The sequence below is a fragment of the Papio anubis genome, chromosome 6 (genome assembly GCF_008728515.1).
Source record: "Papio anubis isolate 15944 chromosome 6, Panubis1.0, whole genome shotgun sequence".
NCBI lineage: Eukaryota > Metazoa > Chordata > Mammalia > Primates > Cercopithecidae > Papio > Papio anubis.
In genome coordinates this window covers 155,433,238-155,577,416 of record NC_044981.1, presented here as the reverse complement: position 1 = coordinate 155,577,416, position 144,179 = coordinate 155,433,238, and the positions used below count along the sequence as shown (strand labels likewise).

Below are 144,179 nucleotides of genomic sequence, written 5' to 3'. Positions count from 1 at the left end.
TGCTCCTTCCAACCACACCATCAGCAGAGAAAGGTCATCTTCCCTCAGCCCTAGCTTGCTCCCTCTCCGACGAGTGGTAACCTACCCCATCTACACCCTCCTTGCTTTCTGTTGTGTGTTTTAAGTAGGTTCAATAATCTCCACTTTGAGCAATATATACTTGGTCTGTGAGCCCTTCTGTTCCCTGACCTCTGAGAACGCTTTCCTGATAGTGAAATCGGAGGCCGCCTTTCCCCACAGTGCAGCCTGATTTGGGGGATAGCCAAAGCAGCCTTCAATCTATTTGATGTTTTCATTGTTTTTGGTTCGTTTCGTTTTTGTTAGTTTTAGGCAGCGTCTTGCCCTGTTGCCCAGGATAGAGTGCAGTGGCATGATCTTGGCTTACTACAGCCTTGACCTCCCAGGCTCAAATGATCGTCCCACTTCAGGCTCCCAAAGTGCTGGGATTACAGGCATGAGCTACTGCATCCAGCCCATTTGATGTTTTCAAATGCATATGAGGTGCAAGTAAAGTTATATTCCTGACTTTCCAAACCAAGTAAGTGTTAGTATTCATTCAAGCCCCTTTGTCACATCCCATGCCAGGCAGCATGAGTTCTTATGTGTTACAGGGCAGGGGATAAACCAAAATTTTGTCGGGGGTGGGATAGGATTTAGAGGGAGAGGCACATCCCTCCTTGATTCCTATCCATTCATTGATTCAGTAGACACTTAACAAATCCCACCTTTTTCGTAATTGTGGTTGGGTTAGAGTGTTAAATAAGGTCAAATCCCACCCTCAGGGGGCATGCTTTCTCAAGGAGGCCCCAGATGCATAGCCCCTACACAAACAAGAGAACTAAGTGCAGGAGAGGCGTTACAAAGGGCCATGGGAAAGAGAGGTGTATGTGGATGCATGTCCTCTGGGGTGTGTATGTGTGTGTGTGTGTGTGTGTGTGTGTGTGTGTGTGTGTGTAACAAAAAGCAGACCTCACAGAGGAGGTGTCATTTTAGAAGTCTTGAAGGAGGAAGCTGGGCACCATGGCTCATGCCTGTAATCCCAGCACTTTGGGAGGCTGAGACAGGTGGATCCCCTGAGGTCAGGAGTTCAAGACCAGCCTGACCAACATGGTGAAACCCCATCTCCTCTAAAAATACAAAATTAGGCCTGCATGGTGGCGCATGCCTGTAATCTCAGCTACTCAGGAGGCTGAGGCACGAGAATCGCTTGAGCCGGGGAGGCAGAGGTTGCAGTGAGCTGAGATCACACCATTGCATTCCAGCCTGGGCAACAAGAGTGAAACTCCGTCTTAAAAAACAAAAAAAGTCTTGAAGTAGGAATAGGAGTTTTCCTGGTGGACAAAAAACCACACTTTGGTCATTCAGAAGGAGGGATGATTAGAAGCAAAGACCCAGGCACATGGAAGAATATGAGTGTGAGCTGGGCACAGTGGCACATGCCTGTAGTCTCAGCTATTCAGAAGGCTGAGGCAGGAAGATGGCTTGAGTCTAGGAGTTCAAGGCTGCAGTGAGCCATGATCTTGACACAGCACTCTGGGCTGGGTGACAGAGCAAGACCCTGTCTCTTAAATAAATAAATAAAAAGGCTGGGCGCAGTGGCTCACACCTGTAATCCCAGCACTTTGGGAGGCCAAGGCGGGTGGATCACGAGGTCAGGAGATCGAGACCATCCTGGTTAATATGGGGAAACCCCGTCTCTACCAAAAATACAAAAAATTAGCCGGGCCTTGTGGCAGGCGTCTGTAGTCCCAGCTACTCAGGAGGCTGAGGCAGGAGAATGGCGTGAACCCAGGAGGCAGGGCTTGCAGTGAGCCGAGATCGTGCCGCTGCACTCCAGCCTGGGAGACAGAGTGAGACTCCATCTTGAAATAATAAAATAAATAAATAAATAAATAAATCTGAGTGTGGACCATGGAGGATCTAGGTATGAACAGAGCACAGGTGTAGAAAGGGAGGGGCAGGTGACCACACGGGAAAGGTGAGCCAAATTGAGTACTACAATGAAAAGCCCATAGGAGTCATCTTAAGCTGTCCTTCTAGCTGCTCAAAATCAACAAATAATATTTTAAAACTTGCAGTCACTCTCTTCACTCTTAATTAATCCTTCCCCTTACATCCATTCCGATAGCAAGTTCTGTTTGCTCTACCTTCAAACAATATCCTGCAAGACCCACCTTAATCCAGGTGATGGTCACCTCTCCACTGAGTTGCTGCAATAGCCTCTGAACAGCTCGCCTCACATCTGTTGTTACTTGCCCCTCCCCAGTAGTCTACTCAACCCAACCCAGTAGCCAGAGTGATTTTTTTTTTTTTTTTTTTTGAGACAGGGTCTTGCTCGGTCTCCCAGACTGGAGTGCAGTGGTGTGATCTCAACTCACTGTAAGCTCCACCTCTTGGGTTCAAGGGATTCTTGTGCCTCAGCAGCTGGGACTACAGGTGCACAGTACCAATCCTGGCTAATTTTTGTATTTTTAGTAGAGACAGGATTTCACCACGTTAGCCAAGCTGGTCTCGAACTCCTGACCTCAGGTGATCTGCCCACCTGGGCCTCCCAAAATGCTGGAATAACAGGCATGAGCCACGCACCTGGCCTCATCACCATATTTATGTCTCAGAAAGATCCCTCTCAAGGAGACGAGCTGAAGCAGGGGACAAGAGGTGATAAAGGCCCTGCCACAGAGAAAGGCTAGATTCCAGAGACATTTACAAACCAACAGAGATCAAAGGTGTTTTACAGACTGACTACTGAGATTAGAGTTAGTAATAAAGAGTACATTCAATTTAACCCAGCATGTTAGTAATAAAGAGTACATTCAATTTAACCCAGCACATGTTTGGTGCATATTTGCTAAGGGCAAGGGATCATGGGAAAAAGGGATAAAAGGACAGACCATGCCCCAAGGTGGGTATTAGGTCAGGTGAGTAGGGAGCTGGAGAGAAGTTTGGTGCATGTGCTGGGAGAATGGGGGCAGAAAACGCTCGATATCCAACATGGGGGAGATTTGAGAAGATGCCATAGGGTAGGGCATATCTAAGCTAGGTCCTGGAAGAATTTCAAAGGCAAAGACTGGAAAGAACAGTGTGTGGCAGGACATATTTTGAATTTCATCGTCTCTACCATCTCTCTCAGAACTTTCAATGGAGTTGCTAGTGATTTGAGAAATAATTATTTCCATACCCCATAAAACAAAATAAAATTTTAAAAAGAGGACAAGGTACACAGAAAAGCAGCAAGGAAGAATTAGGATCATTCATCACCAGAATAACTTGGTCCAGAACAAGTGAACCATGTCAATAAGATTTTAAGAAAACACAACAAAATCACTTCCTTGTTCAGATGTGTCACAAAAGGAACAACAACAAAAATCCTCCAAGTGAATAACTTTGCTGACTCCTGGACTTTGACCTGGGAGAACAATTTTCTGCCAGGGTGATATTGTTGTACAGCAAGTTAAGATCCTTGGTAAGCAGGATTCCTACATAAAGGCTGACGGTCATGCCGGCTTGAGGAACTTGCCTACATTTTTAATAAAACTGTCAGATCAAGCCATGCCTGGCTGCAGTCTATTATTAATACAAATTCTTAACTGTCAATTAGTTAACTGGCTAGTAAAAGGAACCTGGCTTACAAGATTGTTGCTAATGAATATAATGCTTTGTTCTCCAGCAAAACATAGGCTTAGGTTGTGTAATTAGAAGAAGGGCCCCCTCCCTCCTTCCCCACAGGGAGATCATGTGCAGCTGAATAAAGGAGCTTATTATACCTGTGAGGGGTCAAAGTCTGTGGATCTGTGGCTTATGGTATTATGACAGATTACAAAATCACTCTATTATGCTAGTCAATCTGTTTCCAAGCACCTAGCAGGGAGCTAGCTGGGCACTAGCCGCTCCAAAACAAGATTCCCATTGGTTTTCTTCCTAAGGTCTCATGACGGGTCAGCTGTTGTTGACATCACCCCACCGCTCACATGTCAGTCAGAGCCTTTTTGTCTGACTTCTGCCTCTGTCACTGCCAACCTGTCCTCTGAGAGTCAGCCCTTGCCTCGGGCCACAACCAGCTCCCAAGGAGAGCTCAGATGAATTTGAAATCCAGGGGCTTTTGTGCTAGTGAAAAGGAAACGGATGTGGTGCACTTAAACCCTGTGTGTCTTTTGTTTCTGACTCCCCTTCCCTCCTGTCCTTCCCCTCTCCCCATCTTTTTCTCTTCCACTATTTCCCTGCCTCCTCATCTCTCTTCTTCCCACCGTGGGCATATGCCTTCTTTTAAAACATATTTATTTTATTTTATTTATTTATTTTGAGACAGAGTCTTGCTCTGTCGCCCAGGCTGGAGTGTGGTGACAGTATCTTAGCTCACTGCAACCTCCACCTCCCGGATTCAAGCAATTCCTCTGCCTCAGCCTCCTGAGTAGCTGGGATTACAGGCACCCATCACCAAACCTAGCTAATTTTTGTATTTTTAGTGGAGACAGGGTTTCACCATGTTGGCAAGACTGGTCTCGAACTCCTAACGTCAAATGATCCACCCGCCTCGGCCTCCCAAAGTGCTGGGATTACAGACATGAGCCACTGCGCCTGGCCTAAACATATTTAGAGAAGAGCGCAGCTAATAGACCTGTCTCCTCCAAAAGCCTTTGTTTTGAAGTCAGTGGTCACTTGCACCTACAAAACCATTTCAAATTCAAGAGGTCGAAAGATATTTGCCTAACACTCCAAAGAAGTGGCTTTACAGAACGTTCGTTTTATTACCTCAGCAGACAAATAAATATTCTCCAGAGTTTTTCTCCCTCAACTCTTCTACATTTCCAGCAGTCTCCTGCCACTGGCTGGATTGTCCCTGTGGGAAGGGACGGGGACAGGGGGTGATTGTCTACATTCCTGCCACCCCCAGCTTCCCTACCTTGTTTCTGCAACTGTCTAAACAGCCCAGAGTTTGCAAAGCAGAAATTCACTGGGGAATGTGACATGTCAAATCATAATATTTATAAGACTTAATGAGTAGGAATAAAACCACAATTTTCCAAGTAGTGATATCTGGAAGAAAAATCATGGAAACCATATCCACAGGGGCTTCAAGCAGAGCTGCTTCCCTGAGGCAGACGAAGAGTCTGGCTCCAGGGGAAAACCAGTGTTCACTGCTGCCCATGTATTGGGGAGTCACAGCGCTTGTAAGACACAGCCACTTTTCATCAGTGAATATTTTGTAGGTGACCATTAAGGACTGAAACTACCTATGGTAGGGCAAAAGATGACAGAAAGCTGGACAGACCTGGGGGAGAAATGGTGTCACCCAAAAGGGCTCTGTAGTTATACATGAGGAAGCAGCAGCTGAGTTCATCAAGGGTCTGTGTCAGTCACATCCGCATTTAATGGTTTAGTGTTACTTTTTCCCCATGTATATTAGTCCATTCTCACACTGCTGTTGTCTGAGGTGTTCTAACCAGAGCGACTCCATCTTGAGTGAGGGCTAGGAAAATGAAGCTGTGACCTGCTGGGCTGCACTCCCAGAAAGGTATTCCTAGTGTTTAGATGTTTACAGTTAATGGAGCAGATTGATAATGTTTACTTAACAGACCCAGACTTGGGAATGTTCTAAAATCCCAATATCTGGAGAACAAAGACATTCCTAATTTTGCTTTAAAGATAATATTCTTTTTTTTTTTTTTGAGACGGAATCTCACTCTGTCACCCAGGCTGGAGTGCAGTGGCCGGACCTCAGCTCACTGCAAGCTCTGCCTCCCAGGTTCACACCGTTCTCCTGCCTCAGCCTCCTGAGTAGCTGGGACTACAGGCGCCCGTCACCACGCACAGCTAACTTTTTTTTTTTTTTTTTTTTTTTTTTGTATTTTTTAGTAGAAACTGGGTTTCACTGTGTTAGCCAGGATGGTCTCAATCTCCTGACCTCGTGATCTGCCTGCCTAGGCCTCCCAAAGTGCTAGGATTACAGGCGTGAGAAAGATAACATCCTTGCAAAATATAGTAATTAAGAAGATTTATCCTTTATCAGAAACCCTTACAGCAGAGCACATCTCCCCATGATCTTTTTTCTTGTTTTTTGTTGTTGTTTTGAGACAGGGTCTTGCTCTGTTGCTTAAGGCGGAGTACTGTAGTGTGATCTCAGCTCACTGCAACCTCAGCCTCCCGAGTAGCTGGGACTACAGGCTCATGCCACCACACCTGGCTAATTTTTGTATTTTTAGTAGAGATGGCCATGTTGGTCAGGCTGGTCTTGAATTCCTGACCTCGAGTGATCCACCTGCCTCGGCCTCCCAAAGTGCTGGGGTTACAGATGTGAGCCACCGCCTGGTGCATGATCTTTTTTTTACCATATATATGTATTCACAAGCATTGTACCTTGGGTGGAAGCATTCCTCCTCTTATTTTTGGGAATGCCCTACTCTGTCTATGGAGTAGCTGTTCCTTCACCACTTTACTTTCTTAATAAACTTGCTTTTGCTGTGCACTGTGGACTCTCCTTGAGTTCTTTCTTGCGAGAGATCCAAGAACCCTCTCTTGGGGTCTAGACTGGGACCACTTTCCTGTAACACTATGAAGAAATATCCAAGACTGGGTAATTTATATTTTAAAAAAAAGAGGTTTAATTGACTCACAGTTCAGTATGATTTGGGTGGTCTCAGGAAACTTACAATCATGGCAGAAGGCACCTCTTAACAGGGTGGCAGGAGACAGAATGAGTCCGAGTGAAGGGGGAAGCCCGTTATGAAACCGTCAGATCTCCTGAGAACTCGCTCACTATCACAAGAACAGCATGGGGAAAATCGCCCCCCGTGATTCAATTATCTCCACCTGGTTCTGCCCTTGACATGTGGGGATTATTACAATTCAAGATGAGATTTGGGTTGGGACACATAGCCAAACCATATCATTCTGCCCTGGCCCCTTTCAAATCTCATGTCCTCACATTTCAAAACACAATCATGCCCTTCCAATAGTTCCCCATAGTCTTAACACATTCCAGCATTAACCCAAAAGTCCAAGTCCGAAGTCTCATCTCAGACAAGACAGTCCCTTCTGCCTATGAGCCTGTAAAATCAAAAGTTTGTTACTTCCTAGATATAATGGGGGTACTGGCATTGGGTAAATACACCCATTACAAATGGGAGAAATTGGTCAAAACAAAGGGGCTACAGGCCCCATGTAAGTCCAAAATCCAATAGGGCGGTCATTAAACATTAAAGTTTGAAAATCATCACCTTTGACTATGTGTCCCACATCCAGGTCACACTGATGCAAGAGGTGGGCTCCCATGGCCTTGGGCAGCTCCGTACCTGTGACTTTCCAGGGTGTAGCCCCTCTCCCAGCTGGTTTCACAGCTGATGTTGACTGTCTGCAGCTTTTCTAGGCACACAGTGTGAGTTGTTGGTGGATCTACCATTCAGGGGTCTGGAGGATGGTGGTCCTCTTTACACAGCCCCACTAGGCAGTGCCACAGTGGGGACTCTGTAGGGGCTCCAACCCCACATTTCCCTTCCACATTGGCCTAACAGAGGTTCTCCATGAGGGCTCTGCCCCTGCAGCAGATATCCAGGCATTTCCATACATCCTCTGAAATCTAGGTAGAGGTTCCCCAACCTCAATTCTTGACTTCTGTGTACCTGCAGGACCAACACCACATGTAAGCCACCAAGGCTTGGGGCTTGCACCCTGTGAAGAAATGGCCCAAGTTATACCTTGGTCCCTTTTAGCCACAGCTGGAGCTGAAACATCTGGGGCATAGGGCACCATGTCCTGAGGCTGTGTAGAGAAGGGGGGCCTAGGCCTGGCCCATGAAACCATTTTTCCCTCCTTGGCCTTTGGACCTACGATGGGAGGGGCTGCTATGAAGTTGTCTGACATGCCCTGGAGACATTTTCCAGATTGTTTTGGTGATTAGTATTTGGCTTCTCATTAATTATATAAATTTCTGCAGCCAGTTTGAATTTCTCCCCAGAAAATGGATTTTTCTTTTCTATTGCATCATCAGGCTGCAAATTTTCCAAACTTTTATGCACTGCTTCCTCTTGGATGGTTTGCTGCCTAGAAATTTCTTCCACCAGATACCCTAAATCATCTCTCTCAAGTTCACAGTTCCACAGATCTCTAGGGGCAGGGGCAAAATCCCACCAGTCTCTTTGCTAAAGCATAGCAAGAGTCACCTTTATTCCAGTTCCCAACAAGTTTCTCATTCCCATCTGAGATCACCTCAGCCTGTATGTCATTGTCCATGTCACTATCAGCATTTTGGTCAAAACCATTAAATCTCTACAAAGTTCCAAACTTTCCCACATTTTCCTGTTTTCTTCTGAGCCATCCAAACTTTTCCAACCTCTGCCTATTACTTAGTTCTAAAGTTCCTTCCACATTTTCAGGTATCCTTATGGCAGCACCCCACTCCTGGTACCAATTTACTGTATTAGTCTGTTCTCACGCTGCTGTGAAGAAATACCTGAGACTGAATAATTTACCAAGAAAGGAGGTTTCATTGACTCACAGTTTCACATGGCTGGGGAAGTCTCAGGAATCTTACAATTAGGACTGCACAGCAGCAGGAGAGAGAATGAGTCCAAGCGAAGAGGGAAGCCTCTTATGAAACTATCAGATCCCATGAGAACTCACTATCATGAGAACAGCATGGGGGATACTGCCCCCCGTGATTCAATTATCTCCACCTGGTCCTTTCCTTGACACATGGGGATTATTACAATTCAAGGTGAGATTTGGGTCAAGACACAGAGCCAAACCATATCACTATGTCTTCTTTGTATTCTTATAACTCCTACAACTTTATATAATGGTCCTATCAGCACAATGTGCCATTGGATGTTCTGTTGTAAAGAAGCCTGTATGTATCTACATAGTTTTTACCTGATGTGTATAAGATGTTCTCTGACTAGAGTAGAGAAGGGAAGTTGGGAAGAGATCCATTGTATGTGAAGAACTGAGGAAGTGGGACCAGTGATACTTGAAACAAGACCCTGTGGTATCATGCAAAGAGCATGGGCTCTGTCATTAGAAACAATTGGATATGATTCATGGCTTACACTTACCACTTGTGTGACCTTGGACAAGTTTCTAAGCCTTTCTGAGTCTGTTTCATCATATGTAAAAGTGAGTATAACATAATCAGAAATATTTTGAGAGAAAACCAATATAAAAAATGCTCATAGCAGGAGCTCAGCAATGGGTAGTTTTTATCACTGTTCATTTTGAAACACTGGACACTTTAGTGGTATCCAAAGTGTCCTAGCTTTTAATGCTGAAGGATTCAGCAACCATTTCAACATCATATGGTACGGAACAACACTGCTGTTACTGCTTCATGTGCTAATAAAAAGCCTGTGTTCCAGGCAATTTGCAAAAAGTAAAGCACCTCGTGTCTTCCCTTACTAGATTGAGGGATTCTTTTCTTTCTTTCTTTTTTTTTTTTTTTTTTTTTTTTGAGACAGTCTCGCTCTGTTGCCCAGGCTAGAGTGCAGTGGTGTGATCTCAGCTCACTGAAACCTTTGCCTCCTGGGTTCAAGCAATTCTCCTGCCTCAGCCTCCTGAGTAGCCGGGATTACAGGCATCCACCACCACACCTGGCTAATTTTTGTATTTTTAGTAGAAACGGGGTTTTGCTATGTTGGCCAGGCTGGTCTCCAACTGCTGACCTCAGGTGATCCACCGGCCTCAGCCTCCCAAAGTGCTGGGATTACAGGTGTGAGCCGCTGCGCCCAGCCCTAGATTATGAGATTCTTTTTTTTTTTTTTTTTTTTTTTGAGGCGGAGTTTTGCTCTTGTTGCCTAGGCTGGAGTGCAATGGCACGATCTCAGCTCACCACAACCTCCACCTCCTGGGTTCAAGGGATTCTCCTACCTCAGCCTCCCAAGTAGCTGGGATTCCAGGCAGGCACCACCACGCCCAGCTAATTTTTTGTATTTTTAGTAGAGACAGGGTTTCTCCATGTTGGTCAGGCTGGTCTCAAACTCCTGACCTCAGGTGATCCACCCACCTTGGCCTCCCAAAGTGCTGGGATTACAGGCGTGAGCCACTGCACCTGGCCATGAGATTCTTAAAGAAAATAATGGTGGCTTATTCATCTCATCAACTTCAGGACTTAGCATCAATAGGCACATCACAGTTCCCAATACTGTATGGGCATTTTCGTTGAAGAACTTAGACTGATGTGTGAAAAAGCCCTAATGATATGCCACATTTGGTTTTTTTTTAGTTTTTAATTTAATTTTTATTTTATTATTATTATTGTTTTGAGACCATGTTGCCCAGGCTGGAGTGCAGAGGCTCAAGAGATCCTCCCACCTCAGAATCCCAAGTAGCTGGGACTACATGTGTGCACCACCGTGCCTGACTAATTTTTTTTATTTTTATTTTTTTGTAGAGACAGGGGTCCCCTTATGTTGCCAAGGCTGGTCTTGAACTCCTGGGCTCAAGCAATCCTCCTGCCTCAGCCTCCTAAAGTGCTGGTATTACAGACATGTGCCACCTTTCAAGATGATGAAAAACACTACGAGGAACTGTCAGAGTGCAGTCCCAGTTTAGGAAGAATTGCTGTTAGAACCAATTGCCTTGGAATGATTGAGGCTATATGTCTTACTGCCCATACTGATGTTCTTGGGAGCTTCATTCCTGGCAGATAATTCCGAATCCAGTCAACATCATAATTGCACAACCCATGGCTATTTGAACAACATCCACAATCCTCCAGCTTGTTTTATTTTATTTTTATTCTTATTTTTGTGTAGAGACAGTGTCATTATGTTGCCCAGGTTGGTCTTGAACTCCTGGCCTTAAGCGATCCTCCTGCCTTGGCCTCTCAAAGTGCTGGGATTACAGGTGTGAGCCACCACACCCAGTCTTTATTTGTTCATTCATATATTCAACAAGTATTTGTCAAGCATCTCCAACATGTCAGGTGCTATCTGAGATGCTGGGAACATGTATGGTGAACCAGACAAGCAAATGTTTATGGAGCTTCAACATCACTAAGCACCAGGGAAATGCATACCAAAACCACAGTGAAATATCATCCTACCCACCAGTCAAAGTTTAAAGCTCCAAAAATGATCTCCTTTGACTTCAGGTCTCACATCCAGGTTACGCTGATGCAAGAGGTTGGTTCTCATGGTCTTGGGCAACTCCACCCCAGTGGTTTTGCAGGGTGCAGGCCCCCTCCTGGCTGCTTTCATGGGGTGGCGTTGAGTATCTGCAGCTTTTCCAGGTGCACAGTGTAAGCTGTCAGTGGATCTACCATTCTGGGGTCTGGAGGACGGCAGCCCTCTTCTCATAGCTCCACTAGGCAGCACCCCACTAGGGACTCTGTGTGGAGACTCCAACCCCACATTTCCCTTTCACACTGCCCCAGCAGAGGTTCTCCATGAGGGCCCCCTGCAGCAAACTTTTGCTTCTATCTTCTTCTGAAATCCATACATTCTCTGAAATCTAGGCAGAGGTCCCCAAACCTCAATTCTTGACTTCTGTGAACAGCAGGCTCAACACCACGTGGAAGCTGCCAAGGTTTGGGGCTTCTACCCTCTGAAGCCACAGCCTCAGCTATACGTTGGCCCCTTTCAGCCACAGCTGGAGTGGCTGGGACACAGGGCACCAAGTCCCTAGGCTCCACACAGCATGGGGAACCTGGTCCCAGCCCACAAAACCACTTTTTCCTCTTGTGCCTCTGGGCCTGTGATCAGAGGGGCTGCCATGAAGGTCCTAAGACGGGCTGGAGACATTTTCCCCATGGTCTTGGGGATTAACATTAGGCTCCTTGCTACTAATGCAAATTTCTGCAGCAAGTTTGAATTTCTCCCCAGAAAATGGGTTTTCTTTTCTATAGCATAGTCAGGCTGCAAATTTTCTGAACTTCTATGCTGTTTCCCTTTTAAAACTGAATGCCTTTAACAGTACCCAAGTCACCTCTTAAATGCTTTGCTGCTTAGAAATTTCTTCCACCAGATACCATAAATCATCTCTCAGGTTCAAAGGTCCACAAATCTCTAGGGCAGTAGCAAAATGCCACCAGTCTCTGTTAAAACACAACAAGAGTCACCTTTGCTCCATTCCCAACAAGTTCCTCATCTCCATCTGAGACCACTTCAGCCTGGATTTTATTGTCCATATCACTATCAGCATTTTGGGCAATGCCAAATGCCAACAAGTCTCTAGGAAGTTCCAAACTTTCCCACATTTTCCTGTCTTCTTCTGAGCCCTTCAAACTGTTCCAATTTCTGCCTGTTACCCAGTTCCAAAGTCACTTCCACATTTTTTGGTATCTTTTCATCAATGCCCCACTCCTGGTACCAATTTACTGTGTTAGTCCGTTTCATGCTGCTGATAAAGACATACCCAAGCCTGGGAAGAAAAAGAGGCTTCATTAGATTTACAGTTCCACGTGACTGGGGAGGCCTCAGAATCATGGCAGGAGGCAAAAGGCACTTCTTACATGGCAGTGGCAAGAGAAAAATGAGGAAGAAGCAAAAGTGGAAACGCCTGATAAACCTATCAAATCTGATGAGACTTATTCACTATCACAAGAATAGCACAGGAAAGACTGGCCCCCATGATTCAATTACCTCCCCCTCCATCCCTCCCACAATATGTGGGAATTCTGGGAACTATGATTCAAGTTGAGATTTGGTGGGGACACAGCCAAACCATATCAATATTTTTGTCTCAAATTTTTTATGGTGCACCAGAGTAAAGAGACACTTGGATAGATACCTTTCAAACACCTGAGAATGCAGAAGGAAAGTAGTTAACCAAATCCATAAAAAGAAAGTAAAAAAATGAGCAAGGCATGCAGAACAGTTCTAAGCCTTCTGAATTAATCCAGAGCTGAGGGTCCCTATTGCTCCATGGAGTTGATTAGGATGTTATCAGACCTTTGTAACTGAGAAATACTGGGCCACTGACTAGCTAACTGGAGGAACAAATTAGGCATCTAATGATTAAACTGATATTAAAAGCATTTTTATTTCCTACTTTAATTGGAATTTCTTTTTTATTCTATCTTACATGAGTTTTGCTCTTTAACTCAGGAAACATATTCTGAAAGCAAAAATGTATCTGTGATATTGCTATTATTTTTTTCCAACAATAGAAAAAAAAGTTCAGCCAGGCACAGTGGTTCACACCTGTAATCTCATCACTTTGGGATCCCAAGGCGGGTGGATGGCTTGAGCTCAGGAGTTCAAGACCAGCCTGGGCAACATAGCAAAACCCCGTATCTACAAGAAATACAAAACAAAATTAGCCAGGCATGGTGGCATATGCCTGTGACCCCAGCTACTCGGTAGGCTGAGGTGGGAGGATGCTTGAGCCAGGGAGGTGGAGGTTGCAGTGAGCTGAAATCATGCCACTGCATTCCAGCCTGGGTGAGAGAGTGAGACCCCATCTCAAAAAAAAAAAAAAAAAAAAAAAAAGGAAAAGAAAAATTTTTCTTCAATGACTGGAGTTTTCCTTCATCTTACAGTTATTTTAGAGAAGCAAGGCAGTGTGACATAGTAGAAATAATTGAGGGCCATGAGTCAAAAGACTTGGTTTCCAGCTGTCATGGGAAATCATTTCATCTCTTTGAGGCTTGGTTTTCCCTAGGAGTTATTAAGCCATATACAGAAGAATTCCTTGGGTCCCTTTTAGCTTTAAGAGTCTGTGATTCTAGAAAGCAAGGAGCTGTTTCTGAGGGAGGATAAGGAAACACACGCCGGGTGCAGTGGCTCAAACCTGTAATTCCAGCACTTTGGGAGGCTGAGGCTGGTGGATCCCTTGAGCTCAGGAGTTCAAGACTGGCCAGTACAACATAGTGAGACCCTGTCTCATTGCTGTTTTAACATTTTTTAATTAAAAAAAAAAAAGAAATATAATGAAAGATGAGGGAGGCAAGAAGAGACAGAATCTAACAAAAACAAAGAAAGCTTTGGAGAGCAAGGTACATTGTACTGTAAAGTCAACATGCTCCCTGTTAACTTCCTTGGAAAAGTGGAATCAACTTTTTGAGCTTTTTATCTTTTCTTCTGTGTCCTGGCTGGTAGAAATACAAATAAGCACTAAACTGGAGAAAAGCAGGGAGCTGGGGGAATAAGGACGAGAAATGGAAGGATGGATCATTTGGACACTGCAATGCCAGCCCCAAGTCTTCTAGAAATGAAGGTGACAATTTGGCCCTAAAGTTCAAAAAGGTTAAAAAGGATTTTTTGTGTGTGTGTCTGCCTGGGCTGCTCCCAATAATCTTAATTCAAGAGGATCCCCATGGTTTAATTTATCCAGAATCTTCTCCTAAACCTTTTGCAGTGTGCATCAGCTGAGATTTCAACAACAGATGGTTGCCCTGAAGGTACTTTGATAGGTGAAATTTAGAAAAGATTCTTGGTCCTAAATGGAATCTAATCTTTTACTGTCTAAACCGATTTGGAGTCATTTCAGACCAACTTATTCTTAGAAATATATTTACAGAGGCTGGGTATGGTGGCTTACACCTGTAATCCCAGCCCTTTGGGAGGCTGAGGCAGGTGGGCCACTTGAGCTCGGGAGTCTGAGACCAGCCTGGGTAACATAGTGAGACCCCCATCTCCACAAAAAATTTAAAAACTAGCTGGGTGTTGTTGGGAGCAAGCCCCCCAAAACCCGGCCATAAGCTGGCCTCAAAATTGGCCATAAACAAAATCTCTGCAGCACTGTAACATGTTCATAATGGCCTTAACGGCCACGCTGGAAGGTTGTGGGTTTATGGGAATGAGGGCAAGGAATACCTGGCCCGCCCAGGGTAAAAAACCACTTAAAGGCATTCTTAAGCTACAAACAATAGCATGAGCAATCTGTGCCTTAAGGGCGTGTTCCTGCTGCAGTTAACTAGCCCAACCTATTCCTTTAATTCAGCCCATCCCTTCGCTTCCCATAAGGGATACTTTTAGTCAATTTAATATCTATAGAAACAATGCTAATGACTGGTTTGCTGTTAATAAATGTGTGGGTAAATCTCTGCTCAGGGCTGTCAGCTCTGAAGACTGTGAGACCTCTGATTTTCCACTTCACATCTCTATATTTCTGTGTGTGTGTCTTTAATTCCTCAAGTGCTGCTGGGTTAGGGTCTCCCCAGCGGAGCTGATCTCGGCAAGTGGCGTCCATCTTGGGGGCTCGAATCCAGGTCGAAGGGTCGCTGGAGCAATGGTAGGAACAGAAAACTAGCTGGAGGATACCCAAATACTCTTAAAGCAATCCCCATGGTGAGTAAGAGGGGGAGCTTAGAAGCATCAGGGTAACAGTGGGACAGATATGGGGTCTGGTTGGTTTCACCTTGGAACTTTTTCACACTGATGACGAGGAGGAACAAGAGTATAGCAAAGTAACAGAGGAGGTTACAGAGCATGTTTATTTGCCAGCTAAAACTAAAGTGGCAAAGGAAGGAGAGGTTCATCTCTACCCTTCTGCACCCCCTCCTTACTATTTTGAAGAAAATGACCCCCCAGATCTTTCTTTTCCGGAGGACACTGTGTGAAAAGTAGTTGCCCCAGTGACTGTTCGAGCAGCACCTCAAGCGACTGCTGTTATTTCTATTCAGGCAGGAATTCAGCAAGCTAGACAAGAGGTGATTTAGAAGCTTGGCAGTTCTCTGTTAGAATACACCCCCCAGATCAACAGGGAAATATTACAGCTGCATCTGAGACTTTTCCTTTTAAATTACTCAAATAATTTAAACAAGCAATAAATCAATACGGACCAGGTTCTCCTTTTGTAATGGGACTGTTAAAGAATGTTGCTGTTTCCAGTCGGATGATTCCTACTGACTGGGACGCTCTTGCTTGAGTTTGGCTGACTCCTGCTCAGTTCTTACAATTTAAAACTTGGTGGGCAGATGAAGCTCCCATTCAGGCTGCTTGCAATGCCCAGGCCCAACCTCAAATTAATATAACTGCAGACCAACTTTTGGGGGTTGGCAGCTGGGCTGGTTTAGATGCACAAGTGGTCATGCAGGATGAGGCCATAGAACAGCTTAGAGGAGTGTGCATTAGAGCTTGGGAAAAAATCACTTCAGGTAGAGAACAATACCCTTCCTTTAGTGCTGTAAAACAGGGACCCAAAGAACCATACGTTGATTTTATAGCTCAGTTACAGGAGTCTCTTAAAAAGATGATTGCAGATTCAGCTGCTCAGGATATAGTGTTGCAGTTATTAGCTTTCGACAATGCTAATCTCGATTGCCAGGCTGCTCTGCGACCTATCAGAGGGAAAGCACATTTAGTTGATTATGTCAAGGCCTGTGATGGTATCGGAGGTAATCTGCATAAAGCTACCTTGCTGGCACAGGCAATGGCAGGACTGAGAGTAGACAAAGGAAATACTCCTTTATCTTGGAGCTTGTTTAACTGTGGGAAGCATGGTCATACTAAAAAAGAATGTAGAAAAAATAAGCAAGTCCAGCCACCAGATAGGGGAAAAAAAGAAAACTGCGGATCCTGAAATATGTCCAAAATGTAAAAAAGGAAAACATTGAGCTAATCAGTGTCACTCTAAGTTTGATAAAAATGGGAACCCAATTTCGGGAAACGCAATGAGGGGCCCGTCCCAGGCCCCATTCTAAACCGGGGCATTTCCAGCTCAGGCCATTCCCTCACCCCTGTACAATGTCTGTCCTCTGCCACAGCCGGTAGTGCCGCAGTAGATTTATGCTGCACAAAAGCTGTGAGCCTTCTGCCTGGGGAACCCCCGCAAAGGCTCCCAACAGGAGTCTGTGGACCCTTGCCAGCAGGGACAATAGGATTACTTTTAGGAAGTTCTAGTTTGAGTTTAAAAGGGGTACAACTGGTGTGATTCCGTCCTGCGGGGCTGTTCCCTGGAGCAGCGTTCGTTTATCTCCATCCGCCTTCTCTCCCACCTAAGTGCATGCAGCCACCTGATGGAAGATTTGATGGACATGAACATGAGCCCCCTGAGGCCCCAGAACTATCTATTCGGTTGTGAACTAAAGGCTGACAAAAATTATCAGTCTAAGGTGGATAATGATGAAAATGAGCACCAGTTATCTTTAACAATGGTCAGTTTAGGGGCTGGTGCAGAGGATGAATTGCACGTTGTTGAAGCAGAGGCAATGAATTACAAAGGCAGTCCAATTAAAGTAACACTGGCAACTTTGAAAATGTCTGTGCAGCCAACGGTTTCCCTTGGGGGCTTTAAAGTAACACCACCAGTGGACTTAAGGTTGAAGTGTGGTTCGGGGCCAGTGCATATTAGTGGACAGCACTTAGTAGCTGTGGAGGAAGATGCAGAGTCAGAAGATGAAGAGGAGGAGGATGTGAAACTCTTAACTGTATCTGGAAAGCGGTCTGCCCCTGGAGGTGGTAGCAAGGTTCCACAGAAAAAAGTAAAACTTGCTGCTGATGAAGATGATGATGAGGATGATGATGATGATGATGAAGATGATGATGATGATTCTGAAGATGAGGAAGCTAAAGAAAAAGGGCCAGTGAAGAAATCTGTACGAGATAGTCCAGCCAAAAATGCACAAAAGTCAAATCAGAATGGAAAAGACTCAAAACCATCATCAACACCAAAATCAAAAGGACAAGAATTCTTCAAAAAACAGGAAAAAACTCCTAAAACACCAAAAGGACCTAGTTCTGTAGAAGACATTAAAGCAAAAATGCAAGCAAGTATAGAAAAAGGTGGTTCTCTTCGCAGAGTGGGAGCCAAGTTCATCAATTATGTGAAGAATTGCTTCTGGATGATTGATCAAGAGGCTATTCAAGATCTCTGGCAGTGGAGGAAGTTTCTTTAAGAAAATAGTTTAAACAATTTGTTAAAAATTTTCCTTCTTATTGTTTGGGTGAAGGAAAAAGGACAAGATGGAGGAAGGTGAACAAGAAGGCACAATCCATGTTGCTTCCGGGTTCTTCCTCACCAACATTCCCGCGCGCGGGAAAATGCAGCCCACCCCGGGAAGATGCAGATCAACCAAGCATGCGCCAGGTGATGTCAATCCGAAGAGATCGAAACTTACCTGGCCACGCCTATGGAGACGCCCCTATCACGCCCTTATCCTGCCCACTGCCCTCCCCCTTCCAGTACCAATGCATAAAAGTCTGCCACTGGCAGGAGCCAGTGTGACTTCTTCGGCCCCCGCATTTGTGGACCGGAGAACCTCACCCGAGAGCGCCGGGTGTGACTTCCCTGGCCCCCCCCACACCTGAGGACCAGAGAACTTTGCCCGAGAGTGTGTGCATATTTGCAATAAAAGACTGTCACTTTCTTACATACTTTGGCCTCATGTTTAATTACTTAGCTCTCCTAAATTAAGTTACATTAAATTAAATTAAAACAGTTGGTGCCGAAACCCGGGATTACATTAAATTAAATTAAAACACTTATTTTATTTCTGTAACAGTTGATATCTGGCTGTCCTTTTTATAATGCAGAGTGAGAACTTTCCCTGCCATGTTTGATAAGTGTTGTCCAGGTTCCATTGCCAAGAATGTGTTGTCCAAAATGCCTGTTTAGTTTTTAAAGATGGAACTCCACCCTTTGCTTGGTTTTCAGTATGTATGGAATGTTATGATAGTACATAGTAGTACCAGTGGTCAGACGTGGAAATGGTGGGGAGACAAAAATATACATGTGAAATAAAACTTAGAATTTTAATAAAGTAAAAAAAAGGGGGGTACAAATACATACAGGAGTCATTGATTCAGATTACAATGGGGAAATTCAAATTGTTATATCTACTTCTATTCCCTGGAAAGCAGAGCCAGGAGAGCACATAGCACAGCTCCTGATTGTGCTGTACGTGGGAATGGGAAAAAGTGAAATTAAACGAACAGGAGGATTTGGAAGCACAAATAAACAAGGCAAAGCAGCTTATTGGGTAAATCAAATTACTGATAAACGTCCTACCTGTAAAATAACTATTCAAGGAAACAAATTTAAAGGTTTGGTAGATACAGGAGCGGACATTTCAATCATTTCTCTACAGCACTGGCCATCCACATGGCCAATTCAACCCTCTCAATTTAACATAGTTGGAGCTGGTAAAGCTGCTGAAGTATATCAAAGTAGTTATATTTTGCATTGTGAGGGGCCTGATGGACGACCTGGGACTATTAAACCAATTATAACTTCTGTACCTATAAATTTATGGGGAAGAGATTTATTACAACAGTGGGGAGCACAAGTTCTAATTCCAGAACAATTGTATAGCCCTCAAAGTCAACATACAATGCGTGAAATGGGGTATGTCGCTGGTATGGGACTAGAGAAAAATTTGCAAACTTTGAAAGAACTACTTCAAGTGGAAAATCAAAGTTCCTGCCAAAGATTAGGAAATAATTTTTGATGGTGGCCATTATTAAGCCTCCAGAACCTATACCTTTAAAATGGTAAACAGATAAGCCAATTTGGATAGAACAATGGCCACTAAGTAACAAAAAACTGGAGGCTTTAGAGAAATTAGTTACTGAACAATTAGAAAATGGGCACAGAGCTCCAACATTTTCTCCTTGGAATCTTCTAGTTTTCATAATTAAGAAAAAATCAGGAAAATGGAGAATGTTAACTGACTTAAGAGCCATCAATTCAGTTATCAACCTATGGGAGCATTACAGCCAGGATTGGCTTCTCCTGCTATCATTCCAGAAAATTGGCCTTTAATAGTAATAGATTTAAAAGATTGTTCCTTTACTATCCCTTCAGCTGAGCAAGACTGTGAACAGTTTGCATTTACAATTCCTCCAGTAAACAACCTGCGGCCAGGTAAGCGTTATCACTGGAAAGTGTTGCCACAGGGCATGTCAAACAGCCCAACAATTTGTCAGATGTATGTGGGGCAAGCAATTGAACCTACTCCTAAAATATTATGTTATCATTGGAAAGTGTTGCCACAGGGCATGTCAAACAGCCCAACAATTTGCCAGACATATGTGGGGCAAACAATTGAACTTACTCATAAAATATTTTCACAGTGTTGCACTATTCACTATATGGATGATATACTTTTTGCTGTCCCCTCTCGAGAAATATTACTCCAATGTTATGATCACTTGCAAAATTCGATTTATCACGCTGGTGTAATTATAGCTCCTGACAAAATTCAGGCTACTACTCCTTACTCTTACTTGGGGACCTTAGTAAATGACACTACCATTGTGCCACAGAAAGTAACCATATGTAGGCCGGGCACGGTGACTCACGCCTGTAATCCCAGCACTTTGGGAGGCTGAGATGGGCGAGTCCCGAGGTCAGGAGATCGAGATCATCCTGGCAAACATGGTGAAACCCCGTCTCTACTAAAAATACAAAAATGAGCAAGGCATGGTGGCGGGCGCCTGTAGTCCCAGCTACTCAGAAGGCTGAGGCAGGAGAATGGCGTGAACCCAGGAGGCGGAGCTTGCAGCGAGCTGAGATTGCGCCACTGCACTCCAGCCTGAGCGACAGAGCAAGACTCTGTCTCAAAAATAAAAAATAAAAAATAAGGTAACCATACATAGGGGTCAACTAAAAACATTAACTGACTCTCAAAAATTACTAGGAGATATTAATTGGATACGACCTGCTCTAGGCATTCCTACCTATGCCATGAGTAATCTATTTTCTATCCTTAGAGGAAATCCTAGTCTCACCAACCCTCAGCAATTGACAAAGGAGGCTGAGGTCAAGTTACAGCTGATTGAAAAGCAAGTCTATAAAGCTCAGATAAATAGAATAAATCCAGAGAAGACTCTAGATTTGCTAATTTTTTCAACTCAGCATTCACCTACTGGTGTTATTGTCCAAGAATAGGACTTAGTAGAGTGACTTTTTCTTCCACATACTAATTCACGGACTCTAACTCCTTATTTAGATCAAATTGCTACTATGATAGGGATTGGGAGAACTCAGATTGTTAAATTACATGGATATGATCCTGGAAAAATTATTGCCCCTCTCACGAAGGCACAAATACAGCCAGGTTGTTTTTTTTTTTTTTTTTTTTTTTGAGATGGAGTCTCGCTCTGTCGCCCAGGCTGGAGCATAGTGGCATGGTCTTGGCTCACTGCAAGCTCCGCCTCCTGGGTTCACGCCATTCTCCTGCCTCAGCCTTATGAGTACCTAGGACTACAGGTGTGTGCCACCACGTCCCGCTCATTTTTTGTATGTTTAGTAGAGATAGGGTTTCACCATGTTAGCCAGGATGGTCTCAATCTCCTGACCTCGTGATCCATCCACCTCGGCCTCCCAAAGTGCTGGGATTACAGGCATGAGCCACCGTGCCCAGCCACAGCAAGCTTTTATAAATAGTCTTACTTGGCAAACCCCTTTAGCTGACTTTGTGGGTATTCTCAATAATCATTTTCCTAAAACGAAGCTATTTGTTTCTGAAATTAACTAATTGGATTCTCCCTAAAATAACTAAATTTAAACCAATTGAAGATGCTGAGAATATTTTTACAGATGGATCTAGTAATGGTAAAGCTTTTTATTCTGGCTCAAAAAGTAAAGTTTTCCAGACATCCTATACTTCAGCTCAAAAAGCGGAGCTTGTAGCTGTAACTGAGGTATTGGCTGCTTTTGATATGCCTATTAATGTGATTTCTGATTCTTCGTATGTGGTTCATTCCACACAGTTTATTTAAAATGCTCAGTTACGATTTCATACAGAGAAACAACTGATGACTTTATTTACCCAATTGCAAACAGCAGTTAGGAGTAGAATGCATCCTTTTTACATCACTCACATTACAGCTCATATACCTCTTCCAGGACCTTTGACTGAAGGGAATCAAATGGCTGATCGCCTAGTTGCTAATGCAATATCTGATGCTAGATATTCACAATTTAACCCATGTTAATGCCTCTGGTCTCAAACGCAGATACGACATTACCTGGAAAGACGCTAAAGCTATTATCCAGCGATGCCCAGCTTGCCAAATGGTGCCTTCCTCATCTTTTACAGGAGGAGTTAATACTCAACGAAGACTGGAACCTAACTCTATTTGGCAAATGGATGTCACACATGTTCCCTCATTTGGGAGACTAGCTTATGTACATGTATGTGTGGACACCTTTTCTCACTTTGTCTGGGCTACATGCCAAACAGGAGAGTCTTCCGCCTGTGTTAAACGTCACCTTTTGCAGTGTTTTGCGGTGATGGGCATTCCAGCTTCTATTAAAACATATAATGCCCCAGGCTATACTAGCCAAGCTCTAGCTACATTTTTCCCTATGTGGAATATTAAACACATTACTGGTATCCCATACAATTCTCAAGGACAAGCCATAGTGGAAAGAATGAATCTCTCCCTAAAACAGCAGTTGCAAAAGCAGAAGGGAGGCAGAGAATATAGATCCCCACAGATGCAACTGAACCTAGCATTATTAACTTTAAATTTTTTGAGCCTGCCCAAAGGCCAGATGTTATCAGCAGTTGAACAGCATCAACAGAAACCAGCTGCAAACACAGAAACAGAACAACTGATTTGGTGGAGAGATCCAATAACAAAAAGTTGGGAAATAGGTAAAATAATAACTTGGGGTAGAAGTTATGCTTGTATTTCTCCAGGCCAAAATCAACAGCCAATTTGGATACCATCAAGACCCCCCGGTTGCAGCCATGTCGATACTGACGCTGAGGAGGACCTCAACTGTCATGAGCAACACCCGTCGAACACAGCCACCCACCTGGGGACTGATCAAGAAGCTGTCACAGATGGTGGAAGAAAACCTGAGGAAAGCAGGACAACCAGTCACAATGAATAATTTAATGGTAGCTATGATAGCGGTTATCACCACTGCCGTGAGTATTCCTTCGATAAGGGCTGGTAATAATGCCTGGATGCAATCACTATGACACAGTCACACATGTTTTCTGATCTCAGTATTTACCATAATAACTCTGCTCCTATAATTGAGGCATACCGCCCTCAAAAACCTATTTGTAAAAGTATGGCAAAAGTTCCTATTACTGGAACCACGGCGGTATAGTGGCACCGCAACCTCAAATGTTTCGGCCCACTCTAGGAGCTTAACATAAGGATTTGTGGAAACTATTAAATGCTCTTAATAAGATCAAAATTTGGGAAAGAATAAAAAAGCATCAAGAAGGACACCCTACAAACTTGTTTTTGGATATTGCAAAATTAAAAGAACAAATATTTAAAGCATCCCAGGTACACCTGACCTTAATGCCAGGAACTGGAGTGCTTAAAGGAGCTGTAGACAAATTAGCAGCTAGTAACCCATTAAAATAGATAAAAACACTCGGAGGCTCTGTGATTTGAATGATGACTGTGCTTTTAATCTATGTTGTTTGTCTTTGTATAGTCTGCAGATGCAGATCCCAACTCCTGTTGAGAAGTAGCTCACCATGACAAAGCTGCCCTTGCTTTTATCTCTTTGCAAATCAGAGAAGGGGGACATGTTGGGAGCAAGCCCCCCAAAATCTGGCCATAAACTGGCCCCCCAAACTGGCCAAAATCTCTGCAGCACTGTAACATGTTCATAATGGCCTTAACGCTCGCACTGGAAGGTTGTGGGTTTATGGGAATGAGGGCAAGGAACACCTGGCCCACCCAGGGCAGAAAACTGCTTAAAGGAATTCTTAAGCCACAAACAATAGCATGAGCGATCTGTGCCTTAAGAGCATGTTCCTGTTGCAGTTAACTAGCCCAACCTGTTCCTTTAATTCAGCCTATCCCTTCGTTTCCCATAAGGGATACTTTTAGTCAATTTAATATCTATACAAACAATGCTAATGACTGGTTTGCTGTTAATAAATATGTGGGTAAATCTCTGTTTGGGGCTTTCAGCTCTGAAGGCTGTGAGACCCCTGATTTCTCACTTCACATCTCTATATTTCTGTGTGTGTCTTTAATTCCTCTAGCACTGCTGGATTAGGGTCTCCCCAACTGAGCTGGTCTCAGCACGTGTGGTGGTGTGAACCTGTGGTCCCAGCTACATGGGAGGCTGAGGCGGGAGGATTGCTTGAGGCTGCAGTGAGCCATGATCATGCCAGCCTGAGCAACAGGGGAAGATCTTGTCTCCAAAAAAAAAGAGAGATGTACATGGAAGAAAAACCTAACAAGAAGGGGTGATAGACAGCATAAGGCATGTAGGAGAAAGGGCATGTTTCAGTTCGAGCAACTGGGTGGGTATTGTTAACTGTTTAGTGAGATGGAAAATCAGGAATTTGGTTTTAGACATGTGATCTTATGAGCTATAACTCCTAAATGAAACTATAACTCCTCCTGGGGAATATGTGCATTTTAAAGAAGAAAGCTCTCAAGGATCAAAAAAGGTGAAACTAGAGTGGTGGATTGGCAAGCAGTTGGGTTGTCATTTTTTAATCAGGGATTCAAAAATGGGCTTGGAGAAATGCCTACGGAGAAGGCTCTCAGGGCATAATGACCACATTGTTATAGAGATGGGCACAGACTCTGGAAGAAAGCCTGGGATATTTCTTCCTCACCTCCTCTAGTCTACATCCCTCCTCTGCCTTTTTCCCTAAGATTTGTTCCAGTGCTTCAAACCTGAGGTTTACTGGAAAATTTCCCCTCAGTTGCTCCTGACTATACTTTGATCCAAAAGGCTGGGTGAGATCTGCCTCACCCTGCAGTCCCTCCCAGAGCAGCCCTCACCTCTAGTTCCCAAGCTCGTCACCCTTGAAGGAGGAAAAAGCTGCCAGACTCTCCCTGGGAAAGGAGACCAATTCATCTGAAAATCAGTGACAGGAAGAAGAAGCTGCAATTGCTGGAACTGAATATTCACACAGAGCAAGAAAGAGAAAGAGAGGCAGGAGCCAGGTTTCCTGAGCTCTGATTCTCAGAGGCCTTGCTCTTCTCCAGAGTTATCCAAGCCCAGCTGTTTCTCCCAAACCCATTCAGAGGAGCCCCTTGGAAAAACAACAATCCTTAGATCAAAAGAATTTGTACCCAGAAATGTTCCTCATAACAAATTCTTGTGTCTCTCCATCTAAATACCTACCACTTGCTTGGCATTTGAAATGTTTCAAGTTATACCAGCTTGAAGAAGCTTCCTATTGATCTCCACTTATTATACTGAAGTTAGACTATGAAGCCATCAAGAAAACTTGGTTTATACTATCTACAAAATCAGTTAATCTAGAGGAAATCCTCATGCTTTTACAAAAGCAACTTTGCTTTTCATGTAAAATTATAATTATTTATTAAAATGGCAAAAGAAACAGTAACCACTCCATTAAAAAGGATATGCAAGTCTGGGCATGGTGGCTCACACCTGTAATCCCAGTACTTTGGGAGGCCGAGGCGGGTGGATCACGAGGTCAGGAGATCAAGACCATCCTGGCTAACACGATGAAACCCCGTCTCTAACAAAAATTAAAAAAAATTAGCCGGGCATGGTGGCGGGCGCCTGTAGTACCAGCTACTCAGGAGGCTGAGGCAGGAGAATGGCGTGAACCCGGGAGGTGGAGCTGGCAGTTAGCCGAGATCGTGCCACACTGCACTCTAGCCTGGGCGACAGAGCGAGACTTGTCTCAAAAAAGAAAATACAAAAATTAGCCGGGCATGGTGGCAGGCGCCTGTAATCCCAGCTACTCAGGAGGCTGAGGCACGAGAATCGCTTGAACTCAGGAGGTGGAGGTTGCAATGAGTTGAGATCACGCCACTGCACTCTTGCCTGGGCAAAAGAGTGAGACTTCATCTCAAAAAAAAAAAAAGGATACTCATTTTAAAGTTGTATACAAAATATAATTGCCTATGTACAATTAAGTTCCATTTTCACTGATTGTTAATGAGTAATCCCTGGTTTCTCACCTGGGATCTGCCTGGGTCCTGTTCTGGGCCCAAGAACCCCCATTGGTAGATTGGTATTGGCATCATCTCAACCTCTGCAAGGTCAGGCCTGCTGCTGTCAGAGTCTCTGCTGCAGTCCCAGTGCCTGGCACACAGCCTGCCTTGTCTTAGGGGACCAGTGATATTTCTTCAAGAATGAATGAGTGGACACAATCCAGCACCAGGACTTCGGGATAAACTGAATCTGGTTGGATTATTTCTGGAGAGGCTGAAAGGAGATAGGATTTAAGGAGTAAATATTAATCCAAACAGAAGAGCTAACACCAGAGGAGTATCGAATATGCTGTGATTCTGTTTTCTCCCCTGAGAGACTTTTCTGAGGACAATGTCAGAGATAAGGTGAAAGTTTGGGCAGAACAGGTCAGGAACTTGGGGTATCAACAGGGAAGTGAAGGGATTCCTAGGCTCGAAACAAAGCGTGGGACCTGGGTGTCGCTATTGCTGGTGCTGGCTTTGTGACATTCGAACAGGTCATCGGCTTCCAGATGAGATCTGATCTCCATGAAACCTTTCTGGAAATCAGACTCCTTCCAGAATGGCTTAAACATTTCAAAACAATTTGACAACATACATCTTTACAATGAGCTATACTGAAATTAAGGAAACTTCAGTTCAAGGCCACATTCTTCAAAGCATGTTTTTAACTTTTTTCTTAATACCTTAATAGGATTTTGTGGAAGAAAAAAGAGTGGGTAAAACCAATGTTAACCTGATTTCTTTATCGTAATTATCAGAGCTCTTTATATATATTATATATAATATATAAAATATATTATATATTATATATAAAATATAAAATATATATATATTATATATTTATATATATAAAATATATATATAATATATAAAATATAAAATATATAATATATAATATATTTATATAAGTATAGTTATATGAAATATATATTTTATAAAATATATCTATATGAAATATAGATATATTTTATTAAATTATATAATTTAATAAAATATAGATTATATTTTATAAAAATATATAATTTATATGAAATATAGATTATATAAAATATATATATATTTTTAGATGGAGCGTTGCTCTGTCACCAGGCTGGAGTGTAATGGCACCATCTCGGCTCACTGCAACCTCCACCTCCCAGGTTCAAGCCAGCACCAGCAATAGCGACATCCATGTCCCACGCTTTGTTTAGAGCCTAGAAATCCTTTCACTTCCCTGTTGATACCCCAAGTTCCTGACCTGTTCTGCCCAAACTTTCCCCTTATCTCTTACATTGTCCTCATAAAAGTCTCTCAGGGGAGAAAACAGAATCATGGCATATTCGATACTCCTCTGGTACTAGCTTTGCCTCAATCTCCTGAGAAGCTGGGACTACAGGCGTGCCACCACACCCAGCTAATTTTTTTATTTTTAGTAGAGATGGGGTTTCGCCATGTTGGCCAGGATGGTCTCAATCTCTTGACCTCATGATCCACCTGCCTCGGCCTCCCAAAACGCTGGGATTACAGGCGTGAGCCACTGTGCCCAGCCTAATATTAATTTACATATATACATTATGAATCGCCAAGATAATGTGTATGTGTGTGTGCGTGATCTCGTAAGACTAGAATTCTGCAGAATCTTTTTTTGGGAAATACTGACTTACTGAGTAATTCTACCTTCCTCTTACGTACTTTTTTGCTGCAGAAAGTGTCAACACCTTTCTCTTCAGTGTCAACATCCATAAAAAAAGTGTCAATACCTTTCTCTTAAGTGTCAACGCCCATAAGTGTCAACACCTTTCTCTTCAGTGTCAACACCCATAAAAAAGTGTCAACACCTTTCTCTTAAGTGTCAACGCCCATAAGTGTCAATACCTTTCTCTTCAGAGGTCTTCATTTTCTTTGTGTGTGGCATGGCAAAAGCCAAAATGAAAGTTTAAAGATCCAATGTGTGTAGATATATATACATATACAGATAGATAGATAGATTTTTTTCTTTTTTTTTTTTGGAGACAAGGTCTTGCTCTGTCACCCAGACTGGAGTGCAGTGGTGTGATCATGGCTCGCTGCAGCCTCAACCTCCTGGGCTCAAGCCATCCTCCCACCTTCGCCTCCCAAATAGCTGGAACTACAGGTGCATGCCACCATACCTAGCTTATTTGTGTATTTTTTGTAGAGATGGGGTTTCGCTATATTGTCCAGGCTGGTCTTGAACTCCTGAGCTCAAGCAATCCACCTGCCTGAGCCTCTCAAAGTTCTGGGATTATAGGCGTAAGCCACCATGCCTGGCCAAATATGCATTTTTAAATAAGAAGGAAGTAAGTTTTTCTTACAAAGTAAGTTTTGTCTTTTTGCCTATTGAAGCCAGGAATTTTATTATTCCTTTTTTTATGTATAAAATAGTCCCTCAGTGACCAACACAAACAGAAAAATATAACAAAACGGCTTTCCAAAAGACGGTGAAGTTAGAAAAACAATTTTACCAAAATATAACTTTAAAAAATATACTTAAATAAAACTACCACAAAACAGAGATATAATGTGATTTTACCACCATATATTTGAAAAGTAGAATGACTCATTATTTTAATATTTCCTAGGAGTATTGTTTTATAATTTGCCCAAGGATTTGATTTGATTTTCTAGTGGCCCCAAAGGTGGCAATATCTGCTTATGAAAGCCTTGATTTGGGCTGTGTAGGCTGCCATAGTTTTTTTCAGACTTTTCTTTTTGTTAAAACGAGATTGCACTATAGGTCAGCAGTGTCACCCATGCTTCCTAGACGCTTATATAATCAGAATTTACTTCTTCTTTTTATTTGCAATAACACATTTTTTCATACTTAATGAGTGTAAAATATTCTCTGAGAGGAATCCACAAATGTTGAAATTTCTTCCTCCTTAGGAAAAGACAGTAGATTGTCTATTTATTTATCCTTCATTTCACTCAAAATATTTTCTTATAAATTCCCTGCAGGCTTTCTCTCTTCCTTCCTTTCTATGGAGATTTGTGAAAAATGTGACACACACACACCTGATAGTAGTGGCATGGGCCTTGGCCCATCCTCGTTTGTCTTTTAAGAGGTGTCCTCAAAAAAAAAAAATTTACAAAAATTAGCTGGGAAGCTGAGGCAGGAGAATCACATGAACCTGAGAGGCAGAGGTTGCAGTGAGCCAAGATCGTGCCACAACACTCCTGCCTGGGCGACAAAGGGAGAATCCATCTCAAGAAAAAAAAAAAAAAGAAGAGGCATCTACAAGAGTTTGAAATTAAATTTTTTATTCCTATTGGTGTAATATTTATAGATTTTTTTTTTTTTTTTGAGTCAGGGTCTCTGTCATCCAGGCTGGAGTACAGTTGCATAATCTTGGCTCAGTGCAGCCTTGACCTCCTGGGCTCAAGATCCTCCCACCTCAGCCTCCTGAGTAGCTGGGATAACAGGAACGTGCCGCCACGCCTGGCTAATTTTTTATATAGACAGGGTTTTGCCATGTTTCCCAGGCTGGTCTTGAACTCCTAGGCTCAGTGATCCTCCCATCTCAGCCTCCCAAAGTGCTGGGATTATAGGTGTAAGCCACTATGCCCAGCCTTATTTATGGATTTTTAAAAAATGAACAACCTGCCATCATCCTCAGCAAACTAACACAGGAACAGAAAATCAACCACCACATGTACTCACTTATAAGTGGGAGTTGAACAATAAGAACATATGGACACAGAGAGGGGAACATCACACAGTGAGGCCTGTCGGTGGGGTGGGGCATGGGGAGGGAGAGTATAAGGAAAAATAGCTAAAGGATGCTGGGCTTAATACCTGGGTGATGGGTTGACCGGTGCAGCAAGCCACCATGGCATACATTTCCCTAGGTAACAAAACCTGCACATCCTGCACATGTACCCTGGAACTTAAAAATAAAAATAAAAATGTCTAATAAACGTAAGACATTTTCAACTTCACTAGTAGTCAAAATTCGGAATGCAAGTTAATAAGTTATCACATATCTAAGAAAGAAAAGGAAAATTAAAATAAATAAATAAAAATAAAAACAACCACACTAAGCCCAAGTAGACCCAAGTAAGAAATATATCTCAGCCAGGCAGGGTGGCTCATGCCTGTAATCTCAGCACTTTGGGAGGCCAAGGCGGGTGGATTTCCTGAAGTCAGGAGCTCAAGACCAACCTAGCCAACATGGTGAAACCTCGTCGCTACTAAAAATACAAAAATTATCCAGGCATGGAGGCAGGTGCCTGTAATTCCAGGCACTCAGGAGGCTGAGGCAGGAGAATTGCTTGAACCCGGGAGGCGGAGGTTGCAGTGAGCCGAGATAGCGCCATTGCACTCCAGCCTGGGTGACAGAGCGAGACTCCATCTCAAACAAAACAAACAAAAAAAATGAAATACATCTTAGTCATTGAAGCAACTCTTATTTGACTATCATATGCTCACTTTTATACTCTGACAGGTGCTTCTCCTCCCTGTAGCATGAAGGAATACAGCAATAAAGGCTGAGGCTGTCCTGAAGGATACCTAGAGAGGCAGCATGGAGGAAAGGTGCACAGTGAGACTCCAGGATGAGCCGCCCATGCAGTGCTGAAGATTCTGGGCTGCCCTCTGAAAGCACGGTAAGAAAGTGGGTGGTCCTGAGGTCAGGAGATTGAGGCCATCCTGGCTAACAAGGTGAAACCCTGTTTCTACTAAAAATACAAAAAATTAGCTGGGCGTGGTGGCGGGCGCCTGTAGTCCCAGCTACTCAGGAGGAGGAGACAGGAGAATGGCATGAACCCGGGAGGCGGAACTCGCAGTGAGCTGAGATCACACCACTGCACTCCAGCCTGGGCGACAGAGCAAGACTCTATGTCAAGAAAAGAAGAAAGAAAGTGTGTGGTCCTGAGCTCTGAGAGCTGCCCCCACTCCAGTGGGGATTTTTCCTCAAGTGAGATTCTTCAGAAAATCCATTTCCTTTTTCTTTTTTTTAAGAGACAGAGTCGCGCTCTATGGCCAAGGCTGCAGTGCAGTGGTGCAATCATAGCTCACTGCAGCGTCAAACTCCTGGGCTCAACTGATCCTCTCACCTCAGCCTCCTGAGTAGCTGGTGTATGTCACCATGTCTGGCTAGTTTTGTTTGTTTGTTTGTTTAGACTGAGTCTGGCTCTGTCACTCCCACTGGAGTGCAGTGGCATGAACTTGGCTCACTGCAAACTCTGCCTCCTGGGTTCAAGCAATTCTCTTGCCTCAGCCTCCTGAGTAGCTGGGATTACAGGCATGCAGCACCATGCCTGGGTAATTTTTTGTATTTTTAGTAGAGACAGGGTTTCACCATGGCCAGGCTGGCCTCAAACACCTGACCTCAAGTGATCCACTTGCCTCAGACTCCCCAAGTGCTGAGATTACAAGCACGAGCCACTGCATGGTTCCATTTGCTGTACAAGTTGGAGTGGTGGCTGGATTACAGAGTTGTTGTGTAGCTCAGAGACAACCGTGCAGGTTATAATTTCTCTACTTGCCTCCTGGATTCATTTTTCATCCTTCCTTGTCCTGCTCTGTGCCCAAGGAGACTGAACCAACCCCTTCAGATCAGAGGGCAAGAGGAGACAGGGGCCAGGCTTTATTCTCTACGCCTTTGCTTAGGAGCTGTGTCTGTTGGTAGCTGTCATGCTCCATACCTATCACTCCCATCAGGTGGCCTGTGTCGCCAGGCTCCAATACCACTTTTCTCTCCCCTTGCTCCTTTAGTCCTAGGGGAAATAATGGTTTCCTGGAGCCAGACTTTGGGTGCCTCATGCCACAGGGTATGGATTTAGCTAGTACCCACGGCAGTTGCCTGACAAGACTATTCTGTTTCTTTGTGGCAACCTCCACAAATCACAGGACTGGATTTATGTGATATTTAAAATCTTAAAGATTTAAAGATTTTCGAGTAGATGAGCACATAAGATCAGATATGTAGTCTAAGAATATTAACCTGGTAGAGTATTAAGTATATGGGAAAGGGAGAGAATGGAGATGACACCAGTGAACAAACACTGCCATGGTCCCTGTCAGTGGTGATGACAGGTGAGATACACAAGGTCAATGGGAAGGTTCCAGATAGACATCTACTCCAAAGGAACCAGAAACAGATTGTCTTCGGGGGACACAGTGGAAGGATGTTTCAAGTAGGAATCTGCCAATGTTGTCTTTTCTGAATTTCCTTTTGTGGGGAACTGCTCCTCTGCTACTCTATGTGATTTTGATGAGGCTGCCAATTGCAGAACTCTGCCCCTCTGACCACAGAGGGGTGTGTGTGTGATAGTGGTAGGGGCAACCAAGAATAGTACCTCAAGCCCAGCCCATCTTAGTGCCTCATTCTCTTGGGCAGAGTGATTGATCTAGGGATGGCCATGTGCCTGAATCTAGGCCAGTCAATGCCTTTTTTGGTGACTTTTCCATTTGGAGCTGAAGGAGAACGGGCCTTACTTTCAGAAATATGTGAATAGGGATGCCACGGCCTCTTTTTTTCCCCCCATAACATGAAGAACAAAGAAAACATAGACAAGTGAGTGGAGGGTGAAGATGGTGACTTCCTTAGGGTTCCTGAGTCTAGTCAAACTGGAAGTGAGATCAATTTCTGGACTTCCCAGTTATGTGATCCAGTAAATCTCCTTTTATGCTTAAGCTAGTTTGAGCTTTGAGTTGGGTTTCTGTCACTTGTAATCGAAACAAGTCTGAACTTCAAAAAAAAAAAAAAAAAAAAAAAGGTGAGGGGGTGTCAGGCACAGTGGCTCACACCTGTAATCCCAGCACTTTGGGAGGCCGAGGCAGGCAGATCACCTGAGGTCACGAGTTTGAGACCAGCTTGGCCAACATGGAGAAACCCTGTCTCTAGTAAAAATGCAAACATTAGCCGGGCGTGGTGGCACATGCCTGTAATTCCAGCTACTCGGGAGGTTGAGCCAGAAGAATTGCTCGAGCCTGGGAGGCAGAGGTTGCAGTGAGCCAAGATAGTGCCACTGCACTCCAGCCTGGGTGACACAGCAAAACTCATCTTAAAAAAAAAAAAAAAAAGTAACATGTTCTTCTTATTAGAAATAGGCTTAAGAAACTTCCATGAGTCCACAGTAAATTCAATGGAATGAATGCTTAAGCAGATATGATCTAAGGAAGTTTTATTAGCAAACTATGGATAAAAGGTGTTTAGGAGAATGTTGGGGAAACTAGTTTTGCTCATTTTCATTCTTTATTTTCCTTCTTATGCCAGTAGTTTCTGCTTTTGAAATTCTAAGAGGAAAAGAAACAGTAAGTGTAGTCAGCCAAGGGAAAAGATATAGACTGGGAAGCAGTAGAGGAAGCCTGGGAACAGAGTGATGGAGAAGGGAATTAGGAGAAACGCCATGGCATATGAGAGAGCTCCAGCCTGGGAGTCAGGACCCACGTACAGTCCTGGCTCTGCCACAAATGTGCCATCTGCTTGCATAAGCTAGTGTGACTAAGTTGTGATTTCTATACCTGAGAAATAAGCAGGCCTGGAATAAAAGATGATTAATATTCCCTTTCAACAGTCTATTATTCCAGTGTGTCCCTATTTTTAGCAGGAACATGAAGGAAGCAAGGGATTAGGGAGCATCACTATTAGATTCATAGCTGTGAAGACAGTTTCCCAGAAGGGTTCCCAGGAGGTCTGGCTTGGAGGGCAGCTGCTCCAATGCCCCCAGACCCAGGCTCAGATCAAACCACAGGCAGCTGAGGCTCTGGCTTTATCCTGACATGGTCAATGAACGGAGGAACCAAGGCAGGTCTCCTTGTTTTGCTAAATAGTTAATGCAATCCCTTAGGCAGGCAGGGTAAAACCAACCTCATTTCCTCCTTCCCTCCTCACCCTTTTCCCACCCAGTGAAGGAATCCTGACTCAACCTAAACCCCACCCACATCAGCATACCTGGAACCCATCCAACCTAGCAAGTGCAGCCTGCCTAGTGGTGACCTGAACAAGCCAATTTCACACCGGAAAAATCAACAGCCTGCTGTTATCACAGCCAGGAAGGCAGGGAAGGAGCAGTTTCATCCTCAGGGCAATTCAAGCAGGAGGAGAGAAGAGTATGGGGAGAAGTCATGAATAAACACACAGGAAAAGGAAGTTCTGCAGAAGTTTGCTCCTGCTCCAAAGTTGGGTTTGAAGGGTAGTGTATAAGAAGAAATGAGTTTTCTTCTAGCTCTTTCAAACTTTCTGCCATTTCTGCCAAAATACCACCAAAGAGTTTCTCAGTTCTCAGATTCCTGAGAAACAAGAGCTGCCACACAGTAGGTGCTTAGTAAATAATAATTGTATTTTATTTTAAATTATTAGTTTAAACATTAAAGTTAAATTGAAATAAATTACTAATTATTAAGCACCTCGCTCTGTCACCCAAGCTGGAGTGCAGTGGTGTGATCATAACTCATTGCAGCCTCAAATTCCTAGGCTCAAGTGATCATCCCATCTCAGCCTCCAGAGTAGCTGGGACTCTAGGTGTGCACCACCACACCTGGCTATTTTTTTTTATTTTTGGTAGAGGTAGGGTCTTGCTCTGTTGCCCAGGCTGGTCTCTAATTTCTGAGCTCAAGTGATCCCTCCACCTCCCAAAGTGTTAGGATTGTAGGCATAAGGCCCAGCAATAAATATTTACTGAGTGGATAATTGAACAAATGGATGGACACATCTGTTGGTCATTATATTGACTCTCTTTGTGGTGCCAGATGTGATGAGCCACCAGAGTAAAATATGCTCCATGAAAGAGAAGGGAGGATCGATCAGGAGAGGCACTCAAGCACACTCAGCTGAAGCTGCTTCCCCACTCTGGACTATCCAGGCAGAGTTTTAATATTGGTCACAGTGCACAGAGGGCATCTCCCTCAGTCAAGGAGCTTCCTATAGGCCCTTCCTATAGGCCCAGGACCATGAAGTTATTTATTAGTCCCTGACTTATAAGAGCTTGCAGTCTAAGTGAAGAGACAGTGTTAGCTCAGAGGGAATAATGATATGATTTGCATAAATCAACAAATAATTGGCCTTAAGTAATGTAGAGAAGTGTATAATTATAATAAGTTCAAAGAAAAGAGAGATGAGTGGGGCTGGAACAGTCCAGAAAGCACCACTGAAGAAGTGGGATTTGACTTTGATGCAGGGAACAGGCAAATGCTCATTCACGTGGGGAATGTGGATTAATTTTCTGAACCCCGATCCCACCTGGGGCATCACAGTGCTGTTTTCCAGATGCATGCCCAAGTCCCCTTTCAATTTTCCATCTCTGATCTGCATGGCAGGCGAGATTTCCATCACCATCAGAGCAGACGGGGCTTCACAAAGAGCAGTGCAATTTGAGTGCTGATGAGGCCAACAGGTTTGATTCAGAAGACTGTTATTGCTGCCAGGCTGTAGCTTAGACATATAAATTTGCGCTTCAAATGTTCCATCAGGAGAATCAGCTGGGGAGCACTAATCCTAAGTGAAACCGTCTTGATTACAAAGGAAGAAACGACAACACCGTATCGTTTAACTGCTGAACCTTACAGTGAAACACAAAGCGGCATTAAAGTTCTCTGCCTGTAATGCCATGGGTTAAGCGGTTAATCTTATTTTAGCTGAATGGCATGTTCATTACAGCAAATAAGTAGGTAATATGTGGGATTACTGAAGAGGGAAGATAAATTAAACCAGTTATGGGCATCATGTTGATTTTTTTAAACTGTCTAATTTAACTTGGTATTTTTCAACAGCCAGATCTAATAAACACTCATTTAGCAGAGATGAAAGAGATGGGACTCTTGCCCAGAAAAGGTGTTATATATGACTTGAGATGCTAGGTTTAAGGGCAGTAATTCATGATGCTCAGCACTTGCTCCAGCCTGGAATTTTCAGTGCTTTAACAGGAGGGGTTCATGAATGGCAAAGCAGTGCTTCTCACTTTCCAGTAAATAGTTACGTTTCTACCATTTATACTTTTCACGGGCAGCTGAAGGACTTTTCTTCAAGGTCTCAAACATTCTTTTCTGTAGACCTGCTACAAAGACACCTTCTAACATCAGACAATGTAGTTCAGGAATGTATTTTGTTATCTTTTCTCAAACAAGCGCTACTCTAACTTCAAAAACCATTCATTGAACTCTGGGTACAAAGGACAGAGGAGATAGTCCTTGAATTGGAAGAGATTACAATGTAGTCTGGAGAGGAGGAATAACAATCACACACAATAAAGAACAATAAAGAAGCTGGTAACAGCATGAGAGGTGCATAAACAAGTGCCAAATTACATAGCCAATTTGTGCAGTGTAGCCCATAAGGAAACAGATGGACAAGTACTTACTGAGCAGCAAGAAATACTCCAAGTTGGGTATTGTGCTGTAGGCTTTTTGTATACTTAATTTGCAAAAATTTTTTTTTCGAGGCGAATATTATGACCTCCCATTTCACAGGTGTAGAAACCGAGGCTCAGAGAACCAAGTTGCTTGCTCAAGTGGGGGAAAGGCCCAGTCTGATTGCAAAGTCCTTGCCTTTCCTTTATGGCAAGTTGTTTCTTTAAGAAATATGAAGAGTCAGGAGAAGAAAAGCAAGTAAGATGTCATGGAAGGAGTGGAATTGGATCTGAGTCTGAATGTACCCTTCAACCCAACTTCAAAGCAGCAAATACCTTGATGCAATTTGTTTGACAATCAATTCTGCTTCCAGGAATTAAGCCTAAAGAAATAATTAAGAAAATGTCCCTTTAGAAAGTTTGTATCCATTTGCACTCACATCGTATGTTATATAAATTCATTGTTCTCATGCCAACACCAGACATGATCACTCCTTTTCAGTATCTGCCGTTCCATTAGATAATATAGTATCACCATGGGGCTACAGTTTGTGTTTCTTCAGTGGGTAGATATGAACACCTATTCATATCTTTGCTGCCTAACTTTGTTTTAGAATTCTCTGTGCCTTTTCCTTTGCTGAGTTTTTTTTTTTTTTTGAGACAAGGTCTCGCTCTGTCTCCCAGACTGGAGTGCAGTGGCATGATCTTGGCTTACTTCAGCCTTGACCTCTTGGGCTCAAGCAATCCTCCCACCTTAGCTTCCCAGGTAGCTGGGACTACAGGCACACACTACCATGCCCAGCTAATTTTTCAAAAAATTGTTTTGTAGAGATGGGGTTTTGCCATGTTACCCAGGCTGATTTTGAACTCCTGAACTCAAGCAATCCTCCCGCCTCAGCCTCCCAAATGCTGGGATTACAGGCATGAGCCACCACGCCATGCTTTGCTTATTTTTCTATGAGATATTTATTTACCTCTAAATAATTTTATTTTAAATTTAATTTTATAAATTAAAATTAATTTTAATTGTCTCATTAATTTAGAACACTTTACATGTTAAGATTTTTTGAACTGTCATATATGCTGCATATTACTTCTAGTTGATTTTTTTTTAAACACAGACAAATCTGAGTCATTTTCTTTATAATTTCTGCAGTAGCATCCTGGAAATACGGTTATAGCAAGAAGTAACCTTCAGAGTAAATAGCTTTCTCGAAATGGTAGCTCAGGAGAATGGATAACCAGGGCAGACTTGTACAACTTCTAAGTATCTGCAAGGACAATCCCAGTTGTGCAGACTCAGGGCTCCAATGAGATTCATAGGTGTTAAAAGGACAGGTAACCCCTGATGGCTATACAACTAAAGGTCGCCTCAGTTACACTGATTTCTTAGTAACTTGAATTCCTAGGATAATCTCTAATTTGTTCAAAGTGTACTACTCTTTTAGCATACTGATAAGTCCACAAATACTATATGTGACATTTTGTCTTAAGATTGATGCAGGATTTTTCTTGGCCCCTTCACTGGACTCCCAACAGGAGGGAATATTTACTCAGCCCACCACATTCAACCCCTTGTGGGTGGGAGCCTGTGAGCAAGTGAGTGCAGGACCCAGGCGGCCACTCCAGGCACCAGCAGAAGCAAGCTCCATGTGGGGCCCATGGCCAAACCAGCCATGAGCCAGTGAGTGTGGGATCTGGCCAGTTGCTCTGGGCACCAGCAGGAGCAGGCTCCATGTGAGGCTCATGGCCAGATCAGGAGTGAGCGAGCGAGTGCAGGATCTGGTTGGCCACTTTGGGCACTGGCGGGAGCAAGCTCTGTGAAGGGCCCATGGCACCACCAAGATGAGGGAGCTTGTGACCCCAAAACCCCAGGGGGAGTTTTACAGTGCTCTCTTAGCGCTGCCATCTGCAGACGGCTGTGTGTTAACAGCTCAGCTGGCCCCTTGTCTCGTCACATGGGGTGGCTGCCCTCTGACAGCAAGGGCAAAGGGCCGGTGTGATAGCCTTTTGGGGTCCCCACACTCCGTGGGCCCTGAGCTCTTGTCCATCCAGCATCCAAGGAGAATGAAGTTGCGTGGACACTTGAAGGATGGTGAGGGTGGAAAATTTAATTGAGCAGTGGAAATGGCTCTTAGCATAGAGGGGAACTGGAGAGGGGATGGGAAAAGCAGATAGTCTTCCCCAAAATCTGGCCCTCTCTTCCCCAAAGTCTGGCCATCTCTCCTTTCTACTGACTGAGTCTGGGATCTTTATAGGCACAGGATGGGGGTGGGGTGGGTCATAGGTAGTTTTGGAAAAGGCAACACTGGATTGGTAAAAAGACATTATTCAGAAAGAACAAATCAAGAGAGACAGAGCAAACAGGAATAGAAGTTCTCACTTTGGGCTGCAGGTTTCAGGCTTTTGGACTTGAAGATGGGGTTTCACCAGGGACTCATCCCTATTTGCCTAGGCATTTGGCTGCCTCCTGCCACTCTCGGTATTTTTGTTTGTTTTGTTTTCACTCTCAATATTTTTTAGTGAGATTTTTTAGTTCATTTTTGTGCTATGTTCATCAGGTTTGACATCAAGATGATGCTGACTTTGTAAAATTAATTGGAACTTCCTTCCTTTCCTCCCTCCCTCCCTCCTTCTTTCCCTCTTCTATTTCATCTACTTACTGATATTTGAGTTTAATATATCATGTTACTATTTGTCCTGTCCTGTGTTCCCGTTTCTCTCTTGATTTCTGCTATACTGATATTTCCCCTTCCTCCCATTAGTTTGGTAGTTACACCTTCTTTTACTTTTTTTTTTTTTTTAGCAGTTACCTTAAAGGTTTCAACATTAATCCTAATCTCCAATGTTACTTGAATTTTTATCTCACTCCCAAATAATGCCACAACCTAAAACATTTTAACTCCAAGAATATTGTGGTGGTTAATTTTATGTGTCAACTTGACTGGGCCACAGGGCGCCCAGACATTTGATCAAACATTATTCTGAGTGTGTTTGTTAGGGTATTTCTGAATAAGCTTAGCATTAGAATCAGTAGACTGAATAAAGTAGATTGTCCTCCCCAATGTTGGTGGACCTCATCGAATTAATTGAACACCTGAATAAAATAAAAAGTCTGATAAGAGGAAACTTCTCCTGCCTGACTTCTGAGCTGGGGCATTAGTCTCCTGCCCTCAGTATTGGAACTACATTGACAGCTTTCCCGTAGCTCCAGCCTGCCAAATGCACATCTCGGGATGTCTCAAGTGCCATAATTACATGAGCCAATTTCTTACAATATGTATGCATGTCATAGAAGACATTTATATGCTATATATATTTAATATATGTCATAGGAGACATATAATACATAGAGAATATATGATATACAGATCATATAACATGTAGTGTATATAGAATGTTATATATGTAGATTATGTGTTTCCTATGACATATATTAAATGTACAACATATATAAAATATCTATCTCCTATGACATACATATTAATTATTAAGTAGTGGCTTATGGCCAGGCATGATGGCTCACACTTGTAATCCCAGCACTTTGGGAGGCTGAGGCAGGCAGATTACCCGAGGTCAGGAGTCCGAGACCAGCCTGGCCAACATGGTGAAACCCCGTCTCTACTAAAAATACAAAAGTTAGCTGGGTGTGGTGGCACATGCCTGTAATCCCAGCTACTTGGGAGGCTGAAGCAGGAGAATCACTTAAACCCAGGAGATGGAGGTTGCAGTGAGCTGAGATTGTGCCACTGCACTCCAGCCTGGGCGATAGGAGTGAGACTCTGTCTCAAAAAATAAAATTAAATTAACAGTGGCTTATGTATTTTCATATATAATATGGCTTATATACCATATATCTCTCTCTCCTCTTGGTTCTGTTTTCCTGGAGAACCCTAATATAAACCACCTCTTGATTTTTCTGTCACTTGTGCATTTTATTCTTTCTCTATGTATGTATATATACATATATATATGTTAACTCCACATGACAATATTGTATACAGTCAATATTTATTTAGATTTATCCATATAGTTACCCTTTACACTAATTTCCTGTTCTTGCACCTGTGAGTTTCCAACTGGGTTTATTTTACTTCTACCTGAAGACATCTTTAGTTTTTTAATGCAGCCTACTTGTGATGAATTCTTTTTGTCCTGAAATGCCTTTATTTCCCTTTTAATTTTGAAGACCATTTTTGCTAGGCATGGAATTCTAGACAATTGGTTACACTCTTTTTTTTTTTTTTTTTTGAAGCAGACTCTCACTCTGTTAACCAGGCTGGAGTGCAGTGGTGCAATCTCAGCCCACTGCAACCTCTGCCTTCTGGGTTCAAGCAATTCTCCTGCCTCAGCCTCCTGAGTAGCTCGGATTACAGGCATGCATTACCACGCCCAACTAATTTTTGTATTGTTAGTAGAGATGGGGTTTCGCCATGTTGGCCAGGCTGGTCTCGAACTCATCTCAAGTGGTCCGCCTGCCTCAGCCTCCCAAAGTGCTGGAATTACAGGCATGAGCCACCACACCTGACCAATCAATTACCTTCTTTCAGCACTTTGAAAATATTATATTTGTCTTCTGGCTTTCATTATTTCTCTGGAGAATCCAGCAGTAAGTCTAGTGGTTGCTCTTTTGATGGTGATGTCTTTTTTTCTCTCGCTATTTAGTAAGATTTTATCTTTGGTTATCAATTACTATGAATGTGCCTGGGTTTTTTGTATATTTTAAAACATTCTGCTTGGGATTTTTAATCTGTGACATGCTTTTCACCAGTTTTGGAAAGTCCTCAGCTATTATCTTTTCAAAAGTTGCTTCTAGGCTGGGTGCAGTAGGTCACGCCTATAATCCCAGCACTTTGGGAGACCGAGGTGGGTGGATCACCTGAGGTCATGAGTTCGAGACCAGTCTGGCCAACATGATGAAACCCTGTCTCTACTAAAAATACAAAAATTAGCTGGGTATGGTGGTAGATGCCTGTAATCCCAGCGGCTCGGGAGGCTGAGGCAGGAGAATCTCTTGAACCTAGGAGGCGGAGGTTGCAGTGAGGTGAGATCACACTATTGCACTCCACTCTGGGCGACAGAGCAAGACTCTGTCTCAAAAAAAAAAAGTTGCTTCTCTCACATTGTCTCTGTTCTCTGCTTTTCAGGGACTCTAAATACATTTATATTAAATCTTCTCATTGTATCCCCTATATCTCTTATCCCCCTTGTCTGTACTTATGACCTTTTCTCACTCCATGTTTCCTTCTGGAAATGTTCTTCTAATATATTCTTAATTATATCTTCAACTATGTCTTATTTGCTATAAAACCTTTCCATTTAGTTCTTAATTTCACCTACTATTTTTCTTTGTTTGGGATTTTGTTCTTTTTATGGTTTCCATAATTATTAATCTTGTTTCTTGTTTTATCTCTTCAAACCTATTAAACACATTTCAGAGCAATTTTCTGTCAAGTAAAACTTGACAACAAAAAAAGCAATCAATAAGTTCCAGTTCCACTTAGGATAGAGAAAGCCAAGAAGCATTGCTCTCACAAACTACTTTGCCTTGGGCAGAGTACAGGATGAAAGATAGCAGCAAATTTAAAAAAAAAAAAAACTGAAATTTTAACAAATGCTTAGAGAGCAAGTGTGGGCTAGTGTGACAGCTTAGAATTCCCAAGAGCCACAGACACAAGGAGAGTTTAGCCCTAGTTACTGGCTCTTTTTCATAGCCTCCACTGGGTGTTCATAAGAAAAACTGGGGACAGAGCAGGAGAACTGAAAGAGACTCCTTTTGGTGACACAGGCATGCAGGTGACAACCAGCTACCACTGGGAGAGAGATATGAAACCCAGGTCCTTCTCTTACATAAAGAAAAAGCCCTCTGCCACCAGGGAAGTGATACGAAACCTCCTATCCCCTAGTTTCAGCCAACGAACTTGGCTGTAGGCAGGGAGGAGTTGAAGCAAAAACCATCTGCTGTTGGACAGGGCAAGGAAACTCACTTGTGACCATGATCCCGCACTGATACAAAGCAGAGGTTTGCCACCAGTGAGAGAGGGACAGGAAACTCACTCTCACCTAAGACTCCCACAATTACAAAGCAGGGTCTGTGTGCCACAGAGAAAGGGTACCAGCCCTGAAGCTCACACACCCATGGTTTGCATGAGACAGAGGCCGGAGGAGGAGAACCGCCTCCTGCCCCAACCATAAGCCTTGCACAAAGTACTAAGCAATAGATTTCTACAGCTGAGGAGGGACACGAGCAGAGAGAAAGAGATATCACTGGTGATATAAGCGTGCAGAGTCTGCTAAAAGCTGAGGGTGGAGCAGGAACACTGAGAAAAACTCTGGCACTCTAGGCCACACACTAAGCCCACGGCAGCAGCAGTCCACCACTGAAGAATTTGAAATCTGTGATATACTGAAAGTAACTATAGCAGCAACAAACTCAAACCCAGATCAACTATTTATTAGAGTTATCTGCCTCTCCCCCAACACTAATGGCCTAATAGAAGGAAAGCTGTGCCCATTTCCAGATATAAATACTATTTACCTCAGTTTCTACTGTTCTTTAACATGCAACATCTGACATTTAATCAACAATTATAAGACATTTTAAAAAGCAAGAAAAAAAATGATCCATTATCAAGAGATAAAGTAGTCAACAGAACCAGATCCAGAGATGACCCAGATACTATCAGATAGAAACTTTAAAACAACTATGATTAAAATGCTAAAGGACCTAGTGGAATGGATGGACACCATGAATAAATAGATTCGGAATTTCAGCAGAGAGATGGAAGCTATTAAAAAAGAGTTAAATAAAAATGCTAGAAATAAAAATATGATATTAAGAGATAAAGAATCTCTTCAACAGGCTTATCAGTGGACTAAACACAGCACAAGAGAAAATCAGTAAGCCTGAAATAGATTAACAGAAATAATCCAAACTGAAACACAAAGAAAAACAGAGTGTATAAAATAAAACAGCACATCCAACAGACCCATGGGACAATATCAAATGGCCTAACATAAATCTAATTGCAGTCTCAGAAGAACATTTGATCATAAGATGGTTGCAAATTTTCTAAAATTAATAAAAAACAACAAACAGATCCCAAGAGGCTTGGAGAATCTCAAGCAAAAGAAATACAAAGAAAAACATACCCAGAGGCTAGGCGCAGTGGTTTATGCTTGTAATCCCAGCACTTGGGGAAGCCAAGGTGAGAGGATTGTTTGATCACAGTTGTTCCAGACCAGCCTGGCAACATGGTGAAACCTCAGCTCTGCAAAAAAAAAAAAAAAAAAGAAAAAGAAAAGAAAAGAAAAGAAAAGAAAAAAAGCTGGGTATGGTGGCACATGCATGTAATTATAGGTACTTAGGGGACTAAGGTGAGAGGATTGCTTGAGCCCAGGAGGCAGAGGTCGCAGAGAGCTGAGGTCACACCACTGCACTCCAGCCAGGGCAACAGAATCGATCTTGTATCAAAAAAAGACACATCATAGTTTAACTGCTGAAAATTTTAAAAAGATATCTAGAAGGCAACAAGGAAAAAAAATTATGTACAGATGACCAAAATTTAGAATTACAGCAGTATTCTCAACAAAAACTTTGCAAGCCAGGAGGCAATGGAGTAATTTCTTTAAAATAATAGAAAACTTAGACTTTACCACAATCTTATCAGGTCACTTGAAATCTTGGTGTTAGTGAGGCTAATCAGGGCTAGAGTTGAGAAGAAAGATGGTGGTACTGTGGGAACAAGAGTAAATGATAGGGCTTAGATGCAAGGTGCTGGGGTGCACCTGAGAGCCAGAATGATATGGGTATGCCTCTTGAAATCAGGCCATCAATAAGCAAGGTCCCCAAACCTAAAATGGGTTTTTCAGAGCCAGACCACATCAGAGACTACATTCTCTAAATAACTTTCAGCACAGTGGAGTTGGCTACAAGCAAAATTGCATAATTGCAGTGCCCACCTAAGTACCTATCCCCCAATATCTCAAAGACATAGAATGAATGGTACAGATTGTGACACTAGCCAAACTACAAAGGATAGTTCCTATGATTTCATCTATTGTGATATCAGGAGACAGGAAGAATAAGGTGAACAAATAATCTGCTAATGCAGAGGTCACAGACCCAGGAGGAACTGAAGTAGCCAAACACCCATGTGCTCCTATTTGAGATATTGAGTTGAAGCAAGGGGTAAGTCCTGAATGGATGGTGGGCCAAATGTGCCAAGTAGTGCAAGGTCAAGCAGAACTTCAATCCTTTCCATAAGCTCCATCATTTCCCAAAAGCTTAAAAATATACAATCTAATTTTACAATTTCTACGCATACACTCTTCAAGACAAGTGACTCCCAACTTCCCTTTTCCGTGTAGACTGCTACCTCTAGTTCCCTCATATACATTCAGGAATCACAGGATGTAGTCACGACTGGGGATAGTGGAAATTCAATCTAGAGATTCTACTTGCTTACTTACCTTCTTTATGCTATCCTTATGATAGTTGTCACAGTAAGAGAGAACATGAGCATGGAGTGGGGAGGGAGGTGGGTGGGTGTTGGATTTTGACTGCTCAGAGTCTCTGGGTTATACAAATTAACATTGTGCCTTATTTAATGGAGGACAGCCAAGATGTAAAGAGGGTTTCAAAAAGTCAAGGCCAAGCAAGCCCTTTGTAGCTCAGCTCCTATTACATTACTGGCAATAGCACTACAAATCAATGTAGAAAATGAGGTACTAGTAGGAGAGAGAGGAAAAGGAAGAAATAGCTGATCCCCTCTGGAAAGAGGGATGGCTGCAAGGCTTTCTGCTGTGGGCCCCTGCCTCTAAAGATACCCAATACAGTGATAGTAGTTTTTTCCTCCCTTCTTTTTATTTTTTGCTGGAGTGCAGTAGTGCCATCTCGGCTCACTGCAAACTCCGCCTCCTGTGATTCTCCTGCCTCAGCCTCCTGAGTATCTGGGATTACAGGCACGCACCACCACGCCTGGCTAATTTTTAGTAGAGATGGGGTTTCACCATGTGGCCAAGATGGTCTCAAACTTCTGACCTCAAATGATCCGCCAGCCTCAGCCTCCTAAAGTGTTGGGATTACAGGCGTGACCTACTGCACCCGGCTCTTCTCTTACCTTTGTGTGACCACTCTTCTGTTTCAGAAGTCAAAACAGGACAAGCAACTAATAATTTTCTTTTTTTTTTTTTTGAGACGGAGTCTCGCTCAGTCGCCCAGGCTGGAGTGCAGTGGCCGGATCTCAGCTCACTGCAAGCTCCGCCTCCCGGGTTTACGCCATTCTCCTGCCTCAGCCTCCCGAGTAGCTGGGACTACAGGCGCCCGCCACCTCGCCCGGCTAGTTTTTTTGTACTTTTTAGTAGAGACGGGGTTTCACCGTGTTAGCCAGGATGGTCTCGATCTCCTGACCTCGTGATCCGCCCATCTCAGCCTCCCAAAGAGCCGGGATTACAGGCTTGAGCCACCGTGCCCGGCCTGCAACTAATAATTATCAATTCTGCCTATCTATACTCTAGTTGTATACAATCGTCTGAGAAATTACAATTGAATTATTTTCCACTTCCAATGCTATTGGGCAAATCTTTCAGACATGATCCTGAGCATTTAAGACAATGGAGGAATTACCACAATTTCTAGCTAAAATGAGCCTATCATTTTAGGTTTTTTTTCTTTTTTACTTTTACTTTTTAATTTTCAAAATATGAGATGGGGGTCTCACTTTGTTGCCCAGGTTGATCTTGAACTCCTGGCCTCAAGCAATCACCCTGCCTCAGCCTCCCAAACTGTTAGGATTACAGGCAGGAGTCACCGTACCCAGCATCATTCATTTTAAAGCTTTGAAATGTTTTGATTGCATTGGGGTACTCAGATGGATTTTTTTTTTTTTTTTTTTTTTTTTTTTTTTGAGACAGCATCTTGTTCTGTAACTCAGCCTAGAGTACAGTGACACAATCTTGGCTCACTGCAACCTCTGCCTCCTAGACTCAAGTGATCCTCCCACCTCAGCCTCCTGAGTAGCTGGGACTACAGGGACACACCATGATGCTCAGCTAGTTTTTTAATTTCTTGTAGACAAGTTCTCACTATATTGCCCTGGCTGGTGTCAAACTCATGGGCTCAAGTGATCCTCCTGCCTCAGCCTCTCAAAGTGCTGGGATTAGAGGTCTGAGTCATTGCACCCAGCATGTTTTTAAACATACCTGTTGATCACAAGAAAAACATATTTAAAAAATCATTATTGAAAAGCTCCACACTATAAGAAGCATGGATCAGTCAAATTATCTTTTAAAAGCCCTCTTTAATTCCAAGGAGACAAAGTAAGTATTGGTCATTAAACATGTTACATGTATGACTAATATTTATTACAGCTAATATAATAGTTTAGAACAAGGAAATTTAGTAGAGTTATAATATTTTGGTGCACATGTATAATTCAGCATAAGCCAAAGCCCTTTTAAAATAACCAATACTATCATTTTATGAAATCTTTATAAAATAAGCACAGTAGTACAATATTTAAGCATCTCAAGTCTCCATTTTAGAGTTGATTATCAAGGAATGCCTGTTATAAATAAAGAGCTCTATGCTGTTCTGCTTCTTTAGTTAATAAGGTAGGGAATTAAGTGACACACTTTTTAGAGGAATCCATGCAGTGGACAGAAAGTCAGATTAGGTAGTCTCTAGGGATCCATCCAGTTCTGGGACTCTATGATCAGATGGCCTCTAAGGTTTCTTCTAGTTCAGAAAATAGAGGTACCTGGAATATAATTTTTTCCATTTTAAATGGTTATATAGGTTAATAGTATTTTTTGCTTTTCAAAATTCATTGCTGGTGATGTCTATTACTTATATGATGTCATGTCTTTGGCCAGGAATGCAATCCTAACTAGTTTTGTTCCAGGAAAACATTTCATTTTATAGGAAGCATATCCCAGAAACATTAGAAAATACTAGTCCCAATATAAGTAACATTTACCAGCTAGACTCTGGGCTACACTTTAAAATATCTGATGTTCAGCCAGGTGTTGTGGCTTATGCTTGTAATCCCAGCACTTTGGGAGGCTGAGGCAGGAAGGTCACTTGAACTCAGGAGTTCAAGGCCAGCTTGGGCAATACAGTGAGACACTGTCTCTCCAAAAAAAAAAAAATTAATTATCAAAAAAAAGAAAAAATATATCTGATGTTATTTCTCTCTCTCAGTTCAACAATAAATAAATAATCCAAAGTACATTTTTATTTGCAGCAAAATTTAAGATAGATGGTACTTTTTTTTTTTTTTGAGACAAGCTCTGGCTCTATCGCCCAGGTTGGAGTACAGTGGTACGATCTCGGCTCATTGCAACCTCCGCCTCCCGGGCTCAAGACATCCTCCCATCTCAGCCTCCCAAGTAGTTGGGACTACAGGCACTCACCACCATACCCAGCTAATTTTTGCATTTTTTGTAGAGACAGGGTTTCGCCATGTTGCCCAGGCTGGTCTCGAACTCATGAGCTCAAGCGATCTGCCTCAGCCTCCCAAAGTGCTGAGATTACAGGTGTGAGACACTGTGTCCAGCTGATGGTACTCGTAAAAGTAGGCATCCAAACTCAACACCCAAAAAACTGAAATGTGATGTTAAATTACATCTGAAAATTTAAAAATGTATTTAAAAATCTAACTAAAGCTTACAATTTCCTTATTTTACTTCCTTTATTTTAACATGTCAAAAAAACACTTAAAGATATTCTTGTGAATACATATAAGCTGCCTCTCAGCATTCAGAACTATGCAAATAATTTTTCAATATGACAAAATGAAAAATGTACATACTTTAGGGTAGCGCTTAATACTCATCTTTGAAATCTACTGCTGATGCTATGTCTAAAGAGCAATGACTCAACCAGAAAAAATAGTAAAGGCTGCCTTTTCCTTTTTAAAGTGCTTATTAGCTTTATATCCAAAAACAATGGTTTTTACAAATACGTAATACTGAAAGGTGCTCAAAAAGTCACCACTTACTTATCTGCATTAATGAAGGTTGCTTCCAATGGCTCTCAATCATATGCTTCAAATCAAGACAGTGCTAAGTTCCAGCAGCATGAACAGTGACAGCAGAACAAACCCCAGCACATTTTCAGTGGATCACAGCAAATCAGAGAAAGTATAACAGCTTTTGAGTATGTTACACATCCAAGAGCCTTATCTTTCGCTCCACATATATGGTAAACATAAAAGAAAAAAGAAACACTTCGTCTCCCTATAGAGCATTTTATAGTATAGGAAGGGATTCAAATTCTCTTATTATTTAACAAAACTCTTGTTTCTATATAGAGGAGATGTTACATTCTTAATGTTTACAACAAAGCCTATTTCCACCAAAAAAGCAAGAAGAAATTAATAAATGAAATCCTGAACTCTAAAAACCTAAGAAATAAAATTGTGAACAATTCTGAAATGAAGTGTTTTTTTTTTAAAGGCTAATACAAACATACCAAAATAGAATTTCTGAGCATGAAATATGTGATTTCATTTCAATCGTATCACTTTCATCTGATTGAAAAATTTAGAAAAAATAAGGATCATCTTAATCTCACTGCTTTCTGTATGAGACTATCATTCCAATTCATGCCCTCAATACACACCACTGTCCAACAGTCTTACAGTCAGCATCCTCTCAGGTCCCTGTCTGCTCGCTGAACCTTAAGCTGATTTTACCCCTCCTTTCTCTCTGCTCCCAAATCCTCTACATATCTCAAGAGAAAAATATTCCTTTAAAAAATGACAATTTAAATACAGTGTGATAATGCTACATTTGATTTAAAGTAGTAATAAATTATAAATTGCCAAATAACTTAATGTAATTCACGATGCAAATCCTTGGTATAAAAATAATCCATATTGCCCTGAATATAATAAAGCAATCCAGTGATTTTTAGTTATGAAATAAAGGCAAAAAATAAGATGTAAAATACTATTTATAAAAGTCAAGTAAGAAACCAGCTACCATAAATCTTTTTACAAAGATAAATGTAATGTGGCTTACTACTTCTAAAAATTGTTAGGGAGGTTTGTAATCAGTGGTTTCAAAAATGACTCCAGGGAAACTAGAGACTGAATTATATATTATTGTGATGTACAACATATTAACTATATATATAATAATAATACTGCAATGGGGAGTAATTAATCTTTGGGCGTGCTACTTCCTGACAAGTACATTTCTTTTTCAAAGTATTTGCTGTAACCAATTAATTTTTAAATGTTAGTTTTCAAAAACGTTTCTACTTGAGATACTTATGTTATTCTTATTAATACCAGAAGTCTAGAATAGTGATAAAATGCCTATAAAATAAAATAATGATTGTTCTTGCATCTTCTGTTATTGTGACAAATACACATTAAAATAGATAACATTGCTACACCTGGAAATTAAAAATATCCAAATCTGTTAGAAAGAAGTGGAAAAGGAAAGAAAAATGGAAAATTCTTATTTAAAAATGGATCTGAAGTCCTTGTATTTCTTAAGAACTTGACTTATCAAATCACAGTTTATCTTCTTTCTGAAATCAAGTTGTGTCTTCCACCATTCATTCATGTGATATGTCAACTCTCCATTTTGTAGGTCTCAGTTTGAATTTTCTTGAATGTTTGCAAAACTGGTACTGGACTTGAGACGTTTGGCTAGACAAATCAAAAGAATTGTGTTTTAACTTAAATTTAATTATCAAACATAATTATTTACTATTTTTATGTAAACTACAGTATTTGTCTATCAATTCTATGTTTGAATCCTAACAGTTCCAGCCTTATAAGAATTAAAACCTAATTAAAACTTTCTTCAAAAAACATAACTTTGTTAGAAATTGCACGACTTTGCTAGAAGCAGTACCAAATAAAACAATATTATTTATATCTTCTTGAACATCACAATCTTAAATATGTAATGTAGGTGAAATAAATGTACTTAGACAATGAAAGTGCTGTAAGGTAGAATAACAAAATTATACATCTAAAAGTCTAAGTTAGAAACCCAAATCTAAATTTCTCTTAAAATAATTCAGTGAAAACTTCCTCAACCTGATAAAGAGCACGTACAAAGATTCTATAGCAATCATTATGCTTAATTGTGAAAGACTGAATGATTTTTTCCCCCCTAAGATCTAGAATAAGACAAAAATACCTGGTCTTGCTCGACATCATGCCACTAATTTATCATCAGTGCAACAAGGCAAGAGAAAGAAAAGGAAAGGTATACATATTGAAAATAAAGAAATACAACTGCTTCTATTTTCAGGTGAAAAAAAATTCAGTGAAAGAACTCTGTAATGGAAAAAAGAAAAAAATTTTAATGACCCTCAAAGAAAAGTGAGTTGTATATTATTATGGAATCCTGCATTATGAAAAAAAATGTTTAAAGATGCTCAAAGAGAAGTGAGTTTTATGTTATATACACACACAAACACATATGGCAGCTAACAAAATACATTACCATGAATTCTGATTTGATGCTAATGGGACTGAGTCATTAGGGTTAATAAAACAAATCATGGCTATTTGGCTTGGTAATATGTTTTGTACTTACAGTTAAACATGAATGTTTCTCATGTTCTAGAAATGAAAACCAATCATGCCCACAGTGAGAGCATTTATACTGAGTAACTAAGAGTGTCCCTACTTCAGAGCTTCACAAAACTTGGGTAGGGGTTATGATTTAGCAGCTCTGCAATGAGACCCTAGTACCTGTACTTTTTTTTAAAGCTCTGCAGATAATTCTGATATGTAGCCAAGGATGAGAACCAGTGTTTCTGCTTATTTTATTTTATTTTATTTTATTTTTATTTTTATTTTTTTTAGACAGAGTCTCGTCTCTGTCACCCAGGCTGGAGTGCAGTGGCTTGATCTCAGCTCACTGCAAGCTCCACCTCCTGGGTTCACACCATTCTCCTGCCTCAGCTTCCTGAATAGCTGGGACTACAGGCACCCACCACCACGCCTGGCTAATTTTTTTTTTTTTTTTTTGTATTTTTAGTAGAGATGGGGTTTCACCATGTTAGCCAGAATGGTCTCGATCTCCTGACCTTGTGATCTGCCCGCCTCGGCCTCCCAAAGTGTTCGGATTACAGGCGTGAGCCACCGCGCCTGGCCTACCAGTGTCTCTGGTTTCTATCAGGGTCCCCCGACCACCACTGTAAGTGGAAAATGACAACATGACTTCCTGGACCAGTGTACTGCTTCAGCTTAAAGTAAAGGGAAAACTTAAACTAAAAACATTGACCTAAACTAAAATCTACTTCTTAAGACTTCAGCAGATTTGGGAGGCAAACCAAATCAATAGTTTGGGTTTTTGAGAATTACTTTGTTAAAAACTACTAGAAGTGATCTAGCTTCTGACTAAATTTCAAATGACTTAATAAACTGGCCAAGTTAAATACGAATGAGTACATACACCTACAACTTCCTTGCCTTTATATTCTCTACCTGATAAATCCCCACATCCTTTAAAATTCTACCCCAGGGATCATCTAATGGTGAATTTCAACACCTCTAATGCAGTCAGCTGCTCCCTCCAGGCAGGGGAGACAAACAAATAGAGAATAAATAAAGAAGATGATTTAAATAACCAATTATTTAATTTAAATTAGCTTAAGTGATTAAGTGCCATTAAAGAAAGACGGCACAGAAAAATGAATGGAGGGGTGGATTCTTAAGACTGGGGAGTCATAAAAGGTCTCTTTGAGCAAGTAACTTTAGAGCTAAGACCTGGCTTGCAAGAAGCCAGGTAAGGAAAGAGGGAAGGGCCTTGGAAAAGCAGCAGTGTGAATGAGCTTGGTAGCAGAGAAGAACAGAAAGGAACCAGACTGTCCACAGCACCATGAGCAATGAGGAGAATGGATGTGACAGGTTTAGAAAGGTGGCTATGGGGCAGGTCATGTACAGCTTGGAGAGCAGACCCTGGAAAGTAAGTTTGGATTTATTCTAGGTACAATGGGAACACATTAAGGATTCCAAGTAGTAGAGAAACATGGTGAATTTGTGTTTAAAAAATTATTTTAGGCCGGGCGCGGTGGCTCAAGCCTGTAATCCCAGCACTTTGGGAGGCCGAGATGGGCGGATCACGAGGTCAGGAGATCGAGACCATCCTGGCTAACACGGTGAAACCCCGTCTCTACTAAAAAATACAAAAAACTAGCCGGGCGAGGTGGCGGGCGCCTGTAGTCCCAGCTACTCAGGAGGCTGAGGCAGGAGAATGGCGTAAACCCGGGAGGCAGAGCTTGCAGTGAGCTGAGATTCGGCCACTGCACTCCAGCCCGGGCGACAGAGCAAGACTCCGTCTCAAAAAAAAAAAAAAAAAAAAAAAAAAAAAAAAATTATTTTAGCCACTTTATGGCATATGGATTTTAGTAGATCAAGAAATGGAAGGAGGGATACCAGTTAAGAGGCTCTTGCATTAGTACAGGTAAAAGATGAAGGGCCGGGCGCGGTGGCTCACGCCTGTAATCCCAGCACTTTGGGAGGCCAAGGTGAGCAGATCACAAGGTCAGGAGTTTGACACCAGCCTGGCCAATATGTTGAAACCCCGTCTCTACTAAAAATACAAAAATTAGCTAGGCGTGGTAGCATGGGCCTATACTCCCAGCTACTCAGGAGAATGAGGCAGGAGAATAGCTTGAAACCAGGAGGCGGGGTTGCAGTGAGCCGAGATCGTGCCACTGCACTCCAGCCTGGGTGACAGAGTGAGACTCTGTAAAAAATAAATAAATAAATAAATAAATAAATAAATAAATAAATAAGAGAGAGATGAAGATGGCTTGGTTTACCAGTGGAGGGAGAGAGAAGACTAACTAAGTAGGACTGGCAGCATACTTGCTAATGAATTAAAAGGGGATGAGGAGGGGAATGTGGGAATGGAAAAATGAAAGAAAGAAAAGAAGTAAGAAATGACTACAAGGTTTGTGGCTTCCATAGCAAATAGTGACACTGGTAGTGACTTTTACTGTGACAACAAACAAAAAATCCTGATCAGAAGCAGTAAATACTTTCCATAAAGTTAAATAGATTTGCAAGGCAAATAAGATGCTAAACTTTAAAAGTATACCAAGCTCTGAAAAATAGTTTCTCAATGGTGAGGTGCCCACAATATTTTGCTGTTATTCTGAATAAGTGCTTCAAGGACCTGAGCTACTACATATTTACAGAATGCTGGCAGCCTTCAAAAAGCTTTACTAAATACACCTGTGACAAAGACTCTCCCCTCTAGTAGCATTTTAAGGTGACAAAACATTACAAATTCAGTTCAAACTCATCTACAGGTAATCTTTTTTTAAAAGTTAGATATATTAGAAGCAAAGTTAGATGAAGCAGTGATCGAAATTTACAGGGAAAAGAATTTTTATACCATACATTCCTAGACTACAAATAGTATTTGAGAGAAAAGAAAGTTAACTTTTTTCCCTAAACAGTTCTCTTTTTTAAAAACTAAAATTATTAAAGCATAAGCCCATACTTTCATTCTGATAATAAACAAGAAACCCATGTGACTTAGAAGCCACTCTTCTTTAGCTGGATGGGATCTCTAGTTAGTGCTTCTTTTGCTCTGGCCTATTTCATAGGGAGAAAGAAAGGGAATGAATATGTATTGAGCATACACTATTATGTCAAGTAATCTCCTTGGAACTACGACTCCAATTTGTTCACAAACTGCCTGTATGTTAGCTATACTTTCTTCCTGCCTGCCACACCTTTAGGTGGTTCTAAGACCCACGACTCCAGTGGATCTAAGAGCTGTCTGTATCTCCCTGCTATTGCCATGTCAGGAGTGCAAAGTCTCTGTTGCTATTCTTCTGTTGTTGCCAACCTTATTCCAGGGGTAATCTAGCATTTTCAATTTAATCATCTGAAAGACACCGTGTTTTAATTTTTTTTTTTTTTTTTTTGAGACAGAGTCTCACTCTGTCGCCCAGGCTGGAGTGCAGTGGCCGGATCTCAGCTCACTGCAAGCTCCGCCTCCCGGGTTTACGCCATTCTCCTGCCTCAGCCTCCTGAGTAGCTGGGACTACAGGTGCCCAGCACCTCACCTGGCTAGTTTTTTGTATTTTTTAGTAGAGACGGTGTTTCACCGTGTTAGCCAGGATGGTCTCGATCTCCTGACCTCGTGATCCGCCCGTCTCGGCCTCCCAAAGTGCTGGGATTACAGGCTTGAGCCACCGCGCCCGGCCAACTTTTTTTTTTTTTTGAGACATTCTCACTCTGCCCCCTAGGCTAGAGTGCAGTGGCGCGATCTCGGTTCACTGCAACCTCCGCCTCCCAAGTTCAAGTGATTCTCTCCCCTCAGCCTGCTGAGTAGCTGGAACTACAGTCATGTGCCACCACACCCAGCTAATTTTTTGTATTTTTAGTAGAGATGGGGTTTCACCGTGTTAGCCAGGTCTCGATCTCCTGCCTTGTGATCCACCCGCCTCAGCCTCCCAAAGTGTCCAAAGTGCTGGGATTACAGGCGTGAGCCACTGCGCCCAGCCCTGTTTTAACTTTATATTGTCTACACTTATAAAATTTTCACAGATCTTTTTCACAGTAAGCATGACTGTAAAATTTAAAGCAGAGAGTCCTTTTAGGCTAATCCACTTTGAGTTCTCAGAGTAGCTATCATTTCTAAAACAGGTCTAAGTTTTTAAAATACAGGCTTTTATTTATAAAATAAATAATTGTAAAAAACTTACGCAGAATGAGTTTGCGTTTCTTTTGCTCTGAGTGAAGAAAGCTACTAAGGTAGAAGACAACAGGTAGAAAGAGAATGAACACAGAAACAGCAATTACAGGCACTGTGTCACTGCAAGGGACTGAACAGTTGAAAGTTCGACTCCAAAGTTTTCGGGTGATGTTCATCTGGAACAAGAACAAACAATATCATTCTACTTTATATTTAACTTGTCTTCAATTTCTTATAATTATTTTGCTAATAACTAAACAGGAACCTAGAATTTAGACTAAATATTCACCTCTAAAAATCTACTGATAGTTGAGGACAACTTCTTCTGCCACGAAAAAAACCTGGTTCACAATCAGTCGTTGTATAAATTTATATCCATACAGAAATTTCATATTCTAAGTCCATAACACTGACCAAAGTATTCTAGAATGTCAACCATTTGTACATTCAAACAGAGAACTTGTATGAAGAGGAATATAGTTAGGCCCTGTTTTATTCATTTACAAAATATTTATTATTTATTGAGAGCCTACTAGAAACCAGGTACTGTTTTAGGCAATAGGAAGGGAGCAGTAAAAACAAACAAAAATCCACACTGTACATTTCATTTTAAGTGCTTTTCAACCATCTCGAATATTATTGGTTCTTAGAGTTCCCTCTGAGCTGCTGTGATAATTCACACTCATTCTCAATTCTTACGCTCATTAATTTTGACCTCAAGTTCTCCACTTTGAGCCAATAATTTCTCAGTTTCCTCTAATGTCCCAATACTCAGGCATCATAGTGCCTAAAAAGGCATGATTGCCATCTAGTGGCACCCTATATAAAGGCAGGCTATAAAATGGAGAAAAAAAATTTTTTTTGACCATTCAATTAATACATGTTTATTAAGCCCATTACATGCTAGACTGTCCTAAATACTGTCCTAAATACTGAATGGTGAAAAAAATACTAAGTTCTTGTCCTCATGTGGCTTATATTTTAGTGAGGAAGACAGACTATAAACAAATATTTTCAGATGGTAACAGATATAAGAAAATAAAACAATGGAATAGGAAGTTATCGAGGAATGGCTTCTAAAACAGGTAGTGAAATCCAGAAACGTCTTTTTTTTTTTTTTTTGAGATGGAGTCTCGCTCTGTCGCCCAGGCTGGAGTGCGGTGGCACGATCTCGGCTCACTGCAACCTCTGCGTCCCGGGTTCAAGTGGTTTTCCTGCCTCAGCCTCCTGAGTAACTGGGATAATAGGCGTGTGCCACTACGCCTGGCTAATTTTTGTATTTTCAGTAGAGATGGGGGTTTCACCACGTTGGTCAGGCTGGTCTTGAACTCCTGACCTCGTGATCTGCCTGCCTCGGCCTCCCAAAGTACTAGGATTACAGGTGTGAGTCACTGCGCCCCACCCAGAAACTTCTTAAATTAGCAATAAGTGCACAAGAAACTGAAATATAAATATATAACAATACCTACACCTCTGCAAATGGACATATTTTCAAATTTAAAAAGATTAAATGTACCAAATCATCAACTCACTTATGAAGTGCCTAATTAATTTCTGTTTTATTTTATTTTTATCCTAACCATGAGACTACTAGGGAAATATCCATTTTGGTTTAACAGACCAGGATATTCTAAAACTTTACTATTTTATAACTAGTTATTTTTGGTTGAAGACAGAATATGCAGATTCCACCGTATCTCCAAAAAGAATAATCACACTGAAGGTACATTCAATAACACTCTAAGATATGTATCACATCAGAAGCAAAGTACTTACTGCATCTTCCACATCAATGCATAAATGTGTTCCAGGTTCAGCCTTATTCTCAAGTTCATTCATTTTTTGCATTTCACTGTACAGACTACTCAGAGTTTTGTATGCTTCACGACAGTTTTTGCACACTTCTGAATAATTTTTTGTCTGTAAAAAACTATGTGCATTCCCCTAAAATGACAAAGGCACATGTAATATATACAATAAACATTATACACAATATCTCTTTAATGTAAGCTATTTGCCCTTCTAGAAGACGGGAAACAATATGGTATGTTAAAGTGCTAAGCTGTGATGTTGGGTAGGTTACTAAATCACTCTGAGTCTCGGTTTTATCATCTATAAAGTAAAACGACCTCTACCTCTATTATAAGTCCAAAGGATTAGAGATCTGGTATGTGAAGCAGATGGCAAACTGTTTGGAACTTTCTAGGTGCCTCTAAATTTTGAAAACTGCTGCATTAGCTAATATTAACTGAGGATAACAATAATTCATATGCCAAATTACTAGTAACTAAATACAAAATTTCCTAAATTATCTCATTACAAACCTGCAGTTATCTATCCTACTCTCACTGAATAAATAAAATAGGTTCCTGCCTATGCTGACTTCAACACCATAGTTTATCTTGCTGAGACAGTACTTTTTAAATGGAAAGGGAAAAGGCACCAAAACTGCATCCCCACTCAATTCTCTTATCACAAGGCTCATAATCCAGGCCTTTCTAGTCAACAAAAAGGGCCAAATACCAAAGAACTGTATAACCTAAAATGAGGAGAGTGGAGGTACATAAAATATTATGCTAGTAATACTGAATTTATTGAGAGTTTTTAGCATGAAGGGCTGCTGAATTTTGTCAAAGGCCTTTTTTGCATCTATTGAGATAATCATGTGGTTTTTATCTTTGGTTCTGTTTATATGCTGGATTACGTTTATTGATTTGCGTATGTTAAACCAGCCTTGCATCCCAGGGATGAAGCCCACTTGATCATGGTGGATAAGCTTTTTGATGTGCTGCTGGATTCGGTTTGCCAGTATTTTATTGAGGATTTTTGCATCGATGTTCATCAGGGATATTGGTCTAAAATTCTCTTTTTTTGTTGTGTCTCTGCCAGGCTTTGGTATCAGGATGATAATAAGAGCTATTTATGACAAACCCACAGCCAATATCATACTGAATGGGCAAAAACTGGAAGCATTCCCTTTGAAAACTGGCACAAGACAGGGATGCCCTCTCTCACCACTCCTATTCAACATAGTGTTGGAAGTTCTGGCTAGGGCAGTCAGGCAAGAGAAAGAAATCAAGGGTATTCAGTTAGGAAAAGAAGAAGTCAAATTGTCCCTGTTTGCAGATGACATGATTATATATTTAGAAAACCCCATCATCTCAGCCCAAAATCTCCTTAAGCTGATAAGCAACTTCAGCAAAGTCTCAGGATACAAAATCAATGTGCAAAAATCACAAGCATTCTTATACACCAGTAACAGACAAACAGAGAGCTAAATCATGAATGAACTCCCATTCACAATAGCTTCAAACAGAATAAAACACCTAGGAATCCAACTTACAAGGGATGTAAAGGACCTCTTCAAGGAGAACTACAAACCACTGCTCAGTGAAATAAAAGAGGACACAAACAAATGGAAGAACATACCATGCTCATGGATAGGAAGAATCAATATCGTGAAAATGGCCATACTGCCCAAGGTAATTTATAGATTCAATGGCATCCCCATTAATCTGTCAATGACTTTCTTCACAGAATTGGAAAAAACTGCTTTAAAGTTCATATGGAACCAAAAAAGACCCTGCATTGCCAAGACAATCCTAAACCAAAAGAACAAAGCTGGAGGCATCACACTACCTGACTTCAAACTATACTACAAGGTTACAGTAACCAAAACAGCATGGTACTGGTACCAAAACAGAGATATAGACCAATGGAACAGAACAGAGTCCTCAGAAATAATACCACACATCTACAGCCATCTGATCTTTGACAAACCTGAGAAAAACAAGAAATAGGGAAAGGATTCCCTATTTAATAAATGGTGCTATGAAAATTGGCTAGCCATAAGTAGAAAGCTGAAACTGGATCCTTTCCTTAACCTTATACGAAAATTAATTCAAGATGGATTAGAGACTTAAATGTAGACCTAATACCATAAAAACCCTAGAAGAAAAACCTAGGTAATACCATTCAGGACATAGACATGGGCAAGGACTTCATGTCTAAAACACCAAAAGCAATGGCAACAAAAGCCAAAATTGACAAATGGGATCTAAGTAAACTAAAGAGCTTCTGCACAGCAAAAGAAACTACCATCAGAGTGAACAGGCAACCTACAGAATGGGAGAAAATTTTTGCAATCTACTCATCTGACAAAGGGCTAATATCCAGAACCTACAAAGAACTCAAACAAATTTACAAGAAAAAAACAAACAACCCCATCCAAAAGTGGGCAAAGGATATGAACAGACATTTCTCAAAAGAAGACATGCATACAGCCAACAGATACATGAAAAAATGCTCGTCATCACTGGCCATCAGAGAAATGCAAATCAAAACCACAATGAGATACCATCTCACACCAGTTAGAATGGCAATCATTAAAAAGTCAGGAAACAACAGGTGCTGGAGAGGATGTGGAGAAATAGGAACACTTTTACACTGTTGGTGGGATTGTAAACTAGTTCAACCATTATGGAAAACAGTATGGCGATTCCTCAAGGATCTAGAACTAGAAGTACCATACAACCCAGTCATCCCATTACTGGGTATACACCCAAAGGATTATAAATCATGCTGCTATAAAGACACATGCACATGTATGTTCACTGCGGCACTATTCACAACAGCAAAGACTTGGAATCAACCCAAATGTCCATCAGTGACAGACTGGATTAAGAAAATGTGGCACATATACACCATAGAATACTATGCAGCCATAAAAAAGGATGAGTTTGTGTCCTTTGTAGGGACACGGATGCAGCTGGAAACCATCATTCTCAGCAAACTATCACAAGAACAGAAAACCAAACACCGCATGTTCTCACTCATAGGTGGGAACTGAACAATGAAATCACTTGGACTCGGGAAGGGGAACATCACACACTGGGGCCTATTATGGGGAGGGAGGATGGGGGAGGGATTGCATTGGGAGTTACACCTGATGTAAATGACGAGTTGATGGGTGCTGACAAGTTGATGGGTGCAGCACACCAACATGGCACAAGTATACATATGTAACAAATCTGCACGTTATGCACATGTACCCTAGAAATTAAAGTATAATAATAAAAAAAATTTAAAAAAATTATGCTAGTAAATCTCAATCTTTTGTACTTCTAGACTGACACTTGTCTTTTCAAGAATAAGTTTGCTAAACAGTCAATTCACACCTTTGCTTTCTTCTTTACCTTCTTCTTTACCTTTCTTCTTTACCTTCTAGTATGAAGAAAGGATACTAACTGAACATTGGGATGAAAGAGAAAAGAGAAAAATCAAACTAATTACACTGATGTAGGCCCAACAATGTGACCCTCACCATCTATTTGACAGAAAAACTAAGTCTCTCCTTAGTCTGCTACAAGAAATAGCCTATTGCTTGTTTTTCGCAGAACAATTGTGCACTTAGCTAAAAATTGAGCACAGGGCTAGGCGCGGTGGCTCACGCCTGTAATCCCAGCACTTTGGGAGGCCGAGGTGGGCGGATCACGAGGTCAGGACATCGAGACCATCCTGGCTAACACAGTGAAACGCCGTCTCTACTAAAAAGACAAAAAATTAGCTGGGCATGGTAGCAGGTGCCTGTAGTCCCAGCTGCTCAGGTGGCTGAGGCAGGAGAATGGTGTGAACCCGGGAGGTGGAGCTTGCAGTGAGCCGAGATCACGCCACTGCACCGCAGCCTGGGTGACAGAGCGAGACTCTGTCTCAAAAAAAAAAAAAAAAATTGAGCACATGATCAATTTAGCTAAAATTGTGCACATAATCTTGATGGGGAGTAATTTAACCTTTTTTTTTTTTTTTTTGCCCAGACTAATTTCAAACTCCTGGGCTCAAATGATCCTCCCACCTTGACCTTCCAAAGTACTGGGATTACAGGCAGGAGCCACCATACCTGGCTGCCATTTTTATTAAAATTTAAAACGCACATATCTTTTGATAATGTGAAAGTTGTAGACATTAGGATGAAATCATCTTTGTCAGACCCAGACAAAATACAGCCAGGAAGGCCCAAAGGAGAGGAGACTCATGCTTACGTGTCTGACATAGCTGTTTCCAAGGACTTTCTAAAAACCCCACAAGAAACCCTTTCACGCCCTTCATGTAACTCCTGCTTTCACATGGTTTACCACTGCCATTTTTTAGGACTGCAGTAATTTGGATAAGATGCGCTCAGAAGAACACTTGCCCAGTAATGGCATCTCCACAAATGAACTCACGACAACTCTGGCTTTGAGCCTCTGGAACCAGTGAACTCAGTTTCTAAGCAGTTTGTGTGAACCTCTCCCTTTCTGCTAGTAAAAGCTTCCCTTTACCCTTCTTCCCTCACTGGATGTACTGGTGGTTTGCCAGTGCATTCCAAATTATGATACTCCTTTCTTATTCCCTAGTACACTCATCATATTTGGAGATAATTTTCTCTACTGTCTTTTTCTCCACTTCTAGAAATCTACCAAGCTCATACAAGTGCTCTAAGTTAAATGAAAAGAAGACTGTTTATGGTATGCAATTTAAAACTTATTGTTTCCAGAATTTTCCATTTACTATTTTTGGGCTGCAGTTGGCCACAGGTAACTGAAACTGTGGAAAGTGAAGCCATAGATAAGAAGGACGACTTTATAGAAAAATTGCTATTTGAGTGTTACAACACACATCAGTCCACTAAAGGTTGTGAAGTCCTATAGTAAAGCATTTCCCAACCTTAATGGAATACTAAACCTTTTCTGATAGGACATCTATTAACATGCTGCAGAACAAATTCTGAGAAATGTTCACCTATTTTATTTATTTTTTTTTTTTTTGAGAAAGAGTCTCACTGCGACGCCCAGGCTGGAGTGCAGTGGTGTGATCTCAATTCACTGCAACCTCTACTTCCCAGGTTCAAGCGATTCTCCTGCCTCAGCCTCCCGAGCACCTGGGACTACAGGCGTGCGCCACCAAGCCTGGCTAATTTTTGTATTTTTAGTAGAGACAGGATTTCACCATATTGGTCAGTTTGGTCTCGAACTCCTGACTTCAAGTGATCCGCCTGCCTCGGCCTCCCAAGGTGCTGGGATTACAGGCATGAGATACTGCACCCGGCCCAATTTTTATTATTCTTAGGGAAATTCATAATTCAGTGTTACCACATTTATTACAGAGAAAATCATACATGCTTATACTGTAAGCATGTGTACATCTACTGTGGGGATTACTTCCTTGTTATGTAAGTTTCAAAACTACATTTTAACCAGAGTTCCAACCTCATCCTTCACCACGACCAGACAAGTTCCAATACCAAAATTCAAGAGTCAGAGATAGAGACGGCAAAAATCTACAAGGTTAAGATTCTTAAAGGCTACCTTTTATTATCATAATTCAATACTCAAAGATACCTTACTAAACAGTGCTTTTTAAGGTAGGTAAAACATATTTAAGCAAATTTCAGGCAAAGAATAAACTTCCTATAGACAGAATCTTACTACACTGCAAAATACCTACCTAAGTCAGATTGAAAACCATTGTGTTTTAATTAAACAATCACACACCTCAATGTTTTCACACTCATTATCTCACCAGGTTCTCATTACAAAATACTTGAAGATAGGCAGGATAGATATTATCTCCATTTTACAAATGAGAGAACTGAAGTTTTCATGATTTGTAAGTAGAAGAACTTACTTAAAGAGCAGAAATCCAGGTCCACTAACTCCTCTACATCATGAATTTAGATAAATATCAATAATTAGTGCTATAAAAACTTGGAACTGCACATTATTCCTTTGTATAAGGCAGCATTTTAATTTTAAATATTATATATAAAATACCTGAAGGTTATGCTCGAAGCAGGTCAGGGTGTGATTAAACAGATTAAGGAAATATACTGTGCTGTTTGATAATTCTTCACTGTTGTTCGTTAAACAATCTGTCAAAAAAATTCAAAAAGTATATTAATATAACTCAAGGAACAATTATATGTTGTCATTTATCTCTTAAGCTATCAGCTTCGTTTCACACTACAGTAATTCTTTATTCAAACAAGCATGAATTTTCCAAATATATGAAGCTCACTCCTTTCATTTTCCAGAAGTTAAAAAAAAGTCATAACCATTTTCATGAACATCTTAAAATAATCACATACTCTCCTCTTTTCATAAAAATATACCAAATAAAATTCAAATTGACTTTTAGGCCGGGCGCGGTGGCTCAAGCCTGTAATCCCAGCACTTTGGGAGGCTGAGGCGGGCGGATCACGAGGTCAGGAGATCGAGACCATCCTGGCTAACACGGTGAAACCCCGTCTCTACTAAGAAATACAAAAAATAGCCGGGCGAGGTGGCAGCGCCTGTGGTCCCAGCTACTCGGGAGGCTGAGGCCGGAGAATGGCGTGAACCCGGGAGGCGGAGCTTGCAGTGAGCTGAGATCACGCCACTGCACTCCAGCCTGGGCGACAGCGCGAGACTCCGTCTCAAAAAAAAAAAAAAAAAAAAAAATTGACTTTTAATGGCACAAGGTCATAATCATGGAATATCAGCTATCAAATGCTGCCTTAATAGTGCTATTTAGGCGTAAGACTGTTTACCCCGCATTCATTTTACCAAAACTCATATGCCTTATCATCATTTTTTGTGTCAAATTTCATAGTTCTCTGCATCTTCCAACTTCACTAATGAGTCATTTATTGTACCTAATGGGGTAACTTTTAAAATTTGCTCTTTCTAATCCATCATGAGTTGGGAGCCCAGAGAAACAAACTGGTGAGAATTTTGCCTAAAATACTGACATGGGGGCTTCAAGTAAAGTCTAGAAACAAAATTGTTTTACATTTTTAAAAATCCTACATAAATGGTATTTCTCTGTAACTGGCTATTCTTGCTTAGAGTTAGCTCAAGTTCACTCATCCCTTTTATTTTCTATGTATGAGTATATCACAATTTATGTATCCATTTTCCCTTCTTCAGGGAATAATCTATTCTTTTTTTTTTTTTTAAGAAACGGGGTCTTGCTCGGTTGCCCAGGCTGGAGTGCAGTGGCACAATTGCAGCTCATTGCAGACTTGAACTCCTGGGCTCAAGTGATGTTCCCACCTCAGCCTTCCAAAGCGCTGGGATTACTTAAAGGCATGAGCCACTGCGCTCAGCCAGGGAACCTAGTCTTTATCCTCAGATAAACTTTTGTCTTTACCTCTCCTTGTGTTCTCAGCCTGCTATCTCCAATCGAGGTTCAACTGCCTGGATCCAGATCTTGGAACTTGTGGTCAGCCGTTTCCATCTCACTCTCCTAGAATCCTTGCCCTCTTTATCTTCCACACACTCACGGCCATTTTCATCCCTGGACAGTCCCCATCTACTTTCTATACTCTCATTCTGGTTATAGAATACTACTACAGAAATTCTGAAATGATAATGAAGGGACTCAATTCAAATTCATGTGTTCTGATCTCAGGGAAACAAAATGATCCTTGTAGATGCCTTACTAATTGCTCTACAAGGGATGTTCCAAATATTTTCTAATCTCTAGTCCCCAACCCTACTCTTGTTCCCCTTAATTTCAACAGATGGCTTTGTATTATGCCCACCTTATTTAGAAATTCAGGGCCATCAGATAGGATCTCTCTCAACTGAAGTGGAGAGACAACATACAAAGCTATTGCAATTACCCAGGAGAAAGGCAGCAGGGCAAGTAGAATTCGTGGAGAAAAGAGAGACTGACTAGGTAGACACTAGGATATGACATACTAAGGGACATCCATATACTCTGATAGACAACAATCACTACAACAAAAGTTAACACTTACTAAATACTTGCTATGTTCTAAGAACTATGCTTACACTGCACTTTAAACACATTTGCCCATTTAATTCTTGCAGTAATTCCAGGAGGCAAAAATTATCATTATCTCCATTTTATAAATAAGGAACAGAGAGAAGTTTAGAGAAATTAAGGAAGTTGCACAAGGTCATAAAACTGGTAAGTAAAAAGCTAGAATCTCTACTCAGACTGATTCTTGAGCCTGCACTCTCAAACACTGCAAAATAAATAACGTATTTATATCTACATTCTAAACTATTAAAAGTTCAAGACTCAGAGTCTACAAATACATGCCACTGCCTACTCCCTCCACTACCCATATATATCTTACACCATACAGGGATTCAGGCAGTCCCCACCAACTGATCAGAGTTAGCAACTGAGATGAAACCTAAACCTGGTAGACAGGGGGCAGACAGTACAGTAAAGCTCCTTTGTGCAAATCAGAAAAAGATACCCGCTCTGGGTGGATAAATTACAAAAGGTCATTCCTGCCTCCAGAAGCTAAGCTGGAGTTCAGCCCCATTCACCTCCTTGCACAGGCCCCTTGTGCAGGGCTCCTTCTGCACCCATTGTACACAGGACCCTCTTGGTAAACCTATTTCTAGAGTTGTCCCCTCTCTGAACTCACATACTCTACATTCTCTGAAGCTTTATCTTCTCAAGAACATGAATCTCTTTCTAACTTCTCACCCTTATCATTTAAAAAATCTGAGGGATCATTACAAATTAGGAAACTAGGCCAGAGAAATCGGTGATATGCTGATGATCATACCACAAGTTAATAAGGCACTGAAATAAAAATAGGCCCAGCATGGTGGTTCACATCTGTAATCCCAGCACTCTGGGAGGCGGGCAGATTGCCTGAGTCCAGGAGTTCGAGACCAGCCTGGGCAACATGGTGAAAACTTGTCTCTACAAATAATACAAAAATTAGCCAGGCATGGTGGCGTGTATCTGTGGTCCCAACTGCTTGGGAGGCTGAGAGGGGAGAATTGCTTCAGTTTGGGGAGGTCAAGGCTGCAATAAGCTGTGACTGCACCACTGCATTCCAACCTGCATGAAAGAGTAAGACCTCGTCTCACAGCTCCTCTTAATGCTAGTTTAATATCATCATGAAGTAGCCTGCAATCCTTTTAGGGATGAGGCAGAGTTGATATCAATAAGAACAACTACATATATGCAGAATATTAGGATATTAGGCTAACAAGACAACAGTTTTCAGTTTTTGTAGTTGATGTATTGCAGGGAAGTTGAGGGAACACAATTTCATTCACAACAATTGTACATCCGTGTTATAATGAGCTATGTCATGACAACTGACATATACAACATAGGGATGAAAGGGGTCCACATACTGCCTACAAAAGTAGTATACAGTACATTATCATGAGAGAGCAATAGCAAATTTCTTTTATGCAAGACACATAATTAAAACAAATAATTTCTTTTTAAAAAGTAATTTATAAAGAAAGCTTCTCTGAAGAACAAAAGAACTTAATGTCTTCTATCTTATTGACAGCCATTTACTTTTTACGTAAAATACTTTGAAAATGAAAAGCCAATATAGACTGGTCATCTTGTTAAGTACTACATTCATGCAGTACCATCAAAACTTTTTCAATGATCATTAGACGGTGGTAACATAAAGCACAAAGGAGTTCATTTATATAATGGGGTTAAAAAGTCTTCATTATTAAAGAGCCGTGACTTTCTGAATCAAAATAACAGATCTCCAGTAAACTCCTTTTTTATCTTTTTGCAGGAATTGGGAGCTTAAGGTTATAAACAATGAAAAGCTATACGGTTTAGAAATTGGTAAGTTAAAGAATATTAATAATAATAAAGCTTCCTTTAAGCACTAAGTGAAGTGGTCATTATGAATTTCCTTCATCTTAATCAATGGAGCCTCATCAAGGACAGATTAGCAGAGTGGCTTTCTCAGAGAAGGCTCAGGCATCAGCTTAAGAGTCATTCTTCTTTTTTTTTTTTTTCTGCGACAGAAGAATCTCACTCTGTCACCCAGGCTGGAGTGCAGTGGCATAATCTCAGCTCATTGCAGCCTCCACTGTGCCCGGCCTCAAGAGGCATTCTTAAGGGTATTAAGGATTCGAGTTAAGACCTCACATAGAAACCTACTAAATTATCATAACAGGAATTATGCATCTTTAAATAAAGCATTTGGCATCTCTTAGGAATTTTACAAAGATCTTTGCTGCTTTTCAAAACTAGTTTTAAGAAAATAGCAGAGATAATCACCAATTTAGGGTAAGTTTCAGAAAATACAAAATAAACTACGGAAACTTTGTACCTAAATGACCTAATTAAGTTTAACAAATATGAACACTAAGATACTTTAAATTATAAGATACAAATAATATGATTATAACGCTTAGTACATTTCCCTCTGGATAAAATACATGAAAGAAAGGTTTTGGTTAATTGACCTTCTGGTTAACCATTAAGTACTACTGTTGTTGCTTTTTAAAGCATCGAGACATATATTTTATGTATTAACTGAAAGTTAATTTGCCTTTGATGAATCAGAATATATATCAGGATTACACAGTGGTTCAATAGCATCATTATGCTCATTAATTATCACCCAGATTACCTGGATCACTAAAGATATAGGTTGCTCATAAAGAAAGAGTTTTCAGTGTGTAAGAACAAATATATGAACTGATAATTTTGAAGCCTATCCTATTACAATAATGCTTCATACTGGATACTGCTTACCAAAGAACCCAAACACTAAAGCAGTCATGAACTCATGAAATCTGGTCATTCTGCTGATTATTTAACTGTTGTATGCACAAAATAAGCAAGAAGGGTCTCAATACAAGGCTATCCCTATGTCAACAATACACAGCTTTAAAATTCTGAGAAACCTTTAATATACTTTCTTTACTTTTTAGCAGTCATTCTCCATAAGAAAGAGCTAGTTTCCATGTTATTTGTGGTATGAGTAGAAACAGTTGCACTCTTAACACTTCTTTTGACCCTCCATCCATTTCCAATAACCAGCTTCCTACCAAGACTAATACCATTCGAAGACACAGGAATTCTGAGGAGAAAAGGGATGGGAGTAGTACATGGATGGCATTCTCTCCTCTTTTGGATTCCTAGCATTCTTTTCATGAATAATAACTGCAGAGACTAGATGCCACCCCTATTTCAAGCTAAATTAAGCAGAACAGAAAGATAGTTTGGGGCAGTATACTCATTTAATAATATTCTTTCTAGAAATATTTTACCTTTTATGTTTTTACATTTTTTCTATTGTTTAATAATATTATTTTACAAAAATTCTAATAGCCCTTGCTATGGTCAGAATGTGTCTCCCAAAATTGATATGTCGAAGCTTGATGGCCAATGTAATAATATCAAGAAGTGGGGCCTTTAGGAAGTGACCAGGTCATGAGGGTTCCTTCTTCACAAATGGGATTTACTCTTCCACTCTTCTGCCACGTAAATGAGATGATGAATGACAATAATTTTTAATGCATAATTCTGGAAAATGAAATAGCTAATCTCTCTAACCACATCTAACATACAAATACTTATCACAGATTTGAACATTCTGTTAAATTTTTAAAATTTCTATATATTTTTGAATAGGTATTAAATGTATATGGCATAAAATCCAAAGGGTACAAATGCAAATACAGTGAAAACTAAATCTTCCTTCCTTTCCTGCCCACGCAGCTACCCAACCACCTTCCTTCAAAATACATACGTATTCTTAGAACACAAAATATCATACTTTTCTGTACCTCGCTTCTTTTACCTGAGACCGTATGTCTGGGCCAAATTAATTTTAACTGGGAAGAGTCTTTTAAGTAAGTCATATCTAATTGCTTAGCATTTTATTTGGTCCTCAGAAGTTCAATGTAAGGAATATTTTCAAGATAGGATGCCTCACAGAGGAACAAAATACCCTAAGAATTTTTTCTAAAGCATTTTATACCTGCCATACTGAGTAAATATGCAGTAAAACGTTTTCTTTTCAACTAACTGAGCAAAAAAGGTCTGTACTTCGAATTAGTGAAATCTTTATTAGAAAATGTCTTTTAAGCCAGGCACAGTGGCTCACACTTTGAATCTCAGCACTTTGGGAGGCCAAGGAAGGAGGCTTGAGTCTAGGAATCTGAGACCAGTCTGGGCAACATGACAAAACCCCATTCTCCATTAAAAACACAAAAATTGGCTAGGCATCCTGGTGCTGCCTGTAGCCCCAGCAGAAGGGGTGGCCTGCCCCTCCACACCTGTGGGCGTTTTTCGTTAGGTGGAACGAGAGACTTGAGAAAAGAAATGAGACACAGAGACAAAGTATAGAGAAAGAAAAAAGTGGGCCCATGGGACTGGCGCTCAGCATACAGAGGACCCACGCCGGCACCGGTCTCTGAGTTCCCTTAGTATTTATTGATAATTATCTTTACCATCTTAAAGATAAGGAAGTGGCAGGACAATAGGATCATTTTAGGGAGAAAATTAGCAGTAAGACATATGGATAAAGATCTCTGTGACATGGGTAAGTTCAAAGGAAAATGCTGTGCCTTAATACGCATATGCAAACATCTCCACAAACCTTTTAGCAGCATTGCGCCAGCAAGTCCCGCCAGCAAGTCCCACCTTATGCCGTAAGGCGGTTTTCTCCTATCTCAGTAAACAGAGCATACAATCGGGTCTCACACCGAGATGTTCCATTGCCCAGGGACGGGCAGGATTTTTAACCAGCAAGCTGCCTTCAGGCACTTGTTTAACAAAGACACATCCTGCACAGCCCAAAACCCATTAAACCTTGAGTCACCACAGCTCGTCTCTTGCAAGGACAAGGTTGGGAGCAGGGTCACAGATTAACAGCATCTCAAATACAGAACAAAATGGAGTCTCTTACGTCTGCTTCTTTCTATATAGACACAGTAACAGACTGATCTCTCTTTCTTTTCCCCACACCCAGCTACTTGGGAGGCTGAGGCTGGAGGACTGCTTGAGCCCTCAAGAGGTGGAGGCTACAGTGAGCTGAGACTGTGCCACTATATTCCAGCCTGGGCAACAGAGCAAGACTGTCTCAAAAATCAAACAAACAAAAACATCTTTTAAAGAAAAAAATGCCTTACCTCTTCTAAGTATATAAATTTAGTCACATCAGTCAAAAGAAGTGAAACCCTGGCTCATCTGAAGGTAGTGAGTTATCTCAATTAATTGTTCACAGTCAGTTACAGATTGAACTCCTTGTTCTACTCTTTCTCCTCTTCTCACTGCTTCACTTGACTAGTCTTAAAAAATTAAATGAATTAAATAAAATTTAAAAATAAAGAAGTGAATCCCAGTACATATCCACTTATTCCAATTAACTGATTTTAAATTATTTATAATTAACATATTTTCTATGTTAATGGATTTTTCTAAAAAGCTTAATACTTAAAAACAGGTTTACATATGTTAAGCAAATGCTCTTCAATCATATTTATACTAGAAAATTTTACTCTGAAAAGTAAAGGATATGCTAAAAAAAAAAAAAAAAAAAGTTGTGTTTGTCAAGCTTCGGAGACAAAATTTTAAAAGTCAATATTCAATATACCATGGTATAATGACAAGGGAAAAAAACTAGCTGGGGCTTCTTATCCCATTTTAGTTTTCCTTCATATGAACTAAACAAAAAGATAAGTCTTTATAAAAGCTAAGCTACTTAATGACTTATAGGGACACAAATTTTTAATCTATCCTTCTATTTCCAAGGCCCCTCCCTACTTCACATTTTCTTTCCTTCTTGCCTAAACTATAGCAGTAAACTTCTTACTGGTCTCTCTTTCTTCCAATGAGGTTCCATGAAAAAAGGATCTTTGCAGTTTGGTTTTTTTTTTTTTTTTAAGGCTTAGAAAGTGCTAGGTTAAATGATGTTTAAAAAACCTTTTTCTTTAAGACAGGGTATTGCTCTGTTGCCTAGGCTGGAGTGCAGTGGCACAATCATAGCTCAATGCGGCCTCCAATTCCTGGGCTCAAGCACTCCTCTCACCTCAGCCTCCCAGGCAGCTGGGACTACAGGCGTTTGGCACCATGCCCAGCTAATTTTTTTCTTTTCCTTTCTTTTCTTTTTTTTGTTGCCTAGGCTGGTCTTGAACTCCTGGGCTCAAGCAATACTACCATCATGTCCTCCCGAAGTGCAGGGATTACAGGTGTGAGCCTCCCCATTGAGCCAAAAACAAAATCCTTTTAAAAAACTCTGTAGGCCGGGCGCGGTGGCTCAAGCCTGTAATCCCAGCACTTTGGGAGGCCGAGACGGGCGGATCACGAGGTCAGGAGATCGAGACCATCCTGGCTAACACGGTGAAACCCTGTCTCTATTAACAAATACAAAAAACTAGCCGGGCGAGGTGGCGGGCGCCTGTAGTCCCAGCTACTCGGGAGGCTGAGGCCGGAGAATGGCGTGAACCTGGGAGGCGGAGCTTGCAGTGAGCTGAGATCCGGCCACTGCACTCCAGCCTGGGTAACAGAGCAAGACTCCGTCTCAAAAAAAAAAAAAAAAAACCCTGTAGTACTACTCAATGCATTTAATATTCAGGTACATTGTAAATCCCAAAGATATTACAACATATAGTAGTCACCTCTTATCTTCAAGGGATACATTCCAAGACCCCCAATGGATGCTTGAAACCTAGTACCAAACCTTCTATATAATATGCTTTTTCTATTTCTATTTTTTTCAAGTATAGTACCAAACCTTCTATATACTATGATTTTATCTTTTTTCTATATCATACCCATGATAAAGTTTAATTTATAAATTAGGCACAGTAAGAGATTAAAAACAAAAACTAATAATTATGTTACTATTATTAAAGAATTAGTAAGTAAACTAAGGGTTACTTGAACACAAGTAGTGCCACACCATGACAGCTGACCTTAAAACCAAGATGCTCCTGAGTGCCTCGCAGGACAGGCAGCATCTACAGCATAGTTATGCTGGACAAAGGGATGATTCCCAGCCCACGCAGATGAAGCAGGATGTCGTGGGATTTCATTATGCTACTCAGAATCATACACAATTTAAGCTTATACATTGTTTACTTCTGAAATTTTCCATTTAATATTTTTGGACTGCAGTTGACTGCAGTAACTGAAACTACAGCAAGTGAAACCATGGCTAACAGAATACTGTATAATCATAATAGGAGAATACTGTATAAGCCTTTCTTTTCTTTTTTTTTTTTTTTTGTTGTTGTTGTTGTTGTAGATAGGGTCTAGGTCTGTTGCCCAGACCGGGGTGCAGTGGCACAATCATGATTGATTGCAGCCTTGACCTCCTAGGCTCAAGTAATCCTCCCACCTCAGCCTCCCAAGTTGCTGGGACTACAGGCACACGCCACCAAATCCAGCTAATTTTTTATTTTTTGTTTAGAGAAGGTTTTGCCATGTTGCCCAAGTTGGTCTTGAACTCCTAGGCTCAAACAATTCTCCCACCTTGGCCTCCCAAACTGCTGGGATTACAGGTATGAGCCACCATGCCTGGTCTATAACTCCTTCTTAACAATATAGTGATATTCTAAGCAGCATAAAAAATGTTGGCCCAAACAGTAAACTACTCTATCAGTCAAGGTCCTACTTTCCCTTGCCAACTTTACCTCCCACTATGCTTCCTGGAACATCTGTTGCCCTTTTATACCTCTGTGCCTCTGCCCATGCCACTACCTGCCATGTCCTTCTCTAATTTCTACTTTTTTTTTTTTTAAAGACAGGGTCTTGCACTGTTGCCCAGGCTGGAATGCAGTGGCACAATCATAGCTCACTGCACCCTTGAACTCCTGGGCTCAAGGTATCCTCCTGCCTTGGCCTCCCAAGTAGCTAGGACTACAGACACACGCCACCACGCCCACCTAATTAAAAAAAAAATTTTTTTTGGTAGAGACGGGGATCTCACTATGTTCCCCAGGCTGGTCTCAAACTCCTGGGCTCAAGCAATTCTGCCTTGGCTTCCCAAAGTGCTGGGATTACAGGCGTGAGCCACCTCACTGGCGTCATCCCTACTTATTGAAATAATGTCCAATAGTACAGGCCTAGGTTCAAAAGGTAGTTCCTCCAGGAAGTCACTTCATATTCTCCCCAGTAAAATTTGTATTCTTCTTCCTCCAAGGACTCTATAACTTTATTAAAGCATTTATGTGTCTGTCCTAGGTTGTATTTGTAAATATATCTTTCTCACTCACTAAATTGAAAAGACTTGAAAAATAAGAACTGCCTGGCACATAGTTGGTATTCAAAACACCATCTGAATTGGAATAGTGATTTTAATTTTTCCAAAGACTATCTAAAAATAGATCTTACTGTATTACACAATTACACACAAACCTGCAAAGAAGGTAGAACAGATGTTATCATCCCACCCCATCCCCTGCCACACACCACTTGACAGATTACTGTAAACATCATAATTATTATTATACTAAACAGTTAACATTTCTTGAACATTAAATATGTGTCAGGCATTAAGCTAAGTGCTTTACACAATTTACTTCATTTAATTCTCAAGGTGACTATATAAGATAGGTTCTATCATTACCACCAATTTACAGATGAAGAAACTGAACTTCCAAGAGGCAAAGTTTTTCTCCCATATCTGACAGCTAGTAGGTTAGGGCTGGTAAGTGGTAGAGCTTAGAATCAAACTCAAGTCTGTCTAAATCCAAAGCGCGTAGTAACTGCTACACTTTTCTGCCTTTCACCATTTGCTCAGTTGCCATTAATAAACTATGGTGTCCATGACAGTTCATTTAAACTTAGCAATAAAAAGTATTATCCAGCTTCAAAGATCCCAAAATTCACTAAAATAAAATCTGACATTTGTACTACTGAACTGTAACTGCAACAAGAAAATGAAAGAATTACTTACTTGCACAATTTGCCTCCTGCCATGTGGTATTAAAAAACTCTGAGAGAATCACAACTATTTGCATTCTATCTGCCATTAAGAGACTTCTGGCACAACTCTGACTCTCTGAAGTATTCTATAACAAAAACAAGAGAGAAAAATACAATCTGAGTATTTTTAGACTTTGCAAACAACTTGAGGCAAAAACCTCACAAAAAATAACATTTATTACAAGCTTTGTAACATTTTGTTTGATATGATCAGATAATGTTAACATTAATAATAATAATGATAATAAAGTAATTAGCAGCTAACATTTATTGGTACTAGGTTCACCTGCAAAGGAAGAAAATCTTTGTACCTAAATAGCTTGTACTCAGATGGAAAAATACGCTTTTGCAGATCATTTTAATAATGAAAGAAACTCATGCTATGCAAATAATAAATCCAAGTTCCCAAATTATTTGATCCTTATCTATTTTCTTTCCCTTGTGCCCCAAGCAAGGAACTAAGTCCTACTGACCCTTAATTCTTTCACAGTTATTTAACTCCTACTATTTACTAGGCACTATAAAAATCCTGAAGTTTTGATGATATAAAAAGTATAAAAGAATGCCATCGATTCTGGGGCTTTGAGAACCTCTCGCAGATACACAGACAAGGAGTTATACAGTGTGACGAATAATAAACGAGAGTGGTAACTCCTGGGAAGCAAATGATCAGCCATGTGGGAGAAGAAATGGAAAAAAGGAGAAAAGGAAGAATCTCTGCTTTAAAATATTTGCTGATGTTCATTTTGGGAAGGTTATCTTCTTTGTAGTTTAGTTTTGTCATACCATTAAAAGGTCCATTTGAATGAGTGCTTGCTTTTAAAATAGTGAATTGAACAAAACATTTTATTTATTATTATTATTATTACTATTATTATTATTGTTATTTGAAACAGAATCTCACTCTGTTACCCAGACTGGAGTGCAGTGGCAAGATCTCAGCTCACTGCAGCCGTTGCCTCCCAGGTTCAAGCGATTCTTGTGCCTCAGTGAGAATCTGGGACTACAGGCGCATGCCACCACACCCAGCTAATTTTTGTATTTTTAGAGCCACTGCACCTGGCCATGAACAAAACATTTTAAAAGACTCCTTTTTAGAATTACCTTCTGAGCAATACCAGTCATAGAAGAAAATTTTCTATTATCACTTTTTTTTTTGAGATGGAGTCTCACTCTATCACCCCGGCTGGAGTTCAGTGGTGCAATCTCAGCTCACTGTACCATCTACCTCCTGGGTTCAAGTGATCCTCCTGCCTTAGCCGCCCGAGCAGCTGGGACTACAGACAACGTGCCACCACACCTGGATAATTTTTATTTTTAGTAGAGACGGGGTTTCACCATGTTGGTCTGACCGGTCTTGAACTCCTGACCTCAGGTGATCCACAAGCCTTGGCCTCCCAAAGTGCTGGGATTACAGGCATGAGCCACCATGCCTGGCCTATTATCTCTTCTTAAGTAGAAGTAATAATAGTGTATTAATACAAGCCTGGGTCACTAGCTAGTGACCTTGGGCAGCTAACCTACCTCTCTAAGGTTCGGTTTCAAAATCAAGGGTCCTACAGTTACTGTATGTATTAAATGAAATAGCATACATTAATCACTCAGCACATTGTCTGGTACACAGTGAATGATATATGCTATTTCACCTAGCTACCATGCTGCCAACATGAAGTGCTCTAAGTAGGTTTAGTTGGATAAGTGTAATTAGTTGCTTAAGTTGAATCTTCATAAGTAGGTGACTGGCCATTTTAAAAATCAATATAGTAAAGCCTGTATGGATGTTCAGTGTGTGGAATAGTTCAGTTGAGGAAGATATCAATGTAGTTTTGAGAAGCTAGGAAAGAGTTCATGAAGGAAGCAGGAGATGAACTAAGCCCTATATTGAGGAAGAGAAAAGGATTCGAAAATAGAAGAATTAAATGATCATGGCATGAAGGTGATAATGATTATGTAGTATTCGGGGAGTATTCGGTAGTCTATGAAAGTAGGGCTATTAAAGGGCTAAGTTAGAACAAGGTTATCTATCCTGGCTAACATGGTGAAACCCCGTCTCTACTAAAAATACAAAAAACTAGCCGGGCGCGGTAGCGGGCGCCTTTAGTCCCAGCTACTTGGGAGGCTGAGGCGGGAGAATGGCGTGAACCCGGGGGGCGGAGCTTGCAGTGAGCCGAGATCGCGCCACTGCACTCTAGCCTGGGAGACACAGTGAGACTCCGTCTCAAAAAAAAAAAAAAAAAAAAAAAAAACAAGGTTATGAGAAGCTTTGAGGGTCATGAGAGTTAGTGAGAAATTCTTGAAGATTTTTGAGGAGGGTGTCATGAAAAGCAGTTTCAGGAATATATGTTTAGGCCGTGATATGTAAGGTAAGGAGGCAGGGAGACTTGCATTACACTACTTCTGTAGCTCAGGTATAATGAAAGGATGATGACGGCAGTGAGGACAGAAAGGAAATGACTAATAATCCAAACGATGATGAGGTACTTATTTAGTACTTCTCAGTTCTAAATGTCCCAACTGCACTTCCTTACTTAATCCTCATAACAACTCTATGAAATAGGTACTGTTAGCTGGGTAGAGGGTAAACTATCAAAGGTGACTGAGAAGGAAGAATTGGAGAGAGAAAGAAAAATAAGGAGAGCACAATGTCCTGTAAATCAAGGAAAAGGGAAGTGGTGGTTGTGTCAAACCCTGCTGAAAGAATTGGAGGTACATCTGTCAACACTGACAGTATTGGTGACACTAACAAGAATGAATTTGATGGTGTCTTTGGGTGTGAAAGTGAGGTCAGAGTGGGTTGAACAGAGAACGGAAGATGAGGATGTGGGAAGAGTGAACCTAGACAACTGCTGAAGAGTTTGGCCTTGATGGGGAGATAAGAAAGAGAGGTCACTAAAGAGCAATGTGGGACCCATGCGTCATTACCCTGATGCATGGTTTCTTAAAGCATGATACCCACCTATTACGTTTAGGTTTCTCTTCTGGACAGACGTCCCTTTAAAATGGAAACTGCCACATCTTGGTATTCACAACACCTCGCCAAGTGACCAAAAAAGCAATGGTCCTTGTTTATACATAGACCTCTTAATACTCAAATCTATCATAACCACTTAGCAGAACCCTAACTATCATGAAGCCAGCCATTTCTTTTGATCATGCCTGCACCCAGGAAGTCAGGAGTTGCTGGCAAAAATATTAACAACACAGATTAATTCCACAGTAAATCCATAATCCTAAACCATATCCCTCACTTTTCTATCTGCTCATTCTCTCCTTTTTACAACTTTTCCACTCTCCCAGAAACTCTGATCCCTCTCCCACTCTTTACTCTCAAGAGAAGATCTAGCCTCCTGGATAACAGAAGCCTTCGAGCTGAAACTCTAACCTGCCTACCTCTACATGTAACCTCTCTTTCTACCCTCCTATTATGGTGGGGAAGGCACCTGTCCCTTTCAAGGCCCATCTCTCTGAAGATGCCCTAGATCCCATCTACCCTGCCTTTTCTGGAAACTGACCTTGTCTGCTTCCCACTCCCTCCTACAGAATCTTCACCTTCTCTAAAGGACCCTTACTATCAACATTTAAACATGTCCAGCTCTCTCCCATCTTGGGCAAGAAAGAAGAGAAGGCAGGACAAAGGAATGGAGGGACAGGGGAATGGAAAGAAATGACAGAAAGTTGGCCTGGCATGGTGGCTCACGCCTATAATCCCAGCACCTTGGGAGGCTGAGGCAGGTGGATCACATGAGGTCAGGAGTTTGAGACCAGTCTGGCCAACATGGTGAAACCCCACCTCTACTAAAAATAAAAAATTAGCCAGGTGTGGTGGTGGACACCTGTAGTCCCAGCTACTCAGGAGGCTGAGGCTGGAGAATCGATTGAACCCAGGAGGTGGAGGCTGCAGTGAGCCGAAATTGTGCCATGCATTCCAGCTTAGCCGACAGAGCAAGCCTCTGTCTAAAAAAAAGACAGAGACAGACAGAAATGAAAGAAAGTCTCTGAGTCCCACATTGCTCTTTAGTGACCTCTCTTTCTTGTCTCCCCATCAAGGTCAAACTCTTCAGCAGTTGTCTAGGTTCACTCTTACCACGTCCTCATCTTCCAGTCCTCATCTTCCAATCCCTGTTCGTTCAACCCAATCTGATCTCACTTTCATACCCAAGGACTCCATCAAATTCACTCTTGCTAGTGTCACTAATACTGCCAGTGTTGACAGATGGACCTCCAATTCTCTCAGCAGGATTTGACAAAAATAACCACCCCTTCCCTTTTCCTTGATTTACAGGACATCATGTTCTCCTCATTCTTCTTTATTTCTCCAATTCTTCCTTCTCAGTCACCTTTGAGAGTTTACCCTTTACTTAATCTTAAATTCTTAGTGTTCCTACTAATTCTTCAGGTATGTTCACCCAAGTCATAATTTCAAATGCCATTTGTATGCCGACACTTCCAAAGGCGTTATCTCCAGTCCAGTCCTCTAGATGTCTATATTCAACCACATAGGCAATATCTCCACTTAGAAAGCTCATAAACACCTCAAAATCAACAAGTTCAAAACTGAGTTAATGATCTTCCCCCACTAAACAGACTCCTCCTGCCAGCTCAGTAAATGACAACCCTATTCACTAAGCTGCTCTTATTAAAACCCTGGAAATCATCACTACCTTTCCTTACTCCCCACTTTCAATTAACCTCCAAGCCTCTAATTTCTGCCTCCTAAGTATCTCTGAAATCTACCCATTTCTCCCCATCATGATGGCCCCCACATAATCTAGCCACTATTGTCTCTCAAACCACTGCAATAGTCTAATTATAATCTTCCCACATATCTTCTTCCCCTACCCTCCCCAGCCCCAACTCCCTCCATTTTCTGTCACATAGCAAAGTACAAATCTGATTATGTCATTCCACAGAATTAAACCTTTCAATAACATCATACCGCTTTAAAATCAAAGTCTAAAATCCTTAACATATCCTACAAGGCCCACATGACCTGCCGCCTGTCTACTTCTTCAGGCTCAGACCATGGGTCTCCTTCTTGCTCACTGCACTGTGTTCTAGACCTCAAATACACCACAAACTCCTTCCCATCTCAGTCTTCATGCCTGCTATTTCTTTACATGTACACCTTCCCTCCCACGCCCCATGTTCTCTCAAATTGTAGATGTCTGCTTTAATCACTGACCATTCTACCTATCCCCCAGTCATACTCAAGATCAGCACTCTTGTCATATGCATTGGTAGCATCTGGGTTTTCTAATCAGCAACACTTACCATACATGAATTAAATAATTATTTGTATAAGGAGATGCTTAATGTCTGTTTTCAGACTACAAGCTCTGCTCATTCACGCTATATCCCTAGTAGCTACCACAACCTGTACATAATAGGTACTCAATAATATTTTTTTGAATGAATTCAGAAGAAATATTACATTTTCTGATCTCTAATGAAAGGCATAGATTATTATACTATGTTCTGGTTTTCTCCCTATAGTCCTAAGAATTTGTTAGTTGATAATCTACAGTAAAAGTATATTGAATACTCACCAAATACATAACCCAAATGACTAGCACTTCACAAAGATATACAGATACATAGATAGATAGAGATAGATAGGTAGATGGATGGATCTATAAATCTAAATTTTAAACACTATCTAAATTTTAAACAAACCAAGTAGAATAGGACAGAGCCTACCAATTCAGAATCTGAGGGGGCAAAAGCATGCTCAGGACCATTCTGATAATGCTGAATCACAATGAAACTATATCCCTATCAGTTTAAACTAAAAGGAGCAAGTATGACTCTAAGGAAGAGAGAACCCCTCAGTTCCATCATTCAGGTTTCAGAAATCACTGTATTTTTTACCTTGAGATAATAAAACTATATGCGATCCCTGTCCCAGAAATTCTAAAAGGAAGTGACAAGAACCTAGGATTCGGCCGGGCGCGGTGGCTCAAGCCTGTAATCCCAGCACTTTGGGAGGCCAAGGCGGGTGGATCACGAGGTCAGGAGATCGAGACCATCCTGGCTAACATGGTGAAACCCCGTCTCTACTAAAAATACAAAAAACTAGCCGGGCGTGGTGGCGGGCACCTGTAGTCCCAGCTACTCGGAGGCTGAGGCAGGAGAATGGCGTGAACCTGGGAGGCGGAGCTTGCAGTGAGCCGAGATCGCGCCACTGCACTCCAGCCTGGGTGACACAGTGCAAGACTCCGTCTCAAAAAAAAAAAAAAAAAAAAAGAACCTAGGATTCTTATCATGGAAATTTATTATAGTTAAACTAATTATATTGCTGTACCACATAAATAGCTTACTAGTTTCTGGCTTTGATTCTTTTTTTCTCCTTGTTATACTCCTCTCCTCTCTCAATCAATCCATGTCCATTCACACTAAAGAAGGGTAGAAAGAATGCCTTGAGATTCAGCTTGTAGGTTTCCTCTGATCAATCAGCCTTGCTCTGTTTCCTCATTTTTTTTTTCTTTTTTTGAGACGGAGTCTCACTCTGTCACCCAGGCTGGAGTGCAGTGGTGCAAACTTGGTTCACTGAAACCTCAGCCTCCCACGTTCAAGTGATTCTCCCACCTCAGCCTCCTGAGTAGCTGAGATTACAGGCACACACCACTACTCCTGGTTAATTTTTTATATTTTTAGTAGAGAAGGGGTTTTGCCATGTTGACCAGGCTGGTCTTAAACTCCTGGCCTCAAGCGATCCACCTGCCTCGGCTTCCCAAAGTGCTGGGATTACAGGCATAAGCCACTGCACTTGGCTCTGTTCCCTCCTTTAACTTGGCATTCCTTTCACTCTTTTGCTCTAAATTGCTATGGTACAATTTATAACACTCACCGATATTTTCCTATTTCTCCATATAAGGTACTTTATTTCCCCTAACTATACTGATAGTTTGAGGCCTGAATCTTACCCTTCTTTTCCTTCTTATCCTTTTACCAGCCCAATATTCAAGAATAGTAGGTGCTTGCTAAAAACTAATTTAAATGAAAGACTGAGTCTGAGTCAAACAAAATACATTACACTGGATAGGCCAGGCGTGATGGCTCATGCCTATAATCCCAGCACTTTGGGAGACCAAGATGGGTGGATCGCCTGAGGTCAGGAGTTCGAGACCAGCCTGGCCAACATAGTGAAATCCTGTCTCTACTAAAAATACAAAAATTAGCCAGGCATGGTGGCAGGCACCTGTAATCCCAGCTACTTGAGAGGCTGAGGCAGGAGAATGGATTGAACCCAGGAGGCGAAGGTTGCAGTGAGCCGAGATCATGCCATTGCACTCCAGCCTGGGTAACAAGAGGGAAACTCCGTCTCAAAAAAAACAGGCTGGGTGCGGTGACTCACACCTGTAATCCCAGCACTTTGGGAGGCCGAGGCGGGCAGATCACAAGGTCAGGAGATCGAGACCATCCTAGCTAACACGGTGAAACCTCGTCTCTACTAAAAATATAAAAAATCAGCCGGGTGTGACAGTGGGCACCTGTAGTCCCAGCTACTCAGGAGGCTGAGGCAGGAGAACGGCACGAACCTGGGAGGTGGAGCTTGCAGTGAGCAGAGATCTCACCACTGCACTCCAGCCTAGGCAACAGAGTGTGACTCCGTCTCAAAAAAGAAAAAAAAACATTACACTGGATAAATAAACCTCCCCAAAAGACAACTAATTCCTTCAAGTTCACTCATGACACATTTTTCCATAGGTTTTTGTTTTGTTTTTTTGCAATGGAGTCTCACTCTGTCCCCTAGGCTGGAGAGTGGTGGCACTATCTTGGCTCACTGTAACCTCCTCCTCCCGGGTTCAAGCAATTCTCCTGCCTCAGCCTCCTGAGTAGCTGCGCACCACCATGCCCGGCTAATTTTTTTTTTTTTTTTTTTTTTTTTTGTATTTTTAGTGGAGACAATTTCACCATGTTGCCCAGGCTGGTCTCGAACTCCTGGCCTCAGGTGATTTGCCTGCCTCAAACTCCCAAAGCACTGGGATTACAGGCATGAGCCACCATGCCTGGCCTCATAAGTTCATTATTATACATGATGGTTCAACTCCCAACCAGTCCGTATAGCCTTTTAAATCTATAAAGTACCTCAGAACTGTAGAAGTCATGTTTTTGAGCTAAAGAATCATATACAGCTCTACTGGGGAAACAAGGGGAGCCGAGACCAAGGCTTAGGATGAGTTGGAGAGAAAATACAAAAAAAGTTTCCCTGACTCTTTTCACCTATTTATCTACTTCCTTTCACATCAGGGTGAGTTGAGCTGGGTACCCAGGTTGCTGGTAGAATCTGAGGGAGAGGAAGGGGGTTTCTACAACTCCCCCACTGGGAAGCCTCCTCTGGGTAGTGGGGAATTCATATAGAAATTCATATGCAGATTGGGTGATGCCTATAATACTGCACACTAGAGTTTGCGGTGCTACTTTTAGCCTCTTTTTAATTCCACAGTACCTACACATATGAGAAAAGCTTTGCTGCCTCCAAAGACCCACACTTTGCATCATGATCCCTGGCCATTCTGCCCACAATAACACTTGTTCTTTAGAGTAAATGGAACTCTAAAACAACTCATCTTAACTGCTCAACACTGAATATGATGCTATATCATATCCTGCTGCAGTTGATAGGGACATGTCTTAGGTACTATGTTTTAAAGTGATAGTAAGATATATATTCCTTGCTATACCCAATGCAAGTGTGCCTCGAAAATACTGCATGTAAGCCTGAATTTATTTACCTTGAAAATACGTCCTTGGCCAGGTGTGGTGGCTCACACCTGTAATCCCAAATCTTTGGGAGGCTGAGGTGGGTGGATTATTTGAGGCCAGGAGTTCGAGACCAGCCTGGCCAACATGGTGAAACCTGTCTCAACTAAAAATAAAAAAATTAGCCAGGTGTGGTGGTGCACACCTGTAGTTCCAGCTACTCAGGAAGCTGAGGCAGGAGAATCACTTGAACCCAGAAGGCAGAGACTGCAGTGAGCCGAGATGACACCACCGCACTCTAGCCTGGGCAACAGAACGAGAACTTGTCTCAAAAAAAAAAAAGAAAAAACAAACAAAAACACATGCTCTTTACAAAAGGGTTGACTACAGAATTTATTTAACGCAATAAATTCCCCATTTATGTAAAATGACAGATTTTTATTTTTACGTATGTATTTATTTATTTTGAGATGGAGTCTCACTCTGTTGCCCAGGCTAGAGTGCAGGGGCGTAATCTCGGCCCACTGCAACCTTGGCCTCCCAGGCTCAAGTGATCTTTCTACCTCAGCTTCCAGAGCAGCTGGGACTACAGGCACATGCCACCACACCCGGATAATTTTTGTATTTTTAGTAGAGACAGGGGTTTCACCATGTTGGTCAGGTTAGTCTCGAACTCCTGACCTCAGGCGATGCCCCTCCTCAGCCTCCCAAAGTGCTGGGATTACAGGCATGAGCCACCACACACAGCCATGACAGATTTATTTTAAATAATAACAGGCTGACTTAAAGCAGGATACAACTAGATACAAATTTATATTTAGTGCAACTATAAACAAGTTTAGACAAGTTTAAATTTATGAAATAATTCCAACCACATTTTCATGAGACTACTTGCTGTCCCCTTAATTCAAGAGGAACTTTCTCATTCTCCAATCCCAGTGTTATTCCTCATGTTTTTCCTTTACCAAACATATCCGGCCCACACCTCGTGACTCCCAACAACCCTGACACTCTAATATTTTCCTAGTCTAAACTTTATAAAGTACTTAAGAGCAGGAATTGTGTCTGTTTTTCTTTTTTAAATTAAGGCCCTCACAGCAGGTACCACACAACTAGAAACACCCTCAAGGTACCAAGAATGAAGTGCAGTCTTACAATTTCTTAACATTTTACCTCCCATTTACTTAGAGGTATTACTATGTGTCAGTTTTCTAATTTGTTGTTGTTGTTGTTTATGTTGTTTGAGACGGAGTCTCGCACTGTCGCCCAGGCTGGAGTTCAGTGGCGCGACCTCGGCTCACTGCAAGCTTCGCCTTCTGGGTTCACACCATTCTCCTGCCTCAGCCTCCCGAGTAGCTGGGACTACAGGCGCCCGTCACTACGCTCGGCTGATTTTTTGTATTTTTTAGTAGAGACGGGGTTTCACTCTGTTAGCCAGGATGGTCTTGATCTCCTGACCTCGTGATCCACCCGCCTCGGCCTCCCAAAGTGCTAGGATTACAGGCGTGAGCCACCGCGCCCGGCCTATCCCCATTTTACAGATTAGTAAACAAGGACAGAGAATGTAAGTAACTTGCCCAGAGTATACCGCTAATAAGCAGAATGGAACTGGACTCCTGGCCGCTAGCTCCAGACTGTCTATATCACAAAGATGAAGTCACAGGCAACATCTCTTTTAATTCTTCCAACAGCCGCATTAGGCAGCTGTTCTTTCCACTTTATAGAGGAGGAAACTAAGGTTCTGAGAAGACAATTACTCCAAGGTTACATAGTTAGAAGGTGGTGGACATGGAACATTTCCGGCTACAAAGCTCAAATTCCTAACCACTACCAGTGTCTCCATCCCACCTGTTTCAGAAAAGGATCCTTCCCGGGAACTCCAGGAGAAGATGACGAGAAGCTATGGTGGAGTGGGCGGAGGAAGAGGAAGAGGGTTGAGGAATCAGGACCCCCAAGAAAACCAATCACACCTATATGAACCAAAGCTGTCCAACAGCATTCATGGAAGCAAAAACCCAAACCCCAAGCCCCATAATGCCACCCCCTTTTTCTGATGTCCCAACTCCACAGACCCAGTCCAACCCCTTTTTCTTACTGTTGGGGAAACTGAGGCCCCCAGCGTTGACCATCATTACATCCTCCTCCTGTCCCAATTCTCCCGCGCCACAGTCCCGGACGTGGTCCTGTACCCACCCCCACGGCTCGGCTGATGTTGTCCATCTTGCTGACGACCAGCTGGAAGAGGGGGTAGCAGGTCTGACAGAGGCGCACGGGCCGGGCGCTGCGCACCAGACACCCTGTCAGCTCTGCGCTGCTGTTGGCAAAGTCCAGCAGGAGCTCCCGGCACTCGGGATCCAGATCCGGCAGGTCCGGGGGCAGCGACAGAGGCCCCAGCCTTCCACCCTGCAGCAGGGACAGGGACAAGTCCTCCACCTCCAACAACTGCTGCTCCGACAGGAGGTCGTGGAAGACCCGGTGCGGACTGCTGCCGAAGGGGAGCGCGCCCAGGGCCAGCCCCGACCACAGCAGCAGCCCCAGCGGCAGCCACGGCGGCAACGAACACCCCCGCCGCGCGGCTGTCGGGCCCGGCTCCATCACGGGGCTCACACACCCCAGGGCGCCCACCACCACCTCTCCGCCCCTAACCGGCACCGCTGACAGCCGCCGCTTCCGGTTTCCGCGAGCGCAGGCCGAGAGCCGGGTCACGAGGAGGGCGCGTCACGGCCCCGCCCCCTGCGCGCGACGCCCCGCCCCATTGGCTGCCGGCTGTCTCCGGGACGCGGGCCTGCGCGCGTGCAGGACGCGCCCACCCTGCGGCCGCGCGCTCCCCGGCCGGCGTCAGATGCGGTGCGCGCGGGAGTGGTGCGCTGGAGGCTCCCGAGCCCAGGCTCGCCAGCGGGTGACTACGAGCGCCCACCGCTTTGGACAGTTGCATCTCAGGAGTCCTGACCCTTGAACGCCCACCCCTCTGGGAGTTCCGGGCGTCCTACAAGTTTCTTACCTCGCTGGACGGACGACGGCCTCCGCTGTGGAAATGACCGTCGGCTGCGTTCACAGAGAAAGCCCGCTGGCCGGTGCCTCGGCAGATTTTCTGCGTGGTGTTCCTTAGCGTAGTTTTTTCCTCATCCCATTTGGAGAGAGTAATAATGCCCGTTGGTTATTATAGGTGGTGGAGCCTAGCGGTTTCCGAGCTTTTTGTTTTTGTTTTTTAAAAAACTCTCAACTGTCTGCCTCAGCGTTGTCAGATCGAACTCTCTGGGATGAGGGAAATATTCTACATCTGCGTTATTAAGGCAGCCACTGGACACATTTATGATGTTGAGCCGGCTGAGGAACTGAATTTTAAATTTTATTTAATTTAGGGCTGGGCGGGGTGGCTCACGCCTGTAATCCCAGCACTTTGGGAGGCCGAGGCAGGCAGAGCGCTTGAAGCCAGGAGTTGGAGGCGAAACCCCGTCTCTACTAAAAATACAAAAATCAGCCGTTGGGCGTGGTGGCGCAAGCCTGTAGTCCTAGGTTGAGCGGGGAGGATGGCTTGAGCCAGGAGGTCGAGGCTGCAGTGAGCCGAGATCGCACCACTGTACTCCAGCCTTCGCGACAGAGTGAGACCCCCATCTCAAAAATAAATAAGTGTTTGACTTAAATGTAAGTAGCCACATCTGTGTAGTGGCGACTGCACTTGCAAGTCTGGTCCGACAGTGGCCAAGAAGCAGGTTTGCTTGGAATTGAAGGAGTACTAGGGACGCAGCGCGTTCAGTGCTAAAACCCAGGAAATCCTGGACAAACTGCTCAACTTCAAACTCCTATCCAGTTTCTGACATGCCCGAGGCAAAAGCAGGGGACACTCGAAAAAGCGTCCTGATACCGTTGCCAGTCTGTAAAAAGAATTTAAGCTCATAATCTGGAAAACAGTTTTCTGACAAGTATCTGACCAACCAGGTTGGTAGAAAATTACTTTCGGGCTTTGTGTCATCCTGCTTTTTAGGGTTGTAATTTTTGCCTTGTAAATTGCAGAGCTGCTGCACTAAATTCTACTTATCTTAGGGTCCTAATTTATGTTTCTGACAGTTCTTCCAAAACTTTGTTGTTGTCGTTGTTGTGTATTTGGTTTGGTTTAGAGATTTAGAGACGTAGTCTCGCTAGACTGCCCAGGAAGGACTCGAACTCCTAGGCTCAAGGGATCGTCAGGAGGCTGCCTCGGCCTGCCGGACAACTGGACTACAGGCACAGGCCGCTGTGCCCAGCCTGCGGGTTCTTACAGTTATTTTTTACCCCGCCTGTTTGATGGTTGTTTTATGTTCCTAAATTTGCTTTGGATAGGTAAATTTTGTTTCATTTTTGTTTGTAAGAAACTGAATAGTAGGAAATTTGATTTGTGTACCAATAAATGTATTTCCAAAAGAGAAAATAAGTTGTCTTAAGTTTTGCAAAAATCATCACGTAACTCTTAGGTCTTTCTATGGGTTAGAATTATCTTTCTTTTAAATGATTTCAAGCACCATTCTGTGTTGTAAGTGGATGTGTAAATTGTTAACTTCTATGGAAGTCAATGTGAAGAATCAACAACACGTGCTCTTTGATGCACCTGCTCTTTGATGCAGCAAGTTCACAACCTTGTCATAGACACTTACTCATTGCAATATTGTTTGTAATGGTAAAAAGGATGGCTTCAAAAAGCATGTTAAGGGGCTGGGCACGGTAACTCATGCCTGTAATCCCCGCACTTTGGGAGACCAAGGCAGGCAGATCACCTGAGGTCAGGAGTTCGAGACCAGCCTGGCCAACATGGTGAAACCCCATCTCTACTGAAAATACAAAAATTAGCCGGATGTGGTGGCGGGTGCCCATAATCCCAGCTGCTCAGGAGGCTAAGGCAGGAGAATCTCTTGAACCTGGGAGGCGGAGGTTGCAGTGAGCCAAGATCATACTACTGTGCTCCAGACTGGGTGACAGAGCAAGACTCCGTCTCAAAAAAAATAAAATAAAATAAAAATGTTAAGGAAATTACACTTTCCCTCTTCCTTTGCTTTCCATTCCTGGAACAATTCAATCTTAAAGGTCAAGTAGAGCAAGAAGGCATCTGTGCTTGGTAGGGATGGGGTGTCAGAGACCCAGAGAGAGGTGTCAGACCACAGGTAAGATGAAGAGGACAGTGGTGTGAGGGAGGGTGGCAGCATCAGCCTGATGCAGAGTATTGGGTTCTGCAGAGGACTGGCAGCGGTGACTGGGAGGTTGCTTACATTCAGAAGGATTGATGGAATCAGTAAATATATTAAGAATAATTGGAGTCCAGTTTCAGACTGTCAGAGAAGAAAGTTACAAATATGAAAAGAGAGAAATGAACTCTAATGTAGGATTAAAATTAGAAATATCAGTGCAAATTCATAGCTTAAAATATATAGTCATCTACTGATACCAGCTGGGGAATGTTTCAAGGCCCCCCACAGATGACAAAATCTTCAGATCCTCAAGTCCCTTACATAAAACGCCATAGTATTTGCATATAACCTACACATTTCCTTCTGTATACTCTTTTTCTTTTTCTTACATTCTGTTAAAGCATCTTCTTTTTTTTTATTTTCTTTTTTTTTGAGACGGAGTCTCGCTGTGTCGCCCAGGCTGGAGTGCGGTGGCGCAATTCGGCTCACTGCGTTCACGCCATTCTCCCGCCTCAGCCTCCGAGTAGCTGGGACTACAGGCGCCCGCCACCTCGCCCGGCTAGTTTTTTGTATTTTTTAGTAGAGACGGGGTTTCACCATGTTAGCCAGGATGGTCTCGATCTCCTGACCTCGTGATCCACCCGCCTCGGCCTCCCAAAGTGCTGGGATTACAGGCTTGAGCCACCGCGCCCGGCCAAAGCATCTTCTTTATACTTTTAAATCATATCTAGATTACTTATAGTACCTAATACCATATACATGGTATGTAAATAGTGGTTATACTATGTTTGGTTTTTAATTTATGTTATTTTTTATTGTTACTTTTTTTCTACTAGGAGATATTAGTTTTTTAAAAATTATGGTAAAATATACGTAACATAAAAGTTACCATTTTTAATGTACTTTCAGTGGCATGTTACTTTTTATTGTGGTTTTATTTTTGAATTGTTTTTCTCTTGTTTTGTAGAGATGGGGTCTTCCTGTGTTGCCCAGACTAGTCTCAGACTCCTGGGCTCAAGTGATCCTCCCACTTCAGCCTCCCAAAGTCCAGGAATTAGCAGTATGAGCCCCTGTACCCAGCCCTCAAGTATTTTAGACCTGCAGTTGGTCAAATCCAAGGATGCAGAACCCATGGATACAGAAGGCCAACTATATATAGTATAGAAATAAATATAGATGTAAATATATATGTATATATATTTTTATGTGTATGTACATATATGAATATATGCTATATGTATACATATATGTGTATTTGTGTGTGTGTGTTTCCTCTGGCTTTGTCCACTTAGAACACTTAGTAGCAAAGGTACCCTAGTGATAATGAGCATGCGTAATGCCCAGATCTTGGATTCTAAGTATCATTCTCCACTAAAAGGAACCAAGGATCCTTGGAGAAATGGCTGATTCAGAAAAAACACAAATTGAGACTGGATCATCTTGTGCCACAAAGTAAGGAAGTGCTCAAAGAATAATGTTGGAAACATGTCAAGGGCATACTGAAACCATCTTAAATAGACTCCCACTGGTCAAATCTGAGTCAATCTCAGCATCAAAATGGTTGACATATATGGTTAACAAATTATAACCCATTACATAAAACCACAAGCTCGCAGGGATCAATTTAAGTAATAGATTGATAAGTACATTTATATATTTTCATAGATTCTCCCCACCAGATACTTATTAATTACAAATGGGGAAAAAGGAGTAAATTTACAGTGGAAAAGCTTGTCCAGTCCTATGTTAATCAAACGATCAACATGAACATCATCATAATGGAACATACAGAAATTGTGTGCACCTGATAGCCTGCAATTAGGAGAATATAGTGTCAGTTCTGTTATATTCCTGCCAAAGATGCATAATCTGATTCCAATCGTGAGGGAGGTGTCAGACAAACCAAATTAAAGTTCATTACATAAAATACCTCGACTGTAATCTTCAAAAGTGTTACAGCTACAAAAGTCAAGGAAAGATTAAGGAACTGCACCTGACAGGACATTACTGGGACAACTAGCAAAATTCAAATAGGGTCTGAGAATTAGATGGTAGTTATGTATATTGCTGAAGAGATTAACTAATGATTATGAGAGAAGATTATATTTATCATGATACAATAGCCCCATAGTGTAAGAATAAGAAGAATAAGAATAAGGAAAGGTCTTGTCTTAAATGTAAACCTAATAAAAAAAAAAAAAAAGTAATGCTATTGCCTAAATTCAGGTCCTTTGCATCTCTTGCCTGCAATATTGTAACAGCAAAAACTAGCAATCAAAGGGAAACGTCTGGAAACCAGAAAAGAGAAAGAGAAATTGACCTACGATGCCACCTCACATTCCTCTTGTAAATTCAAAATGTTAATCAAGACTCTGTGAGACTTTCAAAAAATTTGTTTTCATGGGAAATTGTTATGAAAAATTACCTCAAATTTGGAAATAAAGTAAAAAACAATCAGCATACTGGGGCATATTTTCTTATTTTTTCTTTTTCAGATTAGATTAATTTAAAAACCTTGTCTTTGAGCTCTGAAGTTCTTTCTTCTGCTTGTTTGATTCCATTGCTGAGACTTTGCAGAGCATTTTGCATTTCTGTAAGTGCATCCATTGTTTCCTGAAGTTTTGATTCAGGAATTTGATTGTTTTTTATTTATGCTATCTATTTCACTGACGATTTCTCCCCTCGTTTCTTGTCTCATTTTTTACTTCCTTAAATTGGACTTTGCTTTTCTCTGGTGCCTCCTTGATTTTAGCTTAATAACTGACCTTCTGAATTCTTTTTCAGGTAAATCAGGGATTTCTTCTTGGTTTGGATCCTTTGCTGGTGAGCTAGTGTGATTTTTTTATGGATGTTGAAGAACCTTGTTTTATCGTAGTACCAGAATTGTTTTCTGGTTCCTTCTCAGTTGGGTTGGCTGTGTCAGAGGAAAGGTCTAGGGCTCAAGGCTGCTGTTCAAATTCTTTTGTCCCATGGGATGTTCCCTTGATAAAGTACTCTCCCCCTTTTCCTAGGGATGTGGCTTCCTGAGAGCTGAGCTGTTGTGATTGTTATTTCTCTTCTGGATGTAGCCACCCAGCAGGTCTACCAGGCTCTGGGCTGGTACTGGGGATTGTCTGCACTGGGTTCTGTGATGTGAACAGTCTGCAGGTGTCTCAGCTGTGGATATCAGCACCTGCTCTGGAGGAGGTGGCAGGGGGGTGAAATGAACTCTGTGAGGGTCCTTGGTTTTTGGTTGTTTAATGCACTATTTTTGTGCTGATTGGCCTCCTGCCAGGAGGCAGGTGGCACTTTGAAGAGAGCATCAGCTGTGGTAGTATAGGGAGGATCAGGTGGTGGGCAGAGCCCTAGAACTCAGAGGAGTATATGCCCTTTGTCTTCAGCTACCAGGGTGGGTAGGGAAGGAGACCATCAGGTTGGGGCAGGTTTAGGCCTGTCTGAGCTTAGACTCTCCTTGGGTGGGCCTTGCTCTGACTGCTGTGGGGAATGGGGATGTGGTTCCCAGGTCAATGGAGTTATGTTCCCAGTAGGATTATGGCTGCCTCTGCTGTGTCATGCAGTTAGTCAAGGAAGTGGGAGAGAGCTGGCAGTCACAGGCCTTACCCAGCTCCCAGGCAACCCAAAAGGCTTGTCTCACTCCCATTGTGCACCCCCCAACAGCACCAAGTCAATTTCCAGTCAGTGGGAGAGCAGGGCTGAGAGCTTGCCCCAGGCTACCAGCCTCCCACTGTGAAAGCGGGCTGGGTTTTTGTTCCTCCCAGTCTGCGAAATTGCACACCAGATTCATGCCAGGAGACTTCACATTCAGTTGAGATCCGGTCACTGCACTCCAGCCCGGGCTTATGCCATTCTCCTGCCTCAGCCTCCCAAGTAGCTGGGACTACAGGCGCCCGCCACCTCGCCCGGCTAGTTTTTTGTATTTTTAGTAGAGACGGGGTTTCACGGTGTTAGCCAGGATGGTCTCGATCTCCTGAGCTCATGATCCGCCCGTCTCGGCCTCCCAAAGTGCTGGGATTACAGGCTTGAGCCACCGCGCCCGGCTCAGTTGGAATTGTTACAAAGTTCAGCTAGAGGTTTCCTTCTCCCTGTGGTCTTTTCCCTGGCAGCCCTCCTCAAGGACCCCTGTGAGACAAGGCAGAAATGGCTACCCAGGGACCCAGAGAGCCCACAGGGCTTTTCCTGCTGCTTCCTTTACCCCTGTATTTTGCTCGGCTCTCTAAATTGACTCAGCTCCAGGTAAGGTCAGAATATTCTCCTGTGATCCAGACCTTCAGGTTCCCTAGTGAGGGTATGTGTTCAGGGGTGGACAATTCTAGTTTCCCACTTCCACAGCTTGGGCACTGCCATGCACGTCCGCGTGAAGAGACCACCAAACAGGCTTTGTGTGAGCAATAAAGCTTTTTAATCACCTGGGTGCAGACAGGGAGATAAGGGTGGGGCCGTTTTATAGGATTTGGGTAGGTAAAGGAAAATTACAGTCAAAGGGGGGTTGTTCTCTGGCGGGCAGGAGTGGGAGTCACAAGGTGCTCAGTGGGGGAGCTTTTTGAGCCAGGATGAGCCAGGAAAAGGACTTTCACAAGGTGATGTCATCACTTAAGGCAAGGACCGGCCATTTTCACTTCTTTTATGGTGGAATGTCATCAGTTAAGGCGGGGCAGGGCATTTTCACTTCTTTTGTGATTCTTCAGTTACTTCAGGCCATCTGGGCATGTATGTGCAAGTCACAGGGGATGCGATGGCTTGGCTTGGGCTCAGAGGCCTGACAGGCACTCACAGTATTTGGGGTGTCTACAGGGTCTGGCAGGAGTCATCCACTTTCTTCAGAGGGTCTGTGGGTTTTCTCAGCTTTCCTGGCTTATTCCTACAGTAGTTCTGGAGCAAAAGTTTACAGTGCGAGTCTCCACACACTGCTCTGTCTGTCTGCGTGGGAGCTGCAATCTAGTCCTGCCTCCCGTCCACCATGATCCCCTATGCTGTCCAGCAACCTAATTCTAACATTATTTTTTTCAGTGCCTTCACCCAGTTTGAGAGACATTGAGTTAATATTAATGAGTTAATAAACATTTGACACATTTTCATTCTATATTTGTATGAGTCATGTTTTTAACTTTTTGAAAATTATACTTGGACAATTTTTCCCATTAAAACATGGAATAGTGGGGAAGCAAGAATTTAGGCCAAGAAGGTAGTCAAAGATGACCAGAAAAGGCCCAGGAACCAAGGCCAATAAAACAGTCTCCCTATCCATACTCTTGCTCTCTTATGGATGGTTTATTCTTACTACAGCAGGCAAAGTGATTCCTTCAAAACCTAAGTTGGATCATGTCACTCTTTTTGTTTTGACTCCACCAGAGGCTACAGATATCACCCAAAGTTAAAGCAAAGCTCTTGTTATGCCTTAGAAGAATCTGTGATCTGCTGCTTTTATCAGCATTCTCTTTTTCCCAACCTGCTTTATTTTTTTTCCATAGCACTTAGCACCATATAGAATCCTATACACTTGTTTATTTCTGTCTCCCCGCACTGGAATTTAAGTTCCTTGAGAGTGTTGTCCACTGCTCTCTCAGTGCTTAGAACAGTGGCATAAAATAGATGCTCAATAAATATTTATTGAAATATGATTTCCTTTAGAGAGGGGTAGAATATAAGCAGTTTGAGGCTCGAAAAGAAGGTATGAAATAATTATTCTGGAAAAAAATAAACTTATGAAAAAATAAATTTATTAGGTATATATAATAACATTGCCAGGCAATATTGAATGCCTATTTGAGATCTGTGAGCACAGTTTTAAGGTCTAATCAACAGACCTAATTAGGTGTTCTCTTCAGCAGTGTTTAGTTGTTCAGGTGAAAGTGTAGAGCAGCATAATGGTTGGGCTTAAAATTGTTGGGGCACTGCCTAGGCCAGTATGATGAAAGGAGAGTGTACCATATCACCTTACACATCCCACCTGACCCAGTTTCCAATGCCTTCCCACCTTCCCAAACCATTCTACTGGGTCCTTTGGAACTCATGATCTATCATCTGTAATTTCTGTTTTCTCCAATATCTTCTCTAAACAGTCCCTTTACTCTCTTTGATGAAACAAAAGTTGACTATCTCTTGATGACCTCACTTTTGCTATGCTTCATGGCCTCTAAAGATATTGTGGAGTTTCCTCAGGAGCAGCCCCTAGTTTGAGGGTAAGAGGAGCTCAGTGAGCATTCCAGTCCCTAAGCAGAGCAGCCCACCTTGATCTGCTTTAATTATTGGAATTCCACATAAGATTATTTTCAAGTTTCCCCTACGGAAAAAATAGTTTAGAAACCACTGTTTTGTTACATTTTTGCAGTGGGCTAACGTCTGCTGTGTGTCTCCGGTCCCCATTTCCTAGGTTATACTGATCCCGTTTCATCACTGTGCGTTGGTATATGAGGTGAGAGAGCTTAGCCTTTCAGCTCATAGGTGTCTGGATCTGAAGGAGCCACATTTGAACCTGTTGTAGAAACTGTCCCACATACTACCCAAAGATTCTAGACTTTGAACTTTATCCTATGACATGATCGGACTTTTGGGTTGTCTCCCTTGGAAGAGGTTTATTACCACAGTAAAACCTAGTCACCCAAATACATGTTTGCTGGTTTCTGAGGTTATCCTGATTCCAGACTTTGAGATTCTAGACTGAGCTTTATACTATGACATGGTCAGACTTTTGGGTTGTCTCCCTTGGAAGAGGTTTATTACCACCACAGCAAAAGCTAGTCACCCAAATATATAGTTCTTTGCTGATTTCCTCTCTGCTATTTTCTCTGGTTCACTCTTTTGGACCTTTTTTATTTAGATGTTAAATCTTTTTTCTTTTTTTTGGAGACAGGGTCTCATTCTGTTGCCCAGGCTGGAGTGCAGTGGCAAAATCATAGCTCACAGTAGCCATGAACTCCTGAGCTCAAGGGATCCTCGGCCTTCTAAGTAGCTGGAACTACAGGCACATGCCACCATGCCCAGCTATAATTTTTGTGTTTATTTTTTGTAGAGATGGAGTCTGACTATGTTGCCCAGGCCAGTCTTGAATTCCTGGCCTCAAGCAATCCTCCTACCTCTGCCTTCCAAAGTGCTGGAATTATAGGTGTGAGCCACCAGGCCCAGCCAGATGTTAAACCTTATAGTGGAGATTGCTCGACTTCCTCCAACATCCATTCTCTCCTTCCTTTTAATGATAGAACTCCTGAGATTTAGCTGAACATGGCAAGACTACATGCTCCAACCTCCCTTGCAGTTAAGTGTGAACTGAAGTGCATATATCTTACTGGTCATATCTTTAAGTCATGAATTGTATCCACCCTCTTCCTGTTAGGAAATGTTTTTTGTTTTGTTTTGTTTTTGAGATGGAGTCTTGCTCTGTCACCTAGGCTGGAGTGTAGTGGTGCAATCTCAGCTCACTACAACCTCTGACTCCTGGGTTCAAGCAATTCTCTTGCCTCGGCCTCCCGAGTGGCTGGGATTACAGGTGCATGCCACTGCGCCTGGCTAATTTTTGTATTTTTAGTAGAGACAGGGTTTGGCCGTGTTTGCCAAACTGGTCTCAAACTCCTGACCTCAGGTGATCCACCCGCCTCAGCCTCCCAAAGTGCTGGGATTACAGGTGTGAGCCACTGCACCTGGACAGGAAATGTTCATAACTGAAACAGCAGCCTGGATACAGCGATGGATATGGATGCAACATGTTTAGCATGACGGAGCCAGCTGGTCATAAAGCAGAGTCATCTACCTACTCTAGGCCCCAGACAAAAGAACTTCTGTGCTATGAATGCCACTATATTTTGGACTCCCTGTTACAGCAACTTAAGCTGATCCTAATGCAGTCCGCCTAGATGGTTACTTAAATTTTCTCAACTTCTATGTCCTCCTAGTTTTTCATCTCTTTGTATATTTTTATCGTACTTCCTAGAAATTTCGTTACCTTTGTTCTTCAATGCTTCTACTGAGTATTTTCATTTCTGCTATATTTTTAATTCCCAAATTTTCTTGTTTTGTAGATGCTATATCTTTTTTTTTTTTTTTTTTTTTTGAGATGGAGTCTCGTTCTGCCACCCAGGCTGGTGTGCAGTGACATGATCTGGCTCACTGCAAACTCTCCCAGGTTCAAAAGATTCTCCTCCCCCAGCTTCCTGAGTAGCTGGGATTACAGGCACACACCACCACGCCCAGCTAATTTTTGTATTTTTATTGGTCAGGCTGGCCTCAAACTCCCGACCTCAGGTGATCCGCCCTCCTTGGCATCCTATGTAGATGTTATATCTTTTAAAGTCTTTGTTTTCCTCCTAGTCTGTTTCTTCCAAGTTACTTTTATTTATTTATTTTATTTTATTTTTTGAGATGGAGTCTCACTCTGTCACCCAGGCTGGAGTGCAGTGGCGTGATCTTGGCTCACTGCAACCTCCGCCTCCCGGGTTCAAGCAGTTCTCCTGTCTCAGCCTCCCAAATAGCTGGGACTACAGGCACCCACCACCACACCTGGCTAATTTTTGTATTTTTAGTAGAGACAGGGTTTCATCATATTGGTCAGGCTGGTCTCGAACTCCTGACCTCAGGTGATCCACCCACCTCAGCCTCCCAAAGTGCTGGGATTACAGACGTGAGCTACCGCACCCAGCCAAGTTACTTTTATTCCTGTTTGTTTTTGTCTATACCTTTCTTTAAGTGCCTAGTTAACCTTGGCTTTCTTCTTACATTTAAGAGAGAGGCACTACAAAGCTGAATGGAAACTCTGTGTTCGTGGATAGTTCTTTTTGACTGTGGGTTTCAGTGTAGGCCAATGGTTCTCAATGGGGATAGTTTTGCTCCCCACCCTTGTGGTATATTTAGCAATGTCTGGAAACATTTTTGGTTATCAAAACTGGGAGAAGGGTATGATACTAGCATCTGATGAATGGAGACCAAGAACACTGCAAAACATCTTAAAATGCACAGGATGGTCACCCAAAACAAAGCATTGAAAACATCAGTATTTTAAATTGTTTCTCTTGGGCAGATTATCCTCTTCAGAGAAGACTCTGCCAGCATGCTACCTTGCTGCCAGTAATCTCTGATCCTGGCAGTGCTGGCAACTCAACTTCAGTGAATGAACTTTTACTTAATCCCCCTGTTTTAGCAAAATGTCCCTGCCCTCGAATATGCTTATGTCTCTTGGTCCAGACTCCCTTTGCTTCACTTTCTCCAGATATCAGGATTTTAGTGGTATTCTGTTGGAGTTGGGATGGGACATAGAATAGTAGGGAGGGTATTATAAATAGCCTTTCAATCATCCTGTTTTGGTTCTTCTTTTATCTACATTTTCAGAGGTACCTGATGTCTTTTCACTTCTTGGGCTCTTTGAGGGTTCCATAATATAATTCAGTTGCCTTTTTTTCCTACTATAGGCATACAGATTAGCTTTTCTGCTTGGGTTCTGCTAAGTCAGTTTTTATTAGTCCACCTGCTTTCCAGCTTCCAATATATTTTTGAAGAGATGGGGTCTTGCTATGTTGCCCAGGCTGGACTTAAACTCCTGTGCTCAGCTGGGTGCAGCGGCTCATGCCTGTAATCCCAGCACTTTGGGAGGCCGAGGTGGGTGGATCACGAAGTCAGGAGATCGAGACCATCCTGGCTAACATGGTGAAACCCCATCTCTACTAAAAAATACAAAAAATTAGCCGGACATGGTGGCAAGCATCTGTAGTCCCAGCTAATCAGGAGCTGAGGCAGGAGAAAGGCGTGAACCCGGAAGGCAGAGCTTGCAGTGAGCCAAGATCACGCCACTGCACTCCAGCCTGGGCAACAGAGCAAGACTCCATCTCAAAAAAACAAACAAACAAACAATCAAACAAACAAACTCCTGTGCTCAAGTGATCCTCCTGCCTTAGCCTCCCAAGTAGCTGGGACTACAGGTGTGCATCGCCATCCCAAGCACCAATATTTTTACTTTTTCTTTTCTCTTGTTCTCTATGTTCTTATGTGTCTTTTTAAAAGTCCTTTTACAAATCTTGTGGGATTTCAGGAAGGAACAGATCTAATCATGTGTTCAACTTGCTCTCTTAAATGGCAACCTTTTCTGTGTTTTACCTCACTCTTTATTAAAGTCAGAATGTATATCTTATGTCAACTCCAGCCATGAGATGATTTTATGGAGAATGTGGACTGTGTCCTATTTATATTTGTATACTTAGAAGCACTTAGCCTGATGTCTTGTACAGAGAAGGCACTCAATACATTTGTTACATTGAATTTATGTAACATGAATGCACATCTGCTTTAAGTGCTTTTCAGATTGATACATCAATGGAAACATTTTTATTTTTGTAATTCTTTAATGGACAAAACAATGCTGTAAGTAAATGTCCATAAGCTTTGCATGCCTGAGTAGAACGACCTGAACACATGGGACATGTAAATCATGTTGTTCATTCATGATACTCTGCAAATAGTCTAATCTACTCACTCCAGTGGCCAATCTCATTTCCAGATCTCTCACCTGAAGACAGATTTTTTTTTCACCTGAAGATAGATTATCTTATAGCTTCGGCATTAGAAGATATTTTTAAAACAATGAAGTTGAATCACATTTACTTGACAAACTCTCTGGCTGTAAATGTATATTTCTAATAGATGAATGGTATTAGAACTTTGAGTTTGTATCAACATAATTTTAATAAATATTTGTTCAATTTACAAATGAATGAAAATATACATAAAAAATGTGTGCTTCAGTAGATATATATTGTCAGTGACCAAAGTCTGATCACTGAACCCATTTCCTAATATAACAGAAACTCTCTTGTTAATTAGATGCCTAATATGTGGTACTATTTCTTGGAGAGCCAGCATTCACAAGTAGAAATGAGAATGGCACCACTCACTATTACTCCTAGTGACCCACTAGCAAAATTTTTGCTTCCTGTTCTAATGACTTTATGCCCTGCTGGGCTAGAGGTCCAAAGGAGGAGTGCATCCACCAGGAGATACAAGAATGAGTGAATTGGAATTGAAGATTGCCACCTGGCCACTTTGGGCTCCCTCTAAATCAATGGTTAAAGAAGAGAGTTACTGTGCTGGCTGGGGTGATACCAAGGGGAAATTGGACTACTACTCCACAATGGAAGTAAGGAAGAGTATGTCTGAAATACAGGAGATCCCTTACGGTATTTCTTAGTATTATTATGCCCTACTATTAAGACTGATGGAAAGCTACAACAAGCTAATCTAGGCAGAACTGTGAATGGCCCAGGCAATTCAGGAATGGAGGTTTGGATTACCCTACAGGTGAAGGATCACCACCAGCTGAGGTGCTTGCTGACATCAAAGATAATACAGAATGGGCGATAGAAGGTAGTTATAAATACGAGCTATGACCATGTGACAAGTTATAGAAATTGAGAATATAATTATTATGAATATTTCTCCATATTTTGTTATGAATATGTGTGTGTATATGTACACATATACACATATATATATATACATACACACACACACACACACACACAAAACCCAAATATCTTTATTTTCTTCTCTCTTTTATTCTCTTATAAGTTATATTGACTTTAGGCTGTGTGCAGTGGCTCATGCCTGTAATCCCAGCACTTTGTGAGGCTGAGGTGGGTGGATCACCTGAGGTCAGGAGGTTGAGACCAGCCTGACCAACATGGCAAAACCCCATCTCTACTAAAAATACAAAAAAATTAGCCAGGCATGGTGCTGTGTGCCTGTAATCCCAGCTACTCCAGAGGCTGAGGCATGAGAATCACTTGAACCCAGGAGGCAGAGGTTGCAGTGAGTGAGCCGAGATTGCGCCATTGCACTCCAGCCTGGGCAACAAGAGTGAAACTCCATCTAAAAAAAAAAAAAAGATATGTTGACTTCATATTATCATACTATAATATGTAAGTACTGTTAATTTTATATCATCATATTTAAGTTATAAAATATCAAGGAGAAGAGTTAAACATCACTCAAGGACTTTATCTCCTCTTCTGGAATAGGGGTTAGTCATGTTCAGTTGTATGAAGATAGTGGTATCATACTAGGTATAATTATGATGTTGTTATTGTCTTTATTTGGAGATACATATAGATGCCAGGTTAACAAGGAATGGATTTATGATGGTTAATTTATTTGATCAAATGTCATTCTGGGTGCATCTGTGAGAGCATTTGTGGATGAAATTAACATTTGAATTGGTAGACTGAGTAAAGCAGATTGCCTTTCCTAGTGTGGGTGGGCTTCATTCAGTCAGTCCATTGAAGACCTGAAAAGAATAAAAATGCTGAATAAGAGGGAACTCCTCCTTCCTGACTGTTGGGGGGTGCATTAGTTTTTTCTGCCTTAGGACTCAAACTGAAACATTGACTCTTTTTGAATCTCCAGCCTGCTGGCTTTCAGACTGGAACTACACATTAACTCTCCTGGGTCTCCAGCTTGTGGAATGCAGATGTTGGGACTTCTTAGACTTCTTAGCGTCCATAGTCATGTGAGCCATTTGTTGTAATTAATGTCATTGTCTACCCATATCTAGATATATATGTTTCCCATTGGTTCTGTTTCTCTGGAGAACTCTGACTCATAAAGATATGTTAATTATAAATAGAAAAGTGATTGCACTATTAAAAAATCTTGTTGTTCAGGCTGGGCACAGTGGCTCACACCTGTGATCTCAGCATTTTGGGAGGCCAAGGCAGGTGTATCACCTGAGCCCAGGAGTCCAAGACCAGCCTGGCCAACATGGTGAAACCCCACCTCTACCTAAAATACCAAAAAATACAAAAATTGGCTGGGCGTGGTGGTGCACGCCTGTAGTCCCAGCTGCTTGGGAGGCTGAGGCAGGAGAATCACTTGAACCCCAAGTAGGCAGAGGTTGCAGTGAGCCAGGATCACACCACTGCACTCCAGCCTAGGCAACAAAGCAAGAATCTGTCTCAAAATTAAAAAAAAAACAACAACTTGTTGTTCAGTGCTTATTAATAACCACATATGGATTTTATGTGTCTCTTGACAGTTTTAAAGTATGTTTTATTATTTATTGTTTATTATCCATTTAATTTCCTAAGATACATAGATTACTAGAGAAATCAACAAGATGTTATTTCTATACAGCATGTCTTAAAAAATATATCAACATTTAAATATTCTTTATCAATAAGTTATATTTCATATTCACTGTGTACGTAACAACAGAAGCATAGGAAGTAAATGTTACAGTCAAGATGAAGTGTACGAATGTCCATGTCTCAGAGAAGTGGATGTTCCTGAATTTACCTATGGCAACATTTGGAGCAAGTACCACTTGTTACCATCCTTATGCTATGCTTACTTAAAGACAGGGCCAGCGTTAAAACGTTTGCTTCTTTTACAGCGATTTGATTTTGCTTTCAATTCTAATGTTGCCCAATTGCTCTATTCAGATAAAGTCATTTAATCTCTGCTCTTGGCCGGGCGCAGTGGCTCACGCCTGTAATCCCGGCACTTTGGGAGGCCGAGGCGGGCGGATCACGAGGTCAGGAGATCGAGACCATCCTGGCTAACACGGTGAAACCCCGTCTCTACTAAAAATACAAAAAATTAGCTGGGTGTGGTGGCGGGCGCCTGTAGTCCCAGCTACTTGGGAGGCTGAGGCAGGAGAATGGTGTGAACCCGGGAGGCGGAGCTTGCAGTGAGCCGAGATCGCGCCACTGCACTCCAGCCTGGGCGACTGAGTGAGACTCTGCCTCAAAAAATAATAATAATAATAATAATAATAATAATAATCTCTGCTCTTCTGATTGATATTTTAATTATTCAATCCTTTCCAGCTGCGTCCACCCTAGCTCTTTATGAAGAATGGAGAACTATGCTTTTTATATTTGAATGATAAAACTATTGATAGGGTCATTTTTTCTTCAAAAAAAAAAAAAAAAAGAGAGAGAGAGAGAGAAAGAAATTACCCACCAAAAAGAAAAAAGAAAAAAAACCATTCTGCTGCTCAGAATACCACAGGGAAGATGGTTGCATATCATGCATATCAGTTCCCTTTTAGTGGTCTATTAACATTTTAAAGACTATGACAACTATTTAAAATAATTATTTGGTTTTACAACAAAGAAATATGTATACATTTGTGCATACATATAAATCTTGGATTAATCAGATGTAAGCCAAGATCTCATTTTGATTCTCCTGGGATCCCTTGTTTGTATTCCTAGGTCTTCAGAGACTAGATTCTCTGTGCATCTGAGGATAACTGCTGGCTGATCTAGTAGAGGCAATAATGTGACTCTTGGACTGACGAATAGACTTCCATCAAGACAGCCTATCTGTTGGATCTTTATTGGTTTTGAGAAACAGAAACCAACGCAAGTTAACTTCAGCAAAAAGTGAGAAATTCAAGGATGAAACCAAGACCACGTCTCAGGATGGGATTGGAACTATGCACCAAACACTTGGTCTGTCCTTGTTCTACTCTACATGTCTCTAAGTTGTCCCAGGCTTTGTGGTAGAAAATATAGCTACACAAACTCCGTTATTATTTTTTATATATATATATTTTGAGACAGAGTTTCACTCTTGTCACCCAGGCTGGAGTGCAATGGTGTGATCTCAGCTCACTGCAACCACTGCCTCCCAGGTTCAAGCAATTCTCCTGCCTCAGCCTCCCGAGTAGCTGGGATTACAGGCGCACACCACCACACCCAGTGAAGTTTTGTATTTTTAGTAGAGACGGGGTTTCACCATGTTGGCCAGGCTGGTCTCGAACTCCTGACCTGAGGTGATCCACCCACCTTGGCCTCCCAAAGTGCTGGGATTATAGGTACAAACCACCGTGCCCAGCCCAAACTCCCGTTTTTTGTATATCTTGCATTAAAGATTTCAACCCACACAAAGACCAGACCTCATTCCCAATCCCAATTTTTCCAAGGAATCTCTATTCAGCCCAGATTGTAGCCAACATGATGGTTACGGGCCATATATATGCCTAAGGTGAGCAGCAACTATCTGGGCTGGTGGTGAGGTATGGGATTTGGGGTGGGTAAGAATTTACCAAGACAGTTGTAGGTAAAGAAAGGCAGATTTATTAAAGAAAGTATGAGAATATGTTGCCAGGGAGCAGTGGGCAGAACCAGCAGAAGAGGAGCTGTCTACAAGGAAACAAAGGCTTGCTGGAGATTTTATTGGATGGTTGTTGGGCTGATTGATAATGTGAAGGTAGCAGAAAGCCAACTTGCATTCTTCTGTCAGACAACGTGTTTGATGATGAATTGAAGCATTTGGTGATAAGCAGAAAGTTTGTGAGTTGTGTATGTTATTTGCTCAGAAGGACTATATGTCCTGGGCCATAAAGAGAGACAGACTTATAGCTTATCTGCTTCCTCTTTTCGCTTATACGTCCTGGACCATGAAGAAAGGCAGACCTATAGCTTATTTACTTTATCTCTTTGCTTTCCCTTCATCCTACCAGTCTGACTCCTTTTCCCTAATTAGGACTCCACAATATATAACCATGGCTGCTTGGAAGCCTACCTGTGACCATGTGGATGAGCAGAGAAGGGAGAGGTTTGTAGAAAAGGGGAACTGGGTGCCAAATCTAATAGGTGTCCAGTGCAAGGCCCTCTCTTCCCTCTTAATGGAAAATGAATCTTAAACAGTGCCCTTCTGGAGACCACACTGGGGAAAAGGAAGTAGATGGTATTAAGTAGGTTTGGTAAAGGGAGGAATTTTGAGGCAACTGGACCTTTCCGGGACCCTTCAATTCATACCATACGTATGGTTCTTTACAAAAATATAAAACTCATTATTTGGGCCATTCTTTTTTAAACTTATATTTTATGTTTTATTTTAAAATTTTTATCTATTTACCTATTTTGAGACCAGGTTATGAGACTGGCTGATTTTTGTATTTTTGGTAGAGACAGGGTTTCACCATGTTGCCCAGGCTGGCTCAAACTCCTAGGTTCAAGCGATCCACCTGCTGGGCCTCCCAAAGTGCTAAGATTACAGGAATGAGCCACCACATCCAGCTGCATATTTGGACCATTTTTATACAAAAAGATTTAATTGATTGTGGCAAACATTATTGGATTATGATCCGTCTTCAAATGCAAATATATATTGATTATCTGGATCATCTTTGCCAAGATTCAATTCAGTTACCATAGTGCCTGAAATGACCATAATGTACAAGCAGTGACTCTGTTGTCACCATTCTGTAAATCAATGGGTTTCAGCCTCAGATCCCAGGACATCTAGGGATCTACAAGGAAAAAACTGAAGACCCATAAGGTATTTCTAGTATTTCATAAAGTCTAAAGCAAATAATACACTTACCGGGCACAAAGCTATGATGGATTACCTAAAACATGAAAACATCAAAACCATCAAATTTCTCTGCTTTAAAATGAAATGATATCAACTCAGGACAGCAAGTCTGTTATTCCATGCTGGTCTTAATCTCTGCTTTAGTGCATGCGTGCTTGCGTGCATGCACACGTGTGTTTATGTGTATCCTTGGTTATACATTCTGAGCAAATGAATGCCATTCTGGAAGAAATGTGATTCAATGTCATCCTGAGAGGCATTATATGTGGCCACTACTATTCAGGTTATATTCTAAAAAATGTAGAAAAAGAAATGTAAGGCTCAAGGTTAATAAAGTCATCTTTCCTGGAGATCTTTAAACATGAGATAATTAGCCATCTCTCTAAAATAATTACCTCTAGAAGATCCTTCTACTTCCTTTCAAAATATATTAAAATATCATCTACCCCATTATTAGAAGTTGTACTGATTAGGATAATATATTGTCTTAATGGCTGAGACCTGTGGATAATAAATTGTCTCCAGAGACGTTCTGCATTTAGAGCATAAATTCTGGGCCACCCTCTGAATGTCAAGACTTTGAGTGTTCTGGATTTCCTGCAATTTCTGGTCTCCATAATGTTTGCAAGCACTTGGTTATTTCTCTGCTTCATCCCATGATTAGGCCCTCTGGACTTGGATGTAAAGAACAGGATGGATAGAAAAGGTTTCTATAATACGAGTCTACTTATAGTCCAGGTTATCAGAAACCTTTCAAGCCTTAGGCACTTATACATATAATTTCCAGAAATCCACGCTGGAGCAAAGTCACTCCTCTTTCTTATAGTCAGCTGACATCAATAGGTCATTTTCAGCAGCCTCACCAAGGCTCACAGTTCTACACTAAACTGCTATTCCAACCCACCATTCAGAAAAGCAATTAATCTCAATTCAAATGAGAAGCCTGTTTAGGGTGGTATGGCTGTAGATGCAAATCACCTTTAAATATCCCCTCTGTTTCAGTCTTTGAAATGGTATTTCTAAATTTCAGAAAAGTTAATGATATTTCTAAATTTGAAAAAAGTTAGAAGGCCCAAATTCTAGTAAGTATTAGTTTTTTAAAGCATCATTTAAAGTTACATATTTATTAAAAATCAATTCATATGTGATGGACAAAGCACTTCCTAAACGTGCATCTTTGTGAGGCTATAAAAATTGGGAGAGGACCGGACACGGTGGCTCATGCCTGTAATCCTAGCACTTTGGAAGGCCGAGGCAGGCAGATCACGAGGTCAGGAGTTCAAGACCAGCCTGACCAACATGGTGAAACCCCATCTCTACTAAAAATACAAACATTAGCCAGGCGTGGTGGTATGTGCCTGTAGTCCCAGCTACTCAGGAGGCTGAGGCAGAAGAATTGTTTGAATCCGGGAGGCGGAGGTTGCAGTGAGCCGAGATTGTGCCACTGCATTCCAGCCTGGCTGACAGAGAGAGACTCCATCTCAAAAAAAAGAAAAAGAAAAAGAAAAAAAGTGGGAGAAGTAGGTAGGACATGTATTAAGGAGAGTAAAGTCTTCTCCTCACCCTTGAATGCTTGTACAGGATATTCTTTGTAAAGCACATATGCAGAAAATTCCCCTTTTCTTCCTTGAAGCATCTGTGAGCCTTTCTTTTTTAGATAAAATGAGCTTTTTTGGTGGACACATGACAAGGAAGAGGTTCAATGTAACAAGTGATCATGTTATTTTAAAAAGCTCCGTCTCAAATTAAGTTTACATATGGTAGCCTTTTAAGGCTGTGGGTTGCAACATGTGAACAATTTTAAAGTGTAACATTTCATTTACAGGTTCAGAGTAGCTTTCAATTCTCTTACTAGTGTGCTTCTGATTAAATCTTAATTGTACCATTCATTGTGAAATGAAAGAAATGCTGTTATACTGGGTTTTTGCTAAGGGGAAATCAAGATGGCCCTCAAAAAAACTAAGTCATCCATGGAAAAGGAATAAAACTATGTGGAAATGAGCCATAAAAGAGTAGCTGGGACTACAGGCGTCCGCCATTACGCCCGGCTAATTTTTTGTGTTTTTAGTAGAGACAGGGTTTCACCATGTTAGCCAGGATGGTCTCGATCTCCTGACCTTGTGATCCGCCCACCTCGGCCTCCCAAAGTGCTGAGATTACAGGCATGAGCCACCGCACCCGGCCACCACATACTAATTTAAAAATATATCCTTGTGACTTTTTTTTTTTTTTTTTTTGGAGACAGAGTTTCACTCTTGTTGCCCAGGCTGGAGTGCAACGGCATGATCTCGGCTCACTGCAACCTCCACCTTCTGGGTTCAAGCGATTCTTCTGCCTCAGCCTCTCGAGTAGCTGGAATTACAGGCATGCTCCACCACGCCCGGCTAATTTTGTATTTTTAGTAGAGACAGGGTTTCTCTATGATGGTCAGGCTGGTCTCGAACTTCCGACCTCAGGCGATCCACACGCCTTGGCATCCCAAAGTGCTGGAATTACAGGCGTGAGCCACCACACCCCACCGGCCAATAATTTTTTTTCGAGACAAGGTCTCACTCTGTTGCCCAGGCTGGAGTTCAGTACATGATCGTAGCTCACTGCAATCTGAATCTCCTGTGCTCATGATCCTCCTGCTTCAGCCTCGTGAGTAGCTGGGACTACAGGCGTGTACCAGCATGCCTGGCTAATATTTGTGATTTTTAGTAGAGATGAGGTCTTTCTATGTTGTCCAGGCTAGTCTCCAACTCCTGAGCTCAAGCAATCCTCCCATCTCAGCCTCCCAAAGTGCTGGGATTCCAGCACATGTGACCTTTATTTCATATAATTATCTATATCTGACCTATTCCAATTTTGTGTAGGCAATTTTGTGCCACTCTATCACTGTTTTAATCAATGTCATTAGTATTATTTGTAACTCTCAAATTGAAGTAACCAAGGTGTCCTTCAATAGGCACATAAACTATGGTATATCCACATGATGGCGTATTTTTTGGCAATTAAAAAAAATCAAGCCAAAAAAGAGATGGATAAACCTTAAATGCATATTGCTAAGTGAAAGAAGCCAGTTTAAAAATACTACATGCTGGCCGGGCGTGGTGGCTCACGCCTGTAATCCCAGCACTTTGGGCACTTTGGGAGGCCGAGGCGGGCGGATCACGAGGTCAGGAGATTGAGACCATCCTGGCTAACACAGTGAAACCCCGTCTCTACTAAAAAATAAATTTTAAAAAAATTAGCCGCGCGGTGGTGGGCGCCTGCAGTCCCAGCTACTCGGGAGGCTGAGGCAGGAGAATGGCGTGAACCTGGGAGGCGGAGCTTGCAGTGAGCCGAGATCGCGCTACTGCACTCCAGCCTGGTCGACAGAGTGAGACTCCGTCTCAAAAAAAAAAAAAAAGAAAAAAGAAAATACTACATGCTATATAATTCTAACTATATGGCATTCCTGAAAAGGTAAAACTACAGAGACAGTAAAAAGATTCGTGGTTGTCAGGGGTTTGTGAGGAGAGAGGAGGGCTGAACAAGTGAAGTGCAGGGAATTTGGGGGAATGATGAAACTATTCTGTCTGATGCTCTAATGGTGGCTACCTGATTACTATGCATTTGTGAAAACTGTAGAAGTTTCTAGCAGAAAGGGTGAACTTTAATATAGGCAAATGTAAAAAAAATAGTCATTTAGGATGTTGGAGGATAAGAGGACAAAATGCATACAGTGACAAGAAAATGAAACTGTATTGTAAATGTACAAAACAACCTCACTGAAGAGGGTGGGCAGTAGAGGGAGTTCTGACCTAAGTAACTTTGGAAATGAATAGAATTTGTAAGAGTAAATACATCCTAGTCAACATACTACTGGAAGTCCTAGCCATAGCAATTAGGGAAAAGAAAGAAATAAAAGGCATCCAAATTGGAAAAGAGAAAGTCAAATGATCTCTGTTTATTGACGACATGAAAACCTCAAGACTTCTCCAAAATGCTCCTAGACCTGATAAATGATTTCAGTAAAGTTCCAGGATACACAATCAATGTACAAAAAATGAGTAGCATTTCTATACACCAATAATGATCAAACTGAGAACAAAATAAAGAAGTCACTCCAACTTACAATAGCCATTCACAAAAATAAAATACCTAGGGATACATCTAACCAAGAAGATGAAAGATCTCTTCAAGAAGAACTGTAAAACACTAATGGAAGAAATAATATGACACAAACAAATGGATAAACATGCTCATGGATTGGAAGAATTAATATCACTAAAATGACTATACTGCCCAAAGCAATCTACAGATTCAAAGCATTGCCTATCAAATTACCAATATAACTTTTCACAGAATTAGAAAACCCAATCCTAAAATTTATATGGAACCACACAAAAGCCTGAATAGCCAAAGCAATTCTAAGAAAAAAAAAAAAAAGCTAGGTCAGGTGTGACCCACACCTGTAATCTCAGCAGTTTGTGAGGCTGAGGCAGGATGATTGCTTGAGCTCAGGAGTTTGAGACAAGCCTGGACAACATGGTGAGAACCCATATCTACAAAAATAATAAAAAAAACAGCGGGGCTTGGTGGCACTCACTTGTAGTACAAGCTACTTGGCAGTCTGAGATGGGAGGATCATTTGAGCCTGCGAGATTGAGGCTGCAGTGAGCCAAATCATGCCACTGCACTCCAGCCTGGACAGCAGAGTGAGATCCTATCTCAAAAAAAAAAAAGAATGAAAAAAATATTAACAAGAAACAAAGCTGGAGGCATCACATTACTTGACTTCAAATTATTCTACAGGGGTATAGTAACCAAAACAGCATGGTTCAAAAATAGACACACAGATCAATGGAACAGAAAGAGAATGCAGAAATAAAGCCACATACCTACAACCAACTGATCTTTGACAAAATCAACAAAAATATACAATAGGTAATGGACACCCTATTCAATAAATGGTGCTGGGAAGATTGGAGCGCCATATGCAGAAGAATGTAGCTGGACCCCAACTCTCACCATAAACAAAATGTTTAATTCAAGATGGATTAAATACTTAAATGTACGAAAAATCATAGAAGAAAACCTAGGAAAAACTCTTCTAGACAATGGCCTAGGCAAATAATTTATGACTACGACCTCAAAAGCAAATGCAACAAAATCAAAAACAGACAAATGGGGCTTAAATAAATTTAAAAACTTCTGCACTGCAAAATAAATAGTCAACAGAGTAAACAAACAACCTACAGAATGAGACAAAGTATTTGCAAACTATGTGTCCAACAAAGGACTGATATCCAGAATCTATAAGAAACTCAAATAGCTCAACAAGAAAAAAAAAAAATTAAAAAGACACATGACAAAAGACACGAACAGACATTTTTCTAAAGAAGACATACGCCGGGCGCGGTGGCTCACGCCTGTAATCCCAGCACTTTGGGAGGCCGAGGCGGGCGGATCACAAGGTCAGGAGATCGAGACCACGGTGAAACCTCGTCTCTACTAAAAATACAAAAAATTAGCCGGGCGCGGTTGTGGGTGCCTGTAGTCCCAGCTACTCGGGGAGGCTGAGGCAGGAGAATGGCGGGAACCCGGGAGGCGGAGCTTGCAGTGAGCTGAGATCCGGCCACTGCACTCCAGCCTGGGCAACAGAGCGAGACTCTGTCTCAAAAAAAAAAAAAAAAAAAAGAAGACATACAAGCAGCCAATAAACACACAAAAAAATGCTCAACATTACTAATCATCAGAGAAATGCAAACTAAAACCACAATGAGATATGATCTCAACACCAATCAGAATGGCTATTGTTAAGAAGTCAAAAAATAACAGATGTTGGTGAGCATGTGGAGAAAAGGCAATGCTTATACACTGTTGGTAGGAATATAAATTAGTACATCCTCCATGGAAAACTGTATGACAATTTCTCAAAGAACTAAGAATAAAACTAATATTCAACCCAGCAATCCCACTACTGAATACTTATCCAAAGAAAAAAAATGTTATATCGAAAAGATACCTGCAAAAAAAAAAAAAAAATTGTACAGGATCTGGATTTTATATATAGATATAAAAAAAAGACACCTGCATTCATATGTTTATCGCAGCACTATTCACAATAGCAAAGTCATGGAATCAACCTAAATATCCATCAACAGATGATTGGATTAAAAATATGTAGTGTGTATACATATATATATATGTATATACCATGGAATACTATGCACCCATAAAAAAGAATGAAATTATGTCTTTTGCAGCAACGTGGATGAAGCCAGAGGCTATTATCCTAAGTGAAATAACTCAGAAACAGAAAATCAGGTATCATATGTTTTCACTTTTAAGTGGGAGCTAAACAATGGGTATACATGGACATGCAGAGAAAAATAATAGACACTGTGGACAACAAAATGGGGGAAGATAGGAGAGGGGTGAGGTTCGAACAATTACCTATTGGGTACAATGCTCACTATTCAGGTGATGGGTACACTAGAAGCCCAAACCTCATCATTACATAATATATCCATGTAACAAACTTGCACATGTACCCCTTGAATATATAAAACAAAAATTAAAAATAAAGAAAACTAAATAAATTGCAAAGAAAAAAAGATGAAAGACAAAAGGGATTCTACATGAGCAGTGTACTCTGGTTGATGTCGTTTCCTGCAGGGGCACAGGTTAACAATTCTGATACTATTGTACATGTATGCTGCAATTGAACAATTAAGTAAACAAACCCTACACTGGTGGGAATACGTCAAAGGGACACAGGAGCCAACTGAAAGAGCTCCCAATGGTGAGAGTTGTAACAATTTGAGCAGTAAAATAAAACAGTACAAGTTGAACATGCCTAATCTGAAATGCACCAAGTCCGAAACTTTATGAGTGCTGATGTGATGCCACAAGTAGAAAATTCCACACCTAAGTACTTAACACAAACTTTGTTTCACGCACAAAATTATTTTTAAATATTGTATAAAATTGCCTTCTGGCTATGTGTATAAGGTGTATATGAAACACAAATGAATTTTGTGTTTAGACTTGGGCCCCATCTCCAAGATATCTCATTGTGTATGTGCAAATATTCCAAAATCCAAAATCTAAAATACTTCTTATCCCAAGCAGAATACTCAGCCCACATTGAATTATACCATAAATTATAAACATTCAGGAGTTCATACTGACATAAATGATTGAATAAATAAATGGGGGAGGAGACAAATCTCCCTTGCAGAAAAATTCCAAATAATTTATGTAGATGCTCTGTCCTCAAGAAGGTGGAATACAGCTCCCCAGTCCTTAAGTGTGGAATATGTATACTGGGCGCCTTGCAAAGAGTACATTATGGAAAGGAGGGAGAAAAGAAGAGTAGCTTTATGGTGGAGAAATCTGACAAATACCACGTCAGCCAGGTGATCAAGGTCAACGTCAACAATGGTAGAGTATGTTAATGGTAGGTACCCTTGATATAATGTGATGAAAATGGCACTTTGCCTTTGTGATATTCCCCATAAAAACCCATAACTCCAGTCTAATGATGCACAAAACATCAAACAAATCCCAAGAGATGGACAGCCACAAAATATTTGAGCCATATCCATGAAAACTGTCAAGGCCGTCAAAAATAGGAAAAGTCTGAGAAACTCAAAGTTAAGAGGAACCTAAGGAGACAAGAAAGCCACATGTAATGTGACGTCTTGGACGGGATCCTGTAACAGAAAACAGTATTTCATAGAATGAAGGAAACCTGAGTAAACAGTGGACTTCAATTAATAAGAACGTATAAACAGTGGTGTATGAATAGTAATACATTTATGATACTAATGTAAGATGTTAATAACAGGGGAAATAATATGGGGTATATGGAAACTCTGCACTATCTTCTTGGCTTTGTAAAATCTTTAAAAAAAAATAACTGCTCAGGATATTTCCCTCTTTCACTCTTTTATTTGAAAATAACCTTTAATGTTTTTTCTGAGTTTTTCTTGTAAAAATTTTGTTTTGTCAGGTCACAATCTGATAAGATTGGGAATTATTTGGGGCATATAATAAACCTATACAGTAACTGTAGGGAGGGGCGCAATCAAGCATTCTGTATTACTGATTAATAGGAGACCCAACTGTTCTAGCAACCAGGCATAGAAGAAACTGTATGAAAGGGTAAGGCTTTGCAGGCTTAGCCAAAACTTTTCCCAAACAGATCTATGCCACAAGACAACCATTGAATTTTGAGGTCAGGCGTTTCTATATAAACTGCTTCCGCTATTCAAAAAAGTTCACATTGTTCATGTAGAATGCTTAAGTTTGAGTAGTACAGTTACCCTAAGGATCTTAATAAAGTTCTCCTCTTTAATCGAAATGTTAATCTGATGGATGGAGTTGTTTAAAATTATCCAACTGAGAATAGTGGTTTTCACACTGTGATCTGAAAGTCTTCAAATACTACTATGAGTTGAACTGTGTCCCCTTCCAAATTCATATATTGAAGTCCTAACCCCTAGTACCTCAGAATGTGACCTTATTTGGAGATCGGGCCTTTAAAGATGTAACCAAGTTAAAATGAAGTCAATTAGAGTGGGCTCTAATCCAACATGACTGGTGTCTTTATAAAATGGTGCTGGTTGGACCTGGGGATACATAGAGGAAAGACAAGGTAAGGAGACACAGGGAGAAGGTGGCCATGCGTAAGCCAAGGAGACAAGACTGGCACAGATCCTTCCCTCACAGCCTGCAGAAGGAGCCAGACCTGCTGACACCTTGATCTCAGGCTTCCACCCCCAGAACTGTAAGACAACACATTTGCTGTGTAAGCACCCCACCACCACCCAGTGTGTGCTACTTTGTCATGGCAGCACTAGCATGCTAACACAAATACATTTTAGGCACTTTCTGGAAGAAGGATACAAGTGGAAGCCCAGTTCTCTTTGTATATTGGACTTCTGAATAAGATTTATTTATATAAAGAGCTCCAAACTAATGTTTGAAAAACATTGTTGTTCAAAAATGATTTTGATGTAACTAATTTTGAATTCTTTCTAATCAACAGGTCCAATTGCTTCTTGAGGCCAGGGCATTCCCCAACCCCCTACCACTTTTTTTTTTTTTTTTTTAAAGAGACAGTGTTTTACTTTGTTGCCCAGGCTGGAGTGCAGTAGCACTATCTAGCTCATTGCAGCCTTGAACTCATGGCTTCCTGAGTAGCTGAGAACCTAGGACTACAGGCATGTGATACCATGCCAGGTTAATTTTTTTTTTTCTAATTTTGTTTCTTTGTAGAGATAGGGTTTGCTATGTTGGCCCAGACTGATCTCAAACTCGTGGCCTAAGTGATCCTCCCACCTCGGCCTCCCAAAGTGCTGAGATTAGTGGTGTGAGACATTGCACACAGCCTGAACCCATTCCTTGATAGTAAATGTCTGTCATTGTCTCAACCTAGATGCTTCCAAAAAACAGAGCTTGAACTGAAGACTTGTGCTCAGGCAGTTTATTTAGGAGGTGATTTCAGGGAGTTTCAGGTGCTTCTCCAGTGCTATGCATTCATTATTCTCCTTTTGAATAAACCGTTGCCATCTGTGATGTATTGTTTTTGCTCAATGTTTTTCTTTTTAGATGTTAAAAAGATTTCAAAACAGCATGCATCTAAAGAGTTAAAATTCCACACTAATAAAATTCTGAGAGGAAGCCAAACTAATTTGCAATATATACCATACACATGCTCAAAATTATTCTGGTCTATAAAGCAGATTGTATGAGTTAGGGTCCTCTGGAGAAACAGAACCAATCGGATATATACTGTATATATGAGATGATCTCTATGGAATAAATAAAGGCATTGGCTCACACAGTTACGGCAGCTGGCTAGTCGGAAATTTGTGGGGCAGGCCAGCAGGCCAGAAACTCAGGCAGGAGTTGATGTTGCAGTCTTGAGGCAGAATTTCTTCTCAAGAAACCTGTTTTTGCCCTTAAGTCCTTCACTGATCACTGATTAGATGAGGCCCCCCTACCTATTGAGAGTCATTTCTCTTATGTAAAGTCAACTGATTGTACATGTGAACCACATCTACAAAATACCTTCGTGGCAATATCTAGATTACTATTTGATTAAATACCTGGGTACTGCTATATTTTAGCCAAGTTAATACGTAAAGTTGGCCATCATGCTGGTCAAGAACTAAAAACCTAGAGGCGTGCATCTCCTTCCCTGTGTCACTCTGGGAAAGTCAGAACATCTTCTGGTTCAGTTTCTTTTAAGGAGCAGCCACAGTGACACCATCATTTTAGCCCACCTAAGTAGCATCATAGAAGAAAAGAATAAGGAGTTAGTGAAACAAGTGTATTCTTGTAGGGAAAAAATGCTACCTTAGATAGAAATAATGTTTGTGACTATGATAGAACAATTTATTTCTGCATCATCCCTGAACTATCCCGATAATGTATGAAAATACAGCCAAATAATCTTTAGGCCTACAGGTTATCAGCTCTTCAAATACTGGTCCATTCTGTTTGTTTACAACCAAGAGACAAAGAGGAATTAAGCAACATATAAGTGGAAGACCCAAAAATAGAACCCAGGTGTCCTCAGCCCTAGAGCGCTGTCCATAACACCAAGCTACCTCTGTGGACATAAAGATGAATATCAGTAGCTAGAGAATGGGTTTCTCTACTTAATGTTCATAATTCCATTTGCCCATGAAATGACCATGTGAAGCTTATTTTGTAAAGTAGACGTTAGAGAATATTAGAGAATATTGGCTAATTTTGTCAGGTGTGATAAGGCATTGAGGCTGTGTAGACAAATTGTTCTTAACTTTTAGGGATGTATACTGCATGTATTTTCTTCAAAATACTTTAGTAAAAAAAATTAAGCAAATGAGGCAAAATACTAACAATTGTTACACATAAATGATGGATATATGGGTGTTTATCATATTATGTCCTTACTCTTGGTAATGTTTTAAATTTTTCATAATAAAAAGTAAAAAAAAAAAAAGAAGTTCACTTTCTGTTCATAGGCTTGTAGGCAGCTAATGCCTACATATATCCAAATATATCCATTTTCATACATCCAACATGCATTCTCCTTGCATGGCCACTGAGTCAATAAACCTATATCCACAGACCTGTGCACACCCACTTTTCTAGACTAGGACTTTTTTTTTTTTTTTTGAGACAGAGTTTCTCTCTTGTCACCCAGGCTGGAGTGCAATGGTGTGATCTCGGCTCACTGCAACCTCCACCTCCTGGGTTCAAGCAATCCTCCTGCCTTAGCCTCCTGAGGAGCTGGGATTACAGGCACCCGCCACTATGCCCAGCTAATTTTTGTATTTTTAGTAGAGACAGGGTTTCATCATGTTGGCCAGGCTGGTCTCGAACCCGTGACCTCAGGTGATCCATCTGCCTCGGCATCCTAAACTGCTGGGATTACAGGTGTGAGCCACTGTGCCTGGCCTAGACTAGGAAATCTAATTCCACGGCAGGGGATCCCAAATTGACCCTACCTTGGTGTGTCCATTTCCTCTTAATACTTGTTCTAATATTTTCAAAAAGAAAAATTATCACAACGTGTTTATATCTCTTAAAAAGGCACAAAATCTTTGTATCTTTCCCTTCATAGGTCATCAAATTTTGAAAAAGGAAATTGAAGATTGAGCTAGAGAAAGAATGCTGACAGTGGTCTAGTGGCCTCCTAGCTTTTTTTTTTTTTTTTTGAGACGGAGTCTCATTCTGTCGCCCATGCTGGAGTACAGTGGCGCGATCTCAGCTCACTGCAAGCTCCGCCACCCGGGTTGACGCCATTCTCCCAGACTCCCAAGTAGCTGGGACTACAGGTGCCCACCACCACGCCCGGCTAATTTTTTTTTTTTTTTTTTTTTTTTGTATTTTTAGTAGAGACGGGGTTTCACTGTGTTCACCAGGATAGTCTCGATCTCCTGACCTCGTGATCCGCCTGCCTCAGCCTCCCAAAGTGCTAGGATTACAGGCTTGAGCCACAGCACCGGCCTTTTTTATTTTTTGAGATAGGGTCTCACTCTGTTGCTCCCAGCTTTGCTGCTCAGCATGAAGACAAAGTAGGCGCTCTGGAAAGAGGAAATAGGAGGTAAGAACCTCTTACAGCCTAAACTGGGATCCTGCTCAACCCAGCCAACTCCTCTCTCATGCCTCGGTACTACTACTCAGACGAATTGTGAAAACCATTGATTTGTCTGCCTACCATCCAATTTCCACATCTACAAAGTCAGTTTTGCCTCAAGCGATCCTCCCACCTCAGCCTGAGGAGTAGCTGAGACCACAGTCACTCACAACCACACCCAGCTAATTTTTAAATTTTTTGTAGAGATCAGGTCTCCTTGTGTTGCCCGGGCTGGTGTCAAACTCTTGGGTAAAGCGATCCTCTCCCCTTGGCCTCCCAAAGTGCTGGGATTACAGGTGTGAGCCATGCATGCCAGGCTGATCTCCCAGCATTTTTATTCAGCCTGAAACTGTACGACATACAGTGAAGCTTTTATTAGTAGTACTACTTTGTGTGTAAAAAGATTTGATGGAGAGGATCATGCTATAAAATGTTAGTTATCACCCTCATGATTAAGCATTAATTAAGTACCCACTGTATACCTATGTTAAAAACTAGATTTGGGAGGTCAAGGTGGGTGCATCACTTGAGGTCGGGAGTTCGAGACCAGTCTGACCAACATAGTGAAACCCCATCTCTACCAAATATACAAAATTAGCCACACGTGGTGGTGTATGCCTGTAATCCCAGCTACTTGGGAGGCTGAGGCAGGAGAATCACTTGAACCCAGGAGGTGGAGGTTGCAGTGAGCCGAGATCGCACCATCACACTCCAGCCTGGGCAACAAGAGCAAAACTCTGCCTCAAAGAAAAAAAAAAAAAAAAAAAAAAAAAGAACTAGATTGATTAACATGAGAAAATCTAGGCTTTGGACTCTAAATTACCCAAATGAGCTACCTAAAGGTTCAAATGAAGCAAATAATTACAAATCTCTGCTTCATTGAGTGTTATTTGGTTATAGCCATCTCTGTGTTCCAAAGTCCCACAGCCAGCACTCAGATTCCAGAGACATCTACTAACAGTGCAGTAAACTGCATATAAACTGTATAAGCTAATGAATAAAAATTGCATTGTCTGCTAGAGTAAAATTGGAAGCACTCCATTCCTTTGTGATTATCATTTGCTTGACCTTTAAAGAATTTAAAGATTGTGCTGATGTGGTAAGGGTTGGGAGTGGGAAGAAAATGTTCAAACTGAAATTCAGTTTATTTAACAGCTAAAGCTCAAGATTACTAAAGAATTTTTTACCTCCTCAAATTAGAATATGTACACTAATGCTATACAGATATGTAAATTCCCATTCAGATATTCCACTTTGTAAAAGTTTCACTTAATTTAGTCCTTTGACTAATCGCTGTGACTCTAGTCATTTAATCTCTCTGAGCCTCAGTTTACTTATCAAATAAGAGAGGCAAATTATTTTAAGGCAATCTCAAGATACAACATTCTATTGGTATTATAATTTTTAAATTCGGTGATAATTTAAAACATTTTAAAGGAATGTTGTTGCTTACACACAGTTTTGATGAAGTTCTCAATACTATTTCACGCATTGCTTTTTTCCTTGGTTTTTACATGTGTGGGACTGTATTTTTCAGGCTTAGTATTAACTGTTTCTGAGGACATATAAGATAGCAGAAAAACAGAAAAGCAGTGAAGCAGATGAGGCATACATAACAAAGGCCCCAGCAGACACATAGCAGATGTGGGCACAGGGATTTACACAGGAGCATGGTAAGATCAGGCGGGGGAGGCGGCCCACTGGAGGACTGGAACTTGAGAAACCCAGGGGCTTGATCGGGTAATAATGGCCTCCCAGGGGCAGGGACTTGACATTTGGTTCAAAGACAAAGGGCTAGGTAGAGGAGAGAGATGATTTTGAGCACACCAGGAAGTCTGACATGGACTCCCTTCCCAAGGCCAACCCCCTTCCATTTCTCCTGTTTTGAGCAAAGGGGCTGCAGTGGAACCAGCAGGAACTAAAAGATATTGTTTTGTTTTAAAAATTATACTAAGTTAAGAGGCATCAATATCCCCAGAGGCAATATCAACAACTCTACAGGCAGCATTAGAGACTTGTCACTGATGGGAGAAAGGCCAGCAATGTTCTCTAATGGTGGCATCAGGGGCCTTGCACAGCCAGGCTGTGCACAGAGACTAGAAGTGCTCAGCGTGGGGACTTTGGCAGGGAGCCATGGGATAGGTCACCAGAATGCATCAGAGGAAAAGGGTCAACACCCCAGGATTGCCACAGGACTAGTTCTAGGAACAAGGTACAACTCTCCCTAGGGCTCTCAGAAGCATTGGGCCTGGAGTTCTCATAAAGTCATGCTGACTCTGACTGTTACTGTGATCCTGTTTGGAAAAGATGAGTTATGTTTTTCTGACCCTAGACTTGGCTTTCTGCTCATTTCCACATTTTGTAGTTCTGCCTTACTTCTTTCTTCAGACAATCCTTCCCCACTCAGAGGAGCTAATATTGGTTCTTTTTTTTTTTTTTTTTTTTTTTTTTTTGAGACGGAGTCTCGCTCTGTCGCCCAGGCTGGAGTGCAGTGGCCGGATCTCAGCTCACTACAAGCTCCGCCTCCCGGGTTCACGCCATTCTCCTGCCTCAGCCTCCCGAGTAGCTGGGACTACAGGCGCCCGCCACCTCGGCCGGCTAGTTTTTTGTATTTTATAGTAGAGGCGGGGTTTCACCGGGTTAGCCAGGATGGTCTCGATCTCATGACCTTGTGATCCACCCGTCTCGGCCTCCCAAAGTGCTGGGATTACAGGCTTGAGCCACCGCGCCCGGCCTTAATACTGGTTCTTGTATGGACAATACTTTCCTATTGCACTGGCCCTCTTGCCAGCCCCCAGCTGCGATTCTGTTTCCCTGTTGTGGCTGTGGGGATGGTGTCTTTTATTCTGATATGAATATCCTGCAAGGGTCATAGTCTTGTGAATACACTTCTCAGCTGAAGAGGGAGGTCATTTGGGGAGTCAGTCATGTGAGTAAGTTGTGGGAGATTGGACAGGGACCTAGAACTCTAGCCAGAATCTAAAGAGGCATACCTTCAAAAGATCTCTTTCCCTGGGTTCCCTGAGTAATGGCATGGGTCTTTAATTACAGTACAAGCTGTGTCTGAAAACCGGATTATTAAATCAAGAAAAAACATTTTTTAAGATAAAAACAGAAACTGGATTATCTATGAGCTGTTTGTTTCACTTTTATTATGCCTTTTGCTATTTAGCCTCCAGCAAAGTCTTTGTGTGTTTGTTTGTTTGTTTGTTTGTTTTTGGAGATGGAGTCTGGCTCTGTTGCCTAGGCTGGAGTGCAGTGGCGTGATCTCAGCTCACTGCAACCTCTGCCTCCTGGGTTTAAGTGATTCTCTTGACTCAGCCTCCGAAGTAGCTGGGATTACAGGCACCCACCACCACACCTGGCTAATTTTTGTATTTTTAGTAGAGATGGGGTTTCACCATGTTGTCCAGGTTAGTCTCGAACTCCTGGCCTCAAGTGATCCACCCACCTCAGCCTCTCAAAGTGCTAGGATTACAGGTGTGAGCCACGGTGCCCAGCCCCATTTGTTTAAAATCCTAACTAGAACTCTGCTGTGCTACAGGACACAAAAGGACTGATTTCTTGCTCTTGGTCCCTGGAAGTGAAGAATCTGAACTTTATTTATTTATTAATATTTAAAAAAAATTTTTTTTTGTAGGGATGAGGTCTCCCTGTGTTGCCCAGGCAGATCTCGAACTCCTAGGCTCAAGCAATCCTCTCACCTCGGCCTCCCAAAGTGCTGGGACTACAGACATGAGCTACCGCATCTGGCCTGAACTTTATTTAAATTAAATAATAATGACATTATTTTTCCTATCAGCCCTTTATATTTTGGGAAAAAAAAAAGTTAAGTTTAATTTTCCAGAATGATTTAAATTTTAACATTATTGCTAACTATGATAGAGATTTTGTCCACTGTAAGGGGGAGTTTCAAACATTCAAAAAGCATATGGGTTCAGTGGCTCACACCTGTAATCCCAGCACTTGGGGAGGCCGAGGCAGGCAGATCACAAGGTCAGGAGATTGAGACTGCAGTGAAACTCTGGCTCTACTAAAACTACAAAAAATTAGCCAGGTGCGGTGGCAGACACCTGTAATCACAGTTACTCAGGAGGCTGAGGCAGGAGAATGGCGTGAACCCAGGAGTGGGAGCTTGCAGTGAGCCGAGATTGCGCCACTACACTCTAGCCTGGGCAAAAGAGCTACACTCTGTCTCAAAAAAAAGAAAAAAAAAATCATATGTCAGAGATATTGAACAGAGGCAGCTAGAAATCCTGCTAAAGTGAAAATCTCTTGATGTCAAAGCTGTTTTCTGACTCGTGATACCCTGGCTTCTATTTTGTTTACGGCAAATCTGCCCTGGCGTCTCACTCACTCTCACCCCAACTCCATTCTCATATCATTAATGTCCTCTAATATCCTTAAACCAACATGGAATCGTCAGATGAGTCAAAACCCAACTTGAGGCCAGGTGCAGTGGCTCATGCCTATAATCCTAACACTTTGGGAGGCCAAGGTGGGAGGATCACTTGAGCCCAGGAATTCAATACCAGCCTAAGCAACATAGGGAGACCCCCATCTCTACTAAAAATAAAAATTTAAAAAATTAGCCAGGTGTGGTGGCACATGCCTGTAGTCCCAGCTACTTGAGAGGCTGAGGTAGGAGGATTGCTTGAGCTGGTAGGTCAAGGCTGCAGTGAGCTGAGATTGTGCCACTGCACTCCAGCATGGGTGACAGAGAGAGATCCTGTCTCAAACACACACACACACACACACACACACAACTTTATCTACCTTAGTGTCTCTGTTTGTTTGTGCTTCTATAAGAAAATACCTGAGATAGGGTAATTTAAAAACAATAGAAATTTATTTTCACATAGTTCTAGAGGCTGGGAAGTCCAAGATCAAGGTACTGGCAGGTTTGGAGGCTGATGAAGGCATATTCCTCATAGATGATGCCATCTAGGTATCCTTACATGGTGGAAGGAACAGAAGGGCAAAGAGGGGACAAATGCTGTGTACTCATATGGTGGAAGAGCAGAAGAGAGCAAACCTATTTCCTCAAGCCCCTTTATAAGGGCCCTCATGCCATCCCTGAGGGCTCTGTCCTCATGACATAGTAACCTCCTAAAGGCCCCCACCTCTTAATGCTATCACATTGGCAATTAAGTTTCAACATATGAATTTTGAGGAACACAGTCAGAACACAGTACTTGACATCCAAGGTACTCATGCGCTCCTAGAGGTTGGAGCTAACCTTTGATTACCTTCTGTTTAGTCATTCAAAGGCGTTTATGGACACCCTTATTCCTTTCCATTTGTCCTAAAGAATGTATGGCTAGAAATTTATGAAAGTGTTGGAGACGGTATGTATCAGAGGGCAAAGACGGATAACACTGGTGTAGGGGGATATGCATTTCACTTAAGTCCAACCCGCTTGTCCCTTGCTGGCTCCAATATAGAGGTTTAAAAGCCGAATACTGTTTTCCCAGCCTCTCCAGCAGCTCAGGAGGCCACATGAGCCAGTTCTAACCCAAGAGAATTCTGCTAGGGGGACTTCTGATAAAGCACGTTTTCCTATTAAAAGGGACAGAGGTGGCTGGCACAGCACTTTCCTGCCTTGAAAGCAGACATGGTGGTTGGAGAGGCAGTGGCCTTCTTGAGACCAAGTGGAAAAAGCTAAGAAATAACATGTGTCCTGTCATCACCAAGCCGCTGAAGCAAATCCAGCAACTACTAATTTCTGGCCTTCTTGTGTGAGAAAAATAAAATTCACCTTTAAATGACATTGATGTGTGGAATTTACCTTAAAATACCCTAGCCAAACCAGAAAGGAGGTACGAAACAAGAAGGCAAAATATGGCAGGGCGCGGTGGCTCACGCCTGTAATCTCAGCACTTTGGGAGGCCGAGGCGGGTGGATCACTTGAGTTCAGGAGTTTGAGACCAACCTGACCAACATGGTAAAACCCCGTCTCTACTAAAAATACAAAATTAGCTGGACATGGCGGCGCATGCCTGTAATCCCAGCTACTCGGGAGGCTGAGACATGAGACTTGCTTGAACCAGGGAGGTAGAGGTTGCAGTGAGTTGAGATCGCGCCATTGCACTCCAGCCTGGGGAACAAGAGCAAAACTCCATCTCAAAAAAAAAAGGCAAAATATGATGGTTATTAAAGCTAGGAGATGGATTTACAGGGAGTTATTATACTCTATTTTTGTGTACAGTGGAAGTTTTTCTTTATAAAAGTTATGAAAAAGAAAGATTTTATTAAGTTTTCATACTTTGCATTGAATACTAATTTGTGTTCATTTTTCATTTTATCTTGATATAACATGAGTGGATTTTCAGTTTGTTACCAAAGGGATGATGGAGTCCCAACAAACCATTCAAAGTACTAAGCTTTTCCTCATACACTCTGAGAATACCCAAAAAGTTTCTCCTAAAGAGCAAGCTTCTATCTGTAGTGAATAAAGCAAAGAAAAATGATACCATCATCGGGTGACAGAGAGAGTAGGGTACACAATTCAGGCAATTAAGTGTATATTCAGAGCTAAATCATGCAGTTTGGCTGTCTCAAAACAAAAAGTGCTTTGGGACCGGGTGCGGTGACTCATGCCTGTAATCAGCATTTTGGGAGGCTGAGGCGGGAGGATTGCTTGAGCCCAGGAGTTCAAGACCAGCCTGGGCAATATGGTGAAACCCTGTCTCTACAAAAATTAGTTCGGCTTGGTGACACACACCTGAAGTCCCAGCTACTTGGGAGGCTGAGGTGGGAGGATCGCTTAAGCCTGAGAGGCAGAGGTTGCAGTGAGCCGAGCAGAGATTGAGCCACTGCATTCCAGCCTGGGTGACAGACTGAGACTCTGTATCCAAAGAAAGAAAAAAGAAAAAGAAAACGCTTTGATAATTACACACTCTTCTCTCTGCTTTGTACTGTTTAGATAAAATGAAAAAAGGAATCAGGAAATCACCTTTTAAATCAGCCAGAGCCACCATGGGACATTCAGGCTGTTTTCAGGACAGTGGTTAAAATACCAGGATGAGCTGATGTGTCATGATGCTCTGATGAACAGGAAAGACTGAAAAGGATGCCAGCTAACGAGGGTTTAGGAAAGCCTTAAGATGAGGCAGAGTGGGCTGGGGAGAGTGCCCTGGGCCAAAGTTGGGTCGCTATAGCTCTGCCTCTGGCTCTGATTCATTTGCCAGGGTTCCCTTTGTTGACCTGGTATTTCTCATCTCAAGCCTAAGTCAGGTACTCTGTGTGTCTTGCCCTCTTTCCAGCCCCACTCGTGTTTGGCACTTACATGAGAAAGACACAAGCACAGCATACAGTTATCCTTCCTATAATACTCAGACACAACCTCCAACAGCATCCTCAAATCACACCCATCAGCAAGGGCTGTTCGCAGTTGCCAAGGAGTGACTGTGTTTCACACTAGAGATTCCAGAAAAACCAGCCCCAAACTGCCCTGCTTCTAGCCTGAGTTATAAACTCAAACTCTGAATCTTAGAAAATAGTCAACAAGGCCGGGCACGGTGGCCCGCACCTGTAATCCCAGCACTTTGGGAGGCTGAGGCAGGTGGATCACTTGAGGCCAGGAGTTCAAGGCCAGCCTGGTCAACATGGTGAAACCCTGTCTCTACTTAAAAATACTAAAATTAGCCGGGTGTGGTGGTGCATGCCTGTAGTCTAAACTACTCTGGAGGCTGAGGCAGGAGAATCGTTTGAACCCGGGAGGCGGAGGCTGTAGTGGGCCAAGATCGTGCCACTGCACCCCAACCTGGGCAACAGAGTGAGACTCTGTCTCAAAAATAAATAAATAAAAAGAAAATGGTCAACAATTCAACAAACATTTGCTGAGAACTGATACAGGGCAAGCGCAAAGTCCTAGATTCAGTGCTGTGGGCTACACTAGCTGCAGGTACTTACAAACTAGTAAAAAAAAAAAAAAAAGATGTATACAATTAACTGCCTTATGAGGTAGTTATGATATAAGAAGAAAAATAAAGGAAAAATTAGTTATGATATGAGGAGAGCTTAAAGGTGGAAGAAATGACAAGGAAGTCAATTTTGGAAGAGTGGCATTTGAGCTCTACCTTAAAGATGGGCAAGCCTCTAATAAATGAATGGATTAGGGTGATTTCGAAGAAAAGAAAATGCTTGTGACTTGACATGGATGCAGGAGAAATAGGATGTTTGAAATAAGTCCCTGCAGAATATCAGTACACATAGGAGAGTATGGGAGAGAAGGTAGAAAGATGAGGGAGCAAATACCGGGGCACATAGTGATTGTGGATTCAAGAGAGGCTTTAAAAGCAGCTCAACCACACTAATGCCACCTTTGCTCTTCCTTAACCCAAAGTGCTCACTCCAGGTAGACATTGATACCCTCACCAGTGAGATCTTATCTCTGACGTCACTTTTTCTTTCTTTTTTTCTTTTTAACTGCTTGCTCTGGACATCAGCAGAGGCTTCAAGACAGTGGTTCTTCCTTGTTTTTTGTTTTGTTTTGTTTTTTGTTGTTTTGTGTTGTTTTTTTTTGAGACGGAGTCTCACTCTGTCCCCCAGGCTGGAGTGTAGTGGCGCGATCTCGGCTCACAGAAGCTCCGCCCCCCAGGTTCATGCTATTCTCCGGCCTCAGCCTCCCGAGTAGCTGGGACTACAGGCGCCCGCCACCTCGCCCGGCTAATGTTTTCGTATTTTTAGTAGAGACGGGTTTCACCGTGTTAGCCAGGATAGTCTCTATCTCCTGACCTCGTGATCCGCCCGCCTCGGCCACCCACAGTGCTGGGATTACAGGCGTGAGCTACCGCACCCAGCCTGTTTTTTTGTGTGTGTTTGTTTTTTTGAGACGGAGTCTCACTCTGTCACCCCAGTTGGAATGCAGTGGCACATCTCGGCTCACTGCAGCCTCCACTTCCTGAGTTCAAGAGATTCTCCCGTCTCAGCCTCTCAAGTAGCTGGGACTACAGGTGCTTGCCACCAGGCCCAGCTAATTAAGCTTTTTTTTTTTTTTTTTTTTTTTTGTATTTTTAGCAGAGACAGGGTTTCACCATGTTGGCCAGGCTCGTCTCAAACTCCTGACCTCAGGTAATCCATTCGCCTTGGCTTCCCAAAGTGCTGGGATTACAGGCGTGAGCCACTCACCCAGCCTTTCCTTCACTGTTTTGCTCTGAAATTACTGTGTCTGAAATTCCTCTATCCCTTGGGCTCCAACCTGTGCCCCAGATGTTCCTTATTAAAATTGAATAACAAATAAATACTAGAGAGGAATGGGGCTTATACTCTAGCCATTATAGATTGGAGTTTTGCCTTAGTTGCCATCACCTGTAGAATACTGAGAGTTCAAGATGCTGGGAGGCAGAGGTTTGTTTGGAAAAAAGAGAAGGAAGATTCTGGATGCTCTCTAGGGCAGGCAGACAGTAGCTGCAATGTCCAACAGAATCCTCGATCTGCCCTTTGTAATCACAGAACTTCCAGACTTACACTGGAGAGAAATTGAAAATCAGGTGTCTTTACCTGACCCCTGACACTGGCCAGGCCACAAGGATTAAGGAAACAAGCTTGATCAAGGCATAAAACGTCAGTCTCTCTGAACCTCATTCCTCCCAGCTCTCTCCACCTGAATTCCTTCTGCTATATAGCCTCTCTTGTTCTGCCTCTTCCAATTTTCCTTTTCATCATTTATCCTTTCCTTCCCCTCTACTCCCTCTTTCTTCCCCACTTTGTTGTACAGACGTTTGAGTATGCGATTCCCTCAGACCTTATATTCTTAAGTTTTCTTTTTCTTCCACCAGGGGTCGGCTTTGTTTCTTTTTTCCAAGACTGATGTGGCTCCCATACTGCCAGAGATCTTACTTAGTCCAGAAACAGCCTTTTTTGGGAGGTGTGGGAGATGCCGTGGTCAGGCCAAGGGCGAGATGAGCCTGGGGGTCGGAGTTGCCCGAGTGGAGACTGGGGACTCCACGGGGGAGGCTGGAACCCCCTGTGCCACAAATAAATGCTCATTCTCCACCACATGTGAGGCATTTGAATAGGAACAAGTCTCCCGTGTTGGGAATACCAGGAAGTGCTGGGGGACCGGCGAGGTCACAGCATCCAGGCTGCAATGCAAATGCCTAGGCGGTGCGCACGGCGGCGGTGATCCAAGATCCTGCCCCAAAGAGGGTCCCGCAGTCACCGCCCACTTCCAGGCGAGTTTGGGAGCCGAGGGACTTCGCCTGCTTGGGTCAGAGCCCAGGAGGTGGCGTGGTGGTGGTGGAAGGGCCTGAGCGTCTCAGCCCTGACGCTCTAGGCCAGGTTTATGCGCTGGGGCCAAAACTCAAAGGCCAAGGTCTGTGCCTCCAGCTGTCCCACCAGCCAGCCAATGTACTAGGCACAAGCAACCAAAGCCCACTCCCCTGCGAACCCAGGATGGGACATTCATCTCCAAAAGCCTTTTCTTCCTCTTATTCTGTTTCTTCCCATTTGCATCCCTCTGGCTGCAAACCAAGAGAGGCGCCCAAATATAAAAGTCAAGTCGAATTGAAAGCGTATGGCTTGTGCGCTCCCAACGCCCTCCCCCCTTTTAAAAATTGTGTTTCAAAACAACATGGTGACTTTTGGACAAGATTTTTCTATTTCGCCCACACCACAATAGAGATGCAATGAATGCTGCTGGTGAAATGTTTGGCTGTGTCAAATTCAGTCCCGCAGGCTGGCTTGGGCCAGCACTGGGGCTCCGCTTTGTGTTATGTTCACGGAGAAGATATTAATTAAAAGAAATACATGATTAAAAAGTAATGAGTTGAATAAAAATTATCTCAGCTCATTTTCTGATTATGTTAATTGTTAAAAACCCTTCAATCACGCCGTTGCAGTCAATGGGCTTTAATGTGAAATTAGTGGGCTCTTGATAACTTACAGTCCAGAATAATCCTGGCGGTTTAGTCATCATTCCTAATAACAAGGATGTTGCTAAGAACAGAAATTTTACATGATTTTGATACATTCAGCCCTTCCCCCCACGTCATTAAAAAAAAAAAAAAAAAAAAAAAAAAAAAAAAGGTTTAGCCTGCCTGCGATTTCCAACTTCTCTTTCCATGGATCGACCGCGGCCTTGGCAAGGACTTGAGTCTGCGTTCCAGTCCCTTCCGCTCCCAGCGCGCACGCAGCTTCTCGCCTTTGCGTCGGCGGGTTGCTGGTTGCTGGTACCCGCTCAGGAGCTAGGAGCCTTGGGGAACCCTAGGTCGTAGCTTCCCCGCCTGGCGAGGCCAGAGTGCCAAGTTGCTCACTGGGCTGTGCTGAGGGATGAGGGGAGAAAAGAACGGAATTCGCAGCTACGAGGGCTAGAGGGACGGCGCGGCTGCTTGGGGACGGGTCGCCTAGCGGTGGGCGAATAGGGCTGTGCGTCGTTGTGCGCCCGCGGGGTTGCAGGATGGGGCAGGCCGAGTTGTGACGCGTGTGTGTTTGTGTGTGCTCGCCTCCAGATTGCGCGCTTTCGGGGCTTTGGATGCCAGGGATCTTGAGGACCCATCCAAAGCCCTGAGGGGGCGGAGGCTCAAGCAAGCCAGGGAAAATGTCCCCTAAGCCCCAGAGCCTGGGCTGCGCTCCCGACAAAGTGCCTAATGCAGAGTAGGCTCTTAATAGGTTTGCCTTGGATCTAAACGAAAGCTAGAGAAATTCGTACATAATTCTAATGAAAGATGACGGCCGGGTGTTCTCAGCAGCCCCTGGCCCTCACAAGGCGACCTGAAAGTTCCCACTCTACCCGAAACGAAACTCAGAGCCAAGGTGGGGGCGAAGGCCGGGTAATGCACTGGTGAGGAGGGATGTTTCATGTCCTTTTCCGACATATCTCACGACAAAAGACCTTTCACTCTCTGAGCCAAGGAAAGAAACGTCGCACACCCTCTATTTTGACTTCTTAGGAAACACAATGCCTCTCAAATTGGGCCTGCCAGAAAGGTGTGACCCGGGAGGGTTGTGGAGTCCTCGGACCTTAGGCGGGTGTGGGTGACGGGACTGCCCGCGGCCAGAGGATAGGTTCTAGGTCTCAGTCCGCTTGGTGCTGGACGTCGAGGAACCCAAAACTGTCCACTGGAGGCGCCTTGACGCCGTGGTCAACGAGGGCTGCTTCTGCACACTCGAAGGGACTCAAGCCCCATTTTTCTCCCAAGAGAACTATGTGAGGGAAATTGCATTTCCCGAGGTCTGTCTGAAATTACACATACACATACACAGCCTATAGATACTGGTATGCAGAAAGGTGGGGGCTGAAGGGGTGTGTGTGGGGGTGGGGGGGGGGGGGGGGGGAGAGAGAGAAGGAATGAGTTATTTCCAGAACATGAGGCTCTGTGTCTCAAAATGCCTTCCTCCGAGGCTTCCACCTTTAAGACTACCTGGATGGGGTGGGGGGCTGGTGTTTTAAAAATTGTCTATTTCTCTGGCCCCTTTACAAGACAAATTTCTTTTAAACACTTTTAAATATCTGTATTTTCCACCTTTCCAAGCCCCAACAGTAAGGAGACTTCCCTTGGGATTGGGGGGCAATGGTGTCAGGGGCTGGCTGGGACGAGTCCCAAGGCTAATTCTCCTTGTTCGCCTATTTGCATCCGCTGTTAGGCTGAGGATCATTTTAATAAATAACAATGAACAGGAATGGCATCTAGAGGGCTTGTCGGCAACATTTAAAAGCCAATAGAGTTTATAATTCTACTCTATCATTTCTTATTGATTAGAGTAATCAAGATAAAAAGCTAGCCGGGCTCGGAGAACTTCAGCAGCATATCATTAAAGATAAGAGTCAGTTAATTCTGGAGCTGGGGTAATGTGGCTGAAATGAAGAGTTCATTTGCATGAGATGCTGAGCCCAGTAACAAGGGGACAAAAATCACTAATTAGGATTGCAGAGTGTCGGCCTCTCGGAAAGCACCCTTTCCAGACTGCGGACCAAGCGGAGATTCGCGTTGATGTAAATCTGGGGAGGACTAAAACCTCTCACTGGCTTTGTAGAAGGAGACAATCACTCCCGCCCTCTACCACGGCCTCCCCGGCCCAGGCAGCCCAACTGGGGCGGGGACGGGGTTACTCGGGTCGGATCCCCTTTTCTTCCCTGTCTATCCTACCCCCACTCCCGCGGCCACGAGAAGACGTCCCACCCACCCTCTTAGGGGGCACGTGGGCGAGCGTCTGGTGGCCGGGTGAGTGGAACCCGCCGCCCAGTCCTTGCTGCGGGCTCTAGGTGCGTGAGGATCCCTGGGGAGGTCCCAACTCCGGTGCAGCGTCCGCGGGGTGAAGGGCTCGAGTGCAGTCAGGCCCCAAGGGAAACTCGGGACATCTGCACGGATGAGAATCCCCAAGGAGGACCAGGTCCCAAGGCCAAAGTCCTCGACCCCCACCAGGCTGTCTCCCTCTAGTCCCTCCCCTCGCCTGAGCTGCCATTCGGGACGGAGCCAGTCCGCAGGCAACTAAGGGCTCAAACCGGTACAAAGAGCGTGCGCAGGGGTGCGCCTGGGTGCGCAGGGGTGTGTGTGTGTGTGTGTGTGTGTGTTGTGTGTGTGTGTGTATGCGTATGCAGGTGAGTCCAGCTGTCGTGTAAATAAGCTTGTTGCTGAGTAAATGTGTTTTGTCTTGGTATAGGCACAAGCGTGTATACGTTGGTCTAAATGGTGTGTAGTGTGTGTAATAGTACAGATGTGGTGTGTGTGCGGTGTGTGATGTGCGTGTGATGCGAAGAGGGGAGGTGACAGGCCGGAGAGGTTTCCCCAAAGGAAATCTCTGGAGGGCTTCCGGGATGAGGGTGCCTGGGGGTGAGGCGGGAGCTGGGCACTGCCTCGGAGCCCCCACCTCAGCCCGTTGCCTCCAGAGGCTGAGGCGCGAGGCGGGAGCGGGGCCGCGGGGGGCAGCTGCGTCTCCTGGGCCGGGTGAAGTGGGACCAAGGGAAGAAGGAACCGCCCCCGCGCTTCCCGCGGCCCTGCCCCACCGCCCAGCGGGCGACCGGGAGAAGCCAGCTCACCTCCCGGGGGGCCGGTGGAAGTTCTCTCGACCCATCCCCTGGAAAATGAAAGTACCCCAGAAGCACAAGTTGGCCTGAGGGGCGCGAGAGCGCGGAAAGGCCTCTGACAGCAAGGACCGCGCGTACACCTCGCGGCCCCGGATCCTTCTCAGCCCGAGGAGTTTGGGATTCAGGCCCTCCGCGGCCCTCCCAGACCCGGTGCAAGGAGAGGCTCGGGCTGCCGCCTGCAAGTCCGTGAGCGCCGAAGCAGTTCCCGCCCTCGAAGTTCTTCTCAGGGAGAGAGGGAGAGAGGGAGGGAGAGAAGGAGACAGAGAGGGAGGGAGAGAAGGAGACAGGGAGGGAGGGAGGAAGGAGACAGGGAGGGAGGGAGAGAGGGGCGCGCGGCTTCTGGGGCGACCCCTCCCGGAGATGCGGCGGCCGCGCCCGGAATCCGCTCCGCGACCCGCTCTGCCCGGCCTTCTTAGAACTAACTTTGGCCCTCACTTGGCTGTAGCAGAAGGGAATCGAGGCCCCAGTCCATAATCGCAGGTGTCGGCGTGGAAAGGAGCCACGCATGCACACTCACTGGTCTCACTGCGCGGGCTTCCGCGGCCGGGCGAGCCGCTGCGCCCGCCTTGCCTGCGGCCCACAGAGCCAGTCCGCGCGTGTCCCGCACACCTGCGCCAGCGCAGGACCCAGCCGCCGAGGCCGTGCGCCCGCGGGGCTGCTGGGCCGTGGGCAGGGGGCGCAGGGGGCGGCCAGCGCGGCGGCTGAACCCGGGCGGGCGAGGCCCAGCCGCCTTCGGGGCCTGAAGCGGGAGGTACCGGCGAGGGGCGCGTTTCTTTCGCATCCACACCCCGCCCCCACTCCTCACCCCTCTCTCCAGGGATTTCTTTTTTTTTTTTTTTTTAAATCCAGGCACAGCTGGGGGCTCCCTCACCACCCACCCCTGGCCTCACCCATACAGAATAAAGTCAGTCTGTATTTAATGGTTATGGCGGATGTGAGGGGGATTTGGCAGAGGCAGAAGAGAGGCCTTTCGCTCTCAAATATCGCCCCTTACGTCGTGTGAGTCTACCAACCCACCACGACCTCATATTCTTGTGCGGGTGTCTGACTCGAATGACAAGCGAGCTGATTTTTTCACTACATAGCTGGGAAATGTAGTGAGTGATAATAGAGATTTCTCTTTCATTTTTTACGCTTGACTTGGTTATTGTTGCTTTTCTTTTCCCGTGATTCCTTCTGAGGATTAGCTCTGACTTCCCCACTATTGGCGGTCAAAGTGGCCCCGACTCGGGATGACAATTGACGGGGATCAAGGGATTGCCCATTCTGTGCCTGTAAGAACCGATTCGTGCCAGAGAAACTCATCAAGTGGAGGCGGAGAATAAAGACCGTTCGGGGGTAAATGTATTCATTGAGAAGGGTTCTCCCAAATTGCTTCTAAGTTTTTTTAATGAAAAGTAACGATTGCGGCAATCAGCGGCTTTTTGGCGGATTACAAATCTGGAGGGAGCTGCGGCGCTGCATTGAAAGGTGCCCCCGCCTTCGCACGGGGCAGCCGGTTCACAGGAGCAGCGTGAGGGGCGGGGGTCCGGTCGAGGGACAAAGGCGAGGAGGGGGCGAGCGGAGGAGGGCGGCTCGGGGCTCCCGGGCGCGCATCGGGCAGGAGACGCGGCGGTGCCCACCCCAGCGCAGGCGTGGCAGGGCGCCCCCCCACCGAGGAAGGCTAGGAGCAGGGTGCAGGAAGCGGGCCGAGGGAGGTCGACCCCAGCACCACCAGCACTGGGGAGATTCCGGGCATCTGGAGCGAAGAAGGTGTGCTAGAGGGGTCGAGCCCATCACCGTGGAAGTCCGGGGAATGGGAGGTGCGACTCTGTCCCCAACCTCTACCCGGGGCACGCTGGTGTCTTCTTTTAAAGACCCCTCATTTTGCAGTTGGAACCGAAGCGTGGGCCGGGGTCGGGTCTTCCTGGTGTTACAGGCAGGAGCTGGGAAAACTGAGTCCTTCCTGGGATGGGGCAGGACCCTCACACGGAAGACCCCACTGAGCGCCGGGGCGGATCCCTTCTCCCAAATGCTTCCGAATGGCGCCCTGGTCCCCTCTGCCACACGGACCCTGCGCGCACGCCCTGGCCCTGGCGGCCTCTGGGGACACAGTCTCCAGGCCTGCACGGCGCCCGGGCCTAGGCCGCAACGCCCCCCGCCCAGGGGAGTTGCCTTGGAAGACGGGCAGGAGACACACTAGAGGGCAGAGACAAATCGCTGTTCCCACAGAGGCCGAAATCAGCAGCAGCAGCCTCAGGCAGCCGTATTCAGCCTGACTTTTTATACATTTATTTTTTAAATAGTGCATCTTAGCAGGGAGGTGGGAGGTATGTTTCTTCGCTGCGACTTCTTTAAGGCTCTCTAAAGTAAATAGGGGGTGGGGGGACAGAGAGACAAGGGGAGAGAAGAGGAGAAGAAAAACAAAGACTCTCCCTCTCCTTCCCCCCTCCTCAAGTTTAAGAATAAATCCAGCAGGCAAGTCCGCAGCCCTGAAGGTTTAACTTTTTTTCTTTGCAGCTTGTCAATGCGACCATTGCTTTGATGGGAGGCTCCTCAAGGTGACACATTTCTGAACTTCACCCTCTTTTCAAACTAACTCCCTACCTCCTTGTTAGTGGCCAGCTCTGAACTTCTGCAGAGTGTTTTTGTGTGAGTCAAGGCTCATTCACGGGCGCCTTTGTGGGCCCCTCCTCCTTTCAGGCCTCAGCGTGTTACACCAATTAAAGGGCGACGTGCTGTAAATGTAATGGGCCGCGCAGCGATTGTTTCTGACAAGCAACAAAACACATAGATCCACCCCTTAGATTAGGCCGTTGAAGGGGAGGTTGAGGCCGGTCAGTTTACTGAATAGTTTGTGAACTGTAATTCTGAGGGCTCATGTGAAAAAAAAAAAAAAAAAAAGTCTCTTCCCACCTCCCTTGCCTTGCTCCTCCTTCCCAAAAGCTAAAAAAAAAAAAAAAAAAAGAAGAAGAAGAAGAAAGAAAAGAAAAAAGAAAAAGAAAAAAACAAGTGACATCCATGGGGCAGAATGGGGTCACTAGAGAAAAAAACCTATGTGAGGGGCTTGGTCTCTTACTTGGACAGTCCGGAGAGCCCCTTCAGCTCTTTGCTCTCCCCCTTTACTCTTTGAAAACGTCCAGCCTGGCCCTCAGTTTTACTGACCACAGCAGGCTTCTCCTCTGATGGCAGGCCTGACCCCCGCATGAGGACTTGAGATCAGGGTGGAAATGAAAGTCAGGTTGTCTTGGAGGTTTGACCTGGTCCCGGTGGGACACTGATGAGTCACAGGCTGTGGGCACCCCCACCCATTCCTCCCCTGGAAGTACCCTCACTCTCTGGCTCCCCCTCCAGCCCCCAGTTCTTTCCCGGCCGGGGTGCTGCAGAGGCCTGGGCTGTCTCTAGCCTCTTGGGCTTTCCTCCTCTTTTCCAGCACCTGGCATCCGTCCTGGTTCCTGCAACTCTGTCATCACCTGAGCGTTAAGGAGCACAATTCACCTGGAAAGGAGAGGGTTAGAGATGAGTCTGCTCCATCGTCCTCACAAATTCTGGGGCCCAGAGAAGTGACTGGACAAAGATCACCAAGCCAGGCACTGAGCTACAACTGGAATTCAGCTCTCTCACCTGTCAGGCCATCCCATTCCCACATATCACCACCTTCCCACACCTCACTGTCTGACCCCTGAATTTGCCTGAAGGACCCCCACCCCTGAACTCAAGGATGGCAGCCTTTCAGCCCCCATCGTCTTCGTCCTCAAGTGATTCCAGCTTCTGAGGCATCACACAGGTGTTCCTCCCCCAACTCCCTCAGCTCCCGTCCTTCCAGCCTCTGCCCATCTCCAGCCTTCTCAGCCCAGCTCCATTCAACAAATAGTTACTGACCGTCAGTTATGTACAGTGGGTGTTTTACCTTTTCTATGAAACTTCCCCAGCTACTCTTCCTCAGTATGCCCCTCCCCACTCAGACTTCTCTACCTCCCTTGTCCATCACTTTCTATTTGGAAACCTATGCAAGCCCCTGCTCACATAACGCTTCTGTAAAGCCATGCCAGGGTGGAAAGACCCCGAGGGAGGAAAGTGAGCCTGATGGAGAACTGAGCGAAGTCCAGTGTGGCTGCAGCAGAATGAGGTTGGGGAGAGGGGCAAAGTTCATGTCTCAAACAGCCTTGTGGGCCACACAGGGATCTTGGATTTCACCCTGGAAGCAATGGGAAGTTATTGAACAGGTTTGAGCAGTGACGCCCCCCTTGTCTTGACTGAACTCCTGGAGAATAGAAACTACATGTTTTTCATCTTTGTGTTCTTCTACTCTTGCCAATGTCTGACACGCGACACTCAAGAAACTTTTGCTGAACCAATGAACCCATATCTCATTAAGCACGTACTACCTAGCCCTTCCTTAGCTTTTCATGGTGGCTAACCAGGTTGTAAGTAACCAAGATGGCAGAAACCAAGTTACAGTGTCTCTGAATTCTCAACAGTACCTGATTGATACTGAATTCATGCTAGGAATACAGTACAGTCATCCTTTGGTATCCATAGAGGATTGATTCCAGGACACCACCTCATATCAAAATTTGAGGATGGGCCGGGTACAGTGGCTCACGACTATAATCCCAGGACTTTGGGACGCTGAGGCAGGCAGATCACTTGAGGTCAGGAGTTTGAGACCAGCCTGGCTGGGTGAAACCCCATCTCTGCTAAAAATACAAAAATTAGCCAGGCGTGGTGGTGTGCACCTATAGTTCCAGCTGCTCGGGAGGCCGAGGCAGGAGAATCACTTGAACCCAGGAGGCAGAGGTTGCAGTGAACCGTGATTGCACCACTGCACTCCAGTCTGGGAGACAGAGTGAAACTTCATCTGAAAAAAATAATAATAAATTGAAGATGCTCAAATCCCTGATATAAAATGGCATAGTATTTGCATATAACCTATGTACATCTTCCTGTATACTTCACATCATCTCTAGATTTAATACCTAATGCAATGCCTACACATCAGTTCCAAGGAATTCAATGTAGTACTCAGTGCCACAGATTCAAGCGTGTTTGCTTTTTGAAAACCTTGTGGAAAAAGTTTCCAAATATTGTGGCTTTGCAATTGGTAGAATATACAGATGCAGAACCCACAAATACAGAGGACTGACTGTCCTCTCCTGTCCCTTGACTAAAGGTGTGCGAGGGGAAGAATTCAAAATCAGGAGGCCAGATTCTGAGGACACTTCTTGTCCTTGCCAGTAACTAATGGCCTCACCTTGGGAACACATTGCCTAACTACTCTGAAGCCTTGGTTTCTTCATTAATAAAATGGGGACAATGGCCCTTAACTCATGGATTGTGAGAACTAAATAGCATTCGTATGTGAATGACTTGATTTTGAAGGAATACATTAATGAATGAAATTTAGTGCATGTCCTGGAGCCAGGGTAAGACCAGTGATGACAGCGCCACTTTAAAATGACAAAAGATAGTCCTGGAGCAAGTGGGATCCTTGGAGAACTGCTCTGTCTCTCATAGCAGGCTTCCCCTCTTTTGCAGTTGGCCCGGGACCCAGCTGGTCCCACATCTTCCCCAAGGGCGTGCCACCCCGGCTGACACCCTTCACACTTGGCTGCCTACGCTCCTGCTCTAAGAAGCCTGTTTCAAAGAAGCCCACATTCCCTTGTTGCACGTAGAAGGCTGCACTTGGAGACGGGACAACTAGGTTCTGGGAAGCCATGGCAGAAATCACGCAGACTCTGATTCCCGCCGAGAACCAGGCTAAAGAACCACTCATGGCAAGACAGGGCCCACCGGCCTGCTGGCTCCTCACCAAACTCTACTCCGCACTGACTGTGGGCTCTTGTTCTAGAGGCCCCCGCATCCTCAGGATGAAATGTGAGTACAAGAGCAGAGACTACCGGTGCTGGTGTGTGCGTGTGTATGTGCGTGTGTGTGTGTGCACGTGCGTGTCCACAGCAATTAGCCTCTGATACACATAGTGGGAAAAAAGAATCCCCAAAGAGGAAATAAACAAGTCTTTTTGTTTAAGTTTCTACATCCGAATCAAATTCTTCTTTAAAAACTATCTCTACATTTCCACTCAAGGACAGAAAGGAGAGAGACACTGGCTTCTTACCCTTGTAGCGCCTTCATCTGAAGAGATTTTTAAGCTCAAGGAGCAGATGTAGAAGCTAATGTTTGTAAAACCTGATGAACTGTCAGCGAGCCACCACCCTGCCAGGGAGAGCTCCAGGAGCACAAGGGGGGCACCAGCCCGGGGTGGGGATTGTCTGGCAAGCCTGTCCTCCCTGTGGAGCTGGTTTCCTGTTCCCGGGCTGAGCAGATGCCCAGCCGGAGGCCTGAGGTCTCAGAGGCTATCATGGGAACGAGTGCATCCTTAGAAACCTTTCACTCCAACCTGATGTGGGTACTGCTAAATCCTTTCCTGAGCCCCACACAACAAAAGCTGGGGATTCGCGCTCATGCTTCACAGATCCCTTAGCCACTAGGAATGCAGGTTGCTTCAGCTCAGTGGCAGTTAGTGCAATCCTAAGTGATTTCAGTCAAGAGTTCTAGACTTTTTGTTCACATTTTCTCTCATTCAATTGCTCCCAGAGACGATCTCTTTCTTAGCAAATGGAGTCATTCATTTTCATAGTAGGGTAAACTTTGGTGATTGGGGTACAGAGAGGTGGAGGGGGGAGTTGACAAGTAGATGGGGGAGTACAAACAAGGTCTGGAGGAATTTCTCAGGGGTAGGGGGACAATAGTAGCTGTAGAAGAAAGGACTGAGAGTCTTGGGGATCTCTGGCCAATCCCTGGAGAAGTGGATCCCAACATGGCCTGCAGACTAAACTGTGGGCCCTGTGAGAGCTGAGCCACACTTGTGTTGCCACTGGATGAAAGGTGGAGGAGGCAGAAACCTAAACAAGTGAATTCAATTACATCTGACAAAGAATAGGCTAAATTAGGATTCATTCCTTGGGCCAGTTCCAGGAAATATTTGTGAAAAGTTGGTTGAAAGAATACCACCATCCAAACCCTAATTTTGCTATTATGTAAAAGCCCCGATTCCTTTGCAGTAAAACATGAGAAAATGTTTTCCTCATTTTGTCTTTGCTACTGGTGTGTGATCTCTTAATTTAATTCTGGTTTCTGCTCATATAAACCAATGGCCGTGGAAACTTTTTCCCGTGGTGCAGCAAAGACAGGGGAAAAGTAGAACATCAGTAATTATATTTTGGGCACTTATTTTATTTAATGAGTAGTTATCAAGCACCCTGAATGGTTCCAGTCATAAACTAGGTTTATGTTAGAGGATATCAGCCTGCTTCAGAGATCCTTCATGTGTGTCTCTGAGATGCAGAAAGAAGAAGCATGTTCTTAGGCGAGACATTAGTGAACTGAGGTTAGAATTCATTAGCCTGATACCCTAATAATTTCCTTCTGCCTCTGCTGTGCCCCCAGTTGGAGCCCAATCAGTGATGCCACTGCCCAATTTGCCCAAATAGCCAGCCAGTGGTAGTAAAGGCCCAAACATCTCATATTTTTAAAATTAATTTTTTACCTTTCTGTCACCTGCCTGAGCTGGTAAAAAAAAATGTTTCTCGGGTTTCTTCAATTCATCCTCTCAAGGAGTGCTGTTAACCCTTTGAGGGAACTCACATATCTATGGGAAATGTTATACATTTGGAATGTTTTACATTTGGGAACAGAAACTAACTTAGGCAGAGAGCTCAGATTTAGAATACAGTGCATGCATTTTTTGGTCATGTGCCATTTCGTGGTGGATGGAATTCATGGCTGCAGCTTACAGTTGTATAGGTTCCACACTGCACTGTGCTGGAGGGAAACACTCACACAGACTATGGGTAGACAGAACTGTGTCTTCTGCTCATGGTGGGTAGGAGGTAAGGACAGAGGGGTCACTCCCATCCTTTATTTCAGCAGCTTAAGAAAACTGTGATAGATGTTGAAAGTAGTGTACTTATTTGGGATGAAATAACTACTTTTTTTTTTTTTTTTTTTGAGATGGAGTTTCGTTCTTGTTGCCCAGGTTGGACTGCAATGGTACTACCTTGGCTCACTACAACCTCCGTCTCCCGGGTTCAACTCCTCCTGAGTAGCTGGGATTGCAGGCGCCTGTCACCAAACCTGGCTAATTTTTTGTATTTTTGGTAGAGGAGGGGTTTCACTATGTTGGCCAGGCTGGTCTCAAACTCCTGACCTCAAGTGATCCACCTGCCTTGGCCTCCCAAAGTGCTGGGATTGCAGATGTGAGCTACCGCACCTGGCCTGAAATAATTTTTAAAGTTCGAGACTCAGGCAACTTGGGTTCAAACTGCCTCTGCCATATTGCTTAACCTCTCCATTTCTTATCTATAAAATAATAGATAGATAACATTAAATAATAAGAGTTACCACTCACAGTTTTGTGAGGATTAAATGAGTTGATACATGTAAAGATCTTAGACTAGTGCCTGGCACATAGTAATTGCTCAATTAATATTAGCTATTGTTATCATTATTCTTTGATCTGTTGGAAAAGATGTGCATTTCCTGTTTCTTGTGGGAAGAAACAGGAAAACAAAGTTCCCACTGTTCTGTTTAGAAAAGACTATAGGCCTTGCATGGCTAGGCAGGAAGAGGAAAGGCACTCAAGTAGGACAGAATTGGGTTTATTTCTGTTGTAACCAACTATTGTGATCTTGGTCACATCTTCTACAAACTGCAATTTCTTCAAATGCAGATTGAGAATAGTAATAATATCTGTGTGGCAAAGTTGTTATGAGGATTAATGACAAAATATGGAAAGTGTCCAACACAGTGCCTGACCCTTCACAGATTCTCAAAAAGTATTTATTACTGTCAGATGGAAGTTAAACCAAGACATGGCATTTGGATACTGTTTAAAAAAAAAAAAAAAAAAGGATCACTGAGAATATTCTAGCCTCAGTGACAAAAGAAGAAAAAACAAGCTTTCCAACTCCCAGCCAAGAACAGTGATCTGAAAATCTTGATGTGGGGTTTGTGTTCAGTCCCCAGCCCTTTTCTGGACTGCCGGACCCTCATGTTTGTCCTGCTTCCCCCACTTTCTTCTAGTCCTGGTCAGAAGTGATGTTGGCAGGGACTGAGAAAACCCATCAGGGAGAGGTGAGGCATCTCCCCAGTGCCTTTTTGATGTATGAGGGTGCTTCAATTACCATATTGTCAGCTCCATGAGGGCAGGGACCATGTTTGTTCCTGTTCAACAACATACTCCTTGGTAAATATTTGTTGAATAAGTTTAAAAAATAGAATACATTGTTAATGACTTCATTATATAGTAGCAGCGCAGTTAAACCTGAGCTCAATTAACTGAACCCTCAATTTACTAATTTTTTTCTGCATCTAACTTTGTGAAAGAAAGTGCTAACAGGACAAGCTCATATGAGGAATTCAGTATCAAGAAAACTAATCACAATTTTTCAAAGTATGATCTGGGATTTGTACAGATTCAGCCCAATTTCCTAAGCCTTGTACATGGAGCTCATTAGCACTGTGGAAATCATTCAACAAACATTTATAGAGCTAGTCCTGTGTGCCAGTGGTCCCCAGCCTTTTTGGCACCATGGACCAGTTTCATAGAAGACAATTCTTCCACAGACAGGTGTGGAGGGATGGTTTTGGGATGAAACTGTTCCACCTCAGATCACCAGACATTAGATTCTCATAAGTAGCGTGCAACCTAGATCCCTCGCATATGCAGTTCACAATAGGCTTCGCACTTTTATGAGAATCAAATGCTGACGCTGATCTGACAGGAGGCGGAACTCAGGTGGTAATGCTCACTCACCTGCCGCTCACCTCCTGCCGTGTGGCCCAGTTTCTAACAGGCCATGGACCAGTGCTTGTCCAAGGCCTGGGGGTTGGGGACCCCTGGTATATGCCAAAGACTAAAATAACAACATAATTTTCAATTTATTAATTACTTTCACATATAAATTTAAAGTAATTATCCCTGATGAAAAGGACAAGTATGACCACCTTCATTTTCCCTCCCCATAGTAGGAAAGCAGGACTCGAAAAGGTTCAATGACATGCCTGAGGCTCCTCTCATGTCACCGCTGGGCTGAGGCGTGCTCTGACCCATAAACCCAGTTCTGTTTTAATTTCTTCCTGTGATCCCTTCCATGGGAACTGCTGTTTAAACTCATGACTCACACAGCACCAGGAGAGCACAAATATTGTCACTATGTTTACAAAGAGAGGAAAGTAAACATTTTAGAAACACTTTTGGGTACAGTTGTTTTCTTTTCTTTCTGTCTTTCTTCTTCTTCTTCTTCTTCTTCTTCTCTTCTTTCTTTCTTCTTCTTCTTCTTCTTCTTCTTCTTCTTCTTCTTCTTCTTCTTTTTTAAAAAAAGCATTTTCTGGTTAACTTGAAGGTTTCATCAGAAAATAAAATGAATCAGAATACTTCATTCCCCAGTGTACCCATTAATCCAAATTTGAATCTAGTTATTTAGGATTTAAAATAAAGGTATATTTGGCAGTTTCTAACAATCTGAATAGGAATTTTCAGCAGAAATTTCCTCAATAGATGTTGGTAACTTAAACCCCTTGCCAGGTCCATCGCTGACTGTTGTGGCTGAGAGAGCTGTTCTGCAGAGGGAGTGGGCACAGCTGCCCAGATGGTAAGTTAACACAAGAAGCTACAGGGCCACAGAGAGGAAAGAGAGAGAGGGAGAGAGAAATACCTACAATTTCCCAAAACGCTCTGCTATGTTTCCCGTTTCCACCCAATAACCACCATCCCTTCTCCCAATACATAAGGAAGTTGGAAGGGGTCTCTTACCCCTTGATATGGTTTGGCTGTGTCCCCACCCAAATCTCATCTTGAATTGTAACTCCCACAATTCCCACATGTTGTGGGAAGAACCTGTTGGGAGGTGATTGAATCATGGGGGCGGGTCTTTCCCATGCTGTTCTCATGATAGTGAGTGGGTCTCAAGAGATCTGACGGTTTAAAAATGGGAGTTTCTCTGCGACATGCCTTTCACCTTCCACCATGAGAGTGAGGCTTCCCCAGCCACGTGGAACTGTAAATCCATTAACCCTCTTTCTTTTGTAAATTGTCCAGTCTTGGGTTATGTCTTTATCAGCAGCGGGGAAAAGACTAATACTCCTTTACAATACAATTTGCTCTGATTAGGACAGTTATGATAAAGGTCACCCTCAGGATGACTTGGATGAGAAAGATGGAGGGTTTGTTTGATCAGAAATCCTGGGGGAAATGGCAATGCAGGCCAGGTTTGACTTACATCCTTCAAGCTCCCATTGCCCTCCCTAACCTGCTTCCTAGCCACTTCTTCCGTGGGTATCCCCTACCCACGGAAGGGGATGTTCCTTGCTTGTAACCGCTACACATTTCCTGGGCCTATCCTTTTTGGAAATGGCTCAGGCTTCAAAATTACTGTCACAACCAGCTTTTTAGTTGAGTATTAGCATTATCTGACCAAGTTAACTCACTCTAACATGAATTATCCCCAGAGAAGACACAATTCAAAAGAAGGTCTTATTAACCTAAAGGAAGCTCTAATTTGTGGATTTCATAGGGGGAATGTTTCAGGGGCCCATGGCTGAGGTGGGGGTGAGTTTCCTGGGTCAGGTGCTCGCCTCTGGTCAATAAACTGAGGGTACCAGGAGCATGTGGCCCACAGGGCAGCTGGACCAGTGGGTCAGTGTGGGTTATTTTAGAAGGGGACATGGGTTGGAGCAGTGATTGGTATCACCTTTGTATGATTCTTATATTAGTCTGCTCAGGCTGCCATAACAAAATACCATAGACTAGGTGGGTTAAACAACAGAAATTCATTTTCTCACAGTTCTGAAGTCTGAGAATTACAAAATCAAAGTGCTGTTTGATTCAGTTTCTGGTAAGGGCCCTCTTCCTGGCTTGCAAGTGGCTGCCTTCTCTGTGTCTTCACATGGCAGAGACAGAAAGAGCTCAAGTGTCTCTTCCTCTTCTTTTAAGGGCACCAGTCCTATTGAATTAGGGCCCCACCCTTATGAGCTCATTTAACCTTTATCACCTTCTTACAGACCCTGTCTCCAAATACAGGCACAGGGGGTTTAGGGCTTTAACATGTGAGTTTTGAGGGGACACACATATCCAGTCCATAACATTCTGCCCCCTGGTCCCCCCAAATTCATATCCTTCTCACATGCAAATACATACATTCTACCCCAGTAGCCCCCAAAGTTTTAACTAATTCCAGCATCAACTCAAAGTTTCAGGTTCAAAGTCTCGTCTAAATATCACCTAAATCAGATATGGGTGAGACTCAAGGTATGATTCATCCTGAAGCAAAATTCCTCTTCAGTTATCAACTCGTGAAACCAGAAAAATCATATGCTTCCAAATTGCAATGGTGGGACAGGCATAGGGTTGACATTCCCATTCTAAAAGACAGAAAGAGCAAAGAAGGAAAGGGTGATAGGTCTCAAGCAAGTCCAAAACCTGGAAAGGCAAATTCCATTAAATGGTAAGACTTGAGAATAATTCTTCAGCTCAGAGGGTACCCACCTCTCCAGTTCTTGAGGAAGGCCTTGCACATATGGCTGTCTTCAAGGGCCTCGCCTTCTGAAACTGGGGAGAAAATTGTCTTGCCTCTGGGCTTGCGGTGGGAGTGACAGCCTTGGTAATCTCTGAACTGGCTTCAGGTCACTCTTCTCTTTCTTAAAGGATAACACATGTTCACAGCCTTCCTTCATTCTGGCCAGTTTTCTCCCAGCTGGTGATGTTTTGCTGGTATAATCCTACCTCTATTCCTGGCTTCTGCTGAGATGGTTGATTAGATCATGGTTCATATCCACATTAACCTCATTATTAAATAATCATTCAGCTGCACCCTTAGTGTTCTCTTCAGAAAATGATTCCTCATTTTTTTGCAATATGAATAGGCTAAGAATTTTCCACATCTTCAAGTTCTGATGCCTTTTCGTTTAACAATTCTTTCTTCAATTTATCACTCCCTTTACTATAAGCCATAAGGCAGACCCACGCCTCACTTTCAATACCTTGCTTGGAAATCTCCTCTGCTAAATATCCAATTTTATTGTTCACAAGTTGTACCTTCCACAAAACACTAGAACACAGTCCAGCCAAGTTCGTTTTCCCTTTACAACAAACAGCACCTTTCCTCTAGTTTCCAATAACTGTTCCTCATTTCTGTCTGAGAGGTCTACGTTTCTATCAACATTCTGTTGTTATTTATGTATTCTCTAAGAAAATAAAGGCTTTCTCTCCAGCTCTCTTCTTTTTCTGAGTCCTCACCAGAACTGTCTTTAAAGTCCATATTTTGGCCAGACATGGTGGCTCACGCCTGTAATCCCAGCACTTTGGAAGGCCAAGGCAGGCTGATCATTTGAGACCAGGAGCTGGAGACCAGCCCGGGCAACATGGCGAAACCCCATCTCTACCAAAAATACAAAATATAGCTGGGCGGGTGGTGCACACCTATAGTCCCAGCTACTCAGGAGGCTGAGGCAAGAGAATTGCTTGAACCTGGGAGACGGAGGTTGCCGTGAGCTGAGATCGTCCCACTGCACTCCAGCCTGGGCAACAGAGCAAGACTCTGTCTCAAAAAATAAATAAATAAAGTCTATATTTCTATCAACAACCCCTCCTCAGCAATCTAGACATTTTCTAGCATGCACCTCAAAACTTCTTTAGCCTTGGCAGGGCACAGTGGCTCATACCCAGTAATCCCAGCATTTTGGGAGGTAAGGTGGCAGATCAGTTGAGGGCAGGAGTTGGAGACCAGCCTAGCCAACATGGTGAAACCCTGTCTCTACTAAAAATACAAAAATTAGCTGGGCGCGGTGGTGTGTGCCTGGAGTCCCAGCTACTCAGGAGGCTGAGATGGGAGGATGGCTTGAACCTGGGAGGCAGAAGTTGCAGTGAGCTGAGATCCTCCAGCCTGGGTGATGGAGTGAGACCCTCTCTAAAAAATAAAAAGAAATTAACTAGCAGAGTTCTCAACTTCATAAATCTCAACTACATAAATCACCTTAGATTTAGATTTATAAGTGCACATTGGAATCCCCCGAGGAAGCTTTAATAAACATACTATACTCTAGTTTCCCCCACCAGAAATTATTATGTAATTGGTCTGATGTGCAGCTCAGGTCTTGGGAGTTTTTTAAAGCCCATCAGGTAATTCTAATATGCTGTTTAGGGGGCAGACATGGTACATCAGCAAGCAAAGTTAGAGGGGCAGAGGAGCTAGATGGGGCCACTTTATGTAGCTCAGCCCCAGAGCTACACCAATTGACTACTAACAGTCTCTTAGTTCAATTGGTTGAGGGCTTTTATACTCTTCTAGCTGTACCTGCAAAGGAATATCAAGCAATTTAACAACATAGGTGTGCTAAGTACACATGCAATAAAACTAAAATCAAAGGCACAGAGCTTTCGGGGGAAA

The 144,179-nt window shown here is 42.8% G+C and overlaps 1 protein-coding gene, 1 long non-coding RNA gene and 1 pseudogene across 4 annotated transcripts; 1 reads left to right on the top strand and 2 right to left on the bottom strand.

The window, feature by feature from the left end:
* Positions 1–16,442: 16,442 nt before the first annotated feature.
* LOC101024068 lies at positions 16,443–18,016 on the top strand (annotated as a pseudogene). Its single transcript, XR_004184462.1, has one exon. The product of XR_004184462.1 is annotated as a nucleophosmin pseudogene (transcript).
* Positions 18,017–35,791: 17,775 nt separating this feature from the next.
* Positions 35,792–43,253, bottom strand: LOC116275389. Its single transcript, XR_004184463.1, has 2 exons — positions 43,206–43,253; positions 35,792–36,436 (listed from the first exon to the last, which is right to left on the bottom strand). It is a non-coding gene; the product is annotated as an uncharacterized LOC116275389 (long non-coding RNA).
* Positions 43,254–46,334: 3,081 nt separating this feature from the next.
* On the bottom strand, positions 46,335–84,861 carry OSTM1 (osteoclastogenesis associated transmembrane protein 1). 2 transcript variants are annotated; one of them, XR_646599.2, is made up of 7 exons: positions 84,354–84,861; positions 73,429–73,543; positions 62,552–62,649; positions 56,520–56,687; positions 54,754–54,919; positions 48,056–49,717; positions 46,335–46,813 (listed from the first exon to the last, which is right to left on the bottom strand). XR_646599.2 is itself a non-coding variant. In NM_001168985.1 (6 exons), the coding sequence occupies exons 1-6, from the start codon at positions 84,753–84,755 to the stop codon at positions 49,662–49,664; spliced, it is 1,005 nt and encodes a 334-aa protein (NP_001162456.1). The 2 variants fall into 2 exon arrangements, 1 of the variants encoding a protein (NP_001162456.1); NM_001168985.1 differs by lacking the exon at positions 46,335–46,813 and having other exon boundaries at positions 49,662–49,717; positions 84,354–84,755.
* Positions 84,862–144,179: the final 59,318 nt, after the last annotated feature.

Bases quoted from the DNA above. Each gene is read 5' to 3' on its own strand.
- OSTM1 (NM_001168985.1), bottom strand. From the start codon at position 84,755: ATGGAGCCGGGCCCGACAGCCGCGCGGCGGGGGTGTTCGTTGCCGCCG. The intron at 56,688-62,551 runs GTATTTTATATA...TTGTCATTTTAG, and splicing joins GCTTCGAGCATAACCTTCAG to GGGAATGCACATAGTTTTTT. The intron at 54,920-56,519 runs GTAAGTACTTTG...TTCTTGTTCCAG, and splicing joins GCATTGATGTGGAAGATGCA to ATGAACATCACCCGAAAACT.